General features: G+C 43.5%; 1 protein-coding gene and 1 pseudogene across 7 annotated transcripts; both read left to right on the top strand.

Annotated features, from left to right (window-relative positions):
• The first annotated feature begins 15,609 nt into the window (after positions 1 to 15,609).
• Positions 15,610 to 24,059, top strand: LOC101125661 (ribosomal protein eL22-like; annotated as a pseudogene).
• A 7,809-nt stretch (positions 24,060 to 31,868) lies between these two features.
• Positions 31,869 to 100,992, top strand: PDGFRA (platelet derived growth factor receptor alpha). Of its 7 annotated transcripts, none has more exons than XM_004038684.4 (23): positions 31,869 to 32,079; positions 61,504 to 61,564; positions 63,835 to 64,152; positions 66,408 to 66,668; positions 67,658 to 67,788; positions 70,027 to 70,198; positions 70,290 to 70,479; positions 73,350 to 73,465; positions 75,213 to 75,339; positions 76,359 to 76,552; positions 77,353 to 77,447; positions 77,663 to 77,795; positions 80,209 to 80,313; positions 80,700 to 80,810; positions 81,159 to 81,312; positions 83,136 to 83,302; positions 88,154 to 88,269; positions 88,624 to 88,746; positions 90,191 to 90,302; positions 91,560 to 91,659; positions 91,770 to 91,875; positions 93,072 to 93,313; positions 97,873 to 100,992. In XM_004038684.4, the coding sequence occupies exons 2-23, from the start codon at positions 61,516 to 61,518 to the stop codon at positions 98,018 to 98,020; spliced, it is 3,270 nt and encodes a 1,089-aa protein (XP_004038732.1). In that variant the 5' UTR covers positions 31,869 to 32,079; positions 61,504 to 61,515; the 3' UTR covers positions 98,021 to 100,992. The 7 variants fall into 7 exon arrangements, with proteins under 7 accessions (XP_004038732.1, XP_030866360.2, XP_055241786.1 ...); XM_031010500.3 differs by lacking the exon at positions 31,869 to 32,079 and adding an exon at positions 32,552 to 32,757; XM_055385811.2 differs by lacking the exon at positions 31,869 to 32,079 and adding an exon at positions 33,241 to 33,262.
• The last annotated feature ends 43,187 nt before the right edge of the window (positions 100,993 to 144,179 follow it).

Below are 144,179 nucleotides of genomic sequence, written 5' to 3'. Positions count from 1 at the left end.
CCATGAGCCTGAGTAACTTGGAGTGTTGGCAGCTACTCTGAAAACCACGCCTTTGGCTCCACGTTTTGCAGACAGTGACTACCCCCTGAGAGCCTTGTCTCCTGTCATCTGTGTGGAGATTCTGCAGTCCCCATTGTTCTGGGATCCTGTAAACAAAATCACAGTGGAAGAGGGGAGATAAAGAACAGATGTGACCAGCACATCTGAAATACAAAACAAAGCACAACAGAAAACAAGGGCACTGCACAGTTTTCTCCACAGTGGGGATCAGGTTTCTATGGGGTTTGACTTCGCCTTGGCACAGGGCGCTCCGAGTGGGTAGTGAGCGTGCTCAGCACAGGAAGAAAGGGGCTCTCTGTGGTGTTCATTTTGAAGGTTTATGTTTTTAGAGCAGCCATTTTGATTTGAAAAATGTGTCAGCTTAATGCCCTCTCCCCAGGGGCCTGAAAGACCATTTCTTAAAGTGTGAATTTCCCAGCAAAATATTTACTAGATTTTTGGGCTTTTTTTTTTTTTTAAGTACAGTTAACCTGGAATTTTCCCTAATAGTTAGAAGTGTTTTTTTCTTTAAACGAACCCTTTAGCGCAGTCGTGTAGAAAATACTATTCTTCATATTTCCTCTGCTAGAAGGCTTTATGTTGCATTTTCCTTCCCCCGATGGCATTTTTATCCATGCCTGACAAGCCACTTTGACAGGTGGCCCTGGGAATTCTCTAGAGGCCAGGATGAGGTCTGGATACCATTCCTGGGTGGTCTGAGAGCAGGGTATTTAAAGCTAACTTTTCACATTCTGGGTCTGGAATTGTTTCTGAATCCATTCCTCAGAGGTCTGCTGCTTGTTCTATGAGACTTTTCCTTCCAGTATATGAACTGGGATTTTGGCTGCATGTGCTCATTAAGAAAACCATGCCACTTGTCTCAAGTGTAAAAAAGAGTGTTTCAAATGTTCCTGGAAAACTTTCAGCTGGTCTACCTCCATGCCTAGGTCCTTCTTATAATTTCCCATATTCCTCCCTGCCCAGGTTGTCCATCAGAGTTATTTATGAGGCAGAATGACTGCCACGGTTCAGCCAGGCAGACTGGCTGCCTGTAGGTGATGGGTAAAGTCATTGATTTGGACGACTGACTGACACTGTAGAGTTCCTTAGGGAACGGGCTCAGGGGTGAGGAAGGTGTTCCTAGGCTGGATTTCTATTAGTGTGGCCAAGACAGAAGATTTATAACAACCCTTCAAGGATTTAATACCCTTTTGTGGATATGATCCCAGAGGATCTTATTAATACAGAGGCTCATTCTAAAGCGAAGAAACTCAATAGACATAAAAGCAGGGGGGAAAAAAACCTAGCCTTTATTCCCAAAGATTTACTTAGGACGGAATTTTTTTTTCTTTTTTTTTTTGAGATGATGTCTTGCTTTACTACCCAGGCTGGAGTGCAGTGGCACAATCGCAGCTCACTGTAACCTCCACCTCCCAGGTTCAGGCAGTTCTCTGCCTCAGCCTCCCAAGTAGCTGGGATTACAGGTGCCCACCACCATGCCCGGCTAATTTTTATATTTTCAGTAGAGATGAGGTTTCACCATCTTGGCCAGGCTGGTCTCGAACTCCTCACCGAGGGTGATCCACCCGCCTTGGCCTCCCAAAGTGCTGGGATTACAGGCATAAACCACCGTGCCTGGCTAGGATGGAATTTTTTTTAATGAAGCCCCATTCACGTGTAATTTCTTAAATGTTTTTGAGCCTATTTACCTAATTATTTTATCTTCTATTTTTTAATTGACAAATAAAAATTGTATATATTTATGGCATACAACATAATGTTTTGAAATTTGGAGTGGCTAAATCAAGCTAATTAGCCTATGTATTACCTTACGTTATTTATTATAATTTTTAATTGAAAAAATGTTTGGTGTGATCCTTTTGGATTTGTTGTCAGCATCAGCGTGGCTATGAACATACACAAGTAAGCACTTAGAGACTGTTCTGAGGTCTTCAGGATATTTTTTTCTGTTTTTTCCTTTCTTTTCTTTCTTTTTTTTTTTTTTTTCTTTTGAGATGGAGTCTCGCTCCATTGCCGAGGCTAGAGTGCAGTGGTGCAATCTCTGCTCACTGCAACCTCCGCCTCCCAGGTCCAAGTGATTCTCCTGCTTCAGCCTCCCAGGTAGCTGGGACTACAGATACCTGCTGCCATGCCTGGCTAATTTTTGTATTTTTAGTAGAGATGGGGTTTCACTATGTTGGCCAGGCTGGTCTTGAACTCCTGACCTCAAGTGATCCACCTGCCTCAGCCTCCCAAAGTGTAGGGATTACAGGCGTGAGCCACTCTGTTTTTTCCTTTCTCATCCATTTTGTGAAAGAAGGTAGTCCTAAAGTTACGGCACTGGGCAACACCGACCTCAGGGGATTAAGGACAATATCACTCTTCGTTAAAATAAATAAATAAATTGAAACAGGGTCTCACTCTGTTGCCCAGTTTGGAGTACAGTGGCATGATCATGACTCACTGCAACCTAGACCTCCAGGGCTCAAGCAATTCTGCCACCTCAGCCTCCCGAGTAGTTGGGATTACAGGCGTGTGCCACCATGCCCGGTAAATTTTTGTTTTTTTGTTTTTGTCTTTTTATATTTTTTTTGGTAGAGACAGGGTTTTGCCATATTGCCAGACGGGTCTTAAACACCTGGGCCCAAGCAATCCACCACCTCAGCTTCCAAAATTGCTGGGATTAGAGGTGTGTCTGGCCACAGTATGACTCTTAAGGGAATGAAAAGACAAGACTGGGAGAAATTCTTTGTAAACCATGTATCTGATAAAGAATTTAGGCCAGGCTCATTGGCTCATGCCTGTAATCCCAGCACTTTGGGAGACCGAGGTGGGTGGGTCACGAGGTCAGGAGTTCAAGAACAGCTTGGCCAAGATGGTGAAACCCCATCTCTACTAAAAATACAAAAATTAGCTAGGTGTGGTGGTGGGTGTCTGTAATCGCAGCTACTTGGGAGGCTGAGGCAGGAGAATTGCTTGAACCCGGGAGGTGGAGGTTGCAGTGAGCCGAGACTGTGCCACTCCACTCCAGTCTTGGCAACAGAGCAAGACTCCATCTCAAAACATATATATATATATATATATATATATATATATATATATATATATATACACACACACACACACACACACACACATATATATACACATATATATACACACACACATATATATACATATATGTATATATATATCTGATAAAGAATTTGTATCCAAAATATATCAAGAACCCTTAAAACTCAGCAATTAAAGATTTTAATTAAAAATGGGCAAAAGAGCTGAACAGACACCTCACAAAAAAAGATATGCAGATGGAACAAACATGAAATGATGCAATACATTATATGCCATTAAGGAATTGCAAATTAAAACAACAATGAGATATCACTGCATACCTATTAGAATGGTAAAAACATATTTTAAAAAACACTGACACCACCAAATGCTGGGTGAGGATATGGAGCACCAGGAACTCTCATTCATTCCTGGTTGTAAATGCAAAATGGTACAACAATTTTGGAGGACAGTCTGGCAGTTTCTTACAAAGCTAAACAGTCTTACTACATGATCTAGCAATTGTGCTCCTGGGTTTTTACCCAAATGAATTAAAAACTTATGTCTACTCAAAAAGTTGCACATTGATATTCATAGCAGCTTTATTCATAATTGCCCAAAACTGGAAACAGTCAAGATGTCCTTTGAGAGGTGAATGAGTAAATGGTAGTACATCCATAAAATGGAATGTTATGCGGTGATAAAAAGGAAATGAGCTATCAACTCATGAAAAGACATGGAGGAAACTCAAATGCATATTTCTAAAAGTAGCTAGTCTATAAAGGCTACATATACATACTTTATGATTCCACATATACGACATTCTGGAAAAGGAAAAGCTTAGAGGCAGTACAATGATCAGTGGTTGCCAGGGGTTGGGGAGGAGGGAGGGAGGAATGAATGTGGGTGAAGCATCACTATTCTGTGTAATACTACAGTGGTGGATATATGATGGTATGCATTTGTCAAAACCCATAGAACTGTACAACACAAAGAGTGAATCCTAATATAAACTATGGCCTTGGCCAGGTGTAGTGGCTCACACCTGTAATCCCAGCATTTTGGGAGGCTGAGGCAGGAGAATCACTTGCGGTCAGGAGTTCGAGACCAGCCTGGCCAACATGGTGAAACTCTGTCTCTACTAAAAATACAAAAATTAATCAGGCATGGTGGCACACAACCTGTAATCCCAGCTACTCGGGAGGCTGAGGCAGGAGAATTGCTTGAGCCCGGAGGCGGAGGTTATAGTGAGCTGAGATCGCACCACTGCACTCCAGCCTGGGTGACAGAGCGAGTCTCCATTAAAAAAAAAAAAAACCATTATGGCTTTTGTTAATAACAATATATTCATATTGGTTCATCAGTTGTAACAAATGTACCACATTAATTCAGGATGTTAATAATAGGGAAAACTAGGGGAGGTGGGAGTATATGGAAACTCTTTGTACTATCTGCTCAATTTTTACGTAAACCTAAAACTGCTCTAAAAAGTAAAGTCTAATAATTTTTTTTAAAAGAGACTCAAAATGATCAGTTTTCATGATGAAGGGAAACTCTATCTTCTACTATATCTCATATCTTTGCTTGTTCCTCAAGGGCCCTGGTCTAGCTTGTTAACCATCGTATCCCCAATGGCACATAGATGCTCAATAAAGACTGCTAAATCAGTATGTTCAAAAGGCTTAGCCATAAAAACCTGCTCTTGGCTGGGAGCAGTGGCTCACGCCTGTAATCCTAATACTTTGGGAGGCTGAGGTGGGTGGATCGCTTGAGGTCAGGCGTTGGAGACCAGCCTGGCCAACATGGTGAAACACTATCTCTACAAAAAAATACAAAAATCAGCCAGCTGTGGTGGCAGCCACCTGCGGTCCCAGCTACTTGGGAGGCTGAGGTGGGAGGATCACTTGTGTCGAGATTGTAGTAAGCTGTGATAACACCATGATCAGCCTGGGTGACAAAGTGAGATCCTATCTCAAACAACAACAGCAACACTTTTGTTCTTATCACTTTATACTCTGTTTGACAGACAGAACTTGACCAAGCACAAACCACTGAATTATTAGTTATTATGTATGGAACATTTAATGTGTATCAGCCATTTTTCTAGAATCTTGACATGTAGTACTTAATAATTCATTTACTCCTCATGAGAACCCGGTGAAATGGTACTTGTTTTACAGATGAGGAAACTTGGCCATAAAGAGTTTAAATAGGCCGGGTGTGGTGGCTCACACTTGTAATCCCAGCACTGTGGGAGTCTGAGGCAGGTTGATCACCTGGTCAGGGGTTCAAGACCAACCTGGCCAACACGGTGAAACCCCATTTCTACTAAAACACACACACACACACACACACACACACACACACACACACACACACACCCCAAAAATTATCCAGGCGTGGTGGTGCACGCCTGTAATCCCAGCTACTTGGGAAGCTGAGGCATGAGACTCGCTTGAGCCTGGGAGGCAGAAGTTGCAATGAGCCGAGATCACGCCACTGCCACTCTAGCCTGGTCGACAGAGCAAGACTCTGTCTCCAAAAACAAAAAAAAAAAAAGAGTTTAAATAACGTGTTCAAGGTTACAGAATCTGTGAGTTATAGAGCCAGGATTCAAACCTACAGAGTCTAGCTCCAGAGGCCACACTCTTTGACAACTCACTACAATAAAGCTGTGAGAATAAAGACGTGTACCTCCTCACTTAAGGAGATTTCAGTATACCAGGATAGTGAGGCATGAAGACTACAGACTATTGTAGAGAGGGCTGATCTCTGTCCTCTGGAGGGCTCACCCAGCACAGCTCTAATGGATACACCTCAGCGGGGTGGCTTGTTTATCTACATCCTGAGCCTAGTTTTCCCTTCAGACACTATCACAGTCGACATTACTTACTGATCCTTTCTTCTGTGTTCATCATTTCCCCCAATTAGACTCAGACTCCTTGAGGTCGGGGATGACTTCTTATAATTGGCTCTCTACCTGCATGGTGAATGGTTGTCTTAGTCAGATCAGGTTGCTATAACAAAATACCTTAGACTGGGTAATTTATAAATAACAGAAATTTATTTTTCACAGTTCTAGAGGCTAAGAAGTCCAAGATCAAGGCACTGGCAGGATCCCTGTCTGGTGAGGGCTGCTGTCTGCTTCCAAGATGGCACCTTGTTGCTGCGTCCTCACATGGTGAAAAGAGGGCAAAAGACCCAGGGAGCTTTCTGAAGCCTTTTCTATAAGGGTATTAATCATATTCATGAGAGCTCCATCCTCATGGCCTCCTCACCTCCTAAAGTCTCTAGCTCTTAATACTATCACATTGGCAATTAAGTTTTGACATATGAATTTTGGGGGACATATTCAGACCCTAGTAGTGGTTAATAAATACTTTTGGATTGATTCACTGTTGGGAGAACACTCAATAAGAGAACAAATTCAAGTCCAATTTTGAATAAAAATAGAGTTCAAAAGTTATTGGGTTTGTGTTTGTTTTTTAGGATGTTTGGTAGCAGATTTCCACTTTATTTACATTTGGTTAACTGTGAAGTCATAGTGTTTGATGTTAGCCATATCTTTGATGGCCCATTAGGGGGCAAATGCTTGTGTAAACCATTCATACAAAAGCAGAGAGGGGTCCCCACTGGATCCCAGAATTAAGGGGTCAGGAATCACCAGACTTGGTGGAAGGGGTCAATCTTCGGGGAGTTGGAGAGCTATGTTTTAGCCTAATATCGTCACTGGTGCTGTGTCTAGGGTAGGTCATTTAACTTCTCTAAGCCTCAGTTTTCCCGTCCATGACATGAAAGGTCACTTTTTTGGGGGGGTGGACAGAGTCTCACTCTGTTGCCCAGGCTGGAGCACAATGGCGTGATCTCAGCTTACTGCAACCTCTGCCTCCCTGATTCAAGCGATTCTCCCGCCTCAGCCTCCAAGTAGCTGGGATTACAGGCACACGCCATCATGCCTGGCTAATTTTTGTATTTTTGTAGAGACAGAGTTTCACCATGTTGGGCAGGCCAGTCTTGAACTCCTGACCTCAGGTGATCCACCCGCCTCGGCCTCCCAAAGTGTTGGGATTACAGGTGTGAGCCACCACACCCGGCCAATGTGAAGATAATTTTACCTGCCCTGCCTACTTTTTGTGCCAACTGAGATTTTGGTAAGTAAAAGATCAGGATGTTATGTAAATTGAGAGAGAACATGGTAGAAAAGGATAGTGATTAAATATTTTGTACTTCATTTGACATTAATTCTGCATTAGAGGCTTATTGTTTGAAACAGGGCATTGTATAAACACCTTTTTTTTTTGCTGTTGCGGGATATGTTAAGAGCTTCTGAAAGAGGGTTTTGGTCATCTGGGTTAGCTGTTGAAGAACACCAAGTGAATGTCCTCTTTTCTCTCTAAATAAATTTCCCTCTGCTGGGCATGGTGGCTCATGCCTGTAATCCCAGCACTTTGGGAGGCAGAGATGGGAAGATTGCTTGAGGCCAGGAGTTTGAGACCAGCCTGGGCAACATAAGGAGACCCCCATCTCTACAAAAAATGAAAAGAAAAATTAGCTGGTCTTCGTAGCACACATCTGTTGTCTCAGCTACTTGGGAGGCTGAGGTGGGAGGATCACTTGAGTCCAGGAGGTCAAGGCTGCAGTGAGCTGCAATCGCACCACTGCACTCCAGCCTGGGTGAAGAGGAAGACCTTGTCACACACACACACACAAAACATAAAAATAAATAAAATAAAATAACATATATAAAACATCCAGCCCAGTGTCTCACATGTAGTAAGAGTTTGCTGGTTGTTATCGTTTCACATGACAGCCATGTTAGGGTTATTTGCATATATGCCAGTCAGTCCTATTTGATTATAAGTCCCCTGGGGGCAGGCTCTGAGTGTACTTATCTTTGTCTTTCTTCTTCTGGAACTGAGAACTCCCTGAAGGCAGGGACTGTTTCTTATTCTTTTCTTTTTTTGTTTTTTTTTGAGACGGAGTCTCTCTCTGTTACCCTGACTGGAGTGCAGTGGTGCCATCTCAGCTCACTGCAACCTCTGCTTCCCGGGTTCAAGTGATTCTCCTGCCTCGGCCTCCTTAATAGCTAGGATAACAGGCGTTTGCCACCATGCCCGGCTAATTTTTGTATTTTTAGTAGAAACAGAGTTTTACCATGTTGGCCAGGCTGGTCAGTTCAGGTTGCTATAACAAAATACTTTAGACTGGGTAATTTATAAATAACAGAAATTTATTTTTCACAGTTCTAGAGGCTAAGAAGTCCAAGATCAAGGCACTGGCAGGATCCCTGTCTGGTGAGGGCTGCTGTCTCCTTCCAAGATGGCACCTTGTTGCTGCGTCCTCACATGGTGGAAGGAGGGCAAAAGACCCAGGGAGCTTTCTGAAGCCTTTTCTATAAAGGTATTAGTCGTATTCATGAGGGCTCCATCCTCACGGCCTCCTCACCTCCTAAAGTCTCTAGCTCTTAATACTATCACATTGGCAATTAAGTTTTGACATATGAATTTTGGGGGACATATTCAGACCCTAGTAGTGGTTAATAAATACTTTTGGGTTGATTCACTGTTGGGAACACCTGACCTGAACACCTGACCTCAAGCGATCTGCCCGCTTCGGCCTCCCAAAGGGCTGGGATTACAGGCATAAGCCACTGCACCCAGCCCATTTCTTATTCTTGTAGATATTTGTTCTTAGCAAACAGCAGGCACATGGTAAGCAACATAGAAACTAGGTTGAATGAGTGAATGAATGAATGAAGGAGTAAATGAATGGATGGAAACCCACAAAAATGAAGAGAATGGAAACCCAGGAATAGAGTGTGATTCCATATGCCTGTTATTTTTGCTTGACATTAATTCTCAGATCTTCTCTGCTGGGATCTTGGCTGACATGCATTTGCTGGAGTTGACTGGATTATATAATTGCTGTTTTCTGTCTCTGCTGTGATTATGACTGAAACAGTGGATACATTTACGGTGCTACATAAATAATAATTATTTTAATTATGGTTTGACCTGTACAACATATTCTAGCAACGTAGCTGACTGTGCATTTGTGTATGTGCTCCCTTGAGAGTCCTGGAGAAGACTCCTATTATGAGGGTACAAAGGAATCTCCCCTCTATGCACATGGTAATTTTACAATTATAACATGGAGAATTATAATACCACTGTAATTATAGCAAGTTTTCAGAACAAAATGGCTTTGAAATAATATATAATCTAACTGTATTGTACATATGTAGTATAAAATTTAACAATATTTTATTTTTGGTGCCAGGAAAAATGGATGTATGGCCATTTTTCCGGCTTCCTATAGGAGTACAAAAGTGACTTATAAATTTTAAGTGAGACTTAAGCAACATGATTTGGGTAACATGCTTAACTAAGTGCCCAGCATGTAGTAAGTGCTCAGTAAGTATTAGGTAACTGAACTTAACTAACAACAATGATAAAAAAAAAATAGGTATCATTCGGTTATAGTGTATCTAAGTAAGCATTTGATATAAATGATGGTGTATGTGCATTTTAAAAATGATCCTAGGGAACTCAGATTTGGTCCACATGCCACCTGTAGGCCCTCACCAATTCAGTGAACTTTTTTTTTTATCCCACTTGTAGTGCATAGGGGACCATGCTAGACACTGGAGGGGTTGAAGAATGGTTTAAGCCCATGGAGCCCATGGGTAGGACACAAAGATAAATATGATAATAACTGCTGCTATGAAACTGACAATGTAGTGAAAGAGACAAGACAGTCATGGAATAATAGAATTCTCACTGAGCACTTACTACATGTCAGGCAGCGCTCTATGATTTTACTCATGAAAAATCATTTAATCTTCACAGAGACGAGGAAACGGAGGCATAGAGAGTTAAATAGGGTGTTACAGATAAGCAGCAGTTGAGATTCCAACTCAGGCTGTCTGATCAGAGTCTACACTCTTGACTGCTATATTATGTTTTCCCCTTTACACCTCACACCTTTAGTGTGCAAATAGCAGTTATATAAATATAATTTGCAGAGAGGGGTAAGAGAACTACTGTGGGTACATTACAGCCAAGATATTGGGACTACTTCTCCAAGGAGTGAGATTGAGTAAGAAAGAACAGCTGCCTAGAGGTTTTGACTGACACTCCCCATTTCCACCAAGTCTGGGGTAGACTACTCCTATGGGATCCCACAACAACTATAATTACCCCTATTGGAGCCCTAAGTACATTTTACTGCAATTGCCTGTTTATCTGTCTCTTGGCCATTAAATATATAAGCTCTTTGACCTGCTTGGACATATTTGTATCCTGAGCATCCAGGAGACCCTCAAGAGTTCACTGAGGGCTGGGCAGAGTGGCTTGCACCTGTAATCCCAGCACTTTGGGCGGCCCGGGCAAGAGGACCTCAAGCCCAGAAGGTTGAGGCTGCAGTGAGATATGATCATGCCACTGCACTCCAGCCTGGATGACAGAATGAGACCCTGTCTCTTAAAAGAAAAAAATTTACTGATATGAACTGTCACCACTTTTTTTCCCTAAAATTAGATGTTTTACACAATAAAATGAATACATTTAATTTAAAAGACCAGATGCCTTGCAGAAATGCTCATTTATATAGTGCTAAGATTTGTTGAGCATGTAGCTCAGGATTTGAAACAGTTTTGTGGCTAAAAATCAGTAGGATTACTGGAGCCAAAGTAAACCTTTTAAATGCATATGTCATGGAGGATGAATGTTTCCCAATTATCTGGAAAGTTAATATGGCATTTTAAATGAAATAACAAGAAATCCTGCTCCTGCTCTCATCTGAATGCTCTGTGCTCTTCTATTCTATTCGCACATAAAGGATGTTCAGCCTTTCCAGTCCAGTAGGAAATACATAGCCATGGTTGTCAGATGGGTGCTATTTAATTGAGTAGACAATAGAGGGAAACCAGGTTCACACAAGAGAAGATGACCATATTTCAGAAATGAACAAAATTAACAATTTATGATAATTAATGTATTCTCAAATTCCTTCCAAGGAATACTATTTTTCATGTTATCAAATTCTGTTTCCATTGTTATTGAAATGTTAGAATATTAGAAGCATATTCTTTCTCACACCAAAGTTACTGGCTTCAGGATCTGAGCCAGCTGATTTCTAAGGGCACTCTCTCCTGGAAAACATTAGGGTGCTTTTTGGAGACATGGAGGGCTATGTGTTTATTTTTAAAAATTCATTTCCTAGGCCAGGTGTGGTGGCTCACACCTGGAATCCCAGCACTTTGGGAGGCTGAGGCGAGTTGATCATCTGAGGTCAGGAGTTCGAGACCAGCCTGGCCAATATCGTGAAACCCTGTGTCTACTAAAAAATACAAAAAAATAGCTTTGTGTGGTGGTGCACACCTGTAATCTCAGTTAACTGGGAGGCTGAGGTAGGAGAATCCCTTGAACTCGGGAAGTGGAGGTTACAGTGAGCCGAGATCGCACCACTACACTCCAGCCCCAGCAATAGCATTAAGACTCTGGCTAAAACAAACAAACAAACAAACAAACAAAAAATTTATTTCCTAGAAGACCCAAACCCTCCCCCAGGATTTAAGCCATACTCTGCTTCTTCAAGAGCCCTCTTTGGGTTCCCCCTGATGCTTTTTTCTCGAGGCTCCTGGCTCACAGACAAGCTCTGAGCTGCCTGTCTATGCATTGCTTGGTCTGCCACTCAGGCCCTTACCATGTCCACTTTTGGCCATGTTTTTCATGCATCTTCAGTGAGTGTCAAAACTCCATCCCCAAAGGTGATATTTGACATTACTTTGGCTGGGTACAGTGGCTCACAACTGTAATCCCAGCACTTTAGGAAGCTGAGGAGGAAGGATCCCCTGAGGCAAGGAGTTTGAGACCAGCCTGGACAACACAGTGAGACTCCCGTTTCTACAAAAAAAAAAAATAATAATAACAATAATTAGCTGGGCATGATGGTTCGTGCCCATAGTCTCAACTACTAGGGAAGCTAAGGCAAGAGGATTGCTTGAGCCCAGGAGGTCAAGGTTGCAGCAAGCCATGATCACACCACTGCACTCCAGCTTGGGCGACAGAGCAAGACCCTATCTCAAAAAAAAAAAAGAAAGAAAGAAAGAAAAAAATATATATATATTACACATTGTCTGAAATAGACTGGATTCATTCATTTGTTCCTTCAAAAAACATTTGATGAATGCCCAGTATATGCCAAGCACTGTCTGGCAGGCACAGGCACTAGAGTGGCTTATGAAGTAGTGAGGCTCCTTGTTTTCATGAACTTTATACTCTAAAGAGAGGAACAAACAAAAAAACCAAGCAGATGAGTATGTACCTATAAACTGTGATGAGTGCCTTGTGGTAGCCCTATGATGAGAATAAGAACAGGAAGGAGGGGTCAGGGACTTCCTTCTTAAGGACAGACATTAAATCTGAGATAGGAGGGGTAGGGAGGAAGGCTAGCAAAAGGGTGGGAGAGAAGGTGAATGGAGAAAAGTTTTCCAGGCAGAGGAAAGCAGTGTGCAGATCCAGAGGTGGGAAAGAGCTTGATGGATTTTAAGAAGGAAAAGACCATTGTAGAAAGGAAAAAGAGTGGTATGAGATGACATTGGAGAAGGTAGGCAGAGCCACATTTAGGTGTCTGGGTTTTGTTTTAAATTCAATGGGAAGCCATCGAAGGCCACTAAGTAGGAAGTGACACTAATCAGATTTACGAAAGAGCACACTGCCCATGAGAATGGCTAAGATTAAAAAGACATCAAATGTTGGCAAAAATACAGAGCAAATGCAACATTCATATCTTTCCAGTAAGAGTATAAATTGGTATAACTACTTGGGAAATTGGCAATATCTACTTAAGTATGCATATCCCGTGCCCATCAATTTCATTCCTAGGTATATTTCAACAGAAATGCATACATACACTCACCAGAAGAAAGGCATGAGAATACTCATGGCAATATTATTCATAATAGTCAAAAACTACTTGAAAACTACTCAAGTATCCATCAACAGTAGAATGGGTAAATAAATTGTGGTAAATTCATACAATGAAATACTTCCCAGGAATAAGACTAAACAATCTACAACTACAAGCAACAACATGGATGAACTGCATCAACAAAATGTTGAATAAAAGATGCCAGGTACAGAAGAGGATGCATGGGATGATTCTACTTACATAAAGTTTTAAAGCAGGAAAAACCAATCTTATGGTGTTGGAAGTTAAGATAGTGGTTCCCCAACCCAAATGCTCATCAGTGACAGAACGAATAAAGAAAATGTGGCACATATACACCATGGAATACTATGCAGCCATAAAAAATGGTGAGTTCATGTCCTTTGCAGGGACATGGATGAAGTTGGAAACCATCATTCTCAGCAAACTAACACATAATAGAAAGCCAAACACCACATGTTCTCACTCATAAGTGGGAGTTGAACAATGGGAACACATGGAGACAAGGAGGGGAACATTACATACCAAGGTCTGTTGGGGTCTGGGGGGCTACGGGAGGGATAGCATTAGGAGAAATACCCAATGTAGATGACGGGTTGATGGCTGCAGCAAACCACCATGGCACGTGTATACCTATGTAACAAACCTGCGCATTCTGCACATGTATCCCAGAACTTAAAGTATAATAATCATAATAGTAAAAAGATAGTGGTTCCCTTGGAAGGAGTGAGTGTGGAAGGGGTGTGAGCGGATGTCTGGGATGCTGGTCATGTCTTATGTATTGACCTGGCGTTGGTCACATGAGTATGCTCTTTTATGTAAAACCACTGAGTTATACAATATGGTTTGTGTTTCTTTGTATATAAGTTATATTTCAATAACATATATATAACTTGAATAAAAAATAAGACTTTATTATTATTATTTTTTTTGAGATGGAGTTTCACTCTTATTGCCCAGGCTGGAGTGCAATGGCACAATCTTGGTTCACTGCAACCTCCACCTACTGGGTTCAAGCAATACTTCTGTCTCAGCCTCCCGAGTACTGAAATTTCAGGTGTGCACCACCACGCCCAGATAATTTTTGTATTTTTAGTAGAGACGGGGTTTCAACATGTTGGTCAGGCTGGCCTTGAACTCCTGACCTCAGGTGATCCATCTACCTCAGCCTCCCAAACTGCTGGGATTACAGGCATGAGCCACCACACCCGGCCAAAAATAAGACTTTATGTTTTAATAAGGGTACCCCCTGATTGCTGTGTGGAGAATGAATTGCCAAAGGCAGGAGTTGATGTAGGTAAGCAATTGGAAGGTGATTCCTTGAGAGATGAACCTCTTGAGATTAGGTGGACGCCGTGGAGCAACAGAGGAGTGGATTTGAGAGACTCTTGGTAAGTAAAAATCAATAAAACTCGCTATTGGCTGGGCACGGTGGCTCACGCCTATAGTCCCAGCACTTTGGGAGGCCAAGGCAGGTGGATTGCTTGAGGTCAGGAGTTCGAGACCAGCCTGACCAACATGGTGAAACCCAGTCTCTACTAAAAATATAAAAATTAGCCAGGCATGGTGGTGCACGCCTGTAATCCCAGCTACTCGGGAGACTGAGGCAGGAGAATTGCTTGAAGCCAGGAGGTGGCAGTTGCAATGAGCCAAGATCACACCATTGCACTCAAGCCTGGGCCACAGAGTGAGAATCCATCTCACACAAAAAATTAAAAATTAAGGCCAGGCGCGGTGGCTCACACCTGTAATCCCAGCACTTTGGGAGGCCGAGGTGGGTGGATCATGAGGTCAGGAGATCGAGACCATCCTGGCTAACACGGTGAAACCCCGTCTCTACTAAAAAATACAAAAAATTAGCCAGGCGTGGTGGCGGACGCCTGTAGTCTCAGCTACTTGGGAGGCTGAGGCAGGAGAATGGCGTGAACCCGGGAGGTGGAGCTTGCAGTGAGCCAAGGTCACACCACTGCACTCCAGCCTGGGCGACAGAGCGAGACTCTGTCTCAAAAAAAAAAAAAAAAAAAAAAATTAAAAATTTAAAAAAAGTTAAAGTGGCCGGGCACAGTGGCTCATGCCTGTAATCCCAGCACTTTGGGAGGCCGAGATGGGCAGATCACGAGGTCAGGAGATCGAGACCATCCTGGCTAACACGGTGAAACCCCGTCTCTACTAAAAATAGAAAAAATTAGCTGGGCGTGGTGGCGGGTGTCTGTAGTCCCAGCTACTCAGGAGGCTAAGGCAGGAGAATGGTGTGAACCCGGGAGGCAGAGCTTGCAGTGAGCAGAGATCATGCCACTGAGCTCCAGCCTGGGCGACAGACCAAGACTCCATCTCAAAAAAAAAAAAAAAAAAAAAAAAATTAAAGCTTACTATTGGCCTGAATGGGAGTTAAGAGAAAAGGAAGAAGAAAGTAAACTACTAGATCTGGGGTCTGGGTTACTGAATGGTGGTGTTATCATTTGAGATGGGAAAGTCTAGGGGATAATCAAACTTGGGTAAATATCTACAGTTCAGGACTCAAGGCTTCCCATCATGTCTATTGGTGCAAGGCTGATTTTAGAGTAAATGGAGAAAATCAAAATGACTCAGAACACCTATAGCTTTGCCAGCTTTGACAAGGACTCTCTGGACAAAAAGAGGGAACACTCACGTTCTAAAGAATTTTCTTCCCAGGATTTCACAGTCTCTCCTCCAACTCTTCTCCACTCCTTTAGCTCTGGATCTGACAAGCAAACTCCTGCCACCAGAACAGTGGTGAGGATATCCTTGCATTCCTCTCTCTGCCAGAAAGTGGAAAATTCCCGTGTCTTCTTAGGTCAGAGAGTGTTGCAATTAGGGAATATGCTTTTCCTAGGATAAGAAGGAAAGGAAACAAAAGTACCAACCAGAGAAAACAAAGTGGAAGGAAAACGAAGAGTGTTTTCCGAGCTGCCAGGGTTCTGACCCAAACAACACAATGTTGAAAGAGCTGCAATGCTGGAGCTGCAGGGTGCAGGCAGGGGTGTCCAGGGCAAGGCAGGAGAGGGCGTCGGGGATCCTATATTATATGGTAGGCATGGTAGGTTCTGCAGAGGATTCCGGCACTCAAGCTTATAGTCATTGAACAACTTTGAATAACACAGTGTGGTCTGCATTTCAGAAGGATCCTTATGGTAGGATTGTGGGGGGTGAGGAGAAGAGGTGAAGATTGGAGTTGGGAGATGCAGTTAGGAGGCTGTGACCATAGTCTGGACAAGAGAAGGCAAGGACTTGAACTAAGGCCCTGGAGGCAAGAAGGAATGAAAGAAAGACTTGGTACCAAGAATGATTTGGGAGGTCAATCTGGAGATTTCCCAGTTTAGGGAACTGGGCAGATTCTGATGGGGAGGGGGATGGGCTAGTCAAGGACAACATCCAAGCTGAAGGGACCCTTGGAACTGTAACATCAACAACTGAGATAATACAGGACAAGAAGGAGGTTTACAGGAGCTTGAATAGGATTTGTTGACTCCTATGATCTGGTGAGAGCCTAAATCCTGTTTCTGCAAAAGTCGTCATTGTTCTGGTCAATCGATGCCCCACCCAGGCACTGAGTCACTGGTTCCATGCATTTGTTCATATGCTAATTTGTTCATAAAGTTCTGGGAAATTACTTTCTATTTCTTATCTCCTTGCTATTTCTTCCTGGTCACCAAATACTCAGCCTTGCATGTAGAAGGTACTGTATCCAAATTACCTTTTGAATTTAGTGGCTTTTATACAGTGTGAACCATAATGCTAGGAAAAGGACACAGGAAGCCAGGCATGGTGGCTCACGCCTGTAATCCCAGCACTTTGGGAAGTGGAGGCCAACAGATTGCTTGAGCTCAGGAGCTAGAGACCAGCTTGGGCAACATGGCCAGACCCCATGTCTACAAAAAATACAAAAATTAGCCAGGTGTAGTGGCACATGCCTTTGGTCCCAACTACCCAAGAGGCTGAGGTTAGAGGATCGCTTGAGCCCGGGGGTTGAGGCTGCAGTAAACTGTGACTGCGCCACTGCACTCCAGCCTGGGTGACAGAGCGATACCTTGTCTCAAAAAGAAAAAAAAAAGACAAAGGAACACTAAAGCCCACCCCATTTAGATGAGAGGAGAAAAAGAATGTTTTCCTTTGAGTTCTTTGGTTAGCAACTCTGTCCCCATTATGTGCACATAAGTTATTTCAAATGGCAAAGAGCACAATGATGCTTGAGATATCATTGCTGAGAGCCAGGAGGGTCCCTGTTCTTTCCTTATCTGAGTATGACAGTAGCTTGAGTAAATCAGTGACCTCTCCTACTCAGTTTCTTTTTCTTTTTTTTTTTTTTTTTTTGGAGACAGAGTCTTGCTCCATCACCAGGCTGGAGTACAGTAGTGCCATCTGGGCTCACTGCAACTTCTGCCTCCCAGGTTCAAGAGATTCTCATGCCTCAGCCTCTTGAGTAGCTGGGATTACAGGTGTACACCGCCATGCCAGGCTAATTTATTTTTAAATTTTAGTAGAGACAGGGTTTCACCATGTTGGCCAGGCTGATCCTGAACTCCTGGCTTCAAGTGATCTGCCCACCTCAGCCTCCCAAAGTGCTGGGACCACAGGTATGAGCCAGTATGCCCGACCTTCTACTCAGTTTCTGTGTGCAAATGGTGATAGAATGCTGCCCTTTCTTTCCGTGGCTGCGAAGAGCATCAGATAAGCTCATATATTCAGATATGCTTTGGAAGGAGTAAAATGGCATTGGAAATATCGGGCCATGTAAAATGGAATAGCAAAACTAAACTGAAAGGAAATGACCTGTATACTTCTATTGGTCCATCTGGATTTTGGAAGTGTCAGGGTAATTGAAATATTTATTTTTCATTCAACCTTCAGGTAAAATGTAGACCCAGCTGGTGTTTATCCTCTAGGTGGTGTGTGTGATTGCACGTGTGACACAAGGATGAGCTATTTGTCACACAGCTTTAGAATGAAACTTGAAAAGGTCACAGAGAGGGCTGTGAATTTTAAGCCTTGCTCCAAGAGGGAGTGCTAAGCAGCACCTATCAGAAAAGCTCTTCCTTTGTCCTCCAGGTGGGGTGAAGAGGGAACTCTTGAATCTCCAATGCCACTTTCTCAGGTTCTATTGGTGGCTTTAGTGAAAGCAAACAGGACTCAGACAGGCAGATAAGATAACCACTATCTGAAGTGTGAGCCTGCAGTTTTAAATTGCCTTTTATTTGGAAATACCTTCAATCTCATTTGGATGCTAAGGGAAAAACTTAAATCTATCACACACAGCCCTAGACAACTTGTTTATTAAATGTGCAGAATAAAGATTTGATGCGAACTTCTATGGCAATAAACTAGGTTCATGGGTGGGTATTAGGTTAAACCAAATGAATCGCTGACATTCAAGGGATTTTTGGCTGCAACAGTTACACAGGCCAGAACTGCCTAATCTAATCCAGGTTCTGTCACTGGCAAATGCGAATCACCTACAGGAATCTTTGACAGAATTTATATTAGTCATTCCTTACTTTTTGTGTGTGTGATAGTCTGGTGTGTCTCTAATTATCTCAAAATGTATTGAAGTATATCTTAAATCAAGTTTACTTTCATGTATCTTTACAAATAAAAATATGTCATTGCACTCTTATTTAGTACAATACGTGTTAGAGAATGAACACAAAGCTTGGAAATCATCACGATCATGCCTGAATTTGACCAGAATAGAGACAGGCATTAAATCTGAATTATCAATATTTTGTGTGTGTGTGTGTGTGTGTGTGTGTGTGTGTGTGTGGTGCTACTGGTGTCTGTAGCAACATAACTCAACCACAAATACATGAATCTTGTAGTTGGATAAATCATTTTGGTTCAGCCAACCTTTATTTTCTCAAGTGAACAAAATGCAGCTTCCCTCAATAATATCAGGTTTTTCACAGGGCTGCCATATGATATTATTTGATAATAAATATTTTCTATAATGCATGCTTGTTTTAGAATGTTATTTTTATGGAAGAGCCTCAGAAAGTTAAATCTTTTAATTCCACAACGAAGGCTAGTCTGTCAAAATACTGTTTTTTGTGATAATAAATGCAAAACCTACTATGCCATTTCTTACCAGCAGCCAAGATTTTTTTTTTTTTTTTAATGTTTGAGAATTTCAGCAGTTGATGCAAAGTGGACATTATGAGCCACGGATCTATGTTACAGGAGCCAATTTTAGACATTTTAATTTGAGTGGAATTTAAGTTCAGCTCCTCCCTTATCTCTTTGAAGTTGCTGGGGCCCTGTTGCATTTTAAATCTACTCAAAAGTGCCCACAGGAGCAAGACTCACCAGTCGCAGCCACTGATGGAGTTCATGGCCACCCCTCTCCCTGCTCCTGTCCCTATGCCTTTGTTCATGCAGTTCCCTCTAGAAGAAACACACCTCTGGTCGTTCTTCTCTCTCTCTCTTTTTTTTTGAGACGGAGTCTCACTCTGTCGCCCAGTCTGGAGTGCAGTGAAACGATCTCGGCTCACTGCAACTTCCATCTCCCAGGTTCAAGCGATTCTTGTGCCTCAGCCTCCCAAGTAGCTGGGACTACAGGCATGCGACACCACACCCGGCTAATTTTTATATATTTAGTAGAGACGGGGTTTCTGCATGTTGGCCAGGCTGGTCTCGAACTCCTTGCCTCAAGTGATTCGCCTGCCTCGGCCTCCCAAAGTGCTGGCAATACAGATGTGAGCCACCGCGCCCAGCCCGTTCTTCCTACTTTTTTTTTTTTTTTTTTTAATGAGACACAGTCTCTCTCTGTCGCCAGGCTGGAATGCTGTGGCTCGATCTCTGCTCACTGCAACCTCTGACTCCCTGGTTCAAGCGATTCTCCTGCCTCAGCTTCCCAAGTAGCTGGTATTACAGGCATGCGCTAGCATGTCCAGCTAATTTTTGTATTTTTAATAGAGACGGGGTTTCACCATGTTAGCCAGGATGGTCTCGAACTCCTGACCTCGTGATCCGCCCACCTCGGCCTCCCAAAGTGCTGGGATAACAGGCGTGAGCCACCGCGCCTGGCCCGGTTCTTCTTACTCTTAAAGACAGCTCAGACAGCAGCCCAAGAAGCCCCCCGCCCCGCCCCCCAAATCTCTTAGTTTGGGTAAAGCGCCCCGACTCCGTGTGGTCATGGCTTTATATTTGTCCCTCTTCCTGTTCAAATAACTTGTGCGCCTATATAGGGCCTGGCCCGCGGTGGAATTGACGCGGCTGCAGCTGGAATCGCATCACTCCCTCCTCCCCTCCCCCAGCACTGACATACGAGCCCCAGTGTCCTGAGGATGACTCCAAACAGCGTCGGACCTTCAAGTGGAACCTCAGGCTTGTTAAGGAGTGGCCTGGAACTGCACCAGATTTTAGGGGTGCCTGGGGAGGCTTAGAGATGGGAGACGCCCTGACTTGGTTCCTTTCCAGAACATTTGGGAACACTTGGCTTGGTTTCAGTCACCAAATGCGGACTCGCCCAGGGTGGACTTAGTTCTGAGGTGGCCTCTTGCTCCCTCTAGTGGTTTAGAAATCACTGCAGGCGGGTCAAAGACGGGTCTGGTTTTTCTCCGAGGAGGAATCCGCATTAACCATTTAGACATCTACTGCCCAGTGAAGTCAATTCATGACTACGTTTTTGAGCAATCCAATAATTAACCAAATGCACACACAATAAGGACTTTGGACCGTCTTGTGGATCCTTGGAGGACCTTGGGTTCATTTTATAATGCAAACCTAACAGGCTGTAAGTACCCAAGGGATAATTGAAAATATGCTTTAATCAAAGGCAATCACCCTGTCATTGTCAGCCTGTGAAACATTAGCTCGTGGAGCGGGATGAGAGCACGCAGTTCTCTTATCGCTCCAAGATAACTCCACCAGGATGACAGAAAAGCATCAGATTTGGAGATGTCACCAGTCTGGAGTCTCAGTTACATTCAAATTTCATGATAGCCTATCCTTGGGGAACTGAATTGTCTCTTTTGAACAAAGACAATTTCTTAGTTGAGTGAGTTCAGTCATTTTTTGATTCAATATCAGATCATTACAGTTCCTTTGGGACATAAAAACTATCGTTTCCAGAGACAGAGGAGTGTACTTTGCTATGTTTGTACGTGCCCTACACACAAACTTCTTATGCAACATACATTTTCTGAATGACTTAAAAATAATAGCTGAATATGGCATCTTTCTTCAGAATTGCACGAAGCTTTAAATATCACCTACTGTGGGGTGCAGCGGCGCATGCCTGTAATCCCAGCACTGGTAAGGCTGTAATGGGAGAATTAGGCTTGATTTTCGGAGTTTGAAACCAGCCTGGGCAACACAGGGAGACACTGTTTCAATTATAAATAAATAAATATCACCTCCTCAGAGAAGATTTCCTGAGGCACCAGACCAGCTTGGGCTTCCCACAGTGACGATGGCCTCCCACAGCACTGGGTGACCACAGAGCACTAGTCACGCCTGCCATTTAATGAGGGCCTGGTTTGTTTTCCGTCTGTCTCCTCTGTCCAAAGCTGAGCTCCATGGTTGGTTGTTTGTCCATGACAGCATGCTAGAGTCTAGCGCAGTGCCTGGTATAAGAGGTGCTGAATAAATATTTGTCAACTGATACAATCTAGGGGGGTAAATGCTGAGGAGACAGACAGCAGAGGAGAGCTGGTGCTGGTTTTTTTTTTTTTTTTTTTTTTTTTTGAGACAGGGTCTCACTCTGTCACCCAGGCTGAAGTGCAGTGGTGCCATCTAGGCTCATTGCAACCTCCACTTCCCAGGCTCAAGCGATTCTCCTGCCTCAGGCTCCCAAATAGCTGGGATTGCAGGGGGTCACCACCACACCTGGCTAATTTTTGTATTTTTAGTAGAGACGGAGTTTCACCATGTTGGTCAGGCTGGTCTTGAACTCCTGACCTCAGGTAATCCACTCGCCTCAGCCTCCCAAAGTGCTAGGATTACAGGCGTGAGCTACCATGCCTGGCCTGATTCTTATCTTAGGGCTGTGAGGGAACCCTTCATTCAAATTATGAGCAGAAAAAAATACCTGATTAAAGACTCAGGAATAGTGAGGTGAAGGGCTGAGATTAGCACCCAGGTGGCCAGTGCACATCTGTAACCACAGTGCAGCGAAGAGGAGAGAAGCCCAGAATTCTCCCACTCAGATTCCAAGTCAAGCAGGAATCACCATCTCCTGGCTCGTGGAGCTGCATTTCTTTGTCAACGGCCTGATGGAAACTGGCCTAAGCTCTGGGGGATGGTTTACCAGCAGGACTGTCCTATTATCTTAATATGTGTGGGATGTTTACCTTAACAAAGGCATTTTTTTTTTTTAAACAGGCTGGAGTGCAGTGACATGATCTCAGCTCACTGCAACCTCAGCCTCCCAGACTCAAGAGATCCTCCTGCCTCAGCCTCCTGAGTAGCAGAGATGGCAGGTACATGCCACCACACCTAGCTAATTTCTCTACTTGTAGGTGAAATGGGGTTTCACCATGTTGGCCAGGGTGGTCTCGAACTCCTGACCTCAAGTGATCCACCCTCCTTGGCCTCCTAAAGTACTGGGATTACAGGTGTGAGCCACCATGCCTGGCCTCTAAAGGCATATTTTTAAAGCACTGAAAATTAAACAATAACAAAATACCTGGAAGCTCTGGAGGCAACAAAGACAGAAGGCCAAAAGTGTGCAGACTGTAAGAATAGAATACAGAGTAAGGGTAAGACTATAAAGAGGAATGAAAATATGAAGCCAGGAGAAAAGATACGGAAAAGAGAACGAATGTGTTCCTTCTTGTGTGTCCTTCAGCTTTCCTTCTGTATCACTGACTATCCAAAGAAAAATTTAGTTAAACAGGCAGCAAGTATGAATTGAATGCTGGGAAAGACACACATACATTTAAAATCCCACAGGAAAATTATAAATGTGAGTAGGTCAGCAGAGAGGCCCCCAGCCTTGGTAGGCCTCCTGGGATGTTATGTAGCTGGGTGTGTGTTTTCAGCCCTGCTATACCCCAGATTTCATTTTTGAGTGAGGGTGATTGTATTTGGAATTAGAATGAGTAAACCATTTTTGACTTTATTAGTTAGGATTGTTAAGGTTGGCTGTAAGTAATAGAAAAAAAATCAAAATAAGTGGCTTAACAAGAGAGAGAGAAGGTAGAATTTTAGGCCAGGCACTGGCCTAAATTTGTGGCTCACACCTGTAATCCAAGCACTTTGGGAGGCCAATGCAGGAGCCCAGGAGGTCGAGGCTGCAGTGAACCATGATTTCACCAAGGCACTCCAGCCTGGGCAACAGAGTGAAACCCGGTCTCAAAAAAAAAGAGGCCGGGTGCAGTAGCTCACGCCTGTAATCCCAGCACTTTGGAAGGCCGAGGTGGGTGGATCACCTGAGGTTGGGTGTTCGAGACCAGCCTGACCAACGTGGAGAAATCCCTTCTCTACTAAAAATACAAAAAAAAATTAGCTGGGCATGGTGGTGCATGCCTGTAGTCCCAGCTACTCGGGAGGCTGAGGCAGGAGAATTGCTTGAACCTGGGAGGCAGAGGTTGCAGTGAGCCGAGATTGCACCATTGCACTCCAGCTTGGGTGACAAGAGCAAAACTCCATCTCAAAAAAAAAAAAAAAAAAAAAAAGAGACAATTTTCTCTCTGCTGGCATGGCCGACTCACGAGGGCATCTCAGAAAGACAAGAAGCCCAAGAGGTCAACCTGAAAGTTTAATTTGGACCTTACTAATCCAGCAGAAGATGGAATTTTTGATTCTGGAAATTTTGAACAATTTCTACGGGAGAAGGCTGGATATCTCGGGAATGTTGTTCACATTGAATGCTTCAAGAATAAAATCACAGTTCTTTCTGAGAAACAGTTCTCTAAAAGGTATTTGAAATATCTTACCAAGAAATACCTTAAGAAGAGCAGTCTTCATGATTGGCTTGGAGTGGTTGCATCTGACAGGAGACTTACGAACTTTGTTACTTCCAGATTAGTCAAGAAGATGAAGCAGAGTCGGAGGGCTAGGCAAAGGCTTCCCTTATAGGGATTTGCTGATTAATAAAATAAATGAAGTATACGTGAGAAATACCAAGAAATTGACTTTTAGTTTATCAGTGAATAAAAAAAATGCACCCTTAAAAAAAAGAGAGACAATTTTATTTCTGCTACATTTTCAAGAAGGCAGGAGGTAGCTTATCAAGGTTTGTTTGGGGCTTAAGGGTGAGGAATCTTCTACTTGATAGTACCACAGTGTTCAATTTCCCTTTTCAAGGTGGCCTCATAGTCTAAATTGGCTGCCGAGGCCCCACTCACACACCTACTTTCTACTCAGCAAGAAGACCAGACTGAGAAGGATGCATCCTTTTTTTAAAGACGCTTTTTAGCAGTTGCACCCACAACTCATGCTTACGTCTTGTTGGCCAGAACTTTTCTTCATGACACATCGACCTGCAAAAAATTTGGTGAAAGGAAGACTTTTGTTCCAGGGGGAAAAAAAACAAACTAAAATTAAAAATCAAGGACTCTATTACTGAGAAGGAAAGGAGAATGATTACTGGAGGCCAATATGCAATATGCAATCTTCTTCACTGGAATTGAACATATATTTTTTTGTTCCTGAAAATGAGTCCTGCTTCAGTCTCTCCAGGGCATGGTGAGGGGTGGGAGTGGTAGCTGGTAGAAAGCTAGTGTCCTTAAGACAAGGATTGGCTTTAATCCTGCTTTGGGTCTTTGGGTGATTTGAAATCCAAATGTGGATACAAATGTCTACTTTTTTTGTTTGTTTGATTTTGAGACAGGGTCTCACTCTGTCACCCAGGCTGGAGTGCAGTGGCATGATCTCAGCTTACTGCAGCCTTGACCTCCTGGGCTTGGGTGATTCTTCCACCTCAGCCTCCCCGAGTAGTTGAGACTACAGGTGCCTGCCACCACGCCCAGCTAATGTTTTGTATTTTTAGTAGAGATGGGGTTTCACTATGTCACCCAGGCTGGTCTTGAACACCTGAACTCAAGGAATCCACCCGCCTCAGCCTCCCAGAGTGCTGGGATTACTGGCATGAGACACTGCACCTGGCCACAAAAGTCTATTTAAGAGTACAAATGAGGGAAAAATAATCTAATTTTGCCAATTATATTATCACTAAAGCTCTTACGTTGTTGTAAAAAGTCACCAGACATATTGTATAATGTCACATCTATCTTTCTTTCTTTCTTTCATTTCTTTCTTTTTCTTTCTTTCTTTTTCTTTCTTTCTTTCTTTCTTTCTCTCTCTCCTTCCTTCCTTCTTTTTTTCTTTTTTTTCTTTCTTTCCTCCCTCCCTCCTTCCCTCCTTCCTTCCTTCCTTCCTTCTCTCTCTCTCTCTCTCTCTCTCTTTAGAGACAGGTTCTTACTCTGTCACCCAGGCTGGAGTGCAGTGGTGTGATCATAGCTCACTAAAGCCTTGAACTCCTGGGCTTAAGCCTCCTCCCGCTTCAGCTTCCCAAATAATGTTGAATTTAGATGATAAGTTTACACAGGTCTTTAAATTCAACCAACTCTCATCCTATGGATTCAGAGACAACAGCTGACTATCCAGGAGATAAAGATTCCTGGCTGTTCCTTCTCACAATCTTCTTTGCTTATTGGAAAATGCTGGAGTTACCCCAAATTCTGTCCTGTTTTTTTTTCTTTCTCTCATTTTAATCCTTCTTGAGCTTTTTCAAATGTGTCATGTTTAAAAGTGGACTCATCCTTTCTTTTCTTTTTTTTGTTCTTTTCTTTCTTTTTTTTTTTTTGAGATGAAGTTTCGCTCTTGTTGCCCAGGCTGGAGTGCAATGGCGCAATCTTGGCTCACTGCAACCTCCCCATCCTGGGTTCAAGATATTCTCCTGCCTCAGCCTCCCAAGTAGCTGGGATTACAGGCTACCAGATAATTTTGTATTTTTAGTAGAGATGGGGTTTCTCCATGTTGGTCAGGCTGGTCTCCAACTCCCGACCTCAAGTGATCCGCCTGCCTCAGCCTCCCAAAGTGCTGGGATTACAGGCATGAGCCACCATGCCCGGCCCATCCTTTCCTTTCTAACCCAGTTCCTGGTTGTCCCCCTGCTGAGTAGACAGCACCAGCCATGGCCTCAGCCAGGAACCCCACCCTCCCTCACAGTTCACATTTTCAGTGAGTGCTAGGCTTTCTACTTCCTTCTCTCTAATTCACTTTTCACTTTCTCCAAACTCCTGCCATCCCCCAGGAACAGGGAAGCATCCTCCCTTGCTAGATTATAGCAGGAGCCTCCCTATCTCCTCAGATCATCCAGGCTGATCTTGCTAAATGTTCAACTCTGTTCCTGTCTTGCCCCTCTTTAAACCATATACTTCCATAGAATTAAGCCCAGGTTCTTTTGTCAATTGTTTTCCTTTTTATTAATTAATTAATTTTTTTTTGAGATTGAATCTTGCTCTGTTGCCCAGGCGGGAGTGCAGTGGCGTGATCTCGGCTCTCCACAACCTCCGCCTCCTGGGTTCAAGTGATTCTCCTGCCTCAGCCTCCTGAGTAGCTGGGACCACGGGCACACACCACCATGCCTGGCTAATTTTTGTATTTTTAGTAAAGACGGGGTTTCAGTGTTGGCCAGGCTGGTCTTGAACTCCTGACCTCGTGATCTCCCCACCTCAGCCTCCCAAAGTGCTGGGATTACAGGTGTGAGCCACTGCACCCAGCCTTATTAATTTATTTTTTAGAGATGGTGTCTTGCTGTGTCTCCCAGGCTGGAGCGCAGTGGTGTGATCATAGCTTACCTCAGCCTTGAACTCTTGGGCTCATGCATTCCTCCTGCTTCAGCCTCCTGAGTAGCTAGGAATACAGGCGTGCACCACCACATCTGGTCAATTTTTAAATTTTTTGTAGAGATGGAGTCTCACTATGTTGTCCATGCTGGTTTTGAACTTCTGGCCTAGAACCTTCCATCGATCCTCCCATCTCTGCAAGCCTAGACATTTAACATGGTCTAGAAGGCCTCCATGAGCTCCATCTCACCTCTTTTTTGCTCCTTCCGCTCCGGACCTTTACAAGTTGCAGCCATTCCAAACTCCTTTCACTTCTGATTATCTCATGTTCTCTCTCACCTCCTCGCCCATGCAATGAGGTTCCTCCCCAACTAGATTCTTATTCCTCTTAGATTCTCAGAGAAGTCTTCCCTGAAAGAAGCCGTCTCCCATCTCCCAGATTGGGTTAGGCTCCTCCTGTGTGCTGACTTCATTGTCTCTCTCCAACATTGCTTAGAACGCTAAGTTGCAACTTTATGTCTAATTGATTGCTCCACTAGTCCATAAAATCTAGGAGGAAAGGGCTGTATCCTTAGCCCTTGACGCATGGCCTTGTACATCTTAAGTTTGCATATGAACCGCTTTATTTACTTGGGATATTATCTTACTTAATCCCCAAGACAACCCTATACGTTGTGCATGATTATTCCAATGGTCATTACTGTTATTTTAAATAGAGATGGGGGCTCACTATGTTGCCCAGGCTGGTCTTAAACTCCTGGGCTCAGGTGATCCTCCCACCTTGGCCTCCTAAAGTGTTAGGATTACAGGCATGAGCCACCATGCCTAGTCGATTATGCCCCTTTTAGTGGATGAGCAAAGAGTCGAGGTTCCACTGGTTTTCCACTGCAGTGTCTCTGCTGAAGGATTTAAAAAAAAAATCACAGGGCTGTGCTGGACTCCTGGGACTTCCAGAGGACAAGGCCCTCTCTTCAGTGAGGCTGACCTACACAGAGCCAGCCCTCCTTCCCCTCCCAGCCACAGCTGTGTGTTGGAAAGCTAGAGGCCTGGGCCCCTAATAAAGAGCAGACCTCCCAATCTCCTCGTTCCCTCCCCCTCCCCTCATATGGTTTTTCAAATTAAAAGCAACTAAAACCAAAGACCTAAGGAGCAGGAGAGGGCAGAGGCACAACAACATCCCTAAACTGAGGAAGGGGGCTCTCTAGCGAGGGAAGGGGTATCCAAAAGCCAGATCCAGAGGGTTCCAGTCCTACCAGTCTGTCCCAGGCTCTAAGGAGTGTATGGCCCACCGGGCTGGGCTGGACCAGGAAACAAGCTCTTGTCCTCAGGTCTGTAAACAGGCTGCGTTGTTAGGAACCCTCTGCTTCTACTTCCTGAAGAGCAAGCCCCCCAAACCCAGAAGAGAGGCTGCACCTTGAGATACAGCCAGCAAGGTGGGTGCGGAGTCCTGGGGAGGGAACTTTCACCTCAAGCTGCACAGACCCATCTCGATCTTTTTGGAGAATTCCTCCTTTTCCAGGACTAGTGCCGTTCTGAATTCTGAACGTGCAAAGAGACTCCTTAGAGCTAGCTTCCGAGCCTCAGCTGGGGCAGACCAGAGGCCAGGGCGTCTATCTCTCTGCGGGGACCCCCCACATCTGTGCGTCACCTCCACCACCTCTGGGCAAAGGACCCTTCCTCGCTGGACCCAGGGAGGCGGCTATTCCAGATGCAGCCAAGGGTTAAAGGGGGTGGGAGAAGGAGCAGTTAGCACCGTTTTCTTTTGCAAACCACCAAACGGGCCCTTCATTTTCAAATTCTGAAGCCAGAAACATCCCCCATTCCCTTGCCCCGCCCATCACCATTTGAAAAAAATAATTCACAAGTTTAAACGTGATTTTCACAACTAACGGCTTTGATAACTGTTAAATTCGTACGGCTTCTAGAGCAAACGGACCTGAATTCTTCAAGGAAAGTAGAATTGGCGGTGGAGCTGGGGGGCAGAGGAGGAGAAGACACAAAAAGCCAACTCAGTGGGAAGCGCCCTCAAAGCCAAAGGTGTGGCGCTCGGAGCTGCGGCCGCCCTCGCCCGGGAGTCGGGGCCAGGAGAACGGGCCCTGGAGGCAGGGCAGGGCACGGCGAGATTTTGCTTTTGTTTTTAGTGACCATTTTGATCTGGTTGTAAAAAGTTTACGAGGCCCTCTTTTTGAAAGTCAGCTCATCGACTGCACCTTTTTATACCCTTGCCCTCAATTTCATGTCGCCTGCTGGCCTAGACGCGCAAGGCGGAGGACAGAACTGTCACAGTCCCTACCCTTTTCTCCCAACTTCCCGGCCCGGCTCAATTCGGGAGTTGGGCCTCCTTCCTCTCGGCTCGCAGCCTCCCCGACTCCCACTTTGGGGAGAAAACCCACATTCTTAACCCCTTGATAATCCCTCAAGGAAAAAACAAAACAAAAAACCCCAAGAGGTTGAAAATTAGAATCCAGGCGCGGGTTGAGATCTGCGCAGAGCTGCCCAGGCCAGTGCATGTCGCTCCTCTCCTCCGGGTACATATGGTGGCCTGGTCCCCTCCCCCCACCCCCCACACGGTGCCCAGTGAGAAGCACAAGAAGGGGAGAAAAGACCCGCAGCCCGCCTCAGGAGGGCAAGGTTTCTCGCCCCCTGCGGCTCCGGGACCACCCAGGACCCGGGGCGTCGTGGGACCGATCTCGAAGGATCTTAGAACGACACTGGGAGAGCGCGGCAAGAACTAGCCCCACCTTCCCCCGACGCCCCAGGCTGACTGCCGGGCGCAGACCCGACTTCTCCCGAACCAGCCTCCGACCAGCCTTAGAAGGCGGAAAACAGGATTCAAACCCGCCTATGAGCAGTGGTAGGGGCGGGGGCTGTGGGGGCAGGACTCGGTTTAAGGAACCAACCGCCTCGGTTCGAGGGCCTCCTGTCCGGAGGTTGCTCCTGACCAGTGGGTTTATTTTGCTTTTGCAGAGGAGGCAGATGTTGACCTCTCTTCTTTGCACAGTCTCTCCGCAAAATCTTCCCCCAACCATTTGCTTTCTTGCGCCACCCCCCACCGGGGCACTATCCCTGGAGTCAGCTCCTCAGGCCTTTAAACCTTCCAGAATGTCACACATGGAAACCTTTAGCAAATGTTTGTTAATGATCATAACAAAGGCATCATTCAAATTAGGCAGGTAATTACTACCAGAAGGACAACTGGGTGCTCGCTTGCTCATCCATTGCTTTCTGCTTTAAACTCCCGAGGAGTCGCTGCCTGGGGACACTCCCGCCCGGACTGCTTTTCGGGCCCCATTAAACGGCTCTGAAATGAACTGTGAAGTTACCATTTGTGGGCGGAGAGCGCTGGGGCCCTGCGGACGGAAGACCCTGGCTTGACCGGACTAACAGTGTCGCCGAAGCAAAGCAGCCCCTCTGGGTAGGCTGTCTGTCTCGCCTCCTACCCTCTGGGGCAACTAGCCTAAAAACTCGGTTCTCAACTTAACAGCATGTGGCCCAGCACCCGCTTTTGCCTTTTATTCCGCACTCTGATTTTTGGGGGGATCGTTTGTTCCCGCTCATTTTCTACAAACATTACGGTATCCTGTTAGCATTCCGAACAAGGGGCTGTTCATATATTTGCCTTCAATGATTTCCTGAAGGAACATGTGGAAGTAATAGCGAGCGGTGCAGTCACCCAAGCTGAAGATGCACGAGAGCGGGTCGCGTAGAAGAGCTGGGGCAATGGGACCCCCAGCGCAGCCCCAGGCGCCCTGTTTTCGAGGCTGACACCCCAAGATCCTGTCCTGGTTAGGCACAGAACCGCGCCCGTTGGAGTACTTCTCTGTAATTCTCCCCCGTCCACTGCACTGTGTCCACCCTCCTGGTGAAGGAGGAGACGGCTGTTGGACATGCCAGTCCCAACCTGGCCACTTTGGCCATTTTCAGAGTGCGTGTGTTGGGGTGGGGTTGAGGGAGAAGGATGAAGGATGACCCCCAACCCCAGCAGGAGAATTCAAAAATCAGAGAGCGATGAAGGTGAACGCGCTCCCCTCCCCCGCTGTCGCTGGGAAGCCCCACTCTGCCCAGGTCTGGTTCCTGGAGCATCAGCGCCCCCTTTCCCTCGCCGGCAGGATCGTTTCCTCCCGATACTGGCCTCTCGCCTTGGGCGCAGGGTTTGGGTCTCAGCTGTCAATTCCAAGGCATTCGTAGGGTTCGACCCACGCGGCGGGAGGGAACGGAGGGAGAATCAAAAGGCATCCTCCCCCACGACGCGGAGGCGGTAGTACGATTCCTCAAACGCCCAAGCTTGAGCTTTTTTTGTATGAGAGATAGAAGCCAGGACAACCTCGCCCAGATAACCCCGAAAACAAAGGCACGACCAGATAAGTGACTTCAAGGGAGTAAAGGTCGTTCTATCGGAGAACGTTCCAAACCTACACAGACCCTCTTTTCTTTGTACCGTATTTCAGACCACCCAGTCTTGCACACACACACACGCACACACACTCACACACACACCACACAAAACAAAAACCCATCATTGTCATATTGGACTCAACAGTTTGCCTAATCCTATTAAATAACTAGCAACTATATAGCCCTTCCCCTAAAAGACCCCTAGTTCAAAACGGCGCAACCGCTTGGAGATTTCTCCCGAGGGCCCTATTTCTCGTTGGGCCGAGTTTGTAGAGGGGACATTTCTTGATTCTAGATTTATATTCTCTCTGGGTATTAAATGCAATTTTGTATGTTCCTTTTCTTCTTTTCAAAGAGAATACAAAACTATAGCAGTCTAAGAAAATAACCCCAAAATGGGGAGGCAAACTCATTCTGGAAATGATGGGCTGTTTGTAGTTTCACAAAACCTCTTTCCCGGCAGAGCACCAACACCTCCCCCTTCCACCACCCCCCATCCCATCTGGTCTGCTTCTCCCCGCCCCCCAGTTGTTGTCGAAGTCTGGGGGTTGGGACTGGACCCCCTGATTGCGTAAGAGCAAAAAGCGAAGGCGCAATCTGGACACTGGGAGATTCGGAGCGCAGGGAGTTTGAGAGAAACTTTTATTTTGAAGAGACCAAGGTTGAGGGGGGGCTTATTTCCTGACAGCTATTTACTTAGAGCAAATGATTAGTTTTAGAAGGATGGACTATAACATTGAATCAATTACAAAACGCGGTTTTTGAGCCCATTACTGTTGGAGCTACAGGGAGAGAAACAGAGGAGGAGACTGCAAGAGATCATTGGAGGCCGTGGGCACGCTCTTCACTCCATGTGTGGGACATTCATTGCGGAATAACATCGGAGGAGAAGGTAAGGGAAAAGAAAAAATGATTTTTTGTTTGTAAGGGAAGTCCCTGATCAGACTCTGGGACTGGAGAAAGCGAAGTAACTTCAAACTTTGGGCGACAAGAAAAAAAAAAAAAGGAGCTGGATTCCAGTTGTGTGTTCAGAGAGTAATTTTTTTTTTTTTTCGGAATAAACTTCACTTGGGGACGGGTGGGAGATAACCATAGAGTTAGAAAGTCTAGGTATTTTTTTTAAACACACATTTTCCAGACCTATTTTTAAAAACAATGTTTTTCTAACAACCCTATGGCCTCCCAAAGAAATTGTTTAGGCTTACATTTTTGAGGTTTCTTTTGGGAGTGGGGGTGGTGTTCGTGAATACTGGGCCGAACACCAAGGAACTGGGGGTGGAGGCAGAGGTGTTTGCCCTCTTCTTGGCAGTGGGTCCTGGAAGGCGACAGGTTTTAAATGAGTGTTTTCATTCCTCGCCTGCGGTTTGGCGGGACAGCGCTGCAGCTCATGGTGTGGAGCGCGGCTGGGGGACCAGGGGAGGTGGGGAGAGGGGAGCGTGGAGGCGGGCGCGGGAAGGGGTTGCGGGGCGCAGGAGGCGGGCAGGGCTCGGCTGGAGACCGGACCTCGGTGTTGGCCTACAGCACAGGGAGCCGGCCGAATGCGCGTGATTACTGGACGGCGCTGCTCTGGGTGAGAGTCGGGGCCAGATTTGGCGCGGCGGTGAGGCGGCTGCGGGACAAGCAGAGGCGCGCGGGCGTGGGCAAGGGTTTGGGGCGCTCTGGAGCGGTTTGTTGGGTCAGTGAGGTGCCAGGGAGAGCGGGTGCCTGCCGGGCAGTGTGCTCGGGTTGCACGCCCTAGCGCGGGGGCGACAGCGGCGGCGCTGGCGGGCGGTCTGGAATAATGACAAACACATTTGGCCCTGAGTGAAGAAGTCGTCGTCGCCTCGCATTCCAGCAACTGGGATTTGAGGAATTTCGAACCGCACACCAAGGGGCCCTCATTGTGCGCCGTGGCCCCCGCCCCCGCCCGTCTTCCCGCGCCCCCTCCTCGGTGGAATCATTTCTGCATTGCCCGGGGGCTCTGCTTTCGCTCAGTTCTGGCCGCAGGCAGGAAGAGAGGAAAGGTCTCCAGGAAGGTGCCGAACTTCTTGTGAGGAAGTTAGGGACGGCTTGGAACTGGGGAAACCTGTTTGCAGGTAAGACAGAAAGGTGGGAGGTAAACCATATTCTCCCTCCGGGCACCCAAGCCCTGGACACCCACTACCCGGCGCCCTTCTCCGCGCGGGGGTGCGTAGCACTTGCCGTCTGAGCTCGCCCAGCGCTGCTCGGTCCTCTCTAGTTGCCCTTTTTTCCATTCCTCTCCCTGCCCGCTTCAGAGCCGTCTGTGCGTACTTCTCCTTCCTCTGCTGTCTACCCCCATGGAAACCAGATTTACACACGAAATTAACTCCGCCCGGCTGCGCCCAGGGAGCGGGCGGCGTCCATTTGGCATTGAATATGTGGGATCAGCTGTTCTATTCCGGGAGGGTGTCGGCCAGGTCGGAGCGACGAGTGTGGCCCAACCCGAGTACGGTTGCCAGAGGGAGCCAGGAGCCGGGGCCGGGCCAGGTGTGCGAGAGCTGCCGATGGCCTGGCCTCGCGTCTTGGTCGGGAAGGACTTGCTGGCCCGGCAGGCTGTCCGTTGTGCATCCCTCCCGCAGCCAGAGCGCCGGTCCCGCACTTCGCTCCCCGAATTGTGCTAAGACCTCAGGATGTGCGCAAGGAGTGCCTGGAAGAACCTGCCACTCACTCCATCTCCCTGGGTGGGAGGCAAGCATGGATGGGGCCCCTATCAGGTCCCTACCGCCCCGCGTCCGAAAAGCCCCGGGCTGGGCGGTGTGGGAAATGGCTTTTTGGCTCCGAGGCCAAATTGCTCAATGTTTTGGACCGACTCGCCTCGCCGCGGTTGCTCCTGACAAGAACTAGACAGATTTTTGGAGCAGGGAGCATCCAGGGCAAACGCACGACAGTCCTCCGCAGTGCATCTCACCGGACAAACATCCCCGGAGCCACAGGAGAGGAGGAAGGGACACTCCGGGCGTGCGCACCTCCCCAGCCGCCGCGCTGTCCCATCCCCGACCCCTAATCTGGTCAACCTGGACCCCGGCACTGCTGAATTGCATCCCCCTCTCTCTTCTCCCTTTCTCCTCGGCCTCCTCCTTTCCACAACCCTCACGATGAGGAGGCCCTGCCTCGACTCTCCGACAGGCGCAAGGCCGACCAGCCTCGCTTTGACGCCCTGGTCAGGCCCTGCTTCGGAGCTTGCAGTTTTGGGTTGACCCAAGTGCAGCTGGACCTCGTTCACAAGAGTGAGGGGACGCCAAGAATGAACCCGTCGTTAGCCCCCGGTGCCCTGGCTCTTGTTTAAATCCTTAGATCGAGAAGGACTTGAAGGAGATCCCAGGCTCCCAGCTCTCCGCCCCTGGGTCAGTTTCCTCTCGGGACGCGGACTGAGGAGGGATGCAGGGGGAGGGGCATTGGGCCGGGCTTTCCAGCTGCAAACACGTCTGGCGCCGAGGCGGGCCCATTTTGTGCCTCCTGGGGACGGACCGTGGGCGGCGCGCAGCGGCGGGACGCGTTTTGGGGACGTGGTGGCCAGCGCCTTCCTGCAGACCCCGCAGCGAAGGACTCCCTTTGACCTCCGGGGAGCTGCGACCAGGTTATACGTTGCTGGCGGAAAAGTGACAATTCTAGGAAAAGAGCTAAAAGCCGGATCGGTGACTGAAAGGTGTGGGTCTCAGGGTTCCCCGGGTCTAACTCGCCGGGTCCAACCGCAGCATCAGCCTTGGGGCGGCAGATAATCTTTCGGTCTCGCCTGGGGCGCAAGATGCAGGATCGGGGGCAAATGGCTTCTCCCAACTTCCCCCTAATTCGGGTTCTGCCAGATGGTTGTCGTTTGCTGAAGTGGCTCGGCGGCATTTCCTTTTGTTTTAAACTGATCAATGAGCGAACCTGGGATGGGCTGAACAAGTAGATTGTAGGAGGGAATAATGGGAAACCCGACTTGGGGCCCCTCCTTCCCTGCCTCCTACTGCAGTTTCTCGGCCCCCGCGAAAGGGGATCGACAAGCGCGGGTGGGCGCGGACTCTTGAGAGGGCAGAGGCGGCTATGGCGCGTGTCGGGCAAGGTTGCACCAGAAGGCACTTTTGTGTGTGTGTGTGTGTGACAAGAGTCTCGCTCTGTCGCCCAGGCTGAAGTGCAGTGGTGCGATCTCGGCTCACTGCAACCTCTGCCTCCCAGGTTCAAGCGATTCTCCTGCCTCAGCCTCCCGAGTAACTGGGATTACAGGTGCCCGCCACCATGCCAGGCTAATTTTTGTATTTTTAGTAGAGACGGGGTTTCACCATGTTGGCCATGCTGGCCTCGAACTCCTGACCTCAGGTGATCCGCCCACCTAGGCCTCCCAAAGTGCTGGGATTTACAGGCGTGAGCCACCGCGCCCGGCCAGGAACGGTTCTTAAATGCCGAGAGGGCGCATGCTAGCTCTCCCCAGCATTCCCGGTGAGCCGCTACCCACGGCCGTGAGGCTCTCGTGCCCATAGGAGGCGCTGGCGAGCGCCTGTAACCCTAAACCCCTCGGCCCCTTTCCCCCCACCCGCCCGGACTCTCTTCCCGCTCTCCCCCCTCTCCCCACACCCCGCCCGGCCCCCTATTGGGTCTCAGTTGAAAACAATGCAAACGCAGAGCGTGGTGCCTGGGGCGCAGCGGCCTCTGCAGCTCTGAGGTTCAGAGCGCGGCGCGCAGGGGCGCAGGGGCGCAGGGGCGCAGGTCCCCGGAGCGGCTGGGCATCGCCACCAACCCGGGACAACCGAGCCGCCGAGGACTTGGTGGAGGTGGGAGGGAGAGCGGACCGCGCAGTGTTCCTCTGGGTCCCGGGGTCAGAAACCGGACCGTGGCGGGGGCTGGACCGTCCGAGCGCAGAGCCTCCCGGGCGAAGTCTGCGCGCAGCACTCCCGGCTGCGCTGTCGGGGACCAGGAGCCTGGGCTGCGGGCGAGCTTGCTGGCGAGCCGGGTAAGATTCGCGGGGCTATCGCGCCCTCTAGTGGGCTCCGGGGACGCATCCCGCTTTCCCCAGCCCCGGGCGGTCGGCGCCGCTATCTCAGTGGAGCGCAGCGCTGGAACCCCGGGGGCCCGGAGCGGAGGCTAATCTGGGTCACCTTTCCCCTCCTCCGGGCAGCCAGTGGACGCCTCGCAGGCTCTGTGTGGGCCCGGGAGGCGCCGGGTGGATGAGAGGGGGCCGAGGTCTCTGGGTTTGGATTGAGAATGGGACGTCCTTGTAATTCAATGTGGGAGAAGCAGGGGAGTGTGGAGGAGGATGGGTCCCGTGCGTTCTTGGGGGGCAGGCGCCGTCTTCTGCGTTCCAGCCCCTCGCCAGCTCCCTTGCCCCGCGGGCGGCCTGTTGCTGTTTGTTTGCTTTACGACCCTGCGTTATTGTGCAACGGGAACAGTCGTTTCCAATCAGCTGCGCGGCCGTCGCGGCCCTCGCCAGGCTGGTTTATGGGGGCGGCGGTGGCGCGCGGACAGATAGGACAGCGCGGCCCGGGAACGGCGTCGAGGTCCAGGCGATCCCCCTGCCCCGAGGGGGCGGGAATGCTGAGGTGGCGAGAGCGTGGGTTGCACAGAACCCTAGTAGCGAGTCCGGCTGAGCCTCTGCGGCCTAGCCCAGCAGCGTCGTCTTCCCGGCTCCGAAGACGTCTTCCCGAAGCCCCGCTGCCCCGGCGCACCAGCTCCCGGTGATGGGGATGATGATGGGGATGATGGGACGATGTCCCCGAATTCTCCTGGGGTCCCGAGGAGATTTAGCCATTTTCAACAGCAGTTTTCCTATTTCTGCTTAAACCCCGCGGGCTTTCAACTGAGGTCACCACGAAAGCTAAAAGTACAACCTAAGGAAGGAAGAGACTGGAAGTTAACATTTGGGGTAGTGGAGCTCAGAATTCCTCGCAGCGGCGTCTGTGTCGCAACCCCTGGACGCACGTCCTTGGACCAACACTGCCATCTGCTGGCCACTCGCAAGAACTACTGCGACCCGCTGTGAGAATGGGCTTCGCGGAGACCATTAGGAAGGTGCTTTTTTTTTTATTTTTTATTTATTTTTTGCTCAGTAGGACCGTAATAGGTGACTGATTTTCTTTTGCTGTGAGGCTACAAGAATTGCTGGAAGACAACATTTTTATTTCGTGGAAATTTGTGTTGTGTTTCGCCTTGGTTGTTAATGCTTTGCATTTACATAGTGAACATCTTATTATCAGAGCTGGCCTGTGAGGAGGGTAGTGGGGGGCATTGATGTTCCCGTTTCTGAGTGAGGAGACTTATGTCGGGGCCTTGGTGACCTCAAGCCGAATGCTCAAACTGCTACTGCTACTCCTAAGGTTGTGCCATTAGGAGTCACACCCGTTTGGTGATATTCAAAAGGATATGTCATTTTATTCTCCCGTGGTTAAATATATGGTGAGAGGAGAGCAGGCATGTTAATGAGCCCAGATTGTCCCATAAAACGCTCCTGTGTAAAAACACTCCAGCCCCCTCCCATTACTGGAATGTCTGATGGAGCTCCGGGAGATCAAAACAACAAAACAGGCTCCGGTAGGGTGCAGAGGTCCTGGTAAACACACCCTCTGCTGGAAAACAGGGAAAAGTTTCCACCAGTGTAGACCTGCACTTGGTTTGCCTGGGCTGAAGTTAGGAGACTGCGTAGAAAAAGGAAGATGTGTAATTTTCACAGTTAGAATTAACTTAGGAGAGCTGAAATTAACTGAGCCTCGGAAATCTGAATCTTGAAGTCACCAGTGGCTTTTGGGGCTGTGAGAGAGTCTCCTGTGGTCTTTAATCATGTGAGGGTGGGGTGAAATTCAATATTCAGTGGTTCTGCAACGGGATGCACTGTGCAATTGGTGATTGAGAAGCCAACTCTCTGGCTTTAGGAGAAGAATGTCTTGCTGTTAGTCCTTCTGGAAATAGAGCCTTGCATTGCCTGCTGTCTGTTTACACTACCTTTGCACATTGCCTTTGGTTATAGAGTCATGTCCAATGGCTCTTTACTTCTGTTTGCAGGGCAGGAGATGGCACCCTGTTAAAGAGAAAGGATAGTAGCTGCAAAATCATTTGTTTCTCTGTTTCTGTGACTGTATATATTGGCACATCTGTGAATGGTCTTTATAGCCACACCAGGCTGGAGGTAACAGGGTCATGGGAGTAGACTGCTGGTGTGGGCTGAATCAGAGTTCAGATCCATGTCTCCAGGAGGTAGGAGGTGCACGGCAAGTCATGTGGCTTCTGGGGCATCCCTCACTTTCTTAGTTAAGGAGAAGTTGAAGGAGCCGATCTAAAATATCTTGGGAGTCTGCAGAAAAAGTCGTGAAAATCAAAGCACTTTCAATTAAACTATATAATTTAGTCCTTACAATAATGCCACAGGGCAAGCAACCAGTCAGGCCTTGCTAGTCGTGCTTCCTAGAAGAAAAGACTGAGGTTCAGAGAGTTGGACAGAGTGTCAGATTTGGGATCAGTGGCTAGTCCAATGTGATTTCCATCCTTTCTTCTGAGAGAAAGCATAAGAAGGCCAAGAGGATGGGGGAAAAGCACAAGTCACCTGCCTGAGAGTCAACAGGGCAGGGGGTCTCTTTCTCAGTTTGTTTCTCTAAGTTATGGCAAATGTTTTTTGAGCTGTGATTATTGAGAATGGGGGCTGAAGTTCAACATGTAGTTGGCATGAGGGAAGTAATTATGATTGAAGAAAAGATTTGGGTGAAATCTATTGTTCTTCCCTGCAAAGGGGGTTGTTCTCACAGATTCTTATGGTGTCATGTTTCTCAGAATTTGTAGCTTCAGTTACTTATATTTGCACACCTGACTTTAGATGAGCTCCAGAATAGCAGTTACTAATTAAGGATGAGCATTTAGAGTAGATAAAAGTGGCAGGAACAGCAAGACTCACTCCCAGAGAGCCTCACTACAGGTCTAATAGGTGAGGAAATTCCCCATGTTTCCCATTTTTCTTCATTACCTCCCTGTGGGGCAAGCACTGCCATTATTCATGAGTAAACTGTCTGAGTTATAGATAAGTAATGACATGAAACTTCACAAACACGCTGAGCACAGTGGCTCACTCCTGTAATCCCAGCACTTTGGGAAGCCGACGCGGGTGAATCACGAGGTCAGGAGTTCGAGATCAGCCTGGCCAACATGGTGAAACCCTGTCTGTACTAAAAATACAAGAAATTAGCTGGCCATGATGGTGGGCACCTGTAATACCAGCTACTCCGGAGGCTGAGACAGGAGAATCGCTTGAACTTGGGAGGCAGAGGTTGCAATGAGCTGAGATCATGCCACTGCACTCCAGCCCAGGTGGCAGTGCAAGACTCCATCTAAAAAAAGAAAAAGAAAGAAAGAAAAAAGAAAAAAAGAAACTTCACAAACAGGCCTGATTTCTACCCAGGGAACCACTGTTATCAGAGATGGGAGTTTGGAATTTTAAGCAACAAACACATGTTTATTCTCTTCCCTCCTGATGGCTTGCTCAGAGGGCCTGTTTCCATTGCCCACTTTTTTTTGGAGACAGAATCTTGCTCTGTCACCCAGGCTGGAGTGCAGTGGCGAGATCCTGGCTCACTGCAACCTCTGCCTACTGGGTTGAAGCCATTCTCCTGCCTCAGCCTCCCGAGTAGCTGGGATTATAGGTACCTGCCGCCATGCGTGGCTAATTTTTTGTATTTTTAGTAGAGATGGGGTTTCATCATGTCGGCCAGGATGGTCTTGAACTCCTGACCTCAAGTGATCTGCCCACCTCAGCCTTCCAAAGTGTTGGGATTACACACGTGAGTCACCACGCCTGGCCTCATTGGCCACTTTATATGTCAGTAAATAATCTTTCCTGGCAGAGGGTCCACTGTATCTGGAGGCACTGAAGGAAATCTGGGAGTGTCTGGCCAGGGCAAAGCACTGCTTAGAGCTTGCACAGGAAAAGCAGTGAGCCCTTCTCTTAAGCTGGAGAATGCTTTAAAGATGCATCTTTGGCAAGTCTTGCCAAAGAAATATGGGATCTAAATGTGATAAAACCAAAGACATCAAGCTGGCTCTGGAGGCCTTCTTTGAAGTTTGCTGAGTGGATTGTCAGTGGGAGGCTGATATTTATATGTACAAACACACAAGCATTACTGCTAATTGTGGTAAATCAGGCTGGCCAGCCTGGCTCTGGGGCCCACTGTGCCTGCCACCGCAGCAGTGTGGAAGCCTTGCATCCCAGGCACATGTCAGGATCCTCGGAGGCCATCAGCCAGCCAGCATTGTGTGAATTGCATTTGGGTTCACAGCACTGTAATTGTGTTTCTCCTGCTGTGGTGAGCAAAGGAGGAAAATGGAAGGAGGAGGTGTAATTTGCCCTAGGAAATAGTCAGGCAGGTGGCACACAGGGATGGGATATGGCTAAAACACTGACCTTCCCTTGAGAGAGACCATATGGTGAAGTGCAGAGGGCATGGCGTTTGTATCACACGACCTTGTGTTTGAATCCTGGCTCTGTCACTGGCTGTGTGACTTTGGGTCATTTGCAAAACCTCTCTGAGCCTCAACTGCCACTTCTTAAAATCACCTCTAAGTAATCACAGGGTTATTCTTCACAAACACAGCATGCACATGCAAACTTTGGCTTAGTAAATAATGGTTTCTCCTTCTCTTACTTTGTTTTCTACGTACCCCACTCCCCTTCCTGTAAGGAGCCTTCCACCTTTTTCTCTGTGTTCTCTTCCTCTCCCATTTTCCTGGTAGCATTCAATAAAACAGAAATCTGATTTCTGCAAAGTAGGCCACCTTACGGTAGAAATACATGATTAGGCCCCACCAAAAACTTTGTTTAGGCTATTATCTTCTGGATCCTGGATCCCCTCCAACCAAACCAAGCCCAACTAGGGCTAAACACAGCAATATATGAATACATTGAATTTCTCTCTCACTCTTTCTTTTTTTAAACCAGTTTACTCAGGAATCACATGCACACATATTTTAGCTTCCAAAGTCAATGATGGAACAAATTGTGTCCCATTAGGCTCACTCCGTTGTATGAGTTAGCGTCAGAGGAGTTCATACCAGAGTGACTTCATCTTGAATAGGGCCTAGGTAAGAAGAGGATGAGACCTGCTGGGCTGCGTTCCCAGGAGGTTACGCATTTGTAGTCACAGGAGAGAAAGGAGTTGGTATAGGAGTTGATAGATACAGGTCATAAAGACCCCAGTGATAAAACAGGTTGCAGGCCAGGTTTGGTGGCTCATTCCTGTAATCATAGTACTGTGGGAGGCCAAGGCAGGAAGATTGCTTGAGCCCAGGATTTCAAGACGAGCCTGGACAACATAGTGAGACCTCGTCTCTACAAACAATAATTTTAAAAACATGAGCTGGGCATGATGGTGCAGGCCTATAGTCCCAGCTACTGGTCTGAGGGGCAGTTAGGTGGCAGGCTGAGATGGGAGGATGGAGGCTGCAGTGAGCTGAGATCAGGCCACTGCACTCCAGCCTGGGTGACGAAATAAGACCCTGCCTCAAAAATAGATAAATAAATAAATAAATGAGCCAGCAAAACCAGGATGCAGTGAAGAAGCTGGCCAAAACCCACCAAAACGAAGATGGTGATGAAAGTGACCTCTGGTCATCCCTACTGCTTATTACACACTAATTATAATGCATTAGCATGTTAAAAGACACTCCCACCAGTGCCATGGCAGTTTACAAATGCCATAGCAATGACCAGAGATACTCTATATGGTCTAAAAAGGGGAGGAACCCTCAGTCCTGGGAATTACCTGTCCCTTTCAGGGAAAACTCATGAATCTTCTACTGCTTGTTGAGCATATAATCAAGAAATAACTATAGGTATACTCACTCAAGCAGCCATGCAGTTGCTGTGCCCATGGAGTAGCCACTCTTTTATTCTTTGACTTTCTTAATATATTTGCTGTCATTTTACTCTTTTGGCTTGCTCTTGAATTCCTTCCTGCATGAAGCCAAGAACCTTTGTGACCTCCCAGGCTGAACCTCAATTTTGAGGTTCACCCTATGACATCTTTTCTGTGTCCAATCACCCTATGACATCACCCTATGACCAATGAAGGGACAATGGTAACCTCCCGTTGACTTTAAATTAAAACTGATTGGCACTGTTTGGGCTTCACCGGTGGGTGAGTCTCTCCTTGCCCAGATTCAACTTGCTAACATTTTTTTCCCTTCAATTTTGGCTCCTTTGTCCTTTCTAATGTTCTTTATTTTGGACAGATGGGAAAGTGGCTGTGAGGCCTCTGGCTTAGCAGCCTGATAGCAGCCTCCTGTTGTCTGGGTGCCGCAGATGGGAGCACGCCTGGCTGGCCACATCTTTTGCAACCCACCTTGTCATCCCTTCTCTGGGACCTTTTCTCTTTAGTTTCTTTTTTTAAAAATTTTTAAAGTATTTATTTATTTATTTATTTATTTATTTATTTATTTATTTATTTATTTTTAGAGATAGCATCTCGCTGTGTTGCCCAGGCTGGAGTGCAGTGGCATAATCATGGCTCACTGAAGCCTGGACCTCACTGGCTCAAGTGGTCCTTCCACCTCAGCCTCCTGAGTAGCTGGGACTATAGGCATGCACCACCACGCCTGGCTAAATTTTGTATTTTTTTTGTAGAGACGGGGTTTTGCCATGCTGCCTAGACTGGTCTTGAACTCCTGGGCTCAAACAATCTGCCTGCCTCAGCTTCCCAAAGTACTGGGATTATAGGCGTGAGCCACTGCACCTGGCCTCTCTTTAGTTTTTAATGACTGGCTGTTTGACTTCTCTGCTCTTCAGGCTGAAATTCTTATTTCATGTTTGTAGTCTTTGCCTTGGCTATTTGGCAACTGTTTAAGGCAAGACACTTGGTTTTGAGAGTTCTCCCGTTGTGTTGACCCTGGGACACCAGGGTCATTGTTCTGTAGCTCCAATTATGTTAGGTCTCATGCTTTTGGGTTTCACTATTGGCCACTCTCCAGATGCTCTGGGGTTTTTGGCATTTGGTGTGGGGACCCTTGTTAGCTGATACTCTGGGTTTTTCAGCATTTGGATGCTCCAGGGTGTTTGGCACTGACATTCCCCTCTAGCATTGTGGGTTAGAGTTCCACCCAGGGGGAATCTTGGTCTTGCCTTTTCTTGTTTTCTACTCTAAAGTTATCATTTTCTGTAAAAAAATTTTCTTTTCTTATTGTCACTTTATTTAATGCTTTGCTCCAGGAGGTAGGAATTTGCAGGGGAAAATAATTGGGCTCTCCCTATACTTAGAAAAACTTCTGTGTCTAGTAGAGATCCTTGTTAGACAAAGGGACAGTGGTGAGTCCCAGAGAACTCGTCACTAGGGTGCCTTTTAGGCAATTGGAGCAAATTCAAATTAGCAAACTAAGTTTGGCCATTTGGATAAGTCCCATTTTTGTCAGGGAAATAATTTGGGTCTGGCTATCTTTTATAAAATAGTGCGTTTGCGTTCCTACATTATGGCTAGAGCTCAAAGATAAAAGCTATTGGATCTTTGTTTATGTGTGTGTATAAATGTCTAGATGTGTTTGTGTGTATGTACATTTATTATGTTATATATTTTGTCTACAGGGTACTAAATTGGCTTATAAATAAAAGAGTGCTCATAAAAAGAGTAAATAAGTCCAAGCATTTCTCAAGCTCATGTAACTTAAGTTTACTAAAATTTAGAGTTACTAAAAATTCATATATAACTCTGTATAAATGTGCCAAAGAAGATATGCTCTTAGTGAAAATAAATTCTTTTTGGCCAATTCAGATGTCATTTATATGTGGGGTTTAAAATATGAATTTTGAAAGAAAATAAAAACAAGTAGAAAGAAATAAAAAACAATAAGCAGTGGAGAGAGATGTGAGGAAAGTTATGAATATGAAGATGTATTTTTGGTAAGGAATGTTATAAAGAAATTTTATGAGAAAGGATCTTATATGATAAATTCTTGTCCTAAGGTAGAATGACTGATTGTTTAGAAAAGAAGGAAATATAGGACAAGTCAGAAAGTCCAAGCATGTTGTAGATGACCTATGTAAGTCACGATAAAGTTTATACAAGAGAATTTATTAAAATTTAGCCGTAATTAGCCATAACTGAAAGGAAATTTATTTATTTATTTATTTATTTATTTATTTATTTATTATGTATTTTGAGAAGGAGTTTTGCTCTTGTTGCCCAGGCTGGAGTGCAATGGCATGATCTTGGTTCACTGCAACCTCCGCCTCCTGGGTTCAGGCATTTCTCCTGTCTCAGCCTCCTGAGTAGCTAGGATTACAGGCATGCACCACCACACCTGGCTAATTTTGTATTTTTAGTAGAGATGGGGTTTCATCATGTTGGTCAGGCTGGTCTCAAACTCCTGACCTCAGTTGATCCACCCACCTCGGCCTCCCAAGGTGCTGGGATTACAGGCATGAGCCACCTCATGCGCCCAGCCAGGAAATTTATTTATAATACTCTATCTAAATTTTGGTGCCCTATGTTAAAACAAGTTTTTCTTCAGGTATTGGTTTGCTTTCAGTAAGATTGCAAGAAATATTGACTTTTAATTCTAGAATCTGTTTCCTTTGAAGGCCTCTGAGATTTATATCTTTTCCTTTTCCCTTGAAAAGGTATAGCCTTTGCAAGTTCAAAACTGACTTCCCTAGACTCCTTTTAGGAAAAGCAATACAGTGCTTGTTTCAGGCTGTGGCTCAATAGCTAAGCCTTTGTTCTTTCATGGTGGTGGCCCGGGTTCAGTTCCTGGCTTAGAGAATGAGAGGTTTCCAGTTTGCTACTTCTGGGACTTTTGTCATTTATTTATTCTTTTTGTCTCCATCGACAGCTTCTGATTTTCTCACTTGAATTTTTTTTTCTGTGAGCCAACTTAAGGGTAATGCTGGATCTTGTAAAAATTGCTTGCCATCTCTTTGGAGATACCTCTTGTGTCCATGGTTAAGTTATAACCTTGGTTAAGGCCTGTTGGTTTCACTAGGGAAAATACCTTTAAAAAAAGGCTTAAAAGCCAGAGATGTTGGCTATTTGTCCTGGCTAGAGTCTGGTATTAAGGGATTTAAAAGGATTTTTTAAAGGACCTCTATAGTTATAAGTCAGCTTAATTAAAAATGGATATTCCATATTCATATTTATATATATATATACACACATATATATGTATGTATGTGTATATATATATATATATATATATATATATATATATATATTTAAAAGACCTGTATGATTTTTTTCTTCTTGGAACTTATTTTTTTGAGAGAAAGTGTTTTGTGTGTTTGTTGTTTGTTTTTCTTCTCAGTGGACTGAATTATTTCTCCATTCTGTCTTTTTACCCCCTTTAATGCCCATATTAGAGGACCTAAGATAATTTCTGACAGCCTGGGACTCCTTGGGAGGAAACAGAAGGTGCCACAGACCTCGTTTTGGGAGAAACCTCTGTTTTCTTCATGGAACCCCAAGAACTGTAAGCAGACAGGTCTCCCTCAGAATCCAAGGCTCTGCTCTGTTTACGTCACATTACCTGACCTTTGTGACTTTTGGGGGCATCAGAAATTACTTTGCATTATGAGAGAACCTTTAGCACTGGTGTGTATTACCTAGGTAGGATGTGTACTTTTAGGGATTGTAGTTGCTTCCATGAGTGGTTATTACTACAGACCAATACTTCTTTCTTCTCACATTTAAATGAAAAAAAAAGCATGCTCTTGGGCATCCACCTATGAATGGAGGATGGGCTGATTTGCTTTAGGTTGGCCACCAGCCTTTGGGGAACATCCTTGCAGTGAAATGCTTGGTGAAAGCATTGCACTGTCTGATTGCATAGTGCACTTCTATGCACTTCTGTCTGATGTTCTAGGCTCAACACCTGCTACATAATTAAGATCACTTACTCATCAGGTTTTTAATCAAAATGAAATGTTGCTAAGAGTTAACATTGTAGCATATGTAATTGAGATTACTGGAGAAACAGTTTTACCTAGAAGACATGTAAGGAAAGCAAAATGTGTTTTTGGTAAAAGATTATAGGAAGGTGTGCCAGTATAGTTTTTTATTTTGCTTACTTTAGTGGGTTAAAGGATTGTTTTAAGTTTGATAGGAGAAAGCTGAAGCATGAGCAAGTTGTGGAAGGTATATGAAAGATTTACATTTTAAAAGAAATTCTGTGTGTAAACATTGGCTAAAGTTAAAGGAGGAGGCTGGAGCCAAGATGGCTGAATAGGAACAGCTCCAGTCTACAGCTACCAGCATCAGTGACGCAGAAGATGGGTAATTTCTGCATTTCCATCTGAGGTACCAGGTTCCTATCACTAGGGAGTGCCAGACAGTGGGTGCAGGACAGTGGGTGCAGCACACCATGCGCGAGCCAAAGCAGGGCGAGCCATTGCCTCACTCGGGAAGCGCAAGGAGTCAGGGAGTTCCCTTTCCGAGTCAAAGAAAGGGGTGACAGGCGGCACCTGGAAAATCGGGTTACTCCAACCCCAATACTGTGCTTTTCCAACGGGCTTAAAAAACAGTGCACCAGGAGATTATATCCTGCACCTGGCTCGGAGGGTCCTATGCCCACGGAGTCTCGCTGATTGCTAGCATAGCAGTCTGAGATCAAACTGCAAGGCAGCAGCGAGGCTGGGGGAGGGGTGCCCACCATTGCCCAGGCTTGCTTAGGTAAACAAAGTGGCCAGGAAGCTCGAACTGGGTGGAGCCCACCACAGCTCAAGGAGGCCTGCCTGCCTCTGTAGGCTGCACCTCTGGGGGTGGGGCACAGACAAACAAAAAGACAGCAGTAACCTCTGCAGACTTAAATGTCCCTGTCTGACAGCTTTGAAGAGAGCAGTGGTTCTCCCAGCACGCAGCTGGAGATCTGAGAACGGGCAGACTGCCTCCTGAAGTGGGTCCCTGACCCCTGACCCCTGAGCAGCCTAACTGGAAGGCACCCCCTAGTAGGGGCAGACTGACACCTCACACAGCCGGGTACTCCTCTGAGACAAAACTTCCAGAGGAATGATCAGACAGCAGCATTTGCGGTTCACGAAAATCCGCTGTTCTGCCACCACCACTGCTGGTACCCAGGCAAACAGGGTCTGGAGTGGACCTCTAGCAAACTCCAACAGACCTGCAGCTGAGGGTCCTGTCTGTTAGAAGGAAAACTAACAAACAGAAAGGACATCCACACCAAAAACCCATCTGTACATCACCATCATCAAAGACCAAAAGTAGATAAAACCACAAAGATGGGGAAAAAACATATCAGAAAAACTGGAAACTCTAAAAAGCAGAGTGCCTCTCCTCCTCCAAAGGAACACAGCTCCTCACCAGCAACGGAACAAAGCTGGACGGAGAATGACTTTGACGAGTTGAGAGAAGAAGGCTTCAGACGATCAAACTACTCCGAGCTACAGGAGGAAATTCAAACCAAAGGCAAAGAAGTTGAAAACTTTGAAAAAAATTTAGACGAATCTATAACTAGAATAACCAATACAGAGAAGTGCTTAAAGGAGCTGATGGAGCTGAAAGCCAAGGCTCAAGAACTACGTGAAGAATGCAGAAGACTCAGGAGCTGATGCGATTAACTGGAATAAAGGGTATCAGTGATGGAAGATGAAATGAATGAAATGAAACGAGAAGGGAAGTTTAAAGAAAAAAGAATAAAAAGAAACGAACAAAGCCTCCAAGAAATATGGGACTATGTGAAAAGACCAAATCTACGTCTGATTGGTATACCTGAAAGTGACGGGGAGAATGGAACCAAGTTGGAAAACACTCTGCAGGATATTATCCAGGAGAACCTCCCCAGTGTAGCAAGGCAGGCCAACATTCAGATTCAGGAAATACAGAGAACGCCACAAAGATACTCCTCGAGAAGAGCAACTCCAAGACACATAATTGTCAGCTTCACCAAAGTTGAAGGAAAAAATGTTCAGGGCAGCCAGAGAGAAAGGTCAGGTTACCCACAAAGGGAAGCCCATCAGACTAACAGTGGATCTCTCGGCAGAAACTCTACAAGCCAGAAGAGAGTGGGGGCCAATATTCAACATTCTTAAAGAAAAGAATTTTCAACCCAGAATTTCATATCCAGCCAAACTAAGCTTCATAAGTGAAGGAGAAATAAAATACTTTATAGACAAGCAAATGCTGAGAGATTCTGTCATCACCAGGCCTGCCCTAAAAGAGCTCCTGAAGGAAGCACTAAACATGCAAAGGAACAACCGGTACCAGCCACTGCAAAATCATGCCAAATTGTAAAGACCATCGAGGCTAGGAAGAAACTGCATCAACTAACGAGCAAAATAACCAGCTAACATCATAATGACAGGATCAAATTTACACATAACAATATTAACTTTAAATGTAAATGGACTAAATTCTCCAATCAAAAGACACAGACTGGCAAATTGGATAAAGAGTCAAGACCCATCAGTGTGCTGTATTCAGGAAACCCATCTCACGTGCAGAGACACACGTAGGCTCAAAATAAAAGGATGGAGGAAGATCTACCAAGCAAATGGAAAACAAAAAAAGGCAGGGGTTGCAATCCTAGTCTCTGATAAAACAGACTTTAAACCAACAAAGATCAAAAGAGATAAAGAAGGCAATTACATAATGTAGAGGGATCAATTCAACAAGAAGAGCTAACTATCCTAAATATATATGCACCCAACAATACAGGAGCACCCACATTCATAAAGCAAGTCCTGAGTGACCTACAAAGAGACTTAGACTCCCACACAATAATAATGGGAGACTTTAACACCCCACTGTCAACATTAGACAGATCAACGAGACAGAAAGTTAACAAGGATACCCAGGAATTGAACTCAGCTCTGCACCAAGCGGACCTAATAGACATCTACAGAACTCTCCACCCCAAATCAACAGAATATACATTTTTTTCAGCACCACACCACACCTATTCCAAAATTGACCACATAGTTGGAAGTAAAGCATTCCTCAGCAAATGTAAAAGAACAGAAATTATAACAAACTGTCTCTCAGACCACAGTGCAATCAAACTAGAACTCAGGATTAAGAAACTCACTCAAAACTGCTCAACTACATGGAAACTGAACAACCTGCTCCTGAATGACTACTGGGTACATAACGAAATGAAGGCAGAAATAAAGATGTTCTTTGAAACCGACGAGAACAAAGACACAACATACCAGAATCTCTGGGACACATTCAAAGCAGTGTGTAGAGGGAAATTTATAGCACTAAATGCCCACAAGAGAAAGCAGGAAAGATCCAAAATTGACACCCTAACATCACAATTAAAAGAACTAGAAAAGCAAGAGCAAACACATTCAAAAGCTAGCAGAAGGCAAGAAATAACTAAAATCAGAGCAGAACTGAAGGAAATAGAGACACAAAAAACCCTTCAAAAAATTAATGAATCCAGGAGCTGGTTTTTTGAAAGGATCAACAAAATTGATAGACCACTAGCAAGACTAATAAAGAAGAAAAGAGAGAAGAATCAAATAGATGCAAAAAAAAAATGATAAAAGGGATATCACCACCAATCCCACAGAAATGCAAACTACCATCAGAGAATACCACAAACACCTCTATGCAAATAAACTAGAAAATCTAGAAGAAGTGGATAAATTCCTCAACACATACACCCTCCCAAGACTAAACCAGGAAGAAGTTGATTCTCTGAATAGACCAATAACAGGCTCTGAAATTGTGGCAATAATCAGCAGCTTACCAACCAAAAAGAGTCCAGGACTAGATGGATTCACAGCTGAATTCTACCAGAGGTACAAGGAGGAACTGGTACCATTCCTTCTGAAACTATTCCAATCAATAGAAAAAGAGGGAATCCTCCCTAACTCATTTTATGAGGCCAGCATCATCCTGATACCAAAGCCGGGCAGAGACACAACCAAAAACGAGAATTTTAGACCAATATCCTTGGTGAACATTGATGCAAAAATCCTCAATAAAATACTGGCAAACCGAATCCAGCAGCACATCAAAAAGCTTATCCACCATGATCAAGTTGGCTTCATGCCTGGGATGCAAGGCTGGTTCAATATACCCAAATCAATAAATGTAATCCAGCATGTAAACAGAACCAAAGACAAAAACCACATGATTATCTCAAGAGATGCAGAAAAGGCCTTTGACAAAGTTCAACAACCCTTCATGCTAAAAACTCTCAATAAACTAGGTATGTAAATGGGACGTATCTCAAAATAATAAGAGCTATCTATGACAAACCCACAGCCAATATCATACTGAATGGGCAAAAACTGGAAGCATTCCCTTTGAAAACTGGCAGAAGACAGGGATGCCCTCTCTCACCACTCCTATTCAACATAGTGTTGGAAGTTGTGGCCAGGGCAATTAGGCAGGAGAAGGAAATAAAGGGTATTCAATTAGGAAAAGAGGAAGTCAAATTGTCCCCGTTTGCAGATGACATGATTGTATATGTAGAAAACCCCATTGTCTCAGCCCAAAATCTCCTTAAGCTGATAAGCAACTTCAGCAAAGTCTCAGGATACAAAATCAATGTACAAAAATCACAAGCATGCTTATACACCAATAACAGGCAAACAGAGAGCCAAATCGTCAGTGAACTCCCATTCACAATTGCTTCAAAGAGAATAAAATACTTAGGAATCCAACTTACAAGGGACGTGAAGGACCTTTTCAAGAACTACAAACCACTGCTCAATAAAATAAAAGAGGATACAAACAAATGGAAGAACATTCCATGCTCATGTGTAGGAAGAATCAATATCATGAAAATGGCCATACTGCCTAAAGTGATTTATAGATTCAATGCCATCCCCATCAAGCTACCAATGACTTTCTTCACAGAATTGGAAAAAACTACTTTAAAGTTCATATGGAACCAAAAAAGCACCCGCATTGCCAAGTCAATCCTAAGCCAAAAGAACAAAGCTGAAGGCATCACGCTACCTGACTTCAAACTATACTACAAAGCTACAGTAACCAAAACAGCATGGTACTGGTACCAAAACAGAGATATAGATCAATGGAACACAACAGAACCCTCAGAAATAACGCCGCATATCTACAACTATCTGATCTTTGACAAACCTGAGAAAAACAAGCAATGGGGAAAGGATTCTCTGTTTAATAAATGGTGCTGGGAAAACTGGCTAGCCATATGTAGAAAGCTGAAATTGGATCCCTTCCTTACACCTTATACAAAAATTAATTCAAGATGGATTAAAGACTTAAACGTTAGACCTAAAACCATAAAAACCCTAGAAGAAAACCTAGGCATTACCATTCAGGACATAGGCATGGGCAAGGACTTCATGTCTAAAACACCAAAAGCAATGGCAACAAAAGCCAAAATTGACAAATGGGATCTAATTAAACTAAAGAGCTTCTGCACAGCAAAAGAAACTACCATCAGAGTGAACAGGCAACCTACAAAATGGGAGAAAATTTTTGCAACCTACTCATCTGACAAAGGGCTAATATCCAGACTCTACAATGAACTCAGACAAATTTACAAGAAAAAAACAAACAACCCCATCAAAAAGTGGGCAAAGGACATGAACAGACACTTCTCAAAAGAAGACATTTAAGCAGCCAAAAAACACATGAAAAAATGCTCACCATCACTGGCCATCAGAGAAATGCAAATCAAAACCACAATGAGATAGCATCTCACACCAGTTAGAATGGCAATCATTAAAAAGTCAGGAAACAACAGGTGCTGGAGAGGATGTGGAGAAATAGTGTAAAAGTGTTGGTGGGGCTGTAAACTAGTTCAACCCTTGTGGGACTGTAAACTATTTGGTTGGTGGGACTGTAAACTAGTTCAACCCTTGTGGAAGTCAGTATGGTGATTCTTCAGGGATCTAGAACTAGAAATACCATTTGACCCAGCGATCCCATTACTGGGTATATACCCAAAGGATTATAAATCATGCTGCTATAAAGACACATGCACACGTATGTTTATTGTGGCACTATTCACAATAGCAAAGACTTGGAACCAACCCAAATGTCCAACAATGATGGACTGGATTAAGAAAATGTGGCACATATACACCATGGAATACTATGCAGCCATAAAAAATGATGAGTTCATGTCCTTTGTAGGGACATGGATGAAATTGGAAATCATCATTCTCAGTAAACTATCGCAAGAACAAAAAACCAAACGCCGCATATTCTCACTCACAGGTGGGAATTGAACAATGAGTACACACGGACACAGGAAGGGGAACATCACACTCTGGGGACTGTTGTGGGGTGGGGGTAGTGGGGAGGGATAGCTTTAGGAGATATACCTAATGCTAAATGATGAGTTAATGGGTGCAGCACACCAGCATGGCACATGTATACATATGTAACTAACCTGCACATTGTGCACATGTACCCTAAAACTTAAAGTATAATAATAATAAAATAAAATAAATTAAAAAAAATAAAGTTAAAGGGATATTATTATTATTTTGGTAAGTTAAACATTAGGATTAAAAAGCACAACAGAGTTTTCTAGAGCACTGATCTACTCTGTAACAGAAAATTGTAAAGGGTTATAAAAGGTTTATGAGAATCTTACCTTATGGTCAAACTGATTAAGATTGGGAAGATTTGTCTACAAAGTTTTATTAAGAATTGGGTTTGACATTAATACTACACTAATGCAAAGGTGAAATTTGGCTTTCTCTCATGAATAAGATTTTCATGTATTATTACAAGATAAAGAAAGATTTTTATTTGCTTTTTAAATAAACTATAGGAAAAATAAGGGAGAGAAAAGTGACAGATCTTTTGGAAACCCAAGTCTCCCCTATATCAATGAGTAAAAGTTTTTACCTTTTTGAAATCTTTGAGTTATCATTTTGGCTAAATAAATGCTTTATGGTGACCTGGGATTCTATTTTGTAATATCAGCTGTTTAAACCTTTTGTATTTGACAAACGTTCCAAACTGAAATTCTAAAGTAAGTCTTTTTCTGACCTGATTAGTCCTTCTAGATATTAGGTCCCCTAAAGTCCAAAAGTGACATATTTGGCTTATTTGATATATTAAAATCATACAGGAAGCACTTTCAAATATAAAATACTATTTGGCTTTCTTTGGACTATACTTATATAAATGTGTTATTGGTATGTGTTCCAAAATTATGCAAAACTCCTATAATTCTGATATGACTTAGTGTACATTATCAGTCATAATTATAGTTCTTATGTTACATTATTGTATGCTATGGAGTTAACCAAATTTCTTTGTCAGTTGCATCTTTAATCAGCTGTCCTAAGACTTTTGTCACCCACAGACAATTGTTGTCTTGTTTTAATCCTTTTCAAAAGATGGTTTATAATCAGCTATAGGACTCTGATGGGTGCTCTAAAATGCAAGCCTCTGATAACTTTGAAAATTGTGCCATTGGCTGGGCATGATGGCTCACAACTGTAATCCCAGCACTTTGGGAGGCTGAGGCAGGCAGATCACATGGGGTCAGGAGTTCAAGACTAGTCTGGCCAGCATGGTGAAATGCCATCTCTACTAAAAATACAAAAATCAGTCAGGCATGGTGGCATGCACCTGTAATCCCAGTTACTTGGGAGGCTGAGGCAGGAGAATCACTTGAACCTGGGAGGCAGAGGTTGCAGTGAGCTGAGATCGCACCATTGCATTCCAGCCTGGGCAACAAGAGGGAAACTCTGTCTCCAAAAAAAAAAAAAATAGAAAAAGAATATTGTGCCATTGAAACAGAAAAGAAAACACAAATAAACTTCCAGTATTCTCATAGAAACTTAATATATTCATAAGGAATGTGGCCCAATATCAGGCAAAACAAGAGTTAACAGCATGGAGTAAACTAATAAAAGACCAAAACAATCTTTTAATGACTTTTTGCCTAAAACATTGCATATCCTTTCTGTTTTGCTTTTCAGAGTCAAGAAAACTTTTCCTTTGGAAAGTATTTACTGCTTTTAACAATTGAAAAAAGTATACTACTATGGACAAAATTTGGAGCATATGTCTTTCTTTTTACCTGATTTCTCCAGAATTTGAAAACTATTTGGGAGTATTCTTAACTAATGGCAATATAGTTATTTGCATAAGTGCAGTAAGAATCTTTTCTTTTGTAACAGGACACAATTAAAGAAACTGCTTATTTTATGAAGGCTTTGACTAGAATGGTGTGCTTTCAGATACAAACAGACTGCTTTAAGGGATCAAAGTTGACTTATAGAGCCAATAAAAGCCACTATGGAAAACTGGCCTTATTCCTTGTCTATGCAGTCTCTGTATGGGGTTCCTGACATGTGGTAAGTGAAGAATGTCACTTTCTGACAGGCCCAGGAGCCCCAGGTTATCTTGGGACATCAAGAAGAAAGGAATGCACCCAACTTATACAGGTATTTGCAGGCACAGATAAATCTGTGGCTGGCTCAAGGCTTTAAGAAGCCTAATGTGAGATTCTTTATAAATTAAATTTCCATCGAAACCAATTTTAACAAGAGTCTATGTGGCAAATAATTATTTTTGCTGCACTTTATACAAATAATCAGGCCAAATATAATAAGATTAAAACTTTATGGCAAACAAATTTGTCCCACTATGATTTGTCTTTGGTAAAAATGGAAGTTAGAGAGAGAATTTGTTTCAAAAACTGTGATACACCAGTTATTAGATTCTAGTCTCGTCTGTTGTTTTTGAGTTTCTCCTGCAATTTAGGCAGACCCTGCTTATTCCTGAGAATCAACCAGTGATCTATGGCTGTTGCTCAGAAGAAATAAGAGGGATGGCTAACGTAAAGATCTGGATTAGTATTCTAATTCTGGGCATGTATTAGAATTGGCTAGTGACCCCATATCAGCTTGGTTTTAACAATTACCCAGTTCATGGACAGCCTTCTTATTTAGTTTACTTGGGATAATTGTGCTGATTTTTTTTTTACTGTTGTGGAATATATTGCTGTTGTCCTCTTTGTGTAGGAATGCAGGAAAAGCTTACTTAACATTTTCTTAAATTGAACACATTAATCTTCCAGATTTCACCTTTTGTCAGAACTCAGAGTTATGATTTGCCCTCACTGTACTGACAACAGGCTCTGGTAGGGTGCAGAGGTCCTGGTAAACACACCCTTTGCTGGAAAACAGGGAGAAGTTTCCATCAGTGTAAACCTGCACTTGGGTTGCCTGGGCTGAAGTTAGGAGACTGAGTAGAACATTTGCTGCAGAAAAAAAAGAAGATGTGTAATTTTCACAGTTAGAATTAACTTAGGAGAGCTGAAATTAACTGAGCCTCAGAAATCTGAATCTTGAAGTCACCAGTGACTTTTGGGACTGTGAGAGAGTCTCTTGTGGTCTTTAATCATGTGAGGGTGGGGTGAAATTCAATATTCAGTGGTTCTGCAATGGGATGCACTGTGCAATCGGTGATTGAGAAGCCAACTCTCTGGCTTTAGGAGAAGAATGTCTTGCTGTTAGTCCTTCTGGAAATAGAGCCTTGCATTGCCTGCTGTCTGTTTACACTACCTTTGCACATTGCCTTTGGTTATAGAGTTATGTCCAGTGGCTCTTTACTTCTGTTTGCAGGGCAGGAGATGGCACCCTGTTAAAGAGAAAGGATAGTAGCTGCAAAATCATTTGTTTCTCTGTTTCTGTGACTGTATATATTGGCTCATCTGTGAATGGTCTTTATAGCCACACCAGGCTGGAGGTAACAGGGTCATGGGAGTGGACTGCTGGTATGGGCTGAATCAGAGTTCAGATCCATGTCTCCAAGAGGTAGGAAGTGCAGGGCAAGTCATGTGGCTTCTGGGGCATCCCTCACTTTCTTAGTTAAGGAGAAGTTGAAGTAGTCATTCTGAAATATTATGGGAGTCTGCAGAAAAAGTAATGAAAACCAAAGCACTTTCCATTAAACTCCATAATTTAGTCCTTACAATAATGCCACAGGGCAAGCAACCAGTCAGGCCTTGCTAGTCGTGCTTCCTAGAAGAAAAGACTGAGGTTCAGAGAGTTGGACAGAGTGTCAGATTTGGGATCAGTGGCTAGTCCAATGTGATTTCCATCCTTTCTTCTGAGAGAAAGCATAAGAAGGCTAAGAGGATGGGGGAAAAGCACAAGTCACCTGCCTGAGAGTCAACAGAGCAGGAGTCTCTTTCTCAGTTTGTTTCTCTAAGTTATGGCAAATGTTTTTTGAGCTGTGATTATTGAGAATGGGGGCTGAAGTTCAACACATAGTTGGCATGAGAGAAGTAATTATGATTGAAGAAATCTAGATGAAATCCATTGTTCTTTTCTGTAAAGGGGTTGTTATCCCTGATTCTTTTTTCTTTTTTTCTTTTTTCTTTTTTAGATGGAGCCTTGCTCTGTCGCCCAGGCTGGAGTGCAGTGGTGTGATCTTGGCTCACTGCAACCTCTGCCTCCTGGGTTCAAGTGATTCTCATGCCTCAGCCTTTCCAGTAGCTGGAACTACAGGAGTGTGCCACCATGCCTGGCTAATGTTTGTATTTTTAGTAGAGGTGGAGTTTCACCATGTTGGCCAGGCTGGTCTTGAACTCCTGACCTCAAGTGATTCACCCACCTTGGCCTCCCAAAGTGCTGGAATTACAGGAGGGAGCCATTGTGCCTGGCCTGTTCTCACTGATTCTTATAGTGCCATGTTTCTCAGAATTTGTAGCTTCAATTACTTATATTTGTGCACATGACTTTTAGGTGAGCTCCAGAATAGCATTACTAATTAAGAATGAGGATTTAGAGTAGAAAAAGTGGCAGGAACAGCAAGACTCACTTCCAGAAAGCCTCACTACAGGTCTAATAGGTGAGGAAAGTCCCCATCTTTCCCATTTTTCTTCATTACCTCCCTGTGGGGCAAGCACTGCCATTATGCATGAGTAAACTGTCTGAGTTATAGATAAGTAATGACATGAAACTTCACAAACAGGCCTAGATTTCTACCCAGGGAACCGCTGTTATCAGAGAAGGGAGTTTGGAATCTTAAGCAACAAACACATGTTGATTCTCAGTATTTGCCTCCTGATGGCTTGCTCAGAGGGCCTGTTTTCATTGCCCACTTTATATGTCAGTAAATAATCTTCCCTGGCAGTGGGTCCACCATGTCTGGATGCACACAGGGAAATCTGGTGGGGTCTGGCCAGGGAAAAACACTCCTCAGGTTTTGCAGGAAAAGCAGTGAACCCTTCTTTTAAGCTCGAGAATGCTTTAAAGATGCATCATTGGCAAGCCTTGCCAAAGAAATACGGGATCTAAATGTGATAAAAGCCACGACGACATCAAGCTGGCTCTGGAGGTCTCCTTTGAAGTTTGCTGAGTGGATTGTCAGTGGGAGGCTGATATTTACATGTAGAAGCACACAAGTGTTACTGCTAATTGTGGTAAATCAGGCTGGCCAGCCTGGCTATGGATCCCACTGTGCCTAACACCAGCCCTGCATCCCAGGCACATGCCGGGCTCCTCAGAAGCGATCAGCCAGCCAGCATTGTGTGAATTGCATTTGGGTTCACAGCACTGTCATTGTCCTTCTCCTGCTATGAGGAGCAGAGAGGGAAAAGGGAAGGGAGGGTTGTGTAATTTGCCCTAGGAAATTGTTGGGGAGGGACAGGCACGGGGCCGGGGCGGGGGGCGGCGCGACATGGCTAAAACACTGACCTTCCCTTGAGAGAGACCATATGGTGAAGTGGAGAGGGCACAGCTTTTGCATCACACAGGCCTTGTATTAGAATTTTGGCCCTGACACCAGCTGTGTGACCTTGGGTCATTTGCAAAACCTCTCTGAGCCTCAACTGCCCCTTCTTAAAATCAGCTCTAAGTAACCACAGGGTTATTCTTCAGAAACACAGCATGCACATGCAAACTTTGGCTTAGTAAATAATGATTTCTTTTTGTTCTATCTACTCCACCCCCCTTTCCCATTAGAAGCTTGCTACCTTTCACTCTGTGTTTTCTTCCTCTCCCATTTTCCTGGTGGCATTCAATAAAGTAGAATTCTGATTTCTGCAATGTAGGCCACCTTAGAGCAAAATACATGATCAGGCACCACCAAATTAGGGTATTATCTACTGGATCCTGTTTAACCAACCCAAACCCAACTCAGGCTAAATACAGGAATACATGAAAACGCTGAATTTCTCCCCTTTCTTTTTTTTTTTTTTTTTGAGACGGAGTCTTGCTCTGTCACCCAGGCTGGAGTGCAGTGGCGCGATCTTGGCTCACTGCAAACTCCACCTCCTGGGTTCACGCCATTCTCCTGCCTCAGCCTCCTGAGTAGCGGGGCCTACAGGTGCCTGCCACCACGCCCGGCTAATTTTTTGTATTTTTAGTAGAGACAGGGTTTCACCGTGTTAGCCAGGATGGTCTCCATCTCCTGACCTCATGATCTGCCCACCTCAGCCTCCCAAAGTGCTGGGATTACAGGCGTGAGCCACTGCGCCCTTCCCTCCTTTTTTTTTAAAACAACAACAACAACAACAACAACAAACAGTTTATTCAGTAATTATGTATACGTATTTTAGCTTCCAAAGTCAGTGATGGAACAAATTGAGTCCTATTAGGCCCACTCCATTGCATGAGTTAGCATCAGAGGAGGTCAAACTAGAGTGACTTCATCTTGAATATGGGCTAGGTAAGAAGAGGATGAGGCCTGCTGGGCTGCATTCCCAGGAGGTTAGGCATTTGTAGTCACAGGATGAGATAGGAGTTGGGTAGGAATGGTTTCACGAGATACAGGTCATAAAGACCACAGGATGCAGGCTGGGTGTGGTGCCTTATGCCTGTAATCTCAGTACTTTGGGAGGCCAAAGCAGGAGGATTGCTTAATCTTAGGAGTTCAAGACCAGCTTGGGCAACATAGTGAGACCTCATCTCTACAGATAATTTTTATTTTATTTTATTTTATTTTTTGTGATGGAGTCTTGCTCTGCTGCCCAGGCTGGAGTGCAGTGGCATGACCTTGGCTCACTGCAACCTCCACCTCGTGGGTTCAAGCGATTCTCCTGTCTCAGCCTCCTGAGTAGCTGGAATTACAGGCGCACACCACCACGCCTGGCTAATTTTTTTGTGTTTTTAGTAGAGATGGGGTTTCACCATGTTGGCCAGGCTGGTCTCGAACTCCTGACCTCAGGTGATCCGCCTGCCTTGGCCTCCCAAAGTGCTGCGATTACAGGCATGAGCCACCGTACCCAGCCTCTACAAATAATTTTTTTTTTTTTTGAAATGGAGTCTCAGTCTGTCGCCCACACTGGAGTGCAATGGTGCGATCTCAGCTCACTGCAGCCTCTGCCTCCCTGGTTCAAGTGATTCGCCTTACAAATAATTTTTAAAAAATGAGCTGGGTGTGGTGGTTTCACAAGATACGGGTGATAAAGACCCCAGGATGCAGGCCAGGTGTGGTGGTTTATGCCTGTAATCCCAGCACTTTGGGAGGCCAAGGCAGGAAGATTGCTTAAGCCTAGGAGTTCAAGACTAGCCTGGACAACATAGTGAGACCTCATCTCTGCAAATAATTTTTTAAAAATGAGCTGAGTGTGGTGGTGGAGGCCTGTAGTCCCAGCTCTTGGGCTAGGCGTGGGGGTCACCTCAGGTGGGAGGATTGCTTGAGCCCAGGAGTTCAAGGATACAGTGAACTATGATTGTGCCAGTACACTCCAGCCTGGGCAACAGTGCAAGACCCTGTTTCATAAATAAATTAAAAAACCCCAAAAACCTAGGATGCAATGAAGAAGGAAGCCCAAACCCACCAAAACCAAGACAGTGATGAAAGTGACCTCTGGTCATCCTCACTACCCATTATATGCTAATTATAATGCATTAGCATGCTAAAAGATACTTCCAGCACCATGACAGTTTGCAAATGTTGTATTAATGACAGGAAGTTACCCTATATGGTGGAAAAAGGAAGGAACCTTCAGTTCTGGGAATTTCCTCCCTGTTTCTGGGAAAATCATGAATAATGCACCCTTTGTTTAGCATATAATCAAGAAATAACCATAAGTATACTCAGTTAAGCAGCGTGGCTGTTCTGCCTATGGAGTAGCCACCCTTTTTTATTCCTTTATTTTCTTAATAAATTTGCTTGAATTCCTTCCTGGGTAAAGCCAAGAACCCATGTGGCCTACCATGGTGATCTCCAATTTTGGGATTCACCATGTGACATTAGGAGCAACTTAGGGATCTGGTGCATCCCAGGCCAAGACTAACATGGTGATTTTTGGGGGGTTATCTTAAAACTGGGGGCTCTGCCCAGGCCCCTCAGCACGGCTTCTTGAGTCAATACCTGGGTACTTACTGGCCCTGGCACCTACAAGTTCATTCACAGTTCCTTCTCACTGACTTCACCAGTGACCACTATCAGTGACTTCAAGGGAGAAATGAGGGGGGAGATAAAATAAAGTGAATGGGGAAGAGATAAAGAAGAGAGGTCTTTTCACAGTTTGCCAGAATAGTCCCTTCAGTGGTTTTACCCCAGGGCAACAGGGGCCCCCTTTTAGTTTCTTTCTCTTTTAATTTTCTTTTCCCTTCCCACTTTTTGCCCACTTTTTGCCTTATTTGTGTCTTACTCAATTTCCATCTCTTTCTCTACTTCTTCATTCCCAGATTTGGCTGTAGAAAATTAGAAAGTTCTTGAACTTGGTTTGCACGGGTGCTTTTACTTTAACATGAAAATGAATGATCAGCCTCCTTCTAATTTTATCCTAGAGTCTACTGCATCCCTCCTACCCCCTGCACAGGAATTTAGTCACACTTATCTCTCCCACTTTCTCTCCCTTCTTCACTTTCTCTATTGCTCCTCCTTTCATGCCTGTACCTGGTTTTCCATGCCCTGTTTAGCCTGGTTTGGGATCCAGCAGGTTCTCCAAGGGTTCCTGCAAGAACCCCGGCTGGGTGCCCAGGTCTGAGCCTGGTATGTGCCTCAGTATCACAAAGGCCTCCTGTAAATGACATCCATTGTTGGAAGTTTCAGAAATTCTAGGTCAAAATGGCACTGAAATATTAAGGTATTTACTCCAACCCAAGCAACTTTTCTAAAAGTTGTAGAGAGTGTGACCTCTTTATTAATTGAAACGTGAAAATCAGCTCTAGTTTGGAAGCTGAGAAAATATATATATATATATGTATTTATTTCTTTGTTGTTTGAATTCTTAATATAAATGGTTTAAAGGACCATTGAAAACTGCATGCAATCACAGAAGGTTTTGGCTTCAGGTAGCTCCCGCCATGATCTTGGGGCCCCATTGATTCTTTCATCTTTCAGGCATCTTACGGTTTGAACCTTGAATTTTAACCTGGGACATGTTTGACTAAAATGATGCTGTTAATATTTTCTGTTGTGCAAAACACAAAGAGAACTAGGCTCCAGGGTTGTTTCCATTTGCTAATGCAGTTTCTGTTGACTTTTGACTTTTCTAGTTTCCCAGAGCTATGGGGACTTCCCATCCGGCGTTCCTGGTCTTAGGCTGTCTTCTCACAGGTACGGAGCCCAGTCCTCTCTGAGTTCCTTGTTTGGGTGTCTCGTTTTTTTAAGCTTTGTGCCGCATGGGTTTATTACCAGTACTCTGCATACACAGTCCAAAAGAGTGAAAAGAAATAGAAAACTATAGGACGTTATCCAGAATGACCACAAACCTTCAGTTCCCTTTGCTGTATTGCACTTACTCCATTTCAAAAGGAATGCTCTCCAGTGGCAGTTTTAGTACATATATAATGTTGGCATTGAAATGTTGTTAGTAATAATGTCTAAATTTACTTACTACTCTCTTCCTTTTCCTAGGACAAGGCTTCTATTAGAGCTGGATTAGATAAATTCAGGAATGGCCAGCTGTGGGAGGTGGCACATCTGTTGTCCCAGCCCCTTGAGCAGCTGAGGTGGGATGATCCCTTAAGGCCAGGAGTTCAAGGTTGCAGTGCACTGTGATTATGCCTGTGACTAGCCACCACACTCCAGCAACATAGCAAGACCTCATTTAAAAAAAATGTTCAAAGGAAATAAATAATAGAAAATTCTTGCCCAAGAAATCATACTTGTCTTAAATCATAGCTCTCTTGAGGAAAGATGCTTACATTGCTTCCAAATCTCAGAGTCACCTTTATCTTCTCTAGGAATCAAATTGATAGATGAATGTTTGGCTCTTGGAAAATCTTAAAAACTTTCCCACCAAAAGGATCATTGGGGTAATTTGTTGAAGTGTGTATTGGACTGTCTTAGTTTTCCTCCAGATATTTATGCACTGCAGATGTTCGCCATGAAACCAGGGCTCTTCTATTCTGAGGAGTTAGCTCAGCCCTTTAGTGTCTTTGTCTTACCCATTTGGATATGGTAGAATTGAGCAAGACAAGAGATTCAACAGTTCTAAGCTCCACTAAGTATACCCCATCTACAGAGTAATAGGTGATCCAGATGTACTTACAAATCCTATCTTAACAAGCTTTAGGAATTATAGTGGTCATATATTGAAGTTGGGTGGGAGTCTCACACCAGGTTCCAAGGGAGATTACAAATCATTAATTAATAATTAAGTCATAATATCTCTTCTATCAGTCTCGGGTTTCTTGTTTTCTAAGTTCTGTGCTCCATGGGTTTATTATCTGTACTCTGCTTACACAGTCCAAAAGAGTGAAAAGAAATAGAAAACTACAGGACGTTATCCAGAATGACCACAAACCTTCAGTTCTTTTGCTGCATTGCACTTACTCTATTGCAAAAGGAGTAAGTGCAATTTCAGTCTAAATAAGCAAGACTGAAATTTGAGCTTCAAAGATGAACTTAGAGTTTTCACTCTTGGGTTTTACTTACCAATTGTGAATTAAAATCCGTATCATCTGGCACCACTGCACTCCAGCCTGGGTGACAGAGCAAGACTCCACCTCATAAAAATAAATAAATAAATAAACAAATAAATCCACATCATCCTGCTTTGGCCCTGGAAGTCATGAGGGAGAGACGGCATGCCCGAGGGCTATAAGAAATGGAAGATGTGGAATTCTTGAGCACAGATGTGCTTTGTGTTTTGTTCAGTCTGTGTCCTTGCCTCCATTCTCATTCCATGTGGGTTTTTTTTTTTTTTTTTTTTTTGAGACAGGGTCTCTCGCTCTATTGCCCAGGTTGGAGTGCAGAGGCTCACTGCAACCTCAATCCCCTGGGCTCCAGTGATCCTCCCACCTGAGCCTCCGGAGTAGCTAGGACTACAGGTGTACACCAGCACACCTGGCTAATTTTTTTATTTTTTTATTTTTTGTGGAGACCAGGTCTCACTACGTTGCCCAGGCTGGTCTTGAACTCCTGAGCTCAAGCGATCCTCCCACTTCCACCTCACAAAGTGCTGGGATTATAGACATGAGCCTCTGTGCCCCAGCCTCATCTCATTTTAACTAAAGGAAACCTTTGCAGTGATTGTGAACCATAAAGAACCCATATGTGCTTGAGCCCTTGCCATCTTGGGATATTTTATGGTTACACATAAGAGTCTGAAATATGGAATTGGAATCAGAGATCCTCTGTCTATTTGAGTGTTTGGAGGGGTGAATCTAGTGGGGCTTGGTGGAGCTATTTGGAACATTTGCTGCTCTCAGCAGATGCAGTGGCTGTTATAATGGGGGAGCTTTCATGGGCATCCAGGCTAACGGATTTTTGTGTAGAAATGGTCATTGTTCATCTAAGCTGCTACTGTTGCTTCTCTCAGTTATCGGGATGAGACTGTCCTTTCTGACTGCATCCTATTCAGAGCGTGCTTCCTTTTGCAGGGCTGAGCCTAATCCTCTGCCAGCTTTCATTACCCTCTATCCTTCCAAATGAAAATGAAAAGGTTGTGCAGCTGAATTCATCCTTTTCTCTGAGATGCTTTGGGGAGAGTGAAGTGAGCTGGCAGTACCCCATGTCTGAAGAAGAGAACTCCGATGTGGAAATCAGAAATGAAGAAAACAACAGTGGCCTTTTTGTGACGGTCTTGGAAGTGAGCAGTGCCTCGGCGGCCCACACAGGGTTGTACACTTGCTATTACAACCACACTCAGACAGACGAGAATGAGCTTGAAGGCAGGCACATTTACATCTATGTGCCAGGTGAGTTGGCTGGGTCCCCAGGACCAAGCTTCTTCTCTTCCTGTCTCTCCTGTTAAATGTACTAAGGTTTTAAACGTGTATATAAATAATTAATATTTATTGCGGGAAGTTTGAAAAATGTAAGCGAACACACACAAAAATCATTTGTAATATTATCAAGAAATATTCATTGTTAGCATTTCAGAGCTGTATTAAGTTTGGAAAGTCATCTTTGTTATGACATGTCCTGTATTGATACTGTATAAACAATCTGAAATATACTCATCTCTATTCAGTTCATTCAAGTTGCACACATACTCACAGTGTGTCCAGCACTGGGCTAAGTGTTGAGTACACAAAAATTAATAGGTAAGCCCTGTCTTGGAGTTGCTGATAGTTCATTATAATATCTTCCAAATAAACACTCGATTTTTCAGATTCACTATCAACATACATTTATTCTTGGAGAGTTGGAAGGAATTTTCTTTTTCCTTTTAAAAAAGTTACATATATATGTATATATATATATATATATATATTTTTTTTTTTTTTTTGGTAACAGGGTCTCACTCTGTTGGCCAGGCTGGAATGCAGTGGCATGATCATCATAGCTTACTGCAATCTCAACTCCCTTGGTTCAAGCGATTCTCCCACTTCAGCCTCCCCAGTAGCTGGGATTACAGGCATGCACCACCACGCCCAGCTAATTTTTATATTAGTTGAGACAGGGGTTTCACCATATTGACCAGGCTGGTCTTGAACTCCTGACCTTAAGTGATCTGCCTGCTTCAGCCTCCCAAAATGCTGGGATTACAGGCGTGAGCCACTGTGCCCGAATTTTTATTTTTATTTTTGTAGAGATAGGGTTTCACTGTGTTGCCCAGGCTGGTCTCAAACTCCTGGGCTCAAGTGATCCACACCCACCTCAGCCTCCCAAAGTTCTGGGATTACAGGTACGAGCCACTGGGCCTGGCCTACTCCCGCATTTTGATTAAAAGGACAAAAGGGTCGAGCACAAGTGATGGCAATTTCAGTATGCAGTTGGGTAAATTAAAAAGGACTATGGCTAGAATCCTTGGTTTTAGAACAAAACATAAACTGTTTATGATTCTTGCCATCCTTGCTGTTTTGGCATAAGTGTGTCTTCCTACCTTTCTGCCTTTTCTTTTTCAGTTTTTAATGAGCTCCTCTTCCTACCCTCTATAACTACGAGTGTCCCCAGGGATCTAGACCCTCTTTACTTTTTCATGATACTCTTATTCATATGAACCTTCCTTCTTAACAATTAAAAAAAAAACAAAAACTTTGTTTTGAAAAGGGAAGGTATTTAGAATGTCACTCCAACTTCATTCACACTTAGATTCCTTCAGGAAAATCCTGTAGGTGTGGAGGGATTTTCCCCTGCTGTGAAGAGAATGGTAGGAACGTGAATGTGTTAAAGGCACACGAGTCCCTGAAGTTTTAATCCGTGTAAGATTGTCCAAAAATTCTTCTTGTTCCAGCACAGACGCCATCCAAGTAGCCCCTGCATCGTTGTCTGACTGAGATCTTTTTATTTGCAATCATGGAGACTTAGGGGCCCTTTCTGCAGCTGATGTTTGAGACTCTTAGAACTTCTTACCACCGTAGCTTAAGTAGCTGTTTTTCTTTTGGAAAGGAAATTCTCAGGCTCCTTCTCCTTCTTTAAATTTTATGTATTTCTCAAAGGATTACTTTTTAATAAACAGATTTCTATGCTATTTTTGAATCATACTGACTATAGGTGATAAGAGTTTTTAAAAGCATTTCATAATAAAACTAGAAATATTTTTTCCTGTTTTAAACAGAGTTGGACTCTATTATTTTATTGTTAATTTTTGTTTTTAGTTGTTTAAATTTTGATTTAGATTCCTGGTTAGTATTTATTTATTTATTTGTAGAGACAGGGTCTCTCTATGTTGCCCAGGCTGATCTCAAACTCCTGAACACAAGCAACCCTCCCACCTTGGCTTCCCAAAGTGCTGGGATTACAGGCATGAGCCACAACTCCTGTCCAGTATTGATATTTATCATCAGTATTATACATCAGGAGACAGGCAATTTGGTATTATTCATACTTAAAAATCACTTTGTAGCTGTCATGATAACTAATGCCAGTGGGGCAATTCTTCTGGATATATGTGTAAAGGTGAACTTCATACCTAATATCAATAATGCCAGTGGGATAGTTTTTCTGGATTTATGTGTAAAGGTGAAATTAATGTCTAATAGAGTCTTCATTCTTTTTTAAACCACAGACCCAGATGTAGCCTTTGTACCTCTAGGAATGACGGATTATTTAGTCATCGTGGAGGATGATGATTCTGCCATTATACCTTGTCGCACAACTGATCCCGAGACTGCTGTAACCTTACACAACAGTGAGGGGGTGGTACCTGCCTCCTACGACAGCAGACAGGGCTTTAATGGGACCTTCACTGTAGGGCCCTATATCTGTGAGGCCACCGTCAAAGGAAAGAAGTTCCAGACCATCCCATTTAACGTTTATGCTTTAAAAGGTACTTGTGTCATCTCCTTCCTTCTTTAAATAAGAGTAACAGGCAAAATCATCAGGTGCATATAGGATTTTTTTTTTTTTTTAAATCAACATCACTGGTGATCCTAAATTCTGATTTGGGGATTTAGGACCCCAGCTAATACAATGTCTGTGGCTATAATAATAAGCTTAAAATTACTAAAGGCCAAAGCTTGATTACCCATGCAAGATTTCATGTTTCATCAGTTGACTTCAAAATACTGTAAGGAATTCTTTTCTTACATAAGCCTCTTACTTTCATTCACATTCCTGACTATGGCGGCCCTAAAAACAAACATACACCCAGGGAGTTAGATGCCTAGATTAATTTTAGTAACTTAAGAAAAGTGATTTGAAGAAAGTAGTTTAGACTTCAACCCTTTGATGTCCACAGTTAGTACGCTTGGGGAAGTATAATACATGCTGAGGTCAACAGATATTTCCTGAACACTATATTACATGGAGGAATGGGTAGCAGCAAGAGTACACTGTTTTAAAATCAGAGCACAGCTAATTTTGTGCCAGGCACTGTGCTAGATTCTGGGAAAGTACTGAGAATAACTGAGGAGCAGAGTGGAAGAGAAGAAGAGAAGAAACAATTGGATAGAAACAAAGTGTCTAGAGCAGTGTGGATCAGCAAATGTTGGTTGATTAAATGAATAAATTTATTAGTCAAGGAGATTGTGGACGAGTATAACCATAACTAACCCACTGCTGAGGAATGCAGTGTTCTGTTTGATTGGAATTTATTTTTATTGTTATTATTTTGTAATTCTGTATTATAACTATATGCCTAATTGTTGTACACCATCTCACAATCAAGCCTTGTGAGATTTTCCAAATTTTATCTTGATCAAACTGGTTTGCAAATTATTTTTCAGGGTTTTCTTAAAAAAAAAAAAACACCCAAACTTTATAAGATCCTGGCTATCCTGTGGATTTTTAGGCCCTTGTATTTGTTCTTTTTTATAGCAACATCAGAGCTGGATCTAGAAATGGAAGCTCTTAAAACCGTGTATAAGTCAGGGGAAACGATTGTGGTCACCTGTGCTGTTTTTAACAATGAGGTGGTTGACCTTCAATGGACTTACCCTGGAGAAGTGGTAGGTACCCTCAAAACGTGCAGTGGCTTGGAGCAGAGCAGTAGGGCTCAGAAGACCTGCATTTGAGCTTGGTCTGTCACTGATGGGCACATCACTGAGTTTCTCTAGATCTTAGCTTCCCACCTCTGTGATGAACACATTTGATTAAATGGCCTTTAGGACTCCTTGATCAATGGGAGAGTTTGAAATGATAGTTCCTGGACCAGGCCCTTCAGAATACATAAAGAGTGTGCAGTAAGCCTTCTTTTTCAGAAGTCAGACATAAATAGGAAGGTTCTCTGGCTACAAGATATCAACCAAAAAATTAGAAGAGCAAAAAAACCACTGGATTTTACTATTGCGGAGACAGTGATTGATTCTCATCGTCTTGGCTTCTGTGCCCTGAGGTTTGATTCATCTGATAGTGTTGATTGCCCGCACCCCTTCCTCTTCTTCCTTGTTGGCACCCAGGACAATGTGTCTTCCTGTTCCACCTCCTATGTGCCTGACCTTTGCATGGCTCACCTTCAGTGAACAGTTATCATGTAATCATTCAGCAAAGGTTTAATGAAGTTTGCTCAATCCCAAGCACTGTACCAGAAGCTGGTTCAGTATTGCAGGAAGAAGGGAGGAGGGGAGATGGAAGTGGGGAAGGGGAGCCACCATGCTGCCTCTTGGTCACTGGAGATTTACACAGAGTCTCAGTCATTCTAATGCATTGTCACTAAGTGTGTAAGACAGCCATGTGTAAGAGGCTATGAATGCCCAAATGCAGGAATGACTAATATTCTTATGGAGAACAAAAACGAGATATATATATTTCTTCCCCTCCACTCCTGACTTGTAAATTTCTGTTCCCTGTTCTTTTAGGCATTTGACAGCTTTCTGTCCTTCTTTCCATTGATCTCCCTCCTTTTATCCGTTTCTCTCTCCCATGCATTTGCCGCTGCTTTTCATTTGTCCTGGGGCGTCTGACTGGAAGTTGGGCATTTTCACTATTGCCTCACAAACTTCACACAGTGAAGGGACATTTACAGTCCAACAAACGTACATCTTCCCTGAAATATGAAGTGATTTGGTTCTTCTGTTCATACTTGATTGACTTTAATCCTTAACACATAAACACTGCTTTTTATTTATAGGAGACAGAAATTTTTTTTTCCAAACCAAAGTACATGCTATTTGGCTTACAAATATGGAATCAAAGTATTGTTTCATACAGTATGTTTTCTCCGATTATAAAAGTAATGCAGGTTTATTGCAGAAACTTTGTAAAATATGGAGAGACAAAGGAAAGGCTACTTCCCAAAGCATCACTGTTTATATTTTAGGGAGATAAAGCTTTTATTTTTCATTTGTATTTCTTTCTTTTTTTTTTCTTTTTTCTTTTTTTTTTGTGTTGTGGAGATGAGGATCTCACTACATTGCCCAGGCTGGTCTCGAACTCCTGGGCTTAAGTGATCCTCCCACCTTGGCCTTTCAAAGTGTTGGGATTACACATGTGAGCCTCTGAGCTTGACTGAGATAAAGCTCTTAAGTATTTCTTATCCATAGATAAACATTGAATAGTAGGTGTTATTCTTTAAACGGTAATTTATTACATTCTTTATCCTTCAGCAGTATAGCACAAACACCTTATATGTGTCATTAACTGTCCTTTTAAAAAATGGGCTGGGTGTGGTGGCTCATGCCTGTACTCCCAGTACTTTGGGAGGCTGAGGCAGGAGAGTCACTTGAGGCCAGGAGTTTGAGATCAGCCTGGGCAATGTATCGAGACTCCGTCTCTACAAAAATTTTTAAAAATTAGCCAGGTGTGGTGGCATGAGCCTGTAGCCCCAGCTACTCAGGAGACTGAGGTGGGAGGATCACTTGAACCCAGGAGGTTGGGGCTGCAGTGAGCCATGATTGTGCCACTGCACTCCAGCCTGGGCAGCAGAGTGAGATTCTGTCTCTAAAAAAATTTAAAACAAAATAAAAAATCTCATGATTTTCTAAGCAGCTAGCTTTTATTCTTTAGGTTTTATCTTTTAGAGCAGTTTTAGGTTTACAGCAAAATCGAGAGGTACAGAGATTTCCCATGTGTTTCCTACACCCAGACATGCGTAGCCTCCCACCTTGTCAACATCCCTACCATCCATTTGTCATAAATGATGAACCTCCATTGACACATACATATCATCCAGAGTCCATAGTTTACCTTGGAGTTCACTCCTAGGAGCGAGCTTTTTAAAAGTCGGTTTTCTTCCCCTTTTGCTGTAGAAAGGCAAAGGCATCACAATGCTGGAAGAAATCAAAATCCCATCCATCAAATTGGTGTACACTTTGACGGTCCCCGAGGCCACGGTGAAAGACAGTGGAGATTACGAATGTGCTGCCCGCCAGGCTACCAGGGAGGTCAAAGAAATGAAGAAAGTCACTATTTCTGTCCATGGTACATTCCGCTTTCTAAAATGTCAGTTGTCCATGCTGCTCGGGATCCATATGTGGTAATCATTATTTAATGGAAACTCTTCCCTGTACAGAGAAAGGGTTCATTGAAATCAAACCCACCTTCAGCCAGTTGGAAGCTGTCAACCTGCATGAAGTCAAACATTTTGTTGTAGAGGTGCGGGCCTACCCACCTCCTAGGATATCCTGGCTGAAAAACAATCTGACTCTGATTGAAAATCTCACTGAGATCACCACTGATGTGGAAAAGATTCAGGAAATAAGGTAAAGAAACTCTCTGCCCAAGTATGCCTTTTTTTAGTGTGCATCAGAGGCAGACTGAGGTTTGTGTGTGTCTTACAACCCAGACCCAAAGTCGGTCTAGAAAATGTAACAATCTGAGTTAAGAGATGCTTGAAATCACATCCCTTTAATGATAACATTGCAATGTGGTCTTAGTATGCTGGTAAGTATTTAATGAGAAGATGAGAAGAAAGAACTAAAAGCTCTGGCCCCTGGGGAAAGACAGGTCACTGGATTCAGCTAGGGTGGAAGAAAGGAAGTAAAATTGGACTCACCAGGATTGAATAGATTGAATATATTCCCTGATGTTCATCATCCATATCGCAAGTAGACATGTATGGTGATTACACCCATGAGGCAGTTATCACATCACCTTACGTGAAAGTTAACGTCATAGGCTTAATCTGGAACCCATTTGCCCTAATCGAGGACTCCACAGGAAAGAAGAGTAGAGCCTGGCTAACTTTAATCAGGAGAGAGATGTGCAGTGAGTTGCTTGGATCCCTACCTTTTAATCAGAATGGTAGATTGCTCTCATCTCTTAACTGGTGGTGGAGTTTTGAATGAGTCACCTCTCAGCCACAGTTTCCTCATCTACAATGTAGGATAAACAATACCTTATGTCCTTCAAGGCAAGGAATTGGATGAGATGATATCATGAGGCCCTTTAAGGTTTTAAGCTGTGATTAGAACCCAAGAGTCAGAAGGTACATCTCACAGCACCCAGCTAACCAGCCCTATACTTTTGTCAGAAATCATCTCAGAAAGACAAAGTCAGTCCTGTATTTCAAGCCTTCAGGAGGAAGAACAGAGCCTTTCTCATCAGTTCCATTCACCTCAGGATTTGCTTTCTTCTTTGTGAACTAAATTCCACGTGTAATTGAGAAGCAATGTCTGAGAAAATGGAATTTTACAACCTCTATAGAATAGTAAAGGAAAAATGAAGTGGGATACTGAATCTGGAAGGGTTTCTGTTGACACAAAATGAAGGTGTACAACAAGGAGGGCAGCTTTCCATGAGGAACTTCCATGAGGCTGTGCAGCCAGAGAGGAATAGGGTAACAACCCTGGTACAGCTAACACCTCCAACACATGTGTGAGCACTGTCTGCAAGCCATAATCCATAGCAGTGGCAGGACAGGCTCACCAACTGAGTGGTTCTGGAAAGCTGCCTTTTCCTTTTAGTGATTCAAGGATGCTTCAACGTGGATTTTTTAGTTCCTGTTATGAGCCAGTGAATACAAAGATGAACATGGTAGATGGGGGATCTGGCTTCCTGGAGCTTAAAACTCCAGGATGGGGGATCTGGCTTTCCTGGAGCAAGAAAACCAGTGGTTTTCTTGGCCGAAGAAGTGTAGAGAACAAACAGCAGAGGATAATTTGGTCATCAGCATCCCAGTGTGCCCCAGGGGACTGTCTTAAGGAAATCCAGTCCTGGAGCACACCCAGTATGGTCCAGCCTGCTCTCTTCGTAGGTCTGAGTGCCCCAGTATTTGCAAAGTGTTTTGGAGCCTATGAAATGCTTTCACACATACAATCTCCTTTAATTAACTCTCACAATGACTCTGTGCTATGTGTACAATTATCACGTTTTACACACAAGGAAACTGAGGCGTGGAGCATTGTAATAATGCCTGAGATCTTCTCACTCCATGACCAGTGCTTTTCTTCTCCATTCCAGTTGCTTTTTCAACTGTGATGATTTATAAAGGACAATCAAATGGGCACATACTATATTTATGCACATACATACACACACACACACACACACACACAACCAGATGTCATTTATAATCCATGTAAAATATTTTTGGGGAAGTTTCTCTTTAATAAAGTTTGAAGAGGCATATTTTTTCTAACTTTTTTTTTTTTTTTTTTTGAGATGGAGTCTTGCTCTGTCACCCAGGCTGGAGTGCAGCGGTACGATCACGGCTCACTGCAACCTCCGCCTCCTGGGTTCAAGCGATTCTTCAGCTTCAGCCTCCTGAGTAGCTGGGATTACAGGCGTGTGCCACCATGCCTGGCTAATTTTTTTTTTTTTTGTATTTTTAGTAGAGATGGGGGTTTCACCATGTTTGTCAGGCTGGTCTCGAACTCCTGACCTCAAGTGATTCACCTACCTTGGCCTCCCAAAGTGCTGGGATTACAGGTGTGAGTCATCACACCCAGCCTATAACTTTTTTTTAATAGGTGATAGAATCCCGTGCTTGAAAAATAATCAAACAAAAAGAGAATGCATTGTAAGAAGCCTCACTGTACTCCTGTCCCCAACTGCCCAGTTCTCCCCTCCTCTCCACAGGGAAACATCTTTATTAGTTTCATTAGGTTCTTATGAAGCCTTCCAGAGTTTCTTTAAGCAAAATACAAGCAAGTAGGACTGTCATATCCTGGGGACCGCTACATATCAATACATAGAAAGTGTCCTCATTCTATCCTCCAGTTATATTCCATTTTTTGGCTGAACCACCTAAATGATGGCTATTTAGGGGAAGCAAGTATTTTTTAAAAAAGGTAAAAATCGAAGGTTTTTATTTTTTATTTTTTTAAAGAAAAGTTGGTAGGCTGTGTTTATTCATTCAGAAGTCAGGCCCTGGCTGAACTGATAGCTCTTGGAGATGGCCATTGCTCATCTCTGAATGTCTGGTTTTCTCTTGTAAGAATTGTGTGTATGACCCAGACTTTCAGTGTGTGCACTATATATTGAGAATTCCAGAAGAGATGATATGGACAAGAAAAAAAGATGACTTTACTTTTTACAGTAAAAATAAAACTTAAATTGAAGAGTACAATTGTTTAAACAATTGGAACTTACTTAGCTACTGCTTGCTGAAACAAAATCCTTTTTTTAAAAGGTATCGAAGCAAATTAAAGCTGATCCGTGCTAAGGAAGAAGACAGTGGCCATTATACTATTGTAGCTCAAAATGAAGATGCTGTGAAGAGCTATACTTTTGAACTGTTAACTCAAGGTATGTAAAGGGAGTATAAAGATAATGCTAGCTCTGTAGATGAGTGTCTTCCAAGGAAAGCCTGGCACTTTTCTCCCCGGTCATGGAAGAAAAGCAGCACTTAGGGGAGAAGCAGTGTCTGCATATGTCACATATCGGGAATACCTCTGCTGGACTCATGAATTCAGGTATTTCTGGGAGGTTCTGGGTTACTCTAGAGTAGGCGAGGAATCCCTAGGCTCCACTGGCTTTCTTTATTTTTGTAGAGATGGAGTCTTGCCATGTTGCCCAGGCTGGTCTCCTGGGTTCAAGCTATCTTCCACCTTGGCCTCTCAAAGTACTGGGATTACAGGTGTGAGCCGCTGCACCTGGCCTCCATCAGCTTGCTTAGCACCTGCTTCTCAATCTGAGAAGAGAGAAGCAGATGACCTTAGATTGTTCTGGAGAGTTTTGCTACAAGTTTTCCTTATAGACATTGTACAGTGGTCCTTACCAGAATGGAGTGCCCAAGTCTGTTTACATTCAGGCTCAGCACCTATCCAGAGTCCCAGCCATGTGCCAGGTGCTGTCTGAGGTGCGCTCATGTGATCCTCACAGTAAAACCTGTGATACAAGCAACACCGTGTATCTAATTTATTTGGCCACAGATTTAGAAAAGAATCTTTAAAACCTAATAACATACCACAGATGCATTTTGGTAAATGCTGCTTTAGATTATACTTTAGCTGAATCCATTAGTTGAATCCTAAGCTATAAAATAATTTTAAGAACCTCCTTGCCTTTCAAGCCAAATAACCAAGGGACTTTCTCTCTCTCTTTCCCTCCCTCCCTTCCTTCCTTCCTTCCTTCCTTCCTTCCTTCCTTCCTTCCTTCTTCTCTCCCTCCCTTGTTATCTCTTTTCCTTTCCTTTCTCTCCTTCCTTCCCTCTTCCCTCACTTTTTCCTTTCTCTACTTCCTTCCTTCCTTGCTTCCTTCTTCCCTCCCTCCTTTGTTTTCTCTTTTCCTTTCCTTTCTCTTTCTTTCCTTCCTTCCTCACTCACTCTCTCTTTTCTTTTCCTTTCTCTCCTTCCTTCCTTCCTCCCTCCCTCACTCTCTCTTTTCTTTGCCTTTCTCTCCTTCCTTCCTCCCTTTTCCTCCCTCCCTCCCTCCCTTGTTCTCCCTTTTCCTTCCTTCCCTCTTTCCTTTCTTCCTTCTTTCCCTCTTCCCTCACTCTCTTTTCCTTTCTCTCCTTCCTTCCTTCCTTCATTCTCCCCTCCCCTCCCCTTCCGTCCCCTCCCCTCCCCTCCCCCTCCCCTCCCCTCCCCTCCCCCTCCCCTCCCCTCCCCTCCCCTCCCCTCCCCTCCCCTCCCCCTCCCCCTCCCCCTCCCCTTCCCTCCCCCCTTCCCCTCCCCTTCCCTTCCCTTCCCATTTTTCTTCTCACCATGTTGCCCAGGCTTGCCTCAAACTCCTGGGCTCAAGTGTTTCTCTTCCACCTCAGCCTCCCAAGTAGCTGGGGCTACATGTGTGAGGCATCACAACCATGGACTTTTCACTTTCTTCACTCCAAGTTACAAACATCACAGGGATAAATCTCAAAACACCAAAACTGAAAATGCTGCTAACCATGTGGGTCTGTCTAAACTGGAGTGTTACTTGTACAACTGGTTTCAGCCCCTCCGGAGTGTTTTGAATGCCATGTAGATGAGTTGTGAACTCATATTCCACTTTGTAGTCTCACATGTTCTGGGACACGAACTATTCCATTCTGACTTCTTTCTGCCTCTTGCAGTTCCTTCATCCATTCTGGACTTGGTCGATGATCACCATGGCTCAACTGGGGGACAGACGGTGAGGTGCATAGCTGAAGGCACGCCGCTTCCTGATATTGAGTGGATGATATGCAAAGATATTAAGAAGTATGGAAAACAGATGTGTCTTCTTCTTTCGTGGTCAGAATCTTTCTCCCTTGACACAAATGATGTCAAATACATTTTACTTATTGACTATAAGATAGGGTTTTGGGTGTGATAGCTTCAAGGTGTGTATCTTTTGTCATGAATAGCTGTGAGAAGAAGGTCCAGGGCTCTCATTAGACCTTCAAAATGTCTCCAATCTAAAAACAAGAGTGAATTTTAAGAACCACTGTTCTAAGAAGATTTTTACTACCCTGGCTCACATATCTTATTTGGTGAACTTTGTTTGGTAGTCGGACTGCATGTAAACATAAATGTGACTGCTTAGTCCCTTATCTGCCCACCTGCTGTTTGGTGGGTTAATTCGCCATTCCCTCCTCCCTCCCCCCAGTCCTCAGCCTTCTTAAATGGGCACATGAGCAATGTGTTTACACTTCATCCATGGTAACTGGTTGTGTTCAGAAGCCTCAGTTGTTTCTTCCTCTAGACAGAGACTCCTCATCTTAATTTCTCCTAGGGCTGAGAACAGACTTGGATGTTGACTGGAGTTTCTAGTAGATTCCAGTGTGGAGCAGGAATCTAGGTCTTATAACTCAATCTGAGGATCATCGCAACCCTAGTGACACCTTAGGGGCTCTTCCCAGTGTGAGTGTTGAGAAGGGAGGGCTCCAGGCCTTTTTGAAGGGGTGAGAGATTGAGATCATTAAATATGGTTGAAGTTGAACTGTTCAGTTTGCTCATAGGTTCAAGATTGGGGAATCGTAGTCATATTTTATTAAACTTGTTTATCTCTGCCTGCTATGTAAACACTTAGCTTTCAGTTGTTCATGTGTGAGTTATTCCCTCTTCAGCACATGCAGACAAGTTTTAATGTTCATCTGCATGTAAAATAAATCAGTGTGTATTGCCCCAAAATGCAGACAAGGTCCCAACTCCTTGCCATCTTAGAGTGTTCCCGTGGCTCCACTCATTGCCATGACTCTCAGGAATTGGCCCTTTACTTAGGCCCTTTTTCTCTCTAGATGTAATAATGAAACTTCCTGGACGATTTTGGCCAACAATGTCTCAAACATCATCACGGAGATCCACCCCCGAGACAGGAGTACCGTGGAGGGCCGTGTGACTTTCGCCAAAGTGGAGGAGACCATCGCGGTGCGATGCCTGGCTAAGAATCTCCTTGGAGCTGAGAACCGAGAGCTGAAGCTGGTGGCTCCCAGTGAGTTCCTCAACAGTCAGGACAACTCATCAGCTGAGCCGCATCTCCCCCAGGCGGAACTTTGAATCCCAGATAGGGGTCATATAGAAATGAAGGTCCCAAGGCAGAAATTCAGTTATGAATGCTCTTAAAGGCATGTGGGACTTTGTTTTATTTTGTTTTGTTTTTTGAGACAGAGTTTTGCTCTGTGGCCCAGGCTGGAGTGCAGTGGCACAATATTGGCTCACTGCAACCTCTACCTGGGACTTTGTTTTAGATTCAGATCCAAAACTGCATTTTTGCAGAGGCCCCTTAACATTTTGCTTGTCTAATAATATAGCTACAGTCTCTACTTTGAATGTCTGTGTATGTGGATGGAGTGTGGGGAAGGATCTTCTGTCTCATTGCTCCTTAAAAGATAGATGAAGCCAAAAGCAATATAAGCAAAATGCAACTTACAAAATAAGCTTTATAATAAAGCATATGAAATAGAGGTGTCTGCCCATATAGTAGCTGTCAATTGCATTTATCCTATTCAAATTCTGTCCACAAGGTTACTGTTGGAAGAACTTTGGAGAAAATACTGAGTTCTCCTGATTGAATTTTGTCCCCTTCTTGTATAAGGAAAGAGTTGATGTAGTTTCCTGGGTGTAGATGGTTTGAGAGATGGTACCGCCTATCCCTAAAATGAACCAGGCAGCCCTCACACTTCCCCACCAGCAGTGAGAGATTCCTGGCTCAGACACAGCCACACTACTTTGCTGCCCCTGTGCATGTCTGCCAGGAAACTTTTCATTGTGCCTCTCTCTCTTGTCACGTAGCCCTGCGTTCTGAACTCACGGTGGCTGCTGCAGTCCTGGTGCTGTTGGTGATTGTGATCATCTCACTTATTGTCCTGGTTGTCATTTGGAAACAGGTAGATATTTTCTCGTAAAACTAAAGATCTTTGAAGCCAATGAGAACAAGAATAGCAACCTAGTTCAGTGCTTGGCACAGAGAAGGAGCTCAGCAATTACATGTGGAGTGAACGTTGTTGGACTCTACTGTGTCCAGTCACTGTGCTGCTTCAGTGAAGCTCTGGTGCACTGGGACTTTGGTAATTCACCAGTTACCTGTCCTGGTCATTTATAGAAACCGAGGTATGAAATTCGCTGGAGGGTCATTGAATCAATCAGCCCGGATGGACATGAATATATTTATGTGGACCCGATGCAGCTGCCTTATGACTCAAGATGGGAGTTTCCAAGAGATGGACTAGTGCTTGGTAAGTTCCATGGGGTGACCTCCCAAGACTCCCTTTTCCCTTGAACACAACTTTACAATTTATAGGCCTTGACAGAATAGATATCTGAGCTTGTGCTTAGTAAGAACTAGGCAATGGAAATTTGCTTTCAGAAATACATTTCTGTCTTGACAATAAGTTAATTGGATCATTGCAATGATTTTTTTAAATCTCTTTCCATAACAAATTATAGTTCAGGAAAATTTTACAAAGGGAGAAGAGAATATGAAGAGGGCTGGCAAAGATACCCACCAAAATTGCTTTTCTTTAGAAATGACACAAATTGAAAATGAATTTCTGTGACTAAAAATGAGCAGATGAGAAATGAATGAAGACAACCACAAAATGTATTTTGATTCAGTACATTCTGAAGATGCATTAGATACTCCTTTTTACATATTTGGAATATGGAATATAAAAATATAGGTACATTTTAAGGCAAAATATGTAAAAATAAGCAAGCCAACTTATCACAAGCATTTCAAGTATTTCAATCCTGGGCTGAGACCAAGTATATGAAGCTTTAGTCCAAGGGAGTATTTCTTTTTTAAATCACATTCCTAATGAATGAAAGCAAGACAAAGGCAAATGAAAGTAGAGGTAGAGGTTGTGTTATGATGAATGATCTAACAGTATATATGTTGAAGAATGCCAAATGCAGGTTTTAATTATCCACCGGTCTCATTGCAAAATACAGAAGAGTTTAAGTCTTCTTAGAGAGTTAGGTAAACTGAAATCAAGCAAGCCACCAGAGTGAAATCACCTTTGCAAAAATTGTAACTGAGGAAATTATGACAGTGAATGAGATATGACCTAACCAACTCCATTTTGCTTTAGCCTCCAAGTTGTCCTTGTTCCTTCCTGGGCATAGGCCGAACTAACTTTGAGAGGAACTTAGTTTATAGTTTGACTTTGAAAAAAAGACAATAATAGCCCTTTGCCAAAACAAACCCTCTTTTTGCCTGGGAACTAGACTGCCTTTGCGGGACTAACGAATTAGCTACAAGATTAGAAAGTATGGTTTAGGGGTCACTGTTGTAAAACCTGAGGTCAGTGCTTGAGATATTTTGGAGACCCTGTATTTCGATGCACCAGCTGACACCACCCAGGTCAATAAACTGGCTCATCTGATCTTGTGGCCCCTACCTAGGAACTGACTCAGTGCAAGAGGACAGCATCAGCTCCCTATGATTTCATCTTTGACCCAACGAATCAGCACTCCCCATTTCACCCCCTACCCACCAAATCATCCTTAAAAACCCCATTCCCCCAGTTTCAGAGACACTGATTTGAGTAATAGCAGAATAGTAGAAATTCCCCCAGTTTCAGAGACACTGATTCGAGTAATAGTAGTAATAGTAGAATAGGTCTCCCGTACAGCTGGCTCTGTGTGAATTAAACCCTTTTTCTATTGCAATTCCCCTGTCTTGATAAATCGGCTCTGTCTAGGCCGCGGGCAAGGAGAATCCACGGGGCGGTTATAAGAGCTGCCCCCAATTTCAAATATTTATATCTAAGCTTTCTTTATTTTCCTGCCTGTTTCCCAAAAAGGGATGAGGAGCTTAGGGAGCTAAAAAGTAGTAAAATATGGGGAAAAGGGCATAATTCCCATTATACCAAGAGGCATTGCTGGTGAAGCAATACCTTTCCAGGTACGATTTTCAGTAACACAGACGTGCAGTAAGAGGCAGTGTTGGCTGTTAGTGTCTTTTGTGAGCCAAGTCTTTTCCTGGCTTGGCTATCCGTGGTGAGACTGACACCCTGGGAAATGTTTCTCTCAGGGTGAGCTCTTTCAGGGTGGGACAACAGCTTCAGTGTCTTTACGTATGTCTCCTCCCAACATGAAGCTAATTGCTGTGCTCTCGGGCATGTTTAGCTCTTGGTAGAGTGGCTTTCCTAACAAATAGGGAGCAGTGAGCCCAGCCTGAAGTTTTTATTTAGTCACTCCTTGGAATCAGTGATATTTTGAATACTGAAGTATTTCCAGTGGCTAGTAATTTACTAAGACAAAAGATGCCCCTGTTTGCATATGGAAAACAGAAGGGGAGAGAACCAGGGGGTGTGGGTGAGAGCCCCCGAAGGCAGAGGATCCCAGGGGCTGGCCCAGCATGGAGCTGGTAGACAGCGCGCTCACACCAGGGAGGGCTGCACCCTCCTTTCTCACGTCTGTGTTTTCTTTCCCTTGCAACTGTTATTCGACAAAAGCAATTATGCTAATTTCCTTCCCTGTGGGCTCAATTCCGTTTTTGACACGATGACTTGGAGGAGTCATTATGATTACTCCAAACAGGAAAGACACCCGCCCAGCTGTCCACCCGCAGAGAGCTGGCTATGGTGCAGAAAGCTGAGGAGGCGTCTGGAGTTTTTCGGGGTTAATGATTCTGCCTGCCCACAGGTCGGGTCTTGGGGTCTGGAGCGTTTGGGAAGGTGGTTGAAGGAACAGCCTATGGATTAAGCCGGTCCCAACCTGTCATGAAAGTTGCAGTGAAGATGCTAAAACGTAAGTGCTCCTTCCGGGGGATTTTTTGAGCATGGGGATATTAAGGGAATTTCTCAAAATCATACAGCTAGTAAATAAGACATTTAGGACTAGGTCCTGATTATTTTGACTCCAGGTTTTATGTGTATTTAGATTAGGTTTATTTAGATTGCTCTTGCTGCCTGTATGTTGGAAAATTAAGAGCTTGTTATTTCCAGTGACTTCTTTTTACTAGAAAGACCAGGAATTAGTTATTAGCACTGAGGCCAAGTAGCTATCTGCTTCTTTTAGACTTCTGGTAAATAGAATGATATCCAATCATAGGATTAGTCATATTCTTGGTTTTTTTCTGAGAACAGGAAGTTGGTAGCTCAGCTGGACTGATATGTGATTTATTCTTTCAACAGCCACGGCCAGATCCAGTGAAAAACAAGCTCTCATGTCTGAACTGAAGATAATGACTCACCTGGGGCCACATTTGAACATTGTAAACTTGCTGGGAGCCTGCACCAAGTCAGGTGGGCTCACTGACCTGGAGTGAGGATTTTCACTGGACACATGTGGTTGTGAAAACTGTTCAATCAGGCTTAAATCCTCCACTCTCCATCCCCACACATGGCAGGGAATAGAAGTCCCTTGAATGGAGCTGACTGGTCCCTTGAACTGATGGAAGCTCATGGTTTTTTGAGCAAAATCTGTTGCCAGTCCAGTCATAGCCATTCATGGCTCTTTATTAAAAAAAAAACAACAAAAAAAAGCTTTTTTGGTATCTTATTTTTTTCTGCGCCATATGGTCTGCAGGACAATTCATGGCTTTTCTGTTCTTCATTTTCATACCCATCTCCTAACGGCTTTTGTCCCCGTAGGCCCCATTTACATCATCACAGAGTACTGCTTCTATGGAGATTTGGTCAACTATTTGCATAAGAATAGGGATAGCTTCCTGAGCCACCACCCAGAGAAGCCAAAGAAAGAGCTGGATATCTTTGGATTGAACCCTGCTGATGAAAGCACACGGAGGTGGGTGCAAAGAGAGATGTTGCTGTCTATCATTATCTTACAGGCATCACAAATGGAAAGGACCCATGTCCTGATAGATATCATGTCTGCAGATTCAGTGCCCAAGGTAGCAAGACTTAGAGTCAAACTACCCTGTCCAGTCTTTCCATGATCATGCAGAGAGATGCATGATGTCTAAAGGTGTTTTGGACTGGGGTGTCACATGGGAAGGCCTTGCTGATAGGTTTGAATGAGAGTGAGTTAGAATGACTCTGGGAGCTCTTCTGCTATTTACATGTGATCCACTTAGACCTATAAAATGCAGCTCTGGCCAGGGATGCTTGAGTTCTGGAACCTTGCGAGAACTGTCTGTGGATCTCCAAGCTCGAGGTCCTTGCTGAACCTGGACCTATAAATGACGCCAATGATAGTGATCCCTACTGCAGAAATCTACAAGTGGCTATAAAGAACTCTGTAGGTAAGAAGTTCTGTAAGATCAGAAAGTACAATGAATTCACTTCATAATAAATTACTTGGTGGACACCAAATGGGTGCTAAATTGATTGGGTAGAAGGAATTGTATGCCCAAGCCACATGGCCACACGGCTCAAGTTCCAACCAAGGCTTGTGAGTTGAAAAACTGAGAAAGAATAATGACAGACTTAATGTAGTGAATTCTTCAAACTTTAAGTGTAATGGACTTACAGGTCCATGGGAGCACAGCCCCACTGTCTTAGATGTGGCTCTTCAGGATGTGCGGGCTCCTGCTAAAGATGTGCAGGGAACTGGCTCTGAAAACAAGTGAACAGTAGTCATCATGGCAGCTGACATTTGTGGAGTCCTTTGTATGTGCCAGGTGCCATGACAAATATTCCGCTAGTCTTTCCCATCTTTGTCAGTGGGATTCATTCTACATCTTCTGAAAAGTGCTTCCTTGACCCCCAGATCAAGTCATTTTCCTTACAAGCTATTGAAACCTTTCTTCCTTCACAGCACAGCTGAGTTTGAGTTGATCTGTGTATTTATTTTGTTTGTTTTTTACATTTCTTTTTTTCCCTATTTAAAAAATTTTTTTATTTCCATAGGTTTTTGGGGAACAAGTGGTATTTGGTTACATGAGTAAATTCTTCAGTGGTGATTTGTGAGATTTTGGTGCACCCATCACTGGAGCAGTATACACTGAACCCAGTTTGTAGTCTTTTATCCCTCACCTGCCTCTCAGTTTTTCCTCCTGAGTCCCCAAGTCCATTGTGTCATTCTTATGCCTTTGCATCCTCATAGCTTAGCTCTCACTTATGAGTGAGAACGTATTATGTTTGGTTTCCATTTCTGAGTTACTTCACTTAGAATAATAGTCTCTAATCCCATCCAGGTTGCTGCGAAAGCCATTAATTCATTCCTTTTTATAGCTGAGTTTTATATATATATATATATATATGCACACCTACACATACATATGTATAGATACACTGCAGTTTCTTTATCCACTCCTTGATTGATGGGCATTTGGGGTTGGTTCCACATTTTTTCAATATGTGAATTATGCTGCTATAAACATGTATGTGCAAGTATCTTTTTCGTATGACTTCCTTTCCTCTGGTGGATACCCAGTAGTGGAATTGCTGTGATGCATGTATTTGTGTGACTATTTGATTAATGCTCATTTCCTTGACTAGATCACCTCATGTGAAGGGTGTGGATTGGTTTTGCTTTTACCCAGTTAGCTCCCATGCCTACCTCAGTACCTGGCACATTGTAGGTCCCCCAAAATCATCATCTACTGAAAGTGGAATGACCACTTCAGAAGGGCACCCTGGGTAAGATTTCTCTTTCTGTTTTTACAGCTATGTTATTTTATCTTTTGAAAACAATGGTGACTACATGGACATGAAGCAGGCTGATACTACACAGTATGTCCCCATGCTAGAAAGGAAAGAGGTTTCTAAATATTCCGACATCCAGAGATCACTCTATGATCGTCCAGCCTCATATAAGAAGAAATCTATGTTAGGTAAAAGTGTCTATACTCACTCTGTGTGTTGGGACTTTCCAGTGGTTTAATATGATACTTAAAGTATTTAGAGGGAAGTGTATAGGGATGGTAAGTGAACCTGGCAGCCCACGTGATCTCTAAATGCAGGTCTGCACAACCAGTTCTGTGACATGTTTCCAGGTTTGTGTCCTGTAAATTGAAAAGAATAAAAGCTGACAATGTAACAAATTTTTTAAACTTTAAATTTAATAGTTTTAAAGAATTTTCTTGGTGTGTTCCTGCAGTAAACTTTTTTAAAAAAAATATTTATTTTGATATAATGAACTTCCTTTTTTATTGCTGTCTTTTTCTTTTTTAATGAAAATATGGTGATTGATTTTTTTTTAATGCCCTTACTTGGCAGAATTACAAGTTGGCTGTCTTATGTTGGTTCCTCACATTGCTTTTTTTCCCTTAAGTTTTGGAAGTCTCTGATGTCTATGAGTTCAGTAACCCTTGCTTTTACTTTTCCTAACATTCAATTTGTGATAGAAACTCTAGAGTAGATAATTTGCAGTTATATTTTCTGGACCAGTGTTTCTGTCGAATGTATTTTGAAGGTGGGTCTATCTGTTTTTCAAGTACATGAATATGTGGCAGGGTTAAATTGATTTATAAACTCCAGGGAGTCCAGCTGATGCCCAGACCAGATGGACCACTTCACATCTGCTCAGGGTGGTTCCTCCAGAGCCCTGGGCTGGTCACAGACATGAAGCTGGAAGTCTGACATTGGCTTGTCCTGTGAGCTTGCCAAATGGGTCTGAGCCTTCCCATTAGTCAATGCAAAAAAGTGTTGAGCTGCCCTGGACATTGTTTTGGAAATTATTGATGTGCTCTGAATGTTTTCAGGTTCTTAAGTGAAAGGTACAATCCATTTAAAAAAGAATGTGTTTGTTTTGCAAAGCTCAGTACACAATATTTTCCATTTCTGCGGTTCCAAGTTCTATTCACTTCTCATTGCCAAGTGGGTGAACTTCCAAGCACTTTTAAAAGATTAGCCAGTGAGAGTTATCGGAACCAGTACTTCCTCTCCCCTCCCATATTGTTAAAAATAGTTTACATTGCTTCCCAGGCTGGGCTGGTGGAGTTGGCACGAGATGTCAGAGGAACCTGAGTCATGCTCAGGCCCAAGCCCTGTTGGCAGGCAGACCACTGCTTTCTGGCCTTCTGTGACTATCTGAAAAAATTGTGAGTGGCTAGAGCTACTCTTCACTTGCTGAACATTTTCAAAAAGAATTGAGAACTTCTGGATTAAATTGCCTTCTTCCTCGAAAACCCTGGGACCCTTCCAGATGGGACTAACTGGGGAAAGTGGACAAGTTACAAACAAAGAAACTCAAAGCAAAGTCATTGGCACTGATCTCTAAGATGCTATCACATGTGATTGGTGGTTGATTTTTATTAACAAATTATAAGCAAAGTACTACAAAGGTGGCTTTAAAAAGAAAATAAAGCAATTCACAGAAACTACTTTTTCATGTAGCTTGTATGTGTGCTCCATGTATTTCATCATGGAAGATTTTAGTGTGTGTTTATGTGTATGTGTGTTTTAAAGGTAGCTGAGATGATTTGCTAATTATGGTTGAAAAAAAGAAATTTAGGAGGTAAACAAAATAATTATGTGTAAGATTGGTCCTTGTGGCTGTGTGTGTGTTTTGTGTGTGCGTGTATGTCTCTGTGTGTTTTAGGCTGTTCTTTTATTGCTATAAATAAATACTTGAGACTGGGTAATTTATAAGGGAAAGAGGTTTAATTAGTTCATGATTCTGCAGGCTTTACAGGAATCATGATACTGGTAGACCTGCTCAGTTTCTGGGGAGGCCTCATGAAGCCATGAAGTCATGGCAGAAGGCAAAGCAGTGCAGGCACATCACATGGCCAGAGCAAGAGCAAGCGAGAGAGAGAGAGAGGTACCACACACTTCTAAACAGTCAGATCTTACAAGAAGTCACTTACTATTGCGAGGACAGCACCAGAAGGATGGTGCTAAATTGTTCATAAGAAATCTGTCCCCATGATCCATTCATCTGCCACCAGTCCCCACCTCCAATACTGGAGATTACAATTCAACATGAGATTTGGGTGGGGACACACATTCAAACTATATCATATTGACCCTGGACCCTCCCAAATCTCATGTCCTTCTCACATTTCAAAATACAATCATCCCTCCACAATAGTCCCCTCAAGCCTTAACTCATTCCAGCATCAACTCAAAGTCCAAAGTCTTATCTGACACAAGGCAAGTCCCTTCCACCTATGAGCCTGTAAAATAAAGAACAAGTTATTTACTTCCAAGATACAATGGGGTTATAGGCATTGGGTCAACAATCCCATTCCCAAAGGGAGAAATCGGCCAAAAGAAAGGGGCTACAAGCCCCACAGAAGTTCAGAACCCAGCAGGGCTGAAAACTCCAAATAAACTCCATTGACTCCATATCCCATATCCAGAGCACACTGATGCAAGGGGTGGAGCTCTTGGGAGGGGTGGAACACCCTGTGGCTTTGCAGGGTTTAGCCCCTGCAGCTGCTCTCAGGGGCTGGTGTCAAGTGCCTGTGGTTTTTCCAGGTGCAGAGTGCAGGCTGTTGGTGGATATATTATTCATGGAGGATGGTGGCCCTCTCCTCGTAGCTCCACGAGGCAGTGCCCCAGTGGAGACTCTGTGTGGGGACTTCAACCCCACATTTCCCCTCTGCAATGCCCTAGTAGAGGTTCTCTGTGAGGGCTCCACTCCTGCAGCATGCTTCTGTCTGGACACCCTGGTTTTTTAATATATCCTCCGAAATCTAGGCAGAGGCTCCCAAGCCTCAACTCTTACACTCTGTGCACCCACAGGCTAACACCACATGGAAGCGGCCAAGGTTTATGGCTGTCACAAGCTGAAGCAGCAGCCCAAGCTGCACCTGAACTCCTTTGAGCCACGGCTGGAGCTGGAGTCATAGGGATGCAGGGAGCAGTGTCTCGAGGCTGCACAGGGCAGTGGACCCTGGGGCTGGCCCATGAAACCATTCTTCCCTCCTAGGCCTCTGGGCCTGTGATGGGAGGGGCTGCCATGAAGGTGTCTGAAATGCCTTAAAGGCCTTTTTCCCATTGTTTTGGCAATCAGCCTTTGCCTCCTTTTTAGTTCTGCAAATTTCTCTAGCAAGTGGTTGCCCAGCAGCCCTCTTTAATTCTCTCCCAAAAAAGCTTTTACTTTCTCTGTCACATGGCCAAGCTGCAAATTTTCCAACCTTTTATGCTCTGCTTCCCTTTTACTTTTTTTTTTTTTTAAAGAGATAGGGTCTCGCTATGTTGTCCAGGCTAGTTTGAACTCTTGGACTCAAGCAATCCTCTCACCTCATCCTCCCAAAGTGTTGGGATTATAGGTGTGAGCCACTGCGCCCAGCCTCTGCTTTTCTTTTAAATGTAAGTTTCAACTTCAAGTCATTTCTTTGCTTCTGCATCTGGCTGTAGGCTATTGGAAGCAGCCAGGCCATATCATGAACACTTTGCTGCTTAGGAATTTCTTCCACCAGATATCCTAGGTCATCACTCTCAAGTTCAAACTTCCACATATTCCTAGGGCATGGACATAATGTGGCCAAGTTCTTTGCTGAAGCTTAACAAGGGTGACCTTTACTCCAGTTCCCAATAAGTTCTTCATTTTCATCTGAGACCTTGGCAGCCTGGATTTCATTGTCCATATCATTATCAGCATTTTGATCACAAGCATTTAACCAGTTTCTAAGAAGTTCCAAACTTTCCTTCATCTTCCTGTCTTCTTCTGAGCCCTCCAAACTCTTCTTATCTCTGCCTGTTACCCAGTTATCTTTACAGCAATTCCCCATTCCTTGATACCAATTTTCTCTATTAGGCTGTTTTTGCATTGCTATAAAGAAATACCTGAGACTGAGTAATTTATAAAGAAAAGAGGTTTCATTGGCACATGGATTCTGCAGGCTATACAGGCATTTGCTTCTGGAGAGGCCTCAGGAAGCTTCCAATCATGGTGGAAGGTAAAGGGGGAGCAGGCATATCACATGGCCAGAGCAGGAGCAAGTGAGAGAGAGAGAGAGAGAGGTGCCATACAGTTTTAAACAGGCAGATCTTGCAAGAAGTCACTCACTTTTGCAAGGATAGCACCAAGGGGATGGTGCTAAACCATTCGTGAGAAATTCACCCCCATGATCCAGTCACCTCCCCCACCAGGCCCCACCTCCAGTACTGGGGATTACACTTCAACATGAGATTTGGGTGAGGACACATATCCAAACTATATCATTGCGTGTGTGTGTGTGTGTGTGTGTATAATTTTTAAACCAGATATATGTTTCTGCATATCTCTTTCCTTTCTTTCATTCTTTCTTTCTTTCTTTTTTTTGAGACAGAGTCTCCCTCTGTCACCCAGGCTGCAGTGCAGTGGTGTGATCTCGGCTCACTGCAACTCATTGCAACCTCCTCCTCCCTGGTTCAAGCAATTCCCCTGCCTCAGCCTCCCGAGTAGCTGGGATTACAAGCACATGCCACCATGCCTGGCTAATTTTTTTGTATTATTAGTAGAGATAAGGTTTCACCATGTTGGCCAGACTGGTCTCAAACTTCTGACCTCAGGGAATCCACCCACCTCGGCCTCCCAAAGTGCTGGGATTATAGGCATAAGCCACCATGCCTGGCCTATATATCTATTTTCTAAGATAGAATCTTTGCATAGTGATATTCATCTGTGAGATCTAAACATTCTACAAAAAAATTAAGAAAATATTTTTGGATGTGTTCTTTGGGCATGCCTCCGCAACCTGATGATTTCCTGCTGCCTGCCAGCACCAATACATTTAATTTCTTTTCTGCAGACTCAGAAGTCAAAAACCTCCTTTCAGATGATAACTCAGAAGGCCTTACTTTATTGGATTTGTTGAGCTTCACCTATCAAGTTGCCCGAGGAATGGAGTTTTTGGCTTCAAAAAATGTAAGTTCAAGGAACACAGACCTTTTTAGACCTAGATTTCAGTGAGTGGAGTATGGAAGGAGATGCTAGGAGATAGATCTTGGAAAGGCCATTAATAACAGGGGCCTCCTACTTACCTGTCTCTCTCCTTCATCCCTTACGCAGGGCAGGGAGTCCGAAATCATCAGGCGTCTACTCTTCTCTAGAGCTTTCTCTCTGTTGGGAGTGGGTGGAGTGAGAACCTGGGAGAAGGCCAGCCCTTTATATCCAGGCAGACAGCTCCAAGTGCCACCATGGATCAGCCAGTCTTGCAGAGGTGATGCTATTCAGCTACAGATGGCTTGATCCTGAGTCATTTCTTCCTTTTCCATGCAGTGTGTCCACCGTGATCTGGCTGCTCGCAACGTCCTCCTGGCACAAGGAAAAATCGTGAAGATCTGTGACTTTGGCCTGGCCAGAGACATCATGCATGATTCGAACTATGTGTCGAAAGGCAGTGTACGTCCTCACTTCCCTCACTAGGCAGGCTCACCCTCCTTCACTTTAATCTCTGAAGTCAGATGTTGCTTCTAGAGATTCGGTGCCTGTTTTTTAAAACATCAATAGACTTCAAGGGGTCAGTACACTGCCTTGGCAGCAGATTGCCCAGGTGTGAGTGCCAGCTCCACCACTTACTTAATTTGGATTTGGGGCTAGATACTTGACTGTTCTGCCCCTCTGTCTCCCTGACTGTAGTGGGAGGTGATAATAGTACCTATTTGCTGAGTTGCTATGGGGATTAAATCAATGAATTCATGTAAAGTGCTTAGGACAGTGCCTGGCATATAGAAACAGCACTCAATAATGTTAGCTATTTTATTTATTTATTTATTTATTTTCTTTTTTTTTGAGACAGAGTCTCACTCTGTCACCCAGGCTGGAGTGCAGTGGCGCAATCTTGGCTCACTGCAAACTTCTGCCTCCCAGGTTGAAGCAATTCTCCTGCCTCAGCCTCCCGAGTAGCTGGGATTACAGGCATGCACCACCATGTTCAGCTAATTTTTGTATTTTTAGTAGAGACAGGGTTTCACCATGTTGCCCAGACTGGTCTCGAACTCCTGGCCTCAAGTGATCTACCTGCCTCAGCCTCCCAAAGTGCTGGGATGACAGGTGTGAGCCACTGCATCTGGCAAGTGTTAGCTATTAATATGTCAATTGTGTGTATGCATGGACAAGCATGCATTCCCAAGGATGGTGTCTTTATATTTTAAGCTTTTATCAGATTTTCAAAAGCCATCTGTGACCCCTAAAATATTGAAACCATTTGGGTTTATGTATCTTGGAGGCACAGTTTCCTTAAAGATACTCATTTTGTTGTCTACTTGAACCATTCTTCCCATCCCTTCCACTTCTCAGCAGATGACATAGCTCCCTGTGGGGATATATCTGCTCCCTATAGGTACAATTCCAAATTACCTCACTGCACTGGATGTGAGACAGCTTATGGCAGCTGCTGCTTCCACCTAGAAAAAGACATGGGCCTGCATCCGTGCTGTGTGTGATTCATGTACTCATGTGGCCGTGATAGCTGTAATCGGCTCATAGATCATTGGATCTGTTCTTAATTTTGTTCCCAGGAATATCTAAAAATAGGAAACCGGTCCATTCAGGGCTTACACCTTTTGGGTGAAAATTCAGGATTAATGTTTTTGGATATTATTCCTTTGGAGGACATAAAAGGCAATATTGACCATTCATCATTCATCTAGTATTTGTTGAGCACCTACTATGTGCCAGGGACTGAGAGTTCAGTAATGAACAAAACACATGTAAAAGACACTCAAATGGGACAAGATAATTAGCACAAGTTATTAAGAGCCCAAGGGGAACCCTTTTCTATTTCCACTGCTGTGGATCATCAGTGAGTAGACATGGGTTTAACTGTCTCCCTCCTTCCTTGCAGACCTTTCTGCCCGTGAAGTGGATGGCTCCTGAGAGCATCTTTGACAACCTCTACACCACACTGAGTGATGTCTGGTCTTACGGCATTCTGCTCTGGGAGATCTTTTCCCTTGGTATGGGCCTGACATCGCTGCTTATTTGGGCTGTTCTGAAACACCACTGGAAGGAAAATGTGTTCTTTCAAGCCCCAGGATGTAGACAGTGTTAAGATAACCTGGTGTGAGGCCAGTATGCTGCAGCTGCCTCAAACCACATGTTGTGCCTTATCGTGTCTGAGATAGGCCCATGCAGGTGGAGATGGGGGTTTTTGTTGGGGGTTGCATCTCACTCCTGGCCTCTGCCCCTCCTCTCCTTTGGGCTATGCCAGAGTGACTTCCTCCCACTGGAAGTGGTCCCAATGACATTCGCATCCCAGCTGCTTTTTCATTTTGGGCTTTGGGTCACATGGGTTCACCCATGGAGAGTGGGCCCTCCCTCACCTGGTGGCGATTGATGCTCAGGTGAAAAGGGGTATGTGGAGGGAAGGACAGGGCTCTCACTCCTGGTTGTCATTGGCCAGTCTTGACAACCCAGGTGCTGAACAACCCAGGTGCCCTGGGCTGTCCAGTGAGGTCCCTAAGAGAAGGATGAGCCATAACCCTGACATCTGGATGGTTCATCTGGGGAGATGAGACTTACACACTTAGGGATAAACAGTGTGGTGCTGATTTAAAATTGTAATTTGAGTCTTGAGTAATGAGAAAGGAGTCCTGGAATAGTGTGGGAAGGCTTCAGAGAGGGAACTTAACTTGACCTGGCCTTGGCTTTGAAAGTGTGAAATGTTTCATGAATTTATCTGTGATCAGGATGTAATAGTAAAGTGTGTCTTCCTGCCCCGTCTCCTTTTTCATCCTAGTTCTCCCTCCATGGATGATCACAATGGATCATCCCCCAGTGGCTTAATGGAGTCCTGTACTCCCTTAAAAGCAGAGAGGCCACAACTTTGATTTTTGCTTTAGCTATTTGAACATACCTGGTGAAAAAGACTCTCTGGGTTTTAATGATTCAGAATTTCTCCTTGCTTTTCTAGTTCATTTTGTCTGTGTTGATCCAATAGTCATACACATTGAAAAACACTTGAACACTTATTTCTAAAGATGTAGAATTTCTGTGATGGTACTTGGACTTGACCAACCTGGAGTCCTAATTAAACTTAAGGTTTGAGCTGGTCTCTGAAGTCAAGGAGATGATGACACTGAATTTTCTTGAAAAAACCAGTGCTTCAAGGCTATAGGATCTGAAAGGTTTTCTAACAGTGTTCTATCATGCCAAGTGTTTCAGCAATGCACTGAGCGTTTGTTAGTCCTGGTGTTTTATTGTTTGGCTTTTAGGTGGCACCCCTTACCCCGGCATGATGGTGGATTCTACTTTCTACAATAAGATCAAGAGTGGGTACCGGATGGCCAAGCCTGACCACGCTACCAGTGAAGTGTGAGCTCCTTCCCCATCCCGGGGGCCTGTGTTCACAGTCTGTGGGTCTAGGGGGAGGGAGGGGCCCTGAGACTTCCCCCTGTGCCCACTCTTGAGTTCTGTCCCCACAGCTACGAGATCATGGTGAAATGCTGGAACAGTGAGCCGGAGAAGAGACCCTCCTTTTACCACCTGAGTGAGATTGTGGAGAATCTGCTGCCTGGACAATATAAAAAGGTGTGTTTGGATCTGTGGGTGGAAAGGTCTGGATAAAGCTGGAAGTTATACCAGTGAGCTGTGCTGTTCCACAGTTCTAGAGGAGCATTTTCAAAAGAGGCGAAAGATTGTGTGATCCAGTGGCTGGGCTTCATGGCGGTGCTCCACGAGACCCTAGTAGCAAGGATGAATGAAAACCCTCCCCTTCCCGTGGGGCTTTCCTTTCATCTTATATGTGCAGTACCTGTAAGCACTATTCTCCAGATGTTTGAGTATCAGAAGTTAGTGTGCAGTTAGAAGACTCAGGGCATCCATGGCCATTACATCACTAATTTGAGTGCACTTAAATCCATGCGAAATTGGCTTTTACCAGCAGACTGGAAGGAGCAACCTCAGCTGTTATCTGTGGCACCAGCTGGTTTTTTGTGGAATAGGAAGCATTGTTCAAAGGAACAAATGTAATTTCTTGGAACCAAGCAGGATATGTAAATGAATGAAACAACTTTCTGCTGAGGTGTTGAGAGGAAAACTCAGACATAACCTCAGTTTCTTAGATTAAGATTAGTCCCTGTGTAGACTTTATACTTACCATTTTTCTTCCTTCTTCTCAAGGAGGAATAGCGTTAGGAGACTGTGTGCCGAACTGAAAGTTAAATACTTCTGTCTGTTAATTATCTCACTGCCCACTACAACTTTCACAGGTTAGGCAGTGAGGAGGCAGAAGGAAATTAACCCTCAGTTGATCAAAGATGCTCTGACTGGTGGAAATGTGTTGGTGGGAAGAGATTGAAGTTATTGTTGAAAATAGGGTCTTTTCACATCCAGTGTTAGACCTCTCCAATGTTTAAGGATCATGAAGGCTTTGGGTATTATCCACCCAATAGAAGGCCTCACTGCCTCTCTATGGGACCCATCCAAGCCCTGGAAAGGCAACGTGATGGGGACCAGAAGGGTTCTCAGTTGTAGCTACTGACTTGGAGAAGGGGCTACTGGTATCTTAGCACCTAATGGCAGAAGCTCTTTACCATTGGTGGCCCCTTCTTCATGTTCTATGTCTCTGGGGATAGTTGACATGACTCTCCTTCAACTAAGTCCCACATCTTCCAGGTAGTTTGGAAATATGTGCAGTTAAATAATAGTAAGTTCTGAGTGTCTCTATTCATTTTTGAGGTTTGGTTGTTAACACTTGATTAAATATGTTCAATGAATGTTTATAGAGTTATGAAAAAATTCACCTGGACTTCCTGAAGAGTGACCATCCTGCTGTGGCACGCATGCGTGTGGACTCAGACAATGCATACATTGGTGTCACCTACAAAAACGAGGAAGACAAGCTGAAGGACTGGGAGGGTGGTCTGGATGAGCAGAGACTGAGCGCTGACAGTGGCTACATCATTCCTCTGCCTGACATTGACCCTGTCCCTGAGGAGGAGGACCTGGGCAAGAGGAACAGACACAGGTAGCTGTGGGGGCAGCCTCAGTGTCTCACCTTTCCCCTCCCCTATAGGCCCTGAAGGAGAGGACCCATTTTCCCGATAATGGTACACTCCCGGTTGGTAAATATGTACTCAGGGACAAGTTGCAGAATCCTCAGGAGGTCCACGTGGTTTTGAAAATGCTTCCCAGATGATTCTAATATGTTCCCCCGGGGCTGGGAGAGGGATGTGCATGTTGTGGGGAGAGGGACATGCTTCCCTGGTGGAGAATCTTTGAGCTAAATTCTCAGGTAATTTGATCAAATTGATACAGAACTGTGATTACTGAGATCGTATAAGCCTCTCCTGCCATTGTCTTAAATAGTCATTGAACTGGGGAAAAAGTGAAGAGAGGCGGGACTGGGTCCTTTGACGCTATACCCTACCTGTGAATTGGAATCACCTGCAGAGATTTAAAAACTGCTGATCTACAAGCCTCACCCAAAACAACAAATTAGAATCCCTGGGGGTGATGGCCAACTGCTCCCTGGCTGATTTGTTTCTTCTTTCTTTTAAATTTTGTATTATGGAAGATTTCTAACGTGTGTACAATTCACATAGTATAGTGAGCTGTTCAGTATCCGTCACCCAGCTTCAATGACTATGCACTCTGCCAGCCTGGATGCGCACATGGCCATGTCTGTCTCTCCTCAGCCTCCTCTGGATTGTTTGGAAGCAAATCCTAGACACCTTATCATTTCACCCATAAATATTCCAGTGTGTGTCTCTTAAAGATAAGGGCTCTATTTTAAAGAAGAACAACAGTTATTAAAAATAACTACAATGCCATTATCTCACCCAAAACAGGGACAATAAATCGTTAAGGCATCAGGCAGCCAGTTAAAGTTCAAATTATCTCACAAATATTATCATACTCCATTAAAAAGTGGGCAGAGGACATAAGCAGACACTTTTCAAAAGAAGACATATATGCAGCCAACAAGCATATGAAAAAATGCTCAACATCACTGATCACTAGAGAAATGCAAATCAGAACCATGATGAGATACCATCTCACACCAGACAGAATGGTTATTATTAAAAAGTCAAAAAATAACAGATGCTGGTGAGGTTGTGGAGAAAAGGGGAAGCGTATACACTGCTTGTTGAAGTGCAAATTAGTTCAGCTATTGTGGAAAGCAGTGTGGTGATTTCTCAAAGAACTTTTAACAGAATTACCATTCGATCCAGCAATCCCATTATTGGGTATATAACCAAAGGAATATAAATCATTCTACCATAAAAACATGCATACGTATGTTCACTGCAGCACTATTCACGATAGCAAAGACATGGAATCATCCTAAATGCCCATTGACAGTAGACTGGATAAAGAACATCTGGCACATATACACCATGGAATACTATGCATTGATAAAAAAGAACAAGATCTGAGATACAATCTCCCACCAGTCAGAATGGCTATTATTTAAAAGTCAAAAAGCAACAGATTGTGGCAAGGTTGTGGAGAAAAAGAAACACTTTTACAATGTTGGTTGGAGTGTAAATTAGTTCAACCATTGTGGAAGACAGTGTGGCGATTCCACAAAGACCTAGAGGCAGAAATACTGTTTGACCCATCAATCCCATTACTGAGTATATACCCAGAGTGATATAAATCATTCTATTATAAAGGCACATGAACGTGTATGTTCACTGCTGCACTGTTCACAATAGCAAAATCATGGAATCAACCTAAATGCCCATCAATGATAGACTGGATAAAGAAAATGTGATACATATACACCATGGAATACAATGAAGCCATAAAAAGGAATGAGATCATGTCCTTTGCAGGGACATGGATGGAGCTGGAAGCCGTTACCCTCAGCAAACTAACACAGGAACAGAAAACCAAACACCACGTGTTCTCACTTATAAGTGGGAGCTGAACGATGAGGACACATGGACACATGGAGGGAAACAACACACACTGGAGCCTTTCAGGGGTTGGGGATTGGGTGGAGCATCAGGAAGAATAGCTAATGGATGCTGGGCATAATACCTGGGTGATGGGATGATCTGTGCAGCAAACCACCATGACGCATGTTTACCCATGTAACAAACCTGCACATCCTGCATATGTACCCCTGAACTTAAAAAGTGGAAAATACAAAAATGAAATTAAAAAAAGAACAAGATCATGTCCTTTGCAGCGACATGGTTGGAGCCGGAGGTCATTATCCTTAGCAAACTAATACGGGAACAGAAGACCAGATACCGCATGTTCTCACTTGTAAGTGGGAGCTAAAACAACGAGAACACATGGACACAAAGAGGGGAACAACACACACCAGGGCATAGTTGAGGGTGCAGGGTGGGAGAAGGAAGAGGATCAGAAAAAATACCTATCGGATACTGTGCTTATTACTTGGGTGATGAAATAATCTCTACATCAAACCCCCATGACATGTGATTTATCCATGTAACAAACCTGCACACGTGCCCTTGAACATAAAATAAAAGTTAAAAAAAATTATCATACACTTGTTTTCTTCTGTTTGAGATCCAGATAAGAGTCACACATTGCACTTGGTTGCTATGTCTCTGTAAGTTCACTATGCCTCTTTTTTTTGCCCTCTTACATATTATTTGTGAAGAAACCATAGTATTTGCCTGTGGAGTTCCCATAATCAGTATTTTGCTGATTACATCCTTGAAGTGTCCTTCTCAGGTGCTTCTGTCTTCTCTATGTGTTGTAAACTGGTAGTTAGTCTAGGAACTTAACCTGACTCAGGTTAGATCTTTGGCAAACATGCTTCATAAATGGTTCTGTGTGCTTCTGTCAGGAGGTATTCACTGTCCAGTTGTCTGCCTTTTGTAACATTATCAGTCATTGGGTGATCATTACCTAGAATTTCTTTTTTTTTTTTTTTTTTTTGAGATGGAGTCTCGCTCTGTCACCCAGGCTGGAGTGCAGTGGTGTGATCTCAGCTTACTGTAACCTCCGCCTCCTGGGTTCAAGCCATTCTCATACCTCCGCCTCCTGAGTAGCTGAGATTACAGGCACATGCCACCATGCCCAGCTAATTTTTGTATTTTTAGTAGAAATGGGGTTTCAGCATGTTCGCCAGGCTGGTTTTGAACTCCTGACCTCAAGTGATCTGCCGGTCTCGGCCTCCCAAGGTGCTGGGATTATAGGCATGAATCCCTCACCTGGCCTAGATTCTTTAACTCAGCACCAAGGTGGAGCTAATGTCCAGGCAGGACTGAGAATCACTGGTTCACGTGGTCAGATGGAGGAGACCATGCCCCAGTTCTCCGCTGTCTTTGCATGGCCCTTGGACAGAGGTAGGAGAAGGTGATGATAGTGGCCCCTAGTTCAAGGTCCAAGTTGCTTGTGTGTGTGTGTGTTTTTTTTTTTCCTCTTCTTTCCCATCAGAACATTATTTTGGAGGCTTATGACTGTGACCTTTGTTAACCAATTTAGGTATAATATGTAGACAGCCCTTGTTTCTTTGTATGGGCTGGGTAATTTTGAAAGTATGGCTTTTCTATTTTGTTTTAGAATATGTTATGTGATTTGAAGATGGGACACAGTGGCCCATCAGTCTTCGGTTTTTTATTATGCTTTGCTCAGGCCTGTTTTTATAACGTGTTTATATCTCTTCAGCATACGGTGTTCCTCCAAGTTTTGGGGGTCTGCGATGGAACTTCACGGGGTCGGGGAAGGCTGGGCAGTGAATCTAGGGCTCTCTGTCTCAGATCCTTTCTCAATTTGGTTACTTTGTATTTGTGGGCTCTGAATAATATTTGAGTTGTAAGAGGGTTCTGCTTTTATATAAAGTTAGAAAGTCACATTGGAATAAATAACATGAGAAAGGTGCCCAGAAGTTTTCTAGGGCTACAACAGGCTGAGCTGCAGAATTTGACGCACCAGGAATTGAAGTTTCTCAGTTGAAGTTCACGTTCAAGTTAAGTAACTTGTGTGGCATCACACAGCTAGTAAGTGGGGGGACCATTCCAGACCTAAGGCTTTCTGACTCCAGAACTCCCCTTTCAGCGACTTCTCTAGTACGTAAGGAGCTGTCACCTGGGCCTTCAAGTTGGGGGGCCGGTGGGGGGGCATTTGATGTCAAGAGAGAGGGGAAGAGGGCATTCCAGGCAAGTGGCAGGAGATCCTGAGAACACAGTTTGGATGCTCAGGAGGCTTCCGGGAGAGCACCTGATGGGCCTGGCTGCAGCTTGCACCCTGATGGGCCTGACTTCACCCCCTGCTCTGCCTTCCCAGGCCTTTGGATCAGGCATTGCTTATGTTCTCTTCCACTAGGATTGAGTAGGGAAAGTAGAAATTATTGCAGCTTGTCAGTAACTTTGATGAAAGACCCAGCAGAAAAGCAGGAAAGCTGAAGTGTAAAAATGATGGGTGGACCTTGGTTTTCCACGTGGCCTACCACAGCATGTCAGGCCTGGGGGCAGAATCTTGCCATACTGTGCAGCCCAAATTTGAATGCCAAAGGCTTTCGTTTGTCTCTGGGGGGCCACAGTCTAGGTCTAGTTCTGTGCAGGAGTTGTAATATTTGCTCTTCTCTCCCTCCTCCAGCTCGCAGACCTCTGAAGAGAGTGCCATTGAGACGGGTTCCAGCAGTTCCACCTTCATCAAGAGAGAGGACGAGACCATTGAAGACATCGACATGATGGACGACATCGGCATAGACTCTTCAGACCTGGTGGAAGACAGCTTCCTGTAACTGGCGGATTCGAGGGGTTCCTTCCACTTCTGGGGCCACCTCTGGATCCCGTTCAGAAAACCACTTTATTGCAATGCGGAGGTTGAGAGGAGGACTTGGTTGATGTTTAAAGAGAAGTTCCCAGCCAAGGGCCTCAGGGAGCGTTCTAAATATGAATGAATGGGATATTTTGAAATGAACTTTGTCAGTGTTGCCTCTTGCAATGCCTCAGTAGCATCTCAGTGGTGTGTGAAGTTTGGAGATAGATGGATAAGGGAATAATAGGCCACAGAAGGTGAACTTTGTGCTTCAAGGACATTGGTGAGAGTCCAACAGACACAATTTATACTGCGACAGAACTTCAGCATTGTAATTATGTAAATAACTCTAACCAAGGCTGTGTTTAGATTGTATTAACTATCTTCTTTGGACTTCTGAAGAGACCACTCAATCCATCCATGTACTTCCCTCTTGAAACCTGATGTCAGCTGCTGTTGAACTTTTTAAAGAAGTGCATGAAAAACCATTTTTGAACCTTAAAAGGTACTGGTACTATAGCATTTTGCTATCTTTTTTAGTGTTAAAGAGATAAAGAATAATAATTAACCAACCTTGTTTAATAGATTTGGGTCATTTAGAAGCCTGACAACTCATTTTCGTATTGTAATCTATGTTTATAATACTACTACTGTTATCAGTAATGCTAAATGTGTAATAATGTAACATGATTTCCCTCCAGAGAAAGCACAATTTAAAACAATCCTTACTAAGTAGGTGATGAGTTTGACAGTTTTTGACATTTATATTAAATAACATGTTTCTCTATAAAGTATGGTAATAGCTTTAGTGAATTAAATTTAGTTGAGCATAGAGAACAAAGTAAAAGTAGTGTTGTCCAGGAAGTCAGAATTTTTAACTGTACTGAATAGGTTCCCCAATCCATCGTATTAAAAACAATTAACTGCCCTCTGAAATAATGGGATTAGAAACAAACAAAACTCTTAAGTCCTAAAAGTTCTCAATGTAGAGGCATAAACCTGTGCTGAACATAACTTCTCATGTATATTACCCAATGGAAAATATAATGATCAGCAAAAAGACTGGATTTGCAGAAGTTTTTTTTTTTTTTTCTTCACGCCTGATGAAAGCTTTGGAGACCCCAATATATGTATTTTTTGAATCTATGAACCTGAAAAGGGTCAGAAGGATGCCCAGACATCAGCCTCCTTCTTTCACCCCTTACCCCAAAGAGAAAGAGTTTGAAACTCGAGACCATAAAGATATTCTTTAGTGGAGGCTGGATGTGCATTAGCCTGGATCCTCAGTTCTCAAATGTGTGTGGCAGCCAGGATGACTAGATCCTGGGTTTCCATCCTTGAGATTCTGAAGTATGAAGTCTGAGGGAAACCAGAGTCTGTATTTTTCTAAACTCCCTGGCTGTTCTGATCGGCCAGTTTTCAGAAACACTGACTTAGGTTTCAGGAAGTTGCCATGGGAAACAAATAATTTGAACTTTGGAACAGGGTTGGAATTCAACCACGCAGGAAGCCTACTATTTAAATCCTTGGCTTCAGGTTAGTGACATTTAATGCCATCTAGCTAGCAATTGCGACCTTAATTTAACTTTCCAGTCTTAGCTGAGGCTGAGAAAGCTAAAGTTTGGTTTTGACAGGTTTTCCAAAAGTAAAGATGCTACTTCCCACTGTTTGGGGGAGATTGAACTTGCCCCGTCTCCCGTCTTCTGCCTTCACTCCATACCCCGCCAAGGAAAGGCATGTACAAAAATTATGCAGTTCAGTGTTCCAAGTCTCTGTGTAACCAGCTCAGTGTTTTGGTGGAAAAAACATTTTAAGTTTTACTGATAATTTGAGGTCAGATGGGAGGATGAATTGTCACATCTATCCACACTGTCAAACAGGTTGGTGTGGGTTCATTGGCATTCTTTGCAATACTGCTTAATTGCTGATACCATATGAATGAAACATGGGCTGTGATTACTGCAATCACTGTATGTGCTATCGGCAGGTGATGCTTTGGAAGATGCAGAAGCAATAATAAAGTACTTGACTACCTACTGGTGTAATCTCAATGCAAGCCCCAACTTTCTTATCCAACTTTTTCATAGTAAGTGCGAAGACTGAGCCAGATTGGCCAATTAAAAACGAAAACCTGACTAGGTTCTGTAGAGCCAATTAGACTTGAAATACGTTTGTGTTTCTAGAATCACAGCTCAAGCATTCTGTTTATCGCTCACTCTCCCTTGTACAGCCTTATTTTGTTGGTGCTTTGCATTTTGATATTGCTGTGAGCCTTGCATGACATCATGAGGCCAGATGAAACTTCTCACTCCAGCAGTTTCCAGTCCTAACAAATGCTCCCACCTGAATTTGTATATGACTGCATTTGTGTGTGTGTGTGTTTTCAGCAAATTCCAGATTTGTTTCCTTTTGGCCTCCTGCAAAGTCTCCAGAAGAAAATTTGCCAATCTCTCCTACTTTCTATTTTTATGATGACAATCAAAGCCGGCCTGAGAAACACCATTTGTGACTTTTTAAACGATTAGTGATGTCCTTAAAATGTGGTCTGCCAATCTGTACAAAATGGTCCTATTTTTGTGAAGAGGGACATAAGATAAAATGATGTTATACATCAATATGTATATATGTATTTCTATATAGACTTGGAGAATACTGCCAAAACATTTATGACAAGCTGTATCACTGCCTTCGTTTATATTTTTTTAACTGTGATAATCCCCACAGGCACATTAACTGTTGCACTTTTGAATGTCCAAAATTTATATTTTAGAAATAATAAAGAGAAAGATACTTACATGTTCCCAAAACAATGGTGTGGTGAATGTGTGAGAAAAACTAACTTGATAGGGTCTACCAATACAAAATGTATTACGAATGCCCCTGTTCATGTTTTTGTTTTAAAACGTGTAAATGAAGATCTTTATATTTCAATAAATGATATATAATTTAAAGTTATACTAAGGTTTCAGCATTTTTGTTTTTGGTTTAATCATAAGAATTAAAGCAATCCTGTTCTATTTACTTTCTTAGCAACATTTGTAGGACTCTATATTAGGCCTTTTTTTTTTTTTTCCTGAGACGGAGTTTTGCTCTTGTCATCCAGGCTGGAGTGCAGTGGCGTGATCTCAGTTCACTGCAACTTCTGCCTCCCGAGTTCAAGCAATTCTCCTACCTCAGCCTCCCAAGTAGCTGGGATTATAGGCGCCTGCCACCATGCCTGGCTAATTTTTGTATTTTTAGTAGAGATGCGGTTTCATCATATTGGCCGGGCTGGTCTCGAACTCCTGACCTTAGATGATCTGCCTGCCTCGGCCTCCCAAAGTGCTGGGATTACAGGTGTGAACCACCACGCCTGGCCTGTATTAGGCTTTTGATGAACCTATATAATATCTAAGGTTTAAGACATTATATGAGCTAGATTGTTCTACGACACAATATTTGACTTAAAGATGATTGGCACTTGGCTCATCTTTGGTCTCATCATTTTTTTGATTGTTCCTCTTTATCCTGTGGTGTTTTCTTCCCCTGCATAAGGAATACAGGACTGTAGTTACTCTGTACAACATTCAACTGTCATAAAAGTGTAGGAAGTAAAATGTTAAAATTATTTTTTTCACCGTGTCTTCTTCCCTGTCCCTGTCCTGTTTCCAAGAGGCAGAGCTGCACCACTTGGTGTGTCTTTTAAACTTCCAGTTCCCTTTGTATGCATCTGTGTATATATATTCCCATACACACATCTCTACGTTTGCTTCATATCTACCTAAATGGGATCTCACTTTATGTAATCCTTTGTAATGTTCTTTTTTCCTTTCCTTTTTAAAACTATTTATTAAAGCAGTTTTAGATTTGCAGTAAAATTGAGTAGAAGGTACAGAGATTTCCCGTGTGTGCCCTGCCCCCACACCAACATAGCATCTCCATCACTAACATTCTCCACCTTTGTTACAGCTGATGAACCTACATTGCCAAATCATTACCCATAACACAGTCCACAGTTCTGTTTTTTTTTAATGCTGTTTTAGCGATCTCTGTGAAAAGTATATAGAGGCAGACTGCCCTCATTTTTATTAGCTTCATTGGATCCCATTATGTAAATGTACCATAATTTATGCAATCATGGTCTTGTAAAATGGATTTATAGTTTCCAGTTCTTTGCTATTAAAATGATTTCATGAACATCTTTGCAACATACATATTTGCACACAAAAATGTGTTTTGTTGAATGGATTTCTACAAATGAAATTGCTAGGCCAAAGGGTGTGCAGAAATAAATTGATGTTGAGCTGAAGTCTTCAGATAGGATTGCTACATAAGTTCTTGAGCATCTGCACGTGAATCACTGGCTTTGCACGTTTACATGCAGTTTTCTAGTCTCCTCTGCTCCACATTGCCCAGGAATCACGGTCTTCAAAATAGGATTGGAAGAAATACAATGTGGTAAGTGTGAGAGAATGTGGGTTTTGTGTTCTGAAGCACACTGAAGCAAGTGACTTTAGGAATTTTAAAAAATGGTACAACTCACCTTATTTTGAGCTCACGGATAATGAAAATTGATTATGTTGTTAATAATCAGAATATAGCACCCTATTCCAATATAACTCCTTATCCAAATTCAAGTAGCCTGCAGCTGGAAGCATACTTCTTTGGAGTTAAACCTCCAAGGAGGGATTCAGAAGATCATGGCGTATGAGAGGCAAGACTAGATTGCAGCTCAGGACAGAGCAGCATGCAGCAGCTTGCATTGTGAATTTTAGCTCCAGATCCTGAGAGGACCCACAGACCCTCTGATGGAAGTGGACTTCTCCTGCAGGACCGGGGAGACACCCCAAATATTGTGAGTGCCCCAACCGCGGAAGTGGTACAGGGAGACCCTCCTCTACCGAATGCACAGTCCCACTGGAGAAGCTGAAGTTTTGCTTGCGGAAGAAGTTTCCGACTTTACCTCAAGCTGAGTCACGTTAGAGAGCTGAGCAAAATACAGGGGTAGAGGAAGCAGCAGAAAGGCCCTGGGAGCTCGCTGAGTCCCCAAGCAGCCCATTCCTGCCTGGCACCACAGGGATCCATAGGGAGGGTGGCCAGAGGAGCAGGGGGTAAAACTCCACAGGGAGAAGGAAATCTCTAGCTGAACTTTGTAACAATTTGAAAGGGGCAAGAAGCTTCCTGGCCGGAACTCGGGGGAGGGTGCAAATCGGGCGTACAGACTTCACAGGCAGAGGAAGAACTAAAGCCCTTTTCTCTCCCAGCTGGGAGGAGGATAGCCTTGGGCAAGTTTTCAAGCCCATCTTGCCCTCTGCCTGGAAACAGACTCAGGGCTCTTGAGGTGGGCAGGGTGGGAGTGAGACAAGCCCTTCGGTTTGTGGGGGAGCTGGGTGAGGCTTGTGACTGCCGGCTTTCCCCTACTTGCCTGACAACCTGCATGACTCAGCGGAGACAGCCATAATCCTCCTAGGTGCACAACTCCAGTGACCTGGGAATCTCACCCCCATTTCCCCCCAGCAGCCTCAGCAAGACCTGCCCAAGGAGAGTCTGAGCTCAGACATGCCTAGCCTCACCCCCACCTGATGGTCCTTTCCTATCCACGCTGGTAGCATAAGACAAAGGACATAATCTTGGGAATTCTAGGGCTCCGCCCTCCACTGGTTCCTCTCCACACTACTATAGCTGATGCTTCCTGGGAAGTACCACCTTCTGGCAGGAGGCCAACCAGCACAAAGATAAAGCATTAAACCACCAAAACTAAGGACCCTCATGGAGTCCATTGCACCGTCCACCACCTCCACCAGAACAAGCACTGGTATACAAGGCTGAGAGACCCATAGATGTTTCACATCACAGGACTCTGTGCAGACAACCCCCAGTACCAGCCCGGAGCTGGGTAGACTAATTGGGTGGCTAGACCAAGAAGAGAGAAAACAACCACTGCAGTTTAGCTCATAGGAAGCCACATCCATAGGAAAAGGGGGAGAGTACTACATCAAAGGAACACCCAGTGGGACAAAAGAATCTGAACAACAGCCTTCAGCCCTATACCTTCCCTCTGACAGAGCCTACCCAAATGAGAAGAAACCAGAAAACCAACCCTGGTAATAGGACAAAACAAGGCTCTTCAACACCTCCCAAAATCACACTAGTTCATCAGCAATTGATCCAAACCAAGAAGAAATCCTGATTTACTTGAAAAAGAATTCAAGAAGTTAGTTATTAAGCTTATCAGGGAGGGACCAGAAGAAGGTGAAGCTCAAGGCAAGGAAATCTAAAAAATGATATAAGAAGTGAAGAGAGAAATACTCATGGAAATAGATAGCTTAAGGAAAAAACAATAAAAAATTCAGGAAACTTTGGACACACTTTTAGAAATGTGAAATGCTCTGGAAAGTCTCAGCAATAGAATTGAACAAGTAGAAGAAAGAACTTTAGAGCTCAAAGACAAGGTCCTCAGATTAACCCAATCCAACAAAGACAAAGAAAAAAGAATAAGATGCAGCCATAAAGAAGGATGAGTTCAAGTCCTTTGCAGAGACATGGATGAAGCTGGAAACCATCATTCTAAGCAAACTATTACAAGGACAGAAAACCAAACACCACATGTTCTCACTCATAGGTGGGAGGTGAACAACAAGAACACATGGACACAGGGTGGGGAACATCACACAACAGGGCCTGTCAGGGGGTGGGGGGCCGGGGGAGAGATAGCATTAGGAGAAACACCTAATGTAAATGACGAGTTGATGGGTGCAGCAAACCAACATGGCACATGTATACCTATGTAACAAACCCGCACATTGTGCACATGTACCCTAGAACTTAAAGCATAATAATAAAAAAAAGAAAAAAGAATAAGAAAATATGAACAAAGCCTCCAAGAAATCTGGAATTGTGTTAAACAACCAAATCTAAGAATAATTGTTGTTCCTGAGGAAGAAGACAATTCTAAAAGCTTAGAAAACATACTTGGGGGAATAATGGAGGAAAACATCCCTGGCCTTGTGAGATACTAGACAGCCATATACAAGAAGCATAAAGAACACCTGAGAAATTCACTGCAAAAAGATCTTCACCTAGGCACATTGTCATCAGATTATCCAAAGTTAAGACCAAGGAAAGAATCTTAATAGCTGTGAGACAGAAGCACAAAGGAAAACCTATCAGATTAACAGCAGATTTCTCAGCAGAAACCCTACAAGCTAGAAGGGATTGGGGCCCTATCTTCAGCCTCCTCAAACAAAACATTTTATCGGCCAAGAATTTTGTAACCAGCAAAACTAAGCATCATATATGAAGGAAAGATACAGTTGTTTTCAGACAAATAAATGCTGAGCGAATTCACCATTATCAAACTACCACTGTAAGAACTGCTAAAAGGAGCCCTAAATTTTGAAACAAATCCTGGAAACACATTGAAACGAATGTCTTTAAAGAATAAATCACATAGGGCCTGTAAAACAAAAATACAATTTAAAAAGCAAAAACAACAAACAAAAAACCAAACCACAGAGGCAACAAAGAGCATGATGAAAGCAACAGTACATCACATTTCAATACTAACATTGAATGTAAATGGCCTAAATGCTCTACTTAAAAGATACAGAACCACAGAGTGGATAAGAATTCACCAACTAACTATCTACTGCCTTCAAGAGACTCACCTAACACATAAGGACTTACACAGAATTAAAGTAAAAGAATGGAAAGGGGCATTTTGTGCAAATGGACACCAAAATCGAGCAGGGGTAACTATTCTTATATCAGAAAAAAACAAACAAACAAACACTTTAAAGCAACAGCAGTTAAAAGAGACAAAGAGGGACATTATATAATGGTAAAAGGCCTTGTCCAGCAGGAAAATATCACAATCTTAAACATATATGCACCTAACACTGGAGATCCCAAACTTATAAAACAATTACTAATAGACCTAAGAAATGAGATAGACAGCAATGCAATAATAGTGGGGGACTTCAATACTCCACTGACAGCACTAGACAGGTCATCAAGACAGAAAGTCAACAAAGAAGCAATGGATTTAAACTATACTTTGGAACAAATGGACCTAACAGATATATACAAAACATTTCATCCAACAACCTCAGAATACACATTTTATTCAACAGCATATGGAACTTTCTCCAAGATAGACCATATGATAGGCCATAAAATAAGCCTCAATAAATTTAAGAAAATTGAAATTATATCAAGTACTCTCTCAGACCACAGTGAAATAAAACTGGAAATCAACTCTAAAAGGAATCTTCAAAACTATTCAAATACATGGAAATTAAATAAACTGCTCCTGAATGAGCATTGGGTCAAAAACAAAATCAAGATGGAAATTTAAAAATTCTTTGAACTGAATGCCAATAACGACACAACCAATCAAAACCTCTGGGATACAACAAAGGCAGTGCTAAGAGTAAAGTTCATAGCCATAAATGCCTACATCAAAAAGCTTGAAAAAGCACAGACAACCTAAAGTCACATCTCAAGGAACTAGAGAAACAAGAATAAACAAAACCTAAACCCAGTACAAGAAGAAAATAACCAAGATCAGAGCAGAACTAAATAAAATCATAATGAAAAAAAGATAAATGAAACAAAAAGCTGATCCTTTGAGAACATAAATAAAATAGACCATTAGCAAGATTAACCAAGAAAAGAAGAGAGAAAATCCAGATAACCTCACTAAAAAACAAAACAGGAGATATTACAACTGACACCACTGAAATACAAAAGATCATTTAAGGCTACTATGAACACCTTTATGCACATAAACTAGAAAACCTAGAAGAGATGGATAAATTCCTGGAAAAATACAATCCTCGTGGCCTAAATCAGGAAGAATTAGATACGCTGAACAGACCAATAACAAGTAGCGAGATTGAAATAGTAATTAAGAAATTATTAACCAAAAAAAGTCCAGGACCAGATGGATTCACAGCAGAATTCTACCAGACATTCAAAGAAGAATTGGTATCAATCCTTTTGACACTACTCCGCAAGATAGAGAAGAAGGAACCCTCCTTAATTCATTTTATGAAGCCAACATCACCCTAATACCAAAACCAAGGAGGACACAACCAAAACAACAAAAAAAACAAAAACAAACAAACAGAAAAAACACTACAGACCGATATCCTTGATGAACATAGATGCTAAAATCCTTAACAAAATACTAGCTAACTGAATCCAATGACATAAAAAAGATAATCCACCATGATTAAGTGGGTTTCATACCAGGGATGCAGGGATGGTTTAACATATGCAAGTCAATAAATGTGATACACCACATAAACAGAATTAAAAACAAAAATCACATGACCCTCTCAATAGATGCAGAAAAAGCATTTGACAAGATCCAGTATTGCTTTATGATTAAAACTCTCAGCAAAACTGGCATACAAGGGACATACCTTAGTGTAATAAAAGCCACCTATGACAAACCCATATCCAACATAATACTGAATGAGCAAAAGTTGAAAGCATTCCCTCTGAGTACTGGAAAAAGACAAGGATGCCCACTCTCACCACTTCTTTTCAACATAGTACTAGAAGTCCTATCCAGAGCAATAAGACAAGAGAAAAAAATAAAGGGCATCCAAACAGGTAAAGAGGAAGTCAAACTGTCACTGTTTGCTGATGATATGATCATTTACCTTGAAAACCCTAAGTAAGGACTCCTCCAAAAAGCTCCTAGAACTGATAAAAGAATTCAGCAAAGTTTCTGGATACAAGATTAATGTACACAAATCAGTAGCTCTTCTACACACCAACAGCAACCAAGTGGAGAATCACATCAAGAACTCAATCCCTTTTATAATAGCTGAAAAAAAAATACTTAGGAATATACCTAACAAAGGAGTCAAAAAACTTCTACAAGGAAAACTACAAAACACTGCTGAAAGAAATCATAGATGACACAAACAAATAGAAACACATCCCACGCCCATGGATGGGCAGAATCAATATTGTGAAAATGACCATACCACCAAAAGCAACCTACAAATTCAATGCAACCCCCATCAGAATACCACCACCATTCTTCACAGAATTAGAAAAAACAATTCTAAAATTCATATGGAACCAAAAAAGAACCTGCATAGCCAAAGCAAGACTAAACAAAAAACAAATCTGGAGGCATCACACTACCTGATTTCAAACTACCCTGTAAGGCCGTAGTCACCAAAACAGCATGGTACTGTTATAAAAACAGGCACATAGACCAATGGAACAGAATACAGAACCCAGAAATAAACCCAAAAACTTAAAGCCAACTGATCTTTGACAAAGTAAACAAAAATATAAAGTGGGGAAAGGACACCCTTTTCAACAAATGGTGCTGGGATAATTGGCTAGCCACATGTAGAAGAATAAAACTGGATCCTCATCTCTCACCTTATACAAAAATCAACTCAAAATGGATTAAGGACTTAAACCTAAGACCTGAAACTATAAAAATTCTAGAAGATAACACTGGAAAATCCCTCCTAGACATTGGCTTAGGCAAGGAATTCATGACCAAGAACCCAAAAGCAAATGCAATAAAAACAAAGATAAATAGCTGGGACCTAATTAAACTAAAGAGCTTTTGCACAGCAAAAGGAATAGTCAGCAGAGTAAACAGACAACCCACAGACTGGGAGAAAATCTTCACAATCTATACATCTGACAAAGGACTAATATCCAGAATCTACAACCAACACAAACAAATCAGTAAGAAAAAAACAAATAATCCCATCAAAAAGTGGGCTAAGTGCCTGAAGAGACAATTCTCAAAAGAAGATACACAAACGGCCAATAAACGTGAAAAAATGCTCAACATCACTAACGATCAGGGAAATGCAAATCAAAACCACAATGCGATACCAGCTTACTCCTGCAAGAATGGCCATAATGAAAAAATCAGAAAATGGTAGATGTTGGTGTGAATGCCATGAACAGGGAACACTCCAACACTGCTGGCAGGAATGTAAACTATGACAGCCACCATGGAAAACAGTGTGGAGACTCTTTTTTTTTTTTTTGAGACAAAGTCTCACTCTGTCACCCAGGCTGGAGTATACTGGTGCAATCATGGCTCACTGCAACCTCTGCCTCCTGGGTTCAAGTGATTCTCCTGCCTCAGCCTCCTGAGTAGCTGGGATCACAGGCACCTGCCACCACTCCCGAGTAATTTTTGTATTTTTAGTAGAGACGAGTTTCATCATGTTGACCAGGCTGGTCTCGAACTTTCTGACCTCAGGTGATCCACCCACCTCGGGCTCCCAAAGTGCTGTCATTACAGGTGTGATCCACTGTGCCAGCTGAGATTCCTTAAAGAACTAAAAGTAGAACTACCATCTGATCCTGCAATATCATTACTGGGTATCTACTCAGGGGAAAAGAAGTAATTATTCGAAAAAGATACTTGCATACACATGTTTATAGCAGCAAAATTCACAATTGGAAAATTGTGGAACCAACCCAAATGTCCATCAGTCAATGAGTGGAAAAAGAAACTGATATACATATATACATATGTATATATGAGATATATATGTATGATGGAATACTACACAACCATGAAAAGGAATGAATTAGCAGCATTTGCAGTGACCTGGATGAGACTGGAGACTATTATTCTAAGTGACGTAACTCAAGAATGGAAAACCAAACATTGTGTGTTCTCACTGATCTGTGGGAGCTAAGCTATGAGGACGCAAAGGCATAAGAATGATACAATGGACTATGGGACTTGGGAGGAGGCGTGGGAGGGGGCGAGGGATAAAAGATTACAAATACGGTGCAGTGTATACTTCTCGGGAGATGGGTGAACCGAAATCTCACAAATCACTACTAAAGAACCTAATCATGTAGCCAATACCACCAGTACTTCAATAACTTATGGAAAAATAAAATAAAAACCTCCAAGGAACTAGCTGTAGGTGGGATATTGGCTGTATCTCAGTTCCAGCTCCAGGAAGAAGACAGATCATTGGGAATAAGAACCCTGCTGATTAAACAATAGCTGCCTGATACGGCAGCAACACAGGGTACTCCAAACTTGCTTGGATAATTTTGTCCTTTTAAAATGTACAATTCTACTTCTTAATACAATGCAGACAACTCCATCTACTTTATCTAGTCATAATAAATGAAAATGACTTTTACTCTTCGAATACTTAAAACTTGTTCAAAGATTCTTTCACATTTACTTCTTTTGATTCTTACAAAGGAAGGGAAGACATTTTATAGATGAGGAAACCAAGATAGCACAAGACAAATGACTTTTAAAAAATTGTGTAACTGAATACTGACAGCACTAGGATTAGAAACTGCAAAAATACTAATGCCAGTGTCATTTATACTACAACAAACCATGGGAAAAGGAAGAGGTACAGAAAAATATCTGTGCTCAGAAGTAGGTTGCTTGCTTCTTGAGATATTTCAAAAGACAAGTGATGAGCTAGTCAGCCTGTGGAACTATTCTACACGTTTATAATCAGAACAATTTCTTTTCAGGGTATAATACACCAGTTCTAATAATGGGTATTATGATTTTAATAGCTATGTGCTTCACAAAATGCAGTTCAGGAAAATGGCTAAGAATATCTGAATCCATCATAAACTAGGCAATTTTCCCTGGGATAACAGTGATAGAAATGTTTCATTATCTCTCGTTCTAAATAAATGTAAGGATTAAATCCAACTACATTGTTACAGCAAAATTAATATACTGTGTTTATAACAGACAATTTTTCACCCCCTCCCATTAAGATATATGTGAAAATACGTATGTGGCTTTAATTAGCAGATTATAACATTCTGTTCCACACAGTTAGATACATAGCACCTGTGTCTTAAAGAATAATGAATATATTCTCCAAAGTCTATTCATCTGTGGGTAATGTTTCCATCACTCACACTTTCGCTTACATATAAAGTGATGGAGACATCAAGGACACATGGTCTCACATGGCAGAGGGAGCATATTCGCTCCCTGTTTCTGGTTTATAGGCTAATTGGAATTTTAAAAAGATTTGCCACATTATGCTGGCAGATGGTATTTTGCTTTATCATTATTCATGGGTATTAATGACTTCCCTCTGGAGCATGTGTATCCTGTCTATTGTGAATTTCATTACATTTCATGCTGACTGCTCTGAACAGAATCGGATCCAGTATTTTCTGTGTGGTGTTTGAGCTGCAGATTGTGTGGCTGGTCAAAGTTTTAGACTTGATTAAGAATTAAGTAACTCTTTGAAATAAAGAAAACCTTTTTGGTCTCTTTCCTGAGTATTCCATCAGACTTCTCATTTTGTTCAGCTTGCTATCTCACAGGGTTGCATATAATATCAGGTGTATATGAAGGCAATTCCAGAGTAGATTCATCTTTCATTAGCCTGAGATTATTAGACATCCTTTCTTTCTTTCTAGAAAGACTACGATTTCGTTTCCTAAAAGGAGAAAATGCATGAGAACACGCTGTAATAATCCAGTCACAGAAAGTCACTTTTTATTAATTCCTTCAACAAATATTTATTAGAGAACAGCCTCCTCTTTGTTTAGCTGATCTCTGAAATGCGTAAATGAGACAGCTGGTACAGTTGATTTCAACCAGCTAATTACCTGAGGGAAACACTACATCATAGAGAAGAAAACTGTGGTAGGTGGAGGCCACAGTCCTTCCTTAGAGTGAAAAGTAGAAAGCTGATGGAGTAGGATAAAGAATAAAGCTTACTGGAGCCTTCTGATAAAACTGAAGCATTCCTGCAACCAGAGAACACAAAGTATGGTTGCAGAATTTGAGAACAGGGAACTAAGTAAGGCCAGGGTAACCAGACCTGGTAGCTTTACTTCTGCAGTCCCTGTCTTTGCTTTAATTCCAGACACTTTCATGGCCACCTTCACATCCATCCTCCCTAACTATTCTTCAATGTTATTGAGCTCGGCACTGTTTTAGGTCCTGAGGTTTGGTAATTAACACAACAGACAAGATTCCTCTCTATCATGGAAGAAAGAGAAAGTCCCTCTCTGGAGCAGAGGGCAGATTTGCTTGAAGTAGGTCCTGAGGTTTGGTAATTAATAACAACAGACAAGAGTCCTCTCTCTATCATGGAAGAAAGAGAGTCCCTCTCTAGAGCAGAGGGCAGATTTGCTTGATGTGCAATATAATAAAGATGATGTCTCCTTCTGGGACAAACGTTTGTCAGGTTTGCTTGCAGCTCATTATAAAAGATTGGGGTTTCCTAAATGTTGTAGTTTTTAGTGCACTTATATATATATAGTTAACTTATTTATAAGTATTTCATGTTTTTAGCTGATGCTATTGTAAACGGTATTTTAAAAATTTCTATTTCTATCCAGTTTACGGAAATTCAATTGACCTTATCTTCTGCAACCTTGTATATTCCTTAGAATTTTAGATGTAGACAATGATGTTAACTGCAAGTAAAGACAATTTTGCTTCTTCCTTCCCAATGTGGATGTATTTTATTTCTTCTGCTTACTGTATTGCACTGGCTAGGAACTCCAGTACAAAGTGGAATGGAAATGGCAAAAGCCACATCCTTGCTTGATTCCTGATATTAAGGGGGAAAGTATTCAGTCTTTCACCATTCAATATGATGTTAGCTATAGACTTTTCTTTTTTTGTTTATTTTTTTATTTTTTTTATTTTTTATTTTTTATTGATCGTTCTTGGGTGTTTCTTGCAGAGGGGGATTTGGCAGGGTCACAGGACAATAGTGGAGGGAAGGTCAGCAGATAAACAAGTGAACAAAGTTCTCTGGTTTTCCTAGGCAGAGGACCTTGCGGCCTTCCGCAGTGTTTGTGTCCCTGGGTACTTGAGATTAGGGAGTGGTGATGACTCTTAAAGAGCATGCTGCCTTCAAGCATCTGGTTAACAAAGCACATCTTGCACCGCCCTTAATCCATTCAACCCTGAGTGGTTACAGCACATGTTTCAGAGAGCACAGGGTTGGGGGTAAGGTCATAGATCAACAGGATCCCAAGGCAGAAGAATTTTTCTTAGTACAGAACAAAATGAAGTCTCCCATGTCTACCTCTTTCCACACAGACACGGCAACCATCCGACTTCCCAATCCCTTCCCCACCCTTCTCCCCCTTCTATTCCACAAAACCGCCATTGTCTTCATGGCCCGTTCTCAATGAGCTGTTGGGTACACCTCCCAGACCGGGTGGTGGCCGGGCAGAGGGGCTCCTCACTTCCCAGTAGGGGCGGCCAGGCAGAGGCGCCCCTCACCTCCCGGACGGGGTGGCTGGCCGGGCGGGGGGCTAACCCCCCCACCTCCCTCCCGGACGGGGCGGCTGGCCGGGCGGGGGGCTGACACCCCCACCTCCCTCCCGGACGGGGCGGCTGGCCGGGTGGGGGGCTGACCCCCCTACCTCCCTCCCGGAGGGAGCGGCTGGCCGGGCAGAGGGGCTCCTCACTTCCCAGTAGGGGCGGCCGGGCAGAGGCGCCCCTCACCTCCCGGACGGGGGCGGCTGGCCAGGCGGGGGGGTAACCCCCCCACCTCCCTCCCAGACGGGGCGGCTGGCCGGGCAGAGGGGCTCCTCACTTCCCAGTAGGGGCGGCTGGGCAGAGGCGCCCCTCACCTCCCGGACAGGGCGGCTGGCCGGGCGGGGGGCTGATCTCCCCACCTCCCTCCCGGACGGGGCGGCTGGCCGGGTGGGGGGCTGACCCCCCCCACCTCCCTCCCGGACGAGGTGGCTGGCGGGCGGAGACACTCCTCACTTCCCAGACGGGGTGGCTGCTGGGCGGAGGGGCTCCTCACTTCTCAGACAGGGCGGCTGCCGGGCAGAGGGGCTGCTCACTTCTCAGACGGGGCGGTTGCCAGGCAGAGGGTCTCCTCACTTCTCAGACGGGGCGGCCGGGCAGAGACGCTCCTCACATCCCGGACGGGGCGGCAGGGCAGAGGTGCTCCCCACATCTCAGACGATGGGCGGCCGGGCAGAGATGCTCCTCACTTCCCAGATATGATGGTGGCCGGGCAGAGACGCTCCTCACTTCCTAGATGGGATGGCGGCCGGGCAGAGACGCTCCTCACTTTCCAGGCTGGGCAGCCAGGCAGAGGGGCTCCTCACATCCCAGACGATGGGCGGCCAGGCGGAGACGCTCCTCGCTTCCCAGACGGCGGGGGCGGCCGGGCAGAGGCTGCAATCTCGGCTCTTTGGGAGGCCAAGGCAGGCGGCTGGGAGGTGGTTGTAGCGAGCCGAGATCACGCCACTGCACTCCAGCCTGGGCGCCATTGAGCACTGAGTTAACGAGACTCCGTCTGCAATCCCGGCACCTCGGGAGGCCGAGGCTGGCAGATCACTCGCGGTTAGGAGCTGGAGACCAGCCCGGCGGACACAGCAAAACCCCGTCTCCACCAAAAAAATACGAAAACCAGTCAGGCGTGGCGGCGCGCGCCTGCAATCGCAGGCACTCGGCAGGCTGAGGCAGGAGAATCACGCAGGGAGGTTGCAGTGAGCTGAGATGGCAGCAGTACCGTCCAGCTTCGGCTCGGCATCAGAGGGAGACCGTGGAAAGAGAGGGAGAGGGAGACCGTGGGCAGAGGCACAGGCAGAGGCAGAGGCAGGGGCAGGGGCAGGGGCAGGGGCAGGGGCAGGGGCAGGGGCAGGGGCAGGCAGAGGCAGCTATAGACTTTTCATGGACACTGTTCATCAGTTTAAACACGTTTCTTTCTGTTCCTAGTTTGGTGAGAGGTTTTTATCTGGAATGGATGTTGGGATCTGTGGAAAGTGTTTTCTGCATCTTTTAAGATTATCACATAATTTTCATTTTTTCATTTCTTAATACAGTCAGCCTTTGAATCTGCAGGTTTCACATCTCTGGATTCAACAAACTGTGGGTGAAAAATATTTTTAAAAAACAAATAAAAAATAATAATACAGCAATACAAATAATACAAATAAAACAATCTAGTATAACAATTATTTGCATGGCATTTACATTGTATTAGGTAGTATAAATAATGTAGAGATTTTTAAAGTATATAGGAGGATGTGCATAGGTTTTATACAACTCCACACCATTTTACATAAGGGACTTGAACATCCTCAGATTTTGATATCTGCAGAGGGGTCCTGGAACCAATCCTTCACAGATACTGAGGGATGACTATATGGCAAATTACATTGACTGGTTTCCAAATACTAAAGCAATTTTGCATTCTCCAGTTCACACCATCTTGGTTATGATATACTATGTTTATATATTGCTAGATTCAACTTGCTAATGTTTTGTTAAGGAGTTTTAACTCTATGTTTATGACTGATATTGACCTGTAGTTTTCTATTCTTGTCATGTTTTTGCCTTCATTTGGTAACAGAGTAATAATGGCATCACAGAATGGGTTGGGAAGTTTCTTCCTTTTCTATTTTCTGGAACAGTTTGTGTAGAATTGGTATTTCTTCCTTAAATGTTTGATATAATTTACCATTGGATCCACCTGACCTGGTAATTTTTTGTTGAAAGTTTATAAATTACTAGTCCAATTTCCTTAATAGACATAAGGCTATTCAGGATAATTAATTAGTTAATTAATTACTTTTTAGTGATGAGCTCTCCCTCTCTCATCCAGGCTGGAGTGCAGTGGCACAATCATAGCTCTGCAGTCTCCACCTCCTGGGTTCAAGCAATCCTCCTGCCTCAGCCTCTCCTCAGTAGCTGGGACTACAGGCATGTGCCACCATGGTCAGCTAATTTTTAATTTTTTGGAGAGACAGGGTCTCGCTATGTTGCCAGGGCTGGTCTCAAACTCCTGGCCTCAAGCAATCCCCCCACCTTGGCCTCCCAAAGTGCTGGGATTACAGGCATGAGCCATCATGTCCAGCCAGGATATTTACTTATTCATGAGTAAGATGGGATAGTTTGTGTTTTTCAAGGAATTTGTTGATTTCATATGTTATTGAATTTATTAGCATGAAGTTGTTGATGACGTTATTTTATTACTCATTACTATTGTAGGATCTGCAGTGTCCCTTCATTCACTCATGATACTGACAATTTGTGTGGTCTCTCTTTTTCTTTTGATGATTTTGCCTAGAGGCTTATTAATTTTAGCGATAATTTCGACGGATCAGCTTTTGGTTTCATTGTTTGTCTATTCCCTATTATTTGTCCCATTTTATATCACTGGTTTCTACTCATTATTACCTCTTTCCTTCTGCCTACTTAGGCTTAATTTGTTATTTTTCCCTTACTTTCCTATGGTAGAAGCTTATATAATTTATTTGAAATCATGATTTTTCTGTTTTTTTTTTTTTTTTTTTGAGACAGTCTCACTCTGTCACCCAAGTTGGAGGGCAGTGAACGATCTTGGCTCACTGCAACCTCCAGTCAAGTTCAAGCGGTTATCCTGCCTCAGCCTCTCAAGTAGCTGGGATTACAGATGTGTGCTACCATGCCTGGTTAAATTTTGTATTTTTAGTAGAGACGGGGTTTCACCATGTTAGCCAGGCTGTTCTCAAACTCTTGACCTCATGTGATCCGCCCGCCTCAGCCTCCCAAAGTGCTGGGATTAGAGGTGTGAGCCACCGCACCTGGCCAATTCTTTTTAATACAAGGATTTAATGCTATGTTTCCGTCTAAGCATTATTTTAGTTGCCTTCTACAAATTTTGATTAAATGCAGTATGGTAGATAATTCAAAGCATTATCAGACTACAAAGGAAAAAGCTTTTAGTCAGGCTAGGAGAAGTTGAAGAGAAGCATTTGAGTTGAGTTTTGAAGGATTTTTTTTCTTGTCAGAGAAGAAGGTAATAGTATTCTAAGCCAAAAGAACTATAAGCCATAATTCATTAATTGATATTTCTCTTATAAGATGGGTTCATGAATATTTAATAACTATAATCTACAGATAGAACATCTCTTTGAAAGGCAGGGATGGAGCCAGTCATTCCCATAAACCAAAAGTGATGATGGAGCTGCAAGGTTGTTTGGCTCTTGAAGTCATCCTCTTGAGCTGATCTCATTTTAAATGAGAATGGTATTGGTCCAATATAGAGTTAAAACAAAAATTCTCACATGTGAAATTCTTGGATATTGATCAGAATAAAAACAAAATGAGGTTCAAATGGAAGCAATAGGGTAGTGGTCTGGTTATAACTCTCAGGTATAGGTACAAAGTCATTTAGATACATATATTTATCAGAGAGATATTACCTTGGACACTCCAGCTTTCTATTTATTTCTACAGCCATAAGATCCTTATTGTATCATTTCTTACCCTCTGCTGCAGATGCTGTATATATGACTGAGTAGATTGGCTCACTGACCATCTTTTCTAAACATTGCCATTATTACTTTTTTCTAATGCAAGTGTTGGAAATCAATGTACTCAAATTCCCTTGCAGATGGAATTTTATTCTGGCCAGTAAGATGTAGGTGCAATTTCTTGGGAGGACTTCCTTAGTGCACTGAAAAAGTAAAATCTTGAGGAAAAGGTTCTGTCTTTCTCATTTTGCTCTTCCCATTTCTTTCTGCCTGGAACTTAGAATTACAGCCTGGAGTTGCAGCAATCATCTTTTGACCATGAAGTTAAAAATTACACACTGAAAGTGGCAGTCCAGGAGACAGAAGACAGGCTTTGAAATGACATTCTTGCATAGGTGCATTAGCCCTGACCTATCTACCTCTAGATTCTTTTTTGCATGAGAAAAATACATCTTTAGGCGACTATTTTCAGTTATCCATTCTTTGTAACAAATAACATTTGTAAGCATAAGCGATACAACCTATTTGCAACAAACTAAAAAGTTGTATGGGGATATCTGTTATTTTAATCTCTAATGTATGCTTTCTTCATTGGGCTTCCAAGATATCAAACTCTCTTGATATTTCTCCTGCATTACAGGTTGTTTTTTTCTCAGTTGCTTTGCAGATCCTTTTTCTCCTGGCCTCCATTCATGTTAGAGTGCCCCAGGTCTCTAGGTTAGGTGCCGCAGACTCTCTAAGAGTCTTTGAGACTCTTGTTTGTTTGTTTTTTTGGTCTCATCTAACTTCAGGGCTTCAAATACTATCTATATGCTGGCAGATCCTAAATGTATATTTGTAACCCAGGCCTCTCTCTCTCTCTTTCTCACTATCTCATGTGTCCAACTGCCTACTCAACATCTTCATTTGAATGTCAAATAGTTGATCTATCATCTATCTATCTATCTATCTATCTATCTATTATCTATCTATTATCTATCTATCTATCAGCTATATATCTGTTTTAGAGATGGGGTCTCACTACATTGCCCAGGCTGGACTCAAAGAGATCCTGTGCTCAAGAGATCATCCTACTTCAGTTTCCCAGTGCTGGGACTGCAGGCATGCCAGGATATAAAGTAGCTGATCTCTTACCTTCAAAACAATTTCCATCACTTGAGCCCAGGAGTTTGAGACCAGCCTGGGCAATGTGGCAGAACCCTGTCTCTACTAACAATGCAAAAAATTAGCCAGGCATAGTGGCCCATGCCTGCAGTCCCAGCTACTAAGGGGACTGAGGTGGGAGAATCACCTGAGCCCAGGAAGTCGAGGCTGCAGTGAGCTGTGATCATGCCACTGCACTCCAGCCTGGGCGACTAGAGTGAGACCCTGTCTCAAAACAAAACAAAACAAACAAAATACTTAACTTCCAAGCCAGATGTGATGACTCACACCTGTAATGCCAGCACTTTGGGAGGCTGAGGCAGGCTGACCACGAGGTTAAGAGTTTGAGACCAGCCTGACTAACATGGTGAAACCTCATCTCTACTAGATACAAATATTAACTGGGCATGATGGTGCGCACCTGTAATCCCAGCTACTCAGGAGGCTGAGGCAGGAGAATCTCTTGAATCCAGGAGGCGGAAGTTGCAGTGAGCTGAGATTGTGCCACTGCACTCCAGCCTGGGTGACAGAGCGAGACCTCATCTCAAAAAACAAACAAACAAAAAAACCAAAAAAACAAAAAACTTAACTTCTTCCTTCTCTCAGGCTTGATCTGCCATCAGTGTCCATCATCTCAGTTGATGGCAACTCTAATTTTCCAGTTGCTCATGCCCCAAATCTTGGAGTCATCCTTGGCAATCCTGTTTCTCACGTTCTGTGTCTAATCTGCCAAGATTCTGGTTCTCCCTTAAGCATACCTGAAATCTATTCAGAATCTGACTGCTCTCACTCTCTCTAGTGCTGCCACCCTGGGCCATGCCATCATGACCTTTCACCTGTATGACTGCAGTAGGCTCCTCAAAAGTCTCCCCACTTTGCTGTTTTCCCTCCCACAACAGACTATTTTCAAAGCAGCAGCTAGAGGAATCCTTTTAAAACGAAGTCATGATCACTCTTCTGCTCAAAACCGTGCAATGTCTTTTCGTCTTACACTTATCAAGGCCTGTCACGATCTGGCCTTCATCACCTCTTCAAAGTTCTCTTCCGTTCTCTTTGTTCACTTCCTTCCAACCTCACGGGCCTCATTGCAGTTTCTAGAGCACAACAAGAACACACCCCTGTCATGGCCTTTGAACTGGCTGTTCCCTTTGTATGGAATGCTCTTTCCCTAGTTATCTTTGGATAATCCTCTCACTTCCTTAAAGTATCTCCTTAATTTCATCTTTTCCAAGAGGCCGACTTTGACAGTCCTATTTAACCTTGCCATCGGCACCATCCCACCATGTCCACCTCTATGCTGCCCCCATCCCCAGCACATCCCATCCCACCTACGCTGCTCAACTTTCTCTTTCTTCCCCTACAACGTATAATCTTCTAACTTACTGTATAGTTTATTGACGTGCTCTTGGTTATTTTCTGCCTCCCCTTCTAGAATGTAAGCTATGTGATGACAGAATTTGCATGTTTTGTTCACTGATACATCCCTGGTGCCTGGAACAGTGCTGGTTCAGAGTAAGTGCTCAGTAAATATTTGTTGCAGGATTGAATAAATTACCCATTCACAGAAGGATTTATGGGGGAGCTTCAGGGCAGCAGACTAATTGAGAAGCCAACACTCAAATCTGGCAACTCCTGAAGCCAAATTGAATGTTGACCCCGAAGTTCCTTCCCATGTGCATCAACTCAGAATGCTTACAACATAATGACTGTGGCCGTCTCTAGTGAAAAAAGAACAACAGTCTTGAGAGTGACTGTATGGGAAGCTTTTAGTAGGGACACAGCTGAAAAGCACCCTTTGCAGTTAAATAGAGTTTCTCTTGAATCTGGAAAAACCATACACTCCATAGAATGCACTCATTTGCCATCAGACTTATGGGAATAATTGTATTCCAGATTTTAAACAAAACCCAGAGTTTTACTGGCAACCTGTCCAAGCCTGGAGTGAGGGGGCTAAAGGAAGAACTAGATATAGGGAAATTTTTTACCCCAAGCACTACTGGAATTAAGTACGTGGGTGATCTTGGGTGGTGGCTACTTTCATAAAATGTGTTTTTGTAGAACTTGTGAATTTCTCAGAAACACTGACTTGTACCTCACTGAGGCTGAGAGTTTGTTCTACTTCTGGTCTGAATAAGCAAACGTTTAGTTTCAGTTCCTCTTCAAATTCAGGACTGTCGTTAGATTTCTATGAAAGCTACTTGGCAAAGGACCCAGTCCCTCCATAGAGGCCTGCTTCAGCGTGGAGTACAGCATACAATAGTGTGTATTTATATTATGCTACAGCTGAGGGCTAGCCACTTGATAGAGCTCCTCTATGTTAATGGTGTTAGAATGGAAATTCTTTATCCTTGTAGCTGTACCATAGGGTGGGGACCAGGGACACTCAACAGAGTTGGGAGTCCATGTGCCTCCTTAAATTTTGCACCTCGGGCATCTCACATGCCTCATTCTGGTTGTGATCCTGCTGTAATCTGTTCTCACTCTGAACCACATGGAGTTAGCATTAAATGCTATGGGAAATCTAGAAATTTTCTCATGCTGAGTTCCTTTAAAGAGAGTCACCATCTTGGTTCTGATACTCTCTGACTGGTCTTGGACAAGCCTTTCTTTGTTAGCAGCTTGAAACTGTGGGAGGCTCTCTGTAGAATTACTGTTATGTTTTGGAATAACAAGAACAGCATTTTGCTGCTGGAAAAGGCCATTTTCCTTCTGTTTGCTTTTTTTCATGTATTGCCTTTCTTTTCTTTCTAAAACATCTTTTGTTTCATTTTTGTTCTCAAATCATTGTGTTTAGAACAACAATAATTGAGAGTCTAGCGGGAAGTTTTTATAAACTAACAATTGGGTTTAAACAAAGGCTTAATAGTCAAGTTCTGAATAGTTGGACTCCTGAAAAGTTCTAGCTAGAATGATCATAAATATAACATTTAAAAAAATACACTAGGGGAGTCCTTTTTACTAATTTTTCTCTTTTAAGTGAAGAGTTTTGTATGCATTAGGTAAGACCAACCAATCCTGTTTCTCATAGCTCTATATCTGTTGCTTGGTCAGATCACAGTGAATTTACCTGGGTTATAGGATGCCCTGCATCTGGACAGGGGTGATACTTCATAAACATGGATTCATTGACAATATTGTGCCTGTAAGAAGCTGAGTTTGCTGGGAAAAAGGCACTAGCAGATCACATTATTGAGAGTTAGTGATAATAATGAACATGATTATAATGTGCAAAGACTTTTATCACTTTTCTTTTTTTTTAAGAGATGGGGGCCGGGTGCGGCGGCTCACACCTGTAATCCCAGCACTTTGGGAGGCCAAGGCAGGTGGATCACTAGGACAGGAGTTTGAGGCCAGCCTGGCCACTATGGTAAAACTCCATCTCTACTAAAAATACCAAAGTTAGTCAGGCATGGTGGTGCACGCCTGTAGTCCCAGCTACTCAGGTGGCTGAGGCAGAAGAATTGCTTGAATTTGGGAGACGGAGGTTGCAGTGAGCCGAGATCATACTACTGCACTCCAGCCTGGGTGACAGAGTGAGACTCTGTCTCAAAAAAAAAAAAAAAGAGATGGGGGTCTCTTCATGTTGACCAGGCTGGTCTCAAACTCCTGGTCTTAAGTGATCCTTTCATTTTGGCCTTCCAAAGTGCTGAGATTACAGGCATGAGCCACCACACCCGTCCTGTTATCATATATTTTAAATAAGCCTCACGACAATCACATAAATTTTTTTTATTACTCATATATTTTATGTGGGCAAAAGAAAATTCAAAGGTAGTAACACAGCTAGAATTACGAAGGAAAAGGTGTGATTTGTGCTCATGTCTTAATTTTTAAAGCAAATTGAGGCCGGGCATGGTGTGTCAAGCCTGTAATCCCAATGCTTTGGGAGGCTGAGGCAGGAGGATCGCTTGAGGTCAGGAGTTTCAGACCAGCCTGAGCTGGTGAGACCCCCGTGTCTACAAAAAAAAAAAAAAAAAAAAAAAAAAAAAAGAATTAGCTAGTCTTGGTGTTGGTGGTGCATACCTGTACTTCCAGCGTCTTAGAAGGTTGAGGCAAGAGGAGCGTTTGAGCCCAGGAGGTTGAGGCTGCAGTGAGCTGTGATAGCACGACTGCATTTCAGCATAGGTGACAGATTGAGACCTTGTCTATAAAAACAAGATAAATAAAAGGAATTGAGTGGTATCACACAGAAGTTAATGCTATTGAAAGATTTTTACTACATTTCCCAAGAGGAGAAGGCATGTCATGTCACACAGGGTCACATGGGGAAGCATAAGAGGTCAAGAGGCAGAAGGGGAAAGCATAGGCCACAGCCTGGACTGGGATTTCTGCAGGAAAGGCAAGGCGGGACAGGGTAAACAGTGTAGGACTGGCTAGTCTACATCCTTCTAGCAGGCTTTGGGGCACTGGGACGGTCTCTAGTCACCTGGTGCCTAGCCCTTGGGTGTGTGAGTTTGATAGGGGAGGTGATTTGGGGTATGGACCGAGGACTGGTTGGAAGGTCTGTAAATGATTTTCATGCACCTGTGGAAGCTGGATTTCTGGGGAGATGTTAACAACTTTGGCCATTAGTTTGGCCCTCTGATTAATGGATGCCACATAGAAATGGATGCCAAATAGAAAACAGAACAAAGTGGCATCAGGGCAGGAGCCTTACTCCAGAGGCAAAGCTCTTTCCATGAAACCATCTAAACTCATCCAGTTCTCCTCTTCTAATCTCTCCACCCCTTACCGTACTCCACACATCCTGTTTGCAGTATCAGTTCTTGATGATCCCAGCCACTGAGTTGCTTTAGTTGGAAATCTGGCCATTTGCTAAGCCCTTCAGTTCTCATCACACATGTCTCTTCCAGTTCTCATCACACATGTCTCTTCAAGCTCTCCTTTTCTGTCTTTATGCCTCCATGCTTGCCTTGGGTCAGTGTCTCCTGACCCAAGTCAGTCTTGACGTCACAGTCTCCTAATCCGTATTCTCCCCCAGCCCAACCAAGCTGCACCCTGTTTCCAGGACGATTTTTTGTAAATAATAGGTTTGGTCGTGTCACCTCCTTACTTACATCCTACCTACCTCCCTATTGCCTTAAAATTTCCCAGCAGAACACAAACGGTCCTTCATGAGCCGACCTTTGCCTACTTCCTGGCTGTCTATCCTACAGAACTGTGGTATTGTGTCCATTGATTTACCTGAGCACAGATTTTATGAAATGTTTGGAGAACGGGGGAGACAGAGAGAGATTCTTAACCCAATTGGTTCTCTTACAGAATGAGCTTCACTGGTGTTCAGAAAATTGATGCATTGCTAGTTTCTTTTTGGCTACTGTGAACTTTTTTTTTGAAAGGTATATGAGATTCCTGTGCCTAGAAGAGGGATTCTAATGCATTTGAGGTATCAGTTTCTTAGAGTTCAAACCTCTTGCAGCTAAGAGCAGGGCCTGGAAGAGGCACCCGGCTGCAGATTGTTTCAAGTACCACAAGGGGCTGCTAGAGAGCAACAGAAGCTCCAAAGAAATTTCTTTAAAATTTCCCCTTTTTGTCACATCCTCATTTCCTTAGTCTTGGTAGGAGGTAAAATGCTTTCCTCTTTTTGGAGTTTATATTAGTGGCTACAGCTCTGTCACAGATTATCCATACCTGTCTACCTGTAATAAATTTCTGTGTACCAATCCCTCAAAGTGCTCATCTGCCTACTCGGCTGTTTGGAGGGACTCCTGATACGCCTTCCCACGCCTCAGCTTCTTGAATGCCATTTAGAGGAGCAAGGTGAGTGCATGTATCTACCAGGGGACTTGCTAATGCATTAGCATCTCAGTGTCAATTGCCAAAGGATGCCTCTTAAGGGGGACAAATTGTAAAAAGTGCTGCTGCCTCCAGGCGGAACTGGCCCTACCCCCAGGTAGCCTTTGGGCAGAAAGACCAGGTTGGATTTTGGCCTTCACATACCTCCTTTGTCAGGCAACCTGGAGACCAACTTCTAGAAGAATTAGTGGACTAACAGGAACTGAGAATCACATTTTTATATATATAAAAAATATATATAATATAAAATATATATAAAATATTAAAAAATATATAAAATATAAAAAATATATATATATAAAAATAAAATTTTCTGGAAATTTTGCAAGCAAACTTTGTACAGAATGTGAATTCCAAGCAGTTGAGATACCTGCACTTTCTAAATCGTCTGAAATAAACTTTGCAATTATTCAATTATAGTTGTTAGGTCTTAATCACATTGAGCACAGTTTTTGTATTTGCTTTCAGTATATGGAATTGACATGCCCTTGTGATTTCAAAGATGCAGTTGCTAATAGACTCCCAAGGGGAGAGACTTGGGACGTTCTGCTTTGGTTGTTGCACTCCCAGTTCAAGACATTGAAAGAAATGTGGAAAATTTCCCTGATGATATAAGACAGAACATTTTCTTCTTTCATGCAGTAACCCGACCTGCATTATCCTTTCTTGTGTATTCCTATATAGTCTCTTGAATTCACTGTCATGTTTGATTATTGTATGAATGACCTATCAGATTAAGTTTGACTGCATAAATCACAAAATCCAAATACCAGCGGCTTATACAATGCAGAAGCTTATTTTTTATTTCATGTCAAAGAAACCTGGAAGTCACCCAGACTGGTAGGGTAACTTCACAGTCATCAGAGATCCAGAAACTATCTTTCTGCTCATTTCCCCACCCTTAGTGTGTAGCTTCCATCCTCAAGTTTACTTCATGGTCCAAGAGGGCCAATGAAGCCCCAGCCATTAGGCCCAAGTCCCAGGGAGGAAATATAGAAAAATAGAAGAGCCAAAGGTTATATGCCTCCTTGCTGAGTCAGCCCCCCTTAGGACACTTTTTAAAAGTCTCATTCAACAATTTCCATTTTTACCCCGCTAGCCATTCCTATCTGCAAAGGATGCTGGGAGGCATAGTTTTCTAGCTGGGCACATTGAGACCTTTGACAATAGAAGAGTCTGTTGTCAAGGCAGAGGAGAGAATAGGTATGGGGTAAGTAACCATAGCCTCTACCACATATGAGAATTTAATTATCTGATGCCCATGAAAATGCAGACTAGAACACAAAATGCAGGAAGAGTTACCACACAGAGTTGCTGCGTTGCCCTAGACAGTCATGGCAGCCTAGCCACTGGCCGGTCGGTGGACTCCCTCAGACTCCTCTTACCTGGACCCGCCCCGTACATTTACCATTCACACTCTCTCTATTTCCAGCACTGCCCTCTCTCAGGCTCCAGACTTGCATAGCAATTACTGACCATATGGCTCCTCACAGGACACTAAATTCAAGATGCTCCCAAATGACCACGAACTGCTCCTCTTAGTACCTGTGCATCAGCTGCCCAAACCGCAAACCTGGGTGTTATCCCTGACTCCTTCTTCTGACTCATACACTTTACAAGTTCTTCCTGAATTACTCCCGGATCCTCCCCATCCTCCTCATTTCCAGGACTGCCACCAAGATCAAGCCTGCATCACCTCTCACCTGGACTGCCGCTGCAGCCTCTTGACGGGTCTTGCCTTCTTTATTCTTCCCTCTCACCAATCCATTCTCCACACAGCAGCCAGAGAAATTCATATTTAAAAAAAAAAAAAACCTGATTATGTCATTGCATGGCTTACTACTCATCAATGGCTTCTTACTACCCTTAGAGAAAAGCCCAGCCCAGTAAGGACTGAAGGCCCTGTGTGATTTGGCCCCTGCCCCCTCGCTCCATGCCCTTCTCCCCTTCGCTCTGGCCCAGCCACAGTGATTTTCTTTCCCTCTTGCTAATGAGCTAATCCCTTCCCTGCCTCGGGCCTTGGCATACACAGTTCTGTCTGCCTGGCACTCATTTTCCTCAGATTCCCACCTCTTTGTTTAGTGCATTAAACAAAGCATTTTTTGAGGCATTAAATCCATATACCCCCAAACCATGCCAGGTTGCTGGAGACTCTCATAGCTCACTGCCCTTGTGCTTTGAAGCATTCCTCAGCCTTCTAATTACTTGCTCCACAGTAAGATCCTTGAGGCCAGGCCTCCTCTGTCTGTTCCTCTCTGGACCCCTTGTACCCAACACAGCACTGAACACCTATTCATTCAGTGATACAGCCCTTCATTCATTCACTCATTCACTCAAAGACATTTGTTGTCATTTCTGTCCCCATTTCTGGTTTGGTAGTGGAGAAAGACTTAGTAAAATAATTGCCCAAATAGTTTCTTTGTTAGAGTTAAAATCAGGGCTGCAAGCAGAAAGAGAAGGCTTTATGAACGATGTAAACAAGACATAGGAGGTGCGAGGAGAACGGAAGGTGGATTTTCTATCAAGAACATGAATGGGAAGATTTTCTGCCATCTTGACTCTAATTCTTATCTCCATTTTCACCCTGAACCTTACACTAGACCAAGTTACATAAACCCAGTGTGAGACAAGTTTAGTTGAAACATTCTTTTAACCAATTAATTGCCATTAGTGCTGCCTCCTTGGAGCTTCTGACTTCAGAAAAATAATCCAGGAACGTTCTGCCACTAATTCTTCTACCTTGCCCGCCACCATTTTTCTGATTATTTTTCTACTCTCAGACACTCTCTCCATCATAGGCTGGCTCTGCTTGTCTTGGAGCCTGTGTAGAACAGGACTCCATGTGCCAAGCTAAATCTGCCCCGCTTCATCACCGCTTAGGCTCCCAAATTGGGTCAATATAGTTTTAGAATGTAAAAATATATTTCTATTCGGTATATATATTATATATATATTTATGTATTCCAGTATATATATACTGAAGTACATATTTATATGTTCCAGTATATATGTGTGTGTATATATATATATACTGAAATATATATACGAAATTTATAAATTGTATTTATACATACATAAGGAAAGAATAGAAACACCAAGGAAGGCCTGAGGGCAGCTTTGATGAAGATTATGGGCTGGTTAACCACCAACTCTTCTCTTCCCCAGTCATCCTGGACAATTGGCCATTGCTTTCAGCCTATTAACACCCTCAAGATCCACTGAACATATGTTGACAGTCAAGCACTGATGTGTCTTAGAGCATCAGCTGGTAAACATTGATGAGTTTCCTGGCTGGAATTTGGAGGTCAGAGACTATTTTGGGGTCCCTAATCTTCAAACACCCAGATTTCTTGTGGGCTAATCTGTCCTCCACCTGCCTTGTCCACGAAGGAGTAGAGAGTGGATGAAGAAGCCGAATTCTTCACGTGAAATCTCTGAGCCTGGGGCATGGGAGTGCCCACCCAGGCTCAGGCCTCAGCCCAGGCATCTTACCTGCCTAGGTGGTAATCTCTGAACAGGGAAGACCTTTTGGAGAATTCTTTACCTCCTGTCCAAAGTGGCAAGTTGGCCACAAGGGGGAAGCATCACACAAAGATAGTGCTCTGGCCGACCTGCTCTTTGCTCTGACTTTCCTATTGTTATCTGGGCCAGGAAGGCAGGTGAGGAGGGCCCACTGCCGAAGGCTGTGGTTCAGCTGAGACCATGCCCACCTGATGTCTTGAATATGGCCATGAAGCCAATGAACACTCGATGAATAGTAATCGACGTGATGAATATTCAGGATTTAATTTATTAATGAAATTAAGCAGAGCCCTGGAAAAGATAAGCGTAGGTGGCAAAATTCTTAGATCTGAAGATTCATCATATGCTGAAAACTGGGAATTGAACAATCTGGTTCCAACACGGGCCCTGCAATGCAGTCACTGGTCGTGGGCTTTTCAGGCCATCTTTTGGCCTCGTCTGTCATTCCCCTTTCTGTCTTTATTACAGTGCTGCTGTGAGGATGAAGCAAGAGAATATGAAACTGGTGATGAGGTATTGCAAATGTACAAGACCTACAACTCAGGCAAGCAAAAAAAATGCAGCTGATCATTACTGTAGATGGTCATGACCTTCCTGAGGTGGGGGTGCGTGTGTGTGTGTGTGAGAGATTCAGCCTGGCATAATTTAGTTTAAATCTTAGGTCAACTTAATAACTGAAATAGCCTTTTAAAGCTAGGGTGCCAACCTTCCTGTTTGTCAGGACTTTTCCAGTTTTGATACCCCAAAGTCCTGGGCCCTGGAACCTCCATCAGTCCGAGGAAAACCAAGACTCAACTGAAGTCTCCTCAGGCTCTCTGATCCCCTCCCCATCTTCATTTATTCTCCAAAAAGCCTCTGGGTATAATTGTGGAAGGCCGTGGCTCCCAGACTCTCAGCAGGAAAGAAGAGCCCAGACCTTTGGGTCTCTGTGCAAAACTCTGAACCCTTTCTGCCTCTCTTGAGGGTGGCAGGACTGGCTTTGCAGACTTGGTGGGCTCCCATGCTGGGGCCCACTGCTAGAGTCTGCAGCTTTTGCTCTTTATCTCAGTCTCCACTGACTCCATCCCCTTAACTCTGCTCTCTGGCCAGGCCAGCAGCCCTCATGCCCACCAGGGCCACTCCCTCTGCCTGTGCACTTCCAAGTCATCTGCTCGCCATGGGGAGGACTTGGGCAGCTGGAAGTGCTGCCTTTGGCTCATTTGATCATCCGTCTCCACAACAATGCCTATCACTGCTCTTGTCCCATTACAAGCTGCTGTGGCAGACAAGGGCTTTTCCCAAAGGCTTGTGGCCTCCCCAGAATGCCTGGGAACATGAGCACTAGCAACATGTCTCCAGCCTTCCTCACACATCACTGGGTACCAGTGACGGCTTGTGCTGGGCGGAACTTGAAGATGACCACCAGGATTCCAGGCCCTTGGTGCACACACCCTCTCCCAGTATTCAAACACTCACCTAGGTGCTGTGTGTGGTGAAGGGCTTTTGCAGATGTGATTAAAATCCCAAATCAGTTGATCTCAAAAGAGGGAGATTACCCAGGTGGTACAGACCCACTCACATGAGCCCTCTAAATACATGTTCAGAGGTCAGGGACAGATAAGTCAGAGAGATTGGAAGTGTGAAACAGCCAGAAGGAGAGGCCACATGGCAAGGAGCTGAGGGCATCCTCTAGCATTCGAGAGCCATCCCTGCACAAAAGCTAGCAAGACATCAGTCCCACAACTGCCAGGAAAGGAATTCCAGAATTCTGCTAACAGCTGGAACGTACTTGAAAGTGAACCTTTCCCTAGTTGGTCCACCAGATAGAAACACAGCCTCTTGACACCTTCTGCCTTCTTCCCTTGGCTGAGGGCCCACCTAAAACATGCAGTCTCCTGACCCACGGAAACTGTGAGATAATAAATGTGTGTCGTGTTAAGCCACTAAGTTTATGATAATTTTCTACATGGTATAGAAAACAAATTCATTGACCCTTCTTTGCGTAGATGGGAAGAGGAACCACCTTCACATATTCCTTTCTCCCCAACTCCTTTCTCCCTTCTCCTTCCCTACAATCCTTCCAATTGGACAGGCAGACTTTTCCTTCCTTAGTACAGCCAGACCTGTGGCCTTACTGCCATGTGGGAAGGAGTCTTTTCTCAACAATTCCAAAGATGTACATGATTTGAGACCTCAAGGTGTAAAATGACTGTGCTCTGAATACCCTAGCATGATTTGGAATTGAAGATAACTGAGGATTAATATGGTGGTTTGCCATTCCCCAAATACTATCCCCCTTACATGTTATGAAGACGCAAATGTTATATATGATTACAGCAAATGCTGCAAGTGGTGGTCTGAACAAGGAGCAAAACAAGTTTTACTCCTTGACATTTTCTGAGTAGATGTTCAAACCTACTAATCCAAATTTATTTATTTCACTAATATTGTCTATCCCAAATTAATTTATTTCACAAATATTGCCTCAACTTTCTGTTACTGGTTGTCAACATAGACTTAGTATTGGCAAATCATCTACTCATATTTGTGAAATGTGTGTCCATTACCAGGGGCCACCAGGCTATGTGTTAAGGCCAGTTAGAAGCCACAGAATCAAAGCAACACTTTAAACTGGAGGGTCAATTTTATTTGAAGATTGTTAGAAAAAGCTAAGTACTTTTGATTTGTAATTTATTTTATTATTTTTTTGAGATGGGATCTTGCTCTGTTGCCCAGGCTACAGTACAGTGGCATGATCACAGCTCAATGCAGCCTCAACCTCCCAGGCTCAAGCAACCATCTCACATCAGCCTCTTGAATAGCTAGGATCACAGGCACACCACCACACCTGGCTAATATTTTTTTTTGAATTTTTTTTTTTGTAGAAACACGGTCTCACCATGTTGCTCAGGCTGGTCTTGAACTCCTGGGCTCAAGCGATTCTCCACCTCTGCCTCCCAAAATGCTGGGATTACAGGTGTGAGTCACCACTCCTGGCTCGATTTATCATTTAAAGCTTATTTGTAACATTTAAAAGGAACAGTGATTGGTTGTGGAGGTGAATGGGACCACGCATGAAATTTCGAGACAAAACAAGTGTTTTCAGAGAATTTATAGGCTTGATTTAGCCTGTGCCACAGAACTCAGGGGCCATGTGACCATTCCCTTCTATCATTGGCAACCCATTGGGGGATTAGAAGACCATTACCTAATCACATGTAGAGAATGGATAGGGGAGAGAGAAAGGAGGAAGAGGTATCAGGGTTTACGAGAAGAATCAAAAAATTGGTGGTGTTAGGGGTCTACTCCCATGGTAGGCGCACCAAAGACCCAAGGCTGGTTGGATTAAAGTCATAGAATCGTAGCACATTTGAACTAGAAAGCTTTAGTTAGTCAGTTTTTAGATGTGTAAATGATACTATGTTTTTATTTGTACATTATTTTCACATATTCAACTAGAGGTACAGTCCCTCAAGGAGGACTGGGATTTTTATAGTTGGGATACGAAGAGAGTTAAGAAGTCAATGTTAAGATTTTGACAACCAGAATTCACTCTCAATGCCCATTTCAGGAATAGTAGTTGGGAAAGCCACACATTGAATTGCAAGAGCCAGACACTTGAGAGAAAAAATAGCATATTTTTCAAATTCCCAAAGCTTTTCTTTAAATATTTAGTAACAGAGCTTGGAGGACCAAGCATAAATTTTTTACTATAAACCAAAAAGCTAGAAGAATGTAGGATATGACAAATTCAATTTCCTGCCACACAGGAAGGCAATTTTAAACTTTCTGAAGTGGGAAGAAGAGCTTGGAGGGAGAGGAGAGGAGAGAGCAAGAAAAGGCAAATGACCCTGGGAGAAGGTGAGCATTGGACACTCCCCAGGCAGGTTTGAGGGTGAGAGGAGAGAGGAAATGTCTATGCCATACCCTGACTGAAACTCTGTGGGGATGGAGCTCATCAGACACCCTGGGCCTATGCAATAAGATAATTAAGTTAACATTTAAAATCTTGTGTGATCTTTCAGCCCTGAATTCTGTGATGATAAATCTTCCTATGCAGATTGGATGCATATTTTGGAAATCTAGAATACTGGCTTTACTGAAAATTTTTTTGAGTTTCTTCTGATTGTGAAATGTTTGTCACATTGGGGTTACGAGCACTGCAGAGAGGTGTGAGGTAGTGATCAGTATTCCTCTGCTCACAGCCCCTTTTTCTACTGTGGGCTGAGGGTGGGTCGTCAGCTTTCACAGATGACTTCTGTGAAATTCTGTGAGAACTCTGACAGCATGAGCTGTTGGGTTTCCTTCTTCGTGCTTATAAAGTAATTAGGAAGAAAAACCAGTGACCAGTGGAAGACAATCCCAAAGGGAAGACCCATATGAACTACTGGTAATTGCCTCATCTTATACTTCATTTTTAAAATGGGTTTTATTGCAATATAATTCACGTACCATACAATTCAACCAAAGGGTACAATTCAATGGTTTTTAGTATATTCATAGATGTGCAGTTATCACAACTTTAGAACATTTTCATAACACCCAGAGGGAGCCCCGTAATGCTTTAGCTATAATTTTTTTCCTCTCCTTGACCCACCTCCCCCAACCATAGGCAACTAATAATCTACTTTATTTGCTTAAATTGAATTAAATTTATTTATTTAATTATTTTATTTATTTTATTTTTTTAGTAACAGGGTCTTCCTTTGTTGCCCAGGCTGGAGTGCAGTGGTGCAATCACAGCTCCCTGTAGCTTCAAACTCCTGGGCTCAAGTGATCCTTTTGCCTCAGCCTCCTGAGCAGCTAGGACTCCAAGCCCATGCCACCATGCCCAGCTAGTTTTAAAAAATAGTATAGACATGGGATCTTGCTATATTGCCCAGGCTAGCCTCAGGCTCCTTGGCTCAAGCAATCCTTTCACATTGGCATCTCAAAGCACTGGGATTATAGGTATGAGACATTATGCCTGGCCTACTTTCTATCTCTATAGATTTTTCTGTTCTGGACATTTTATACTTAGGAATCATACAATATGCAGCCTTTTGTGACTGGATTCTTTCACTTAGCATAATATTTCAATGTTGTAGCATCTATCAGAACTTTATTCCTTTTTATGGACAAATAATATTCCATTGTATAAATATGGCACATCTTGTTTATCCATTTATCAGATATGAACATTTGGATTGTTTCCTCCTATACGACATTTTGTATGTCCCCTAGAGTCTGAGGTTTTACTACTAAGCTCCTAACAATGAGACCTACTTCCCTTTTCTGAAAACATAGGTGGACTAAGAAACCCTGTTCCCTCTGGAATTCAGACAAATCAAATTATATATGTGTTGAGTGACACTTGAGGTAATGCCAAAGACAGAGGCTTAGAGAGTACCTTGCAGTGGTTTGTAATGATGGTGATCCAGCCAGAACCTGAGAGGTTCAGGGTCTGACATTCCCTCAAAGGTGATTAGGCTCAGGAGGCCCGACTCACATCAAACTCAACTGAAACCCCAACCTAAACCCAAACCACCTTAGAAACCAGGAAGCTAATTTATAATTTTATAATATTTCCAAACAGACCTGGAGGCCAGAGTTGGCTGATTTACATATGACCTTCCTGTGGGGAAGAGTACAGGAGAGGTCAGGTTACTATCAGATAATTGCCTTGCAGTGCAGGCATAGGGGACCGGATAACTTTAAAGAATTGACATTTAAGCCATAACAGTTGGACATGCTTCCATATATGCCTGATAAGCTTTCTTCTGGTCATGACACTGCTTCTCAATAGTACTGGATAAACACTGACCACCTCTTGCCATTTTCACCATCTCCTTCTTCTCATTCCAAGTTGAGCACTAGCCTTTTATGTATGCTGAAATTTTAGAACACAATTATTTAGAACAGTAATTTCCAAAAACATTTTGGGGAGTGCTAATCCCGTATATATTTATTTATAAATTATATACATGCACTAAAATTTATTTGTATATTAATTTATATGTTCAATGAAAGTTTATTTCTATAAATATTTATTTTTTCCAAAGTCAACTAAAGATGGATATTTCTATAAATAAATAAATAAGTAAATAAATAGTCTTGTTCCCCCCATTTAACGATCTCTGTTTTGGATTTTGTTGTTGTTGCTGTTCTTGCATTAAATCCATCTCAGGTCTACAGTTCTATTTTAACCATCTGATCTTTTGGTTGGGTTTACTTTCATTTGTACCAGCCTTAGAAGCCCGTCTTTTAAGGGAGGTTATTTAGAAGAGGGCAGAAGGGCTACCTCATCTGTTTTATATTGATTCCGTTAGTTTCAATTTTAGCTGAGGTGACATTTTTTGTTCATCTCCCGAGATTCCAGAGAGAAGCCCACTGCAGCCTTCTAAGCACGGACTGAAACCTTGCAGGAGAGTTATATTACGGACTTAGGCTTCTCTGAGAAGAGAAATGGTAGGAGATGAGTGTCTGGAGTGGGCGGGGAGAGTTACTTCTAGCCTCGCAGAAATGTGGGTTAATGGCACCAAGATGGTGAAATTGGGGGTAGCAAAAGAACATGAGAATTGGCAAGAATGATTGAGAGCCAATGCTCATTAGCAGTTAGCCTGTTGGAAGTAGGCACTGTGTTCTGCCTTTGAACTACACTCAGTAATGGACTGTGGAGATGCTCAGAGAAATTGAAGTGAAGCTGGGTCCCCTAGAGCACAGAACATGATGGTTCCAGAAAATTATCTGGTCATAAATGAGAGACACCAGTAAATTAGAATTTGGGTACTCTAGAGGGAAGAGTTTTGGCTTAAAAAAGGAATGAGTTGGGTTTCCGATGAAAAGGAACCTGCTTCCTGGGAGACCAATGTTGCTAAATGAGAGAATTCTATCCTTAGACGGTTTTTAAAGTTGCAAATTGGAATAACCTGGGAAGCCATAAAAATGCTGGTGCCTGAGTCTCAGTCCTAGACTTTCTGATTTCATCCATTTGAGATGAGGTTTGGCCATTGAGATTAAAACAACCACATACAGAAAACCTCCAGATGATTCTAATGTGCAGCCAAGGTTGGGAACCATTGCACTAGAGGATGGAAGAATGGAGTGGCCTAAGGAAATTAGAGGAGGAAGCTTGGGGAGGAAGTGGAGGGACCTGAACAGCCTAAGTAATCCTAGAAGGCTGAACCTCAGAGCCTTTGTGACTTCATCCGCCTCACTCCCATAGACACTGGAGAAGGGATTCACAAAGAAAAGGAAACAGGAAAAGCCTGGGATTTCTACTGCATGTCAGGAAAGTGACCATGAAACTGAGTCGCGGAGCCTTCTGTTTAGGAGCTGACCTCTGTCTTGGTTGCAACAGCAGCTGTTACTCAATAATTCCCTCGCAAGCCCAGTGCTGGAAGCAGCAAAAGTCCTCCATAATTGGTGTCTCTTATTGGGTCCTTTGCCTTCTCTCCCTTCCCTGCACCAAGCCCCCGACCCCCACCCTAGCCTCTGTGTACAGGGAGCCCTCCAGCCCAACCATGGATTTCTCTTCAATTCTACCATTTTCCAGGCATGAGAAGGAAGGGGAGGGAATGACTTCCTTTGGCCTAGAAATATCTGGGAGAATATGCTATACGGTCCTTGAGCAGACACAAAAGAGAATATTCTGGAGCTGCATTTTCCAAAGTGTGTTTCTTAGATGCTGGATCCTCAAGGTGTTCCTCCCTGTGTCCGCGCAAGCTTGGGAAATGCAGCAGGCTTCCGCGCCCTCGTTGAGATTCACACTGCCTGTGAGTAGAGTAAATGCTTTGAGATCTGGAGAAAGAAACCTGTTTGTTTTTCTTTAACCCTCACATCCCCAACTCATCTGGCCATGGAATTGTTTTTTTCTGCTTAGCACATTAACATCTTGCCTCTTTCTCACGACACTTTTGGGAAACTGCCTCAGAAGCTGCAATCAGTGGCTTCATTCACAAAGGACAAAGAAGGCAGCTGCATCCTGCACACATGAAACGGGGCAAGAACTCCAGTTAGGCCCTGGCCTCTCTTGGTAATTGTGCCCTTTTTCCACCCCCTCTGTAGCCCCCGCTTCCCGTTGCCATGGCAACGCCCCAGAGAGTAAGGACCAGGTCTTCTATTTCTTTCTTACATCCCTCCTCCTCACCCTGCTCTGTGTCTAGAAGAGAGCTGAACACGCAGTAGGTAATGTTTGGAAAATTTGATTGATTGAGGGTTTGGGGGGTTTCATTTGGGCCATCTGCAGGTGGGCTGGGTAGCAGAAGAAGGCCTCCCATGGTTTGCTTCTATGTATCTGGGTAGAGGAGTTGGAAAAGACGGTGGGAGAGTGCAGGTCTGGGAGCTCACACAGCTTTGGCACTGCCTGTTTTTTTTTCGTTTTGTTTTTGTTTAATGCTACAATAATAAATATTTTACAAATTAGGAATGGTGAAGGGCATGACAAAAAAAGAAAACGTTTTGATTTCTTGGTATGTCAGGGTTCAGGGGTAAATTTTTCTTTCCATAAAATGTCTGGTCATGTCGCTTGTTATAATTTTTTTTTTTTTTGGTAACAAATAATTTCCTTTTAAGTTGGAGGAAAAAAGAGAATGTCTTACTTTTGCCTGTGTCTCTAAATGGTGACCATATTTTCAAAGCTCCAAACCAGGACACAGAGCCTGATACACAGCCTTACAGGACATTTGAAATGGGGGGGCTGCCAGGACAGAGTATTTGGAGTGGAGGTATCTGGCCTCCTAGCTGCTGTGCCCAATGCCTTAGGAGTAACATCATTTCTAAATTACAGATGCAGTGAGGCCAATTTGGATATCCAGTGGGGAAACCTGGGGACCATATATGTTCTAAATTGATATCTGCCTATCTATCTATCTATCTATCTATCTATCTATCTATCTATCTATATATCTATCTATCTATCTATCTACCATCTATCTATATTTCTCTATTTATTGCCAGAAAGTCAAGAGCAGCCTTCCCAGAGGACAAAACAACAACAAAACCTACAGAAATTATCTCTAGGGTCTCAGTACATGCAAGACCTGGCTCTTTGCTGCCTGTGTGGCTGCCCAGTCCCAGCCTCAGCAATGTCTGAATGAAGGGTTTGTGGGCATCTGCATGATGCAAGCCATGAGCTGGGGAGCCGCACAGTATGGGTTCTGTCTTCCGGCTGGCTGAAAAGGCTTCTCAGGCTCTGAAAGTACCAATTCTTCAGGCATGAGCGCTGGTGGAGGATTATCTTTTAAATCAGCTTGTTCTTATTTTCTTAAGTGTGAAAGAAGGAGGGTGGTCAGGAGTGTGTTTGCGTATGTGTGTGTGTGACAGGCCAACATTAGTATAGTATCTGCCATGTGCTGAGAACTTTATGCAAATCTTGAATATAATTGCCATCTATCTATAGATATGTATAGATATATATATAGATGTATATAGATATTTGTGGATGTAGGTATATCTAGAGATAGATAGCAATTTATATGTTTTATATATATTAGAAATATAGCTATATATATTTCAGATATATATCTGAATGTATATCAATATATCTATACATATCAGGTTATTTTATTTTTACAACACTCTTTTAATGCTGATAAACAGAAAAGAAAATGGGCTGGGCACAGTGGCTCATGTCTGTAATCCCAACACTTTGGGAGATCCAGGAAGGAGGATTACCTAAAGCTAGGAGTTTGAGACCAGCCTGGGCAAAATGGTGAGACTCCCATCTCTACAACAATTTTTTTTTTTTTTAAAGAGAGAGAAAAAAGGAAATAGAGGCTGAAAGTGGGAAAAAAGAATGCTTACTTTGGTCACACGGTGGGAGAGCAGCTGAGACTTGTTTGGGAACTGGCTCAGGTCTGACTGAACCAAAGAGTTCTCTCCATGTCACCATCTTCCCTGACATTTCAACCTTTAGAATACTAAGGACTAAGGCAGGAATGAGACTGAAAATATGGGCCAAGGATAGTGCAGCAATCCCAATGCCTGCCTGAAATTTCCAATTGAAAATCCTACTCTCCAGGCACTGTGGCTCATGCCTGTTGTCTTGACAGTGTGGGAGACAGAGGCAGAAGGATCAGTTGGGGTCAGGAGTTCACTACCAGCCTGGGCAACATAGCAACACCCTGTCTCTACAAAAAATAAAAAAGAAAAAACAAATCCTACCTTCCTTCCACACCACACTTCCTGTCCTTCCTTCCTTCCTTTTTTCCTTCCTTCCTTCCTTCCTCCCTCCCTCCTTCCCTCCCTTCCTTCCTTCCTTCTTTCCTTCCTTCCTTCTTTCCTTCCTTCCTTCCTTCCTTCCTTCCTTCCTTCCTTCCTTCCTTCCTTCCTTCATTTTTCCTGGGTCTTCTTCATGGCATAATCCTGGACCTGGACTCTCCTCTCTTTCTCCACAGTCACTTCCTAGATTATATTACCCATTTCCAAGGCTCTACATACCATCTCTACAGTCTGATAACTTGGAAATTTTTATTTCTTGCAAAGATTTCTGTCTTCCATACTTCAAATCTATGTGTAAAAGCATATATTCAACATTTGCCTTTGGATGACTCATAGTCATTTACCCAAATATGGCCCAGATGAAATTTATGACCCATTCCTCGGCCTGCTTCTTTGAGTTTTCCATCAGCAAATGAACTCCATGCCCCAAGTTTCTCACACCGGAAACCTTAGGGTGTTTCTTGATGGTGGCCTCCTTCTCATCCCCACATTCAATGAGTCCCCAGATGCTGTCTGCTTTACCTCATAAATCTGTCCAGAACCTGTATTCTTTTTATTTTAATGAGATGATTTATTTATTGGGCAACTAATGTGAGCTAGGTACAGCTTTGGTAAAGGTATTTGAACTGCCTAAAAGCCCAGGCAGGTAGGGATGGTTTTCTCTATTTTCAGGTGAGAAAACAGAGGCTAAGAGAGGTCTGTTACTCTCCCAGCATCACATAGCTATTCATTCAAGCCTTTTGTTCTTTTCAGCACATTTTGATATCTACCCTTGAAGGCCCTCCATAAAGAACTCAGGTCCCAAGTTCTCAAGAAGGTCCTAGTAGTTCAGAAAGACATTTCTGGAAGCTTCTGGATTAGAAGTAGATGCCAGAGCTGTGCAGGAACTCTAAAAGGGGGTGAGGGACAGGAGGTGGGTGAACAATGGAGCCTGGAGAATCATCTAGGCAATTCTGACAGTAGTTATTCTTGAAAGAAGAAAAGAATCGGGTTCTGAGGATATTGCAAATATGGAGAATTAATAACATTGGCCTGGGCAGCGATGGTTGTCACCTTGTAGAGCAAGACCTGGTGACTGACATGCTGGACAAGTTTCCTAGGGGGAAGAGTGGGGAAGGAAGTACTTACACCTTCCTTGGAATGCTTTCTGGTGTGTGAAGCCAGCTAATAGTCGATAAAAATTAGGGAGGCTGTGAGACTTGTTTCCATTTTAACTGGTCTTGACCCTTGGCAGTGATAGTCACCCAATCTGTCTCTTTAAATATTTTTTTCTTACGCTTTGCCGGTTTATAGCCTTTATAGATCAATCTTTATATTTCATGTAGGGGAGAGAGACAGAGAGAAAAAAGCAAGGTTATTGATGACCTACACTGGATTAGCAGAACCTGTATTCTTTTTTTTTTTTTTTTTTTTTTCTGAGACAGAGTCTCGCTCTGTCACCCAGGCTGGAGTGCAGTGGCACGATCTCAGCTCACTGCAAGCTCTGCCTCCCAGGTTCATGCCATTCTCCTGCTTCAGCCTCCCGAGTAGCTGGGACTATAGGTGCCTGCCAACTCACCCGGCTAATTTTTTGTATTTTTAGCAGAGATGGGGTCTCACCGTGTTAGCCAGGAAGGTCTCGATCTCCTGACCTCGTGATCCACCCACCTCGGCCTCCCAAAGTGGTGGGATTACAGGCGTTAGCCACTGTGCCCGGCCAGAACTTGTATTCTTTTGCCCACATTCATCAGCCTAGTCTAGGCCACTATTATTTCTCACTTTAGTTAGGAGGTATAATAACTTCCTAACTAGCCTCTTAACATTCATTTTTGCCCTCTTTCCAGTATATTCAGCATACAGTAGTCAAAGTAATCCTTTAAAATGTACATTTGATTATGTCAGGCCACTGTCTACAATCTTCTAGTAGCCTCTCATTAGATTTAGAATCAAGTTTAAAATTATTTCCATATTCTGCAGGGGGATGATATTCAAAATATTTACTCCCCTATACAGCAGAAGCACAAACCAATTAGAACTGATGTTAATTTCAGTAGTGGAGCAAGATTTGGAGATGGGTGCCTGTGGTGCTGGTGTCAACTCTTTAATCCCAGGGAGTCCAAGGGGCTTCTGAGAAGGGCCACAGCAGCAGGGAGTCGGGAAGTGTCATCCTATTTGTTGTCAGCATTCAGTTTAGAAAAGAAAAATCACCCTAGGTATTTCAAACACAGGGGTAATCAGGAAATTTGTTACACAGATGCCTGGATATGAATAACTTCAGGAAGCGGCTACCATTCCTAGGACTGAAGCAATTAAAAGGGAAGAGGTGGGGCCAGAAAGTAGCAACTCAGAGGAGGGACTCCTGCCTACTGGTCCTGGCACCTCAGGTGGGACACGGTGGGGCTGGTGATGGGTGTGACAAAAGTGGCACAAGTCTGGAGGAGCTGCCCTGTGCTGTGGGAGTGACAGGAACTGATATTTTTGCACTCTGTACATCCAGCCCATTGTATATTAGCTGACTGGTAGCCCTGCCTCCAAGGATGCCTTGGCCTGCCTCCTCCAGCCTCTTCTGTCTCCTTTTACAGCACACCCTCCCTTGCTCATTGTGCTGCAGTCACACTGGCTTCTTTTCATGTCCTTGGACAGGTGAAGCTCTTCCTGCCTCCAGTCTGTCACTCTTATTGTGTACTCTGTCTTCTGGTTATCTATTGCTATATAAATGACCACCCCAAACTTAGTGTTGGAAAACAACTGTAATCATTTATTTTGTTCACGCAGCTGCAATTTGCAGGGATTGGAGGGAAGGCTCGTCTGCTCCATGCAGCATCACCTAGGGTGGATTGACTAAGGGTCACAGCATCCCCTCAAGGCAGTTCCCTCATGTGGCTAAAAATCTGCTGCTGTCAACTCAGCCACGGCTTAGGCCTGGGGTCTCAGTTCATTCCACAGGGGCCTCTCCATGTGGCTGGGTTCCGAGGGTGAGCTTCTAGGAGAGGAGGCTGATTGGAAGCTGCATCACCTTTTATGACCTACCTCCAAAGTTATACGACATCATTTCAAATATGCTTTCTTGGTTAAAGCAGTCACAAAGATCTGTCCAGGGACAGAAGGAAGGGACATGGACTCTGGCACTTGATGGAGGAGGGGCAGGTTCCAGAAGGGCATGTGGGGCAGACTATGGTTGTGACTAGTTTTGGAAAATACAATCTGCCACTCTTTTTTTAACTAGTCATTTCTGAGAGTCTAGTTTAAACTTCACCCATTTCTCTAGGTTAGGTACCCCAGACACAAATACAATCAAGGCATTCCTCTCCTCCTTTGTGGCTCTTATCATAATTTCACAATATACAGTAATTTATGTAACATTTTTGTTTATTGTCTTTTGTTTCTTGTCTGTCTTTACTTTAGACTGGAAGCTTCTGAATCTAAAACCATGTCTTCCTTATTTGGCCCTAATCTGCAGTACTTGTTTCATCACCTGGCATGCAGCAAGTGCTAAATAAAATCTCACTGAATGAATACTGTAATAAATGTTGAGCAAAATCTGCCCCCTCCCGTCCAAACAAATCATGAATTCAAGTCGTATTTGGTCATAACTTCATCACGAACTCATGCATTAAATGACCGCAAATAGAAAGGAATGGTAACACAAATTTCAGTTATGACTTTGTAAATAGCTAAAAATTTCTTGACTTAATTTCACTTTTGTTGATAGATGTTCAGTACAGAAAACCATATATTCTTGTGGGCATTCCTCCCTAAAAAAGCTCTTTTCAAACCAGAGAGAAGTTTCATTTGAGAGGCTGTTGGCCCAAACAGCCTGATTATCACTCACAGGGCTGATATAGTAATCTTCAGCCAGGGGGAGTCTGGCAATATCGCAGAAAGGACAATTTCTCTTCTTGACTTGTAAACTGTTCACCTTCAGGCTGAGTGTGGTGGCTCAGGTCTATAATTTCTGCACTTTGGAAGGCTGAGGTAGGAGAATCGTTAGAGTCTAGGAGTTCAAAACCAGCCTAGTGAGACAACATAATGCAACATAGTGAGACCCCATCTCTAAAAATTTTTTTAAAAAATTAGCCAAGCATGGTGGTGCATGCCTGTAGTCTCCGCTAATTGGGAGGTTGAGGTGGGAGGATTGCATGAGCCTGAGGATTGCTCGAGGCTGCAGTGAGCCATAATTGCGCCACTGAGCTTCAGCCCAGGCAACAGAGGGAGACATTGTCTCAAATAAAATAGAATAAAATAAAATAATTAAATTGTTCACTTTTGGTCAGAGACTTTGAACATCAAATCAAATAAAAATATTAGTAATTTATTCAAACTCAGAATCCTAAGATGTTAGAGAAGCCACTGCTGTCGTTTATGAGGTGGGGGCAGGGATGAGACAGAGGAACTGGTGGAATGGAGAAGGGGGTTCGGGTGGGGTTCTGGGTGGAATATTAATACTGGTTGAGGACAAGTTTCCTCCCAGGTGCTTTACATGTGTGATTTCATCTCAACCTTACCATAGTCCTGTGAGGTAGGTAGGGCCATCCCCATGTGAAAGATGAGAAGATCAAGGGTGCAAGTGGTTCAACACTGCGCCCACAGTGACACAGTTCACAAATGGATGTGTTAGGATTCCTTCTTCAGTTCTCAGTGGTTCCCCAGCCCACATAATTCCTACTGCACCAAAAATGCAAGTTCAATTTAAGAGATGTCAACAAGCTGTTTTTGGGGGCTCTCAGGTACACCAAGAACTGAGCAAACAGTGGCCTAATAGGGACCACATATACTTCCTGCATTTGCTGATATGGGTTTGATATGGGCCCAGTTCTTCCAAATCCTAAAATTATAAGAAAATAGGGATATCAGTGGCAGAATAAATTGGTATATTTCAGAATGTCAATTTTCCAAAATGTAGTAAGAGACTCAAAAATCTTTTTATCCTAGAATTCCACAATTCTTCAAGGAAAATATATACTCAAGATCATGCACGAAGCCAGGTGCAGTGGCTCATTCATGTAATCCCAGCACTTTGGGAGGCCTAGGTGGGGGGATTGCTTGAGGCCAGGCATTTGAGACCAGCCTGGGAAACGTAGTAAACCCCATCTCTACAAAAAATAAAAATTAGCCTGGTGCGGTGGCATATGTCCATAGTCCCAGCTACTCGGAAGGATAAAGTGAATGTATTGCTTTAGCCCAGTTCAAGGTTTTTGAATTCCAGATAAGGATGGCCATTGTAGTTATACCTACAAAATAAAAAAGAAAAAAGGAAGGCAGGAAATCCAGTAAGGGATTTAAAAAACTGTGGTATTTTTATATAATGGAATGTTATGCAGCCTTTACAAATCACCCTTTGGAAAAAATAAATAATATAATAACAAGGAAATGCTGAAGATATATTTTTAAAGTGCAAAGAACAAGCATATACTCTTATTCAAGCTTGGCTACTTTATCCTTCCCTTGCTACCCCACAGTAGAGCTAAGATACAGCTCTAGCATTTGACTGGACCATATTATAGGTTTAGGGAAAATGAAAAATACAAACAGAGAGAGTAATAAGAACTAGACAGGCTGGCATGTGAATCGCAGGTTATTCACATTCAGCTGTGACTCCATAAGGAGATGCCTCTTTCTCTGACCCTGGTGATGGGCAAGGGGCATGGTTAAGCCTCTGATAGGAGAGTATCTTTGGGAGTGAGAAATAACCAAGTCTCCTCATCTGCCCAAAAGGCCCATATTCCAAGTTTCAGCCTCCTGTCGGCCCACCTACCTCTTCCTGAATTATCAATACAGGGAACACCCAGCTTGTCTGGAGAGGACCACAGGACTGTAGATTGGAGGTGCCAAGAGATCAAACAGCATCAGAATGGGCACATGAAATACAAAAACTACTTTTAGTATATACCAATATAAAAATCTTATTTCCCCCAGGTAACTGGAAGGAAGCATCAAATCAAACAAATCAAGACTATAATCTGAAAGGCTAGAGCTTTGAATTGTGTTGATTTCTAAAAGAATGGCTTGTTAGCTCAAAGTAGCAAATAATTAATGGAAATTCTGTGTCCTCCCTTAAGAGTCTAGACCAGCACTAGTCCAATAGAAATATAATAAAAGCACCTATATAATATAATTTTTTTTAGTAGGCACATTTAAAAAGTAAAAAGAAACAGGTGAAACAAATTTTGTATTATATGTAATTAATAATATGTTATTTAACCCAACATATCAAAAATATCACTTTATCATATAACATAATGAATTATTAATGAGATATTTTATATTCCTTTTTTGGCATCAAGTCTTGGAAATCTGGAGTGCATCTT

The sequence above is a fragment of the Gorilla gorilla genome, chromosome 3 (assembly GCF_029281585.2).
Source record: "Gorilla gorilla gorilla isolate KB3781 chromosome 3, NHGRI_mGorGor1-v2.1_pri, whole genome shotgun sequence".
NCBI classification, from domain to species: domain Eukaryota; kingdom Metazoa; phylum Chordata; class Mammalia; order Primates; family Hominidae; genus Gorilla; species Gorilla gorilla.
The sequence above is the reverse complement of the archived record's forward strand: the minus strand, read 5'-3'. Positions and strand labels throughout refer to the sequence as shown.

Coding starts and splice junctions, on each gene's coding strand:
- PDGFRA (XM_031010500.3), top strand. CDS start 32,575: ATGGTGTGGAGCGCGGCTGGGGGACCAGGGGAGGTGGGGAGAGGGGAG. Junction 80,314..80,699: donor TGCAGTGAAGATGCTAAAAC/GTAAGTGCTCCT, acceptor TTCTTTCAACAG/CCACGGCCAGATCCAGTGAA. Junction 88,270..88,623: donor AGTTTTTGGCTTCAAAAAAT/GTAAGTTCAAGG, acceptor TTTTCCATGCAG/TGTGTCCACCGTGATCTGGC.